The following is a 144,179-nucleotide window of genomic DNA, read 5'->3' as shown; positions in this document are numbered from 1 at the left end:
AATTTTTTCCACATGAATATACAGTTGTTCTGGCACCATTTGTTGGAAAGACGATCTTTTCTCCATTGTATTGCCTTTATTTACATGTGTCTATTTGTAGGCTTTCTATTCTGTTCCACTGATCTCTTATCTCTTCTTTCACTGATACCACACTGTCTTGATTATTTTTGACTGTTAGTAAATCTTGAAGTCTGGTAGTAACAGTCTTCCAGTTTTGTTCTTTTCATTTTTTAAAAGATTTATTTACTTATTTTAGAGAGAGAGAGAGAGAGAGCAAGCAGGGAGAGGGGCACAGGGAGAGGGAGAAAATCTCAAGCAGACTCCACACAGAGTGCAGAGCTTGACGTGGGGCTCGATCTCATGACCCATGAGATCATGACCGGAGCCAAAGCCAAGAGTCACACACTCAACTTACTGAGCCACTGAGGCACCCCCCAGTTTTTTTCTTATGTTCAATATTGTTTTGCTTATTCTGGGGTTTTTGCATCTCCATATAAACATTAAAAATCAGTTTGTCGATATCCACAAAATAACTTGCTGGGATTTTGATTGGGATTGCATTGAATCTATAGATCAAGTTGGGCAGCACTGTCTTCTTGACAATATTGAGTGTTCCCATCCATCACCATGGAATATCTATTTAGCTCTTCTTTAATTTCTTTCATCAGATTTTTGTGGTTTTTCTCATTTTGTTAGATTTATACCTAAGTACTTCACTATTTTGAGGTGCTAAGAAATGATATCGTGTTTTTTAATTTCAAATTCTGCTTGTTCATTTCTGGTATTGGGAAGTGATGGACTTTTATATATAAACCTTGCAATCTTGCTATAACTGCTTCTTAGTTCCAGGATTTTTTTGTTGGTTTTTTGACTTTTCTGCATAGATGATTATATCATCTGTGAACAAGGACAATTTTATTTTTTCCTTCCCAATTTATATACCTTTTATTTCCCTTTCTTGCTTTATTTCATTAGCTAGAACTTTCAGTACAGTGTTGAAAAGAAGTGGTGAGAGGGGACATTCTTTACCTGATCTTAGAGGGAAAGTTGCAAATTCTCACCATTAAGTATGATATTAGTTGTAGGGTGTTTGTAGATATTCTTTATCAAGTTGAGGACATTCCCCTCTTTCCTTAGTTTACCAAGTTTTTATCATGAATGGATGTTAGATTTTGTCAAATGCTTTTTCTACATCTATTGATATGATCATGTTATTTTTCTTCTTTAGCCTATTGATCTGATGGATTACATTAATTGATTTTCCTTTCTTTTTTTTTTACTTTTTCATTGTTTTTATTATGTACCACATTAATACCCTGCATAACCTTCTAGAAAGGGTAGATAAGCATAATCTAGTTATTTTTCATTAATCAGGAAAATGCTTCTCTGGTACAGCCACTCTGGAAAACAGTAGGGAGTTTCCTCAAAAAGTTGAAAATAGAGCTACCCTACAACCCAGCAATTGCACTACTGGGTATTTACCCCAAAGATACAAATGTAGTGATCTGAAGGGGCACGTGTACCCCAATGTTTATAGCAACAAGGTCCACAATAGCCAAACTATGGAAAGAGCCCAGATGTCCACTGACTGATAAATGGGTAAAGAAGATGTGGTGTGTGTGTGTATATATATATATATATACACACACACACATACATATACATACAATGGAATATTACACAGCCATCAAAAATGAAATCTTGCCATTTGCAATGATGTGGATGGAACTAGAAGGTATTATGCTAAGCAAAATAAGTCAATCAGAGAAAAATAATTATCATATGATCTCACTGATATGTGGGATTTGAAAACAAAACAGAGAATCATAGGGGAAGAGAGGAAAAAATAAAAGAAGATGAAACCAGAGAGGGAGACAAAGCATAAGAGACTCTTAATCATAGGAAACAAACTGAAGGTTGCTGGAGGGGAGGGAGGTGGAAGGATGGGGTAACTGAGTGATAGACATTGAGGAGCACATGTGCTGTAATGAGCACTGGGTGTTATATAAGACTGATGAATCCCTGACCTCTCCCTCTGAAGCCAATAATACATTATATGTTGATTAATTGAATTTAAATTAAAAAAATAAATTACAAAAAAGGAAAATTCTTCTTTAATCAGTATTTTCCAAACCCTTTGACACATAGTAATGATTAACTCCAGAGATGTGCCTATCTCTTTCCATCATACTCTACTGATAGGAATAATAGGCAACCTTTTCCTTGCCCCTGTTGTGGCTATGTCGGGGATGAACGAGCACAAGGCCATGACCCCGAGCCCAGGCAGAATCTCAAACCAAATCACACCTTGGTTGCCAAAGCTGAACCCTTCCTTCGTGGCCCCTTAAAGGAGACCCAGCCTCATTCATTGATTTTCTAATGTGAATAGCTTTGCATACCTGGGATAAATCCCACTTGTTTGTGGTATATAACCCTTTTTATGCATTGTTGGATATGATTTGCCAATTTTATCTTGAGGATTCTTGTATCTATGTTTATAAGAGATACTGATTTGCAATTTTTTAATGATGTTTTTGTCTGCTTTCAGTGTTTGGTATTTGGTTTTAGGGTATGCTGGGCTCATAGAATGAGTTAGGAAGAATTCTCTCTGCTTTTATTTTCTAAAAGAGATTCTAGAAAATTGATATGATTTAAATGTTTCATGTAGTTTACCAGTGAACCCATCTTGGTCTGGTATTTTCTCTTTTGGAAGGCTATTAATTTTAGATTCAATTTCTTTCATAGATATAGCTTTATCTCTTCTTGTGTGAGTTTTGGCAGATTGCATCTTTCAAGAAATTTATCTATTTCATCTAGGTTATCAAATGTGGGCAGAGAGTTGTTCATAGTATTCCTTTATTTTCCTTTTAACATCCATGGGATCTGTATTAATGTTCTCTCTTTCATTTCTGATATTAGTAATTTGTGCCCTCTCTTTTTTTTCTTAATTATCCTGGCTAGAGCCTTACTGATTTTATTGATTTTTTCAAAGAACCAGCTATTTGTTTCATTGATTTTCTCCATTAATTTCCTGTTTTTGATTTCATATTTTTATTATTTATTCTATTTTGTGTACTTTGGGTTTAATTTGCTCTTCTTGTTCTAATTTCCTAGGGTAGAAGCTTAGATTATTTTTAATCTTTCTTCTTTTCTAATATGTACATTCAATACTATAAATTTCCCTCTAAGCACTGCTTTCACTTTATCCCACAGATTTTAAGAACTTGGGTTTTCATTTTCATTTAAGTCAAATATTTAAAAATTTCTCTTGAGATTTCCTCTTTGACCCTTGTGTCACTTCGAAGTGTGTTGTTTAGGGATGCCTGGGTGGCTCAGTTGGTTAAGCATCTATCCGCCTTCGGCTCAGGTCATGATCCTGGGGTCCTGGGATTGAGTCCTGCATCGGGCTCCTTGCTCAGTGGGGAGCCTGCTTCTCCCTCTGCCTGCCGCTCCCCCTGCTTGTGCATTCTTGCTCTCTATCTGACAAATAAATAAATAAATAAAATCTTTTTGAAAAATGTATTGTTTAATCTCTGAGTATTTTGAGATTTTCTAGCTATCTTTCTACTATTAAATTCTAGTTTAATTCCACTGTGGGCCAAGAGAAGTCATATGATTTCTATTCTTTGAAATTTGTTAAGGTATGTTTTATGGTCTAAAATGTGGTCTATCTTGGTCAATGTCCCACAGGAACTTGAAAAGAATGTGCATTCTGTTGTTGGATGAAGTAATCTATAGATGTGCATTATATCCAGTTGATCAATGGTATTGTAGATTTTTACTATGTATTCAGTGGTTTTCTGTGAGCTGGATGTGTTCATTTCTGATACAGGTGTATTAAAGTCTCCAACTATAATAACAGATACATCTATTTCTCCTTGCAATTATGTTTTTGCCTGATGCTGTTTGATGCTCTGTTTGGTACCTACACGTTAAGGCATTTACGTCTTCTTGGGGAATTGTTCCCTTTAATACTATGTCAGGCCCCTCTTTATCCCTAAAAACTTTCCTTTTTATGAATCTTCTCTGTCTGAAATTAATATTGCTATTCCCCCTTTGTTTGGTCTAGAGTTAGCATGTTATCTCCTTCTCCATTCCTTTATTTTTAATCTATATCTGTTTTTCTATTTAAAATAAGTTTTTTTTGTAGACAACACATAGTTGCATCTTGTTTTTTTTTTTTAAGATTTTATTTATTTATTTATTTGAGAGAGAGAGCTTGAGTGGGGGAAGGAGCATAGGGAGAGAATCTCAAGCAGACTCTGTGCTGAGTGCCAAGCCTGACTCAGGGTTCAATCTCATGACCTTGAGATCATGACCTCAGCTGAAATCAAGAGTTGGACGCTTAACCAGCTGAGCCATCCAGGTGCCCCTGGGTCTTGTTTTTTGATTCACTCTGACAAGTGGCACATTTAGACCATTTATATTCAAAGTCATTACTGATATAGTTGGATTAGTATTTACCATATCTGTTGCTTTTTACATTTGTTGCCTTTGTTCTTATTTTTGTCTTCCAATCTTCTTTCTGCCTTATGTCATTTTAATTAAGCATTTTATATAATTCCATTTTCTCTCCTTTTTTAGCATATCATTTGTACTTTTTCCCCCTTTATTCATTGATTACCCTAGAGTTTGCAATATACATTTACAACTAATCCAAGCCTACTTTCGTTCTTTTTATTTTTTAAAGATTTTATTTATTTATTTGACAGAGAGAGAGCATAAGCAGTGGGAGTGCGAGAGGGAGAAACAGGGAGCCTGATGTGGGACTCAATCCCAGGACCCTGTGATCATGATCTAAGCCAAAGGCAGACACTTTACTGACTGAGCCACCAAGGTGCCCCTCAAGCCTACTCTCAAATAACACTGTGCTATTTCCCAGGTAGTGTGAACACCTCATAATAACCAAATAATGTTAATTCCTCCATTTCCTCCCTAATGTCATTGTTATCATTCATTTCATTTATACATAAGCATATATATACATTGTGGCTCTAATTATTATTTTGAACAAACTGTTATCTGTTAGATCACTTAAACATAAGAACAATAGTTTTTTATTTTACCTTCAATTATTCCTTCTCCAGTGCTCTTCCTTTCTTTTAGTAGATCTGAGTTTTTGACTTATACATTTTCCTTCTCTCTAAAAAGAGACATTTTTTGCAGGGTAGGTCTACTGGGAAAAAATTCTCTCAATTTTTGTTTGAGAAAGTCTTTAGTTCCTTTTCACTTTTGAAGGATAATGTCACATACAGAATTCTAGGTTGGTGGGTTTTTTTCTCTGAACCTTTTAAATATTTCAGATCACTCTTTTTATGCTTGCATGGTTTCTCAGAAGTCTTGTGTTTAGATGTATCTTTGTTCCTCTATAAGTAAGGTGGTTTTTGTTTTTGTTTTCCCCTCCAGCTTCCTTCAGGATTTTCTCTTTATCTCTTATTTTCTGTTTTTTTGAAAATGATGAGTCTAGGTATAGTTTTTTGGTATTTATCATGCTTGGTGTGTTCTTTGAGCTTCCTGTATGAGCAGTTTGTTGTTCAGCATTAATTTGGAGAAACTCTCAGTCCTTGTTGTTTCAGATATTTCTTCTATTCCTTTTTCTCTTTCTTCTCATTCTGTTATAATCTTCTGGTTTTTTTAATTATATTAAGTTAGCCACCATACAGTACATCATTAGTTTTTGATGTAGCGTTCAATGATTCATTAGTCGTGTATAACACCCAGTGCTCACCACAACACGTACCCTCCTTAATGCCCATCACCTGGCTACCACATCCCCCCACTCCCCTTCCCTATAATCTTCTGTTTTAAGCTGTATGTGTTATACCTTTTTAGTTGTACCACAGTTCTTGGATATTGTGTTCTGTTTTTTTCAGTTTTTTATCTGTTGGCTTTGCAGTTTTGGAGGTTTCTACTAAGATATTCTCAAGTTCAGAGATTTTTTTTCCCTCAGCTATGTCCAGTCTATTAATAAAGCCATCAAAGGCATTCTTCATTTCAGTTACAGTGTTTTTAGTCTCTAGCATTTCTTTTTTTTTTTTAATTAGAATTTCCATCTCTCTGCTTTCATTGCTTGTATGTTGTCTACTTTATCTATTAGAGCTTTTAGCATGTTAATCATAGTTGTTTTAAATTCCCAGCCTGAAAATTCCAACATCTTTGACATATTTGAGTCTGGTTCTGATGCTTGCATTACTCTTCAAACTGTGTTTTTTGCCTTTCAGTATGTCTTGTAATTTTTTTTTTTAATAACTGAGCATGATGAACTCAGTAAAAGGATCTGCTGTAAATAAGCCTTTAGTAAGATACTGCTAAGGCGTAGGCAAGGGAAAATGTTCTCTACTCCTATGATTAGGTCTCAAGTCTTTTAGTGAGCGTATGCTTTTAGACTGCATTCACATCTGATTTTCAGTCCCCACTCCCCTTAGGTGAAACAGGATGGCTAAAGTGGGGTGAAATTGGGTATTTTCCTTCTCCCACGTGTGAATCTAGAAAGGGCTTGAGTAGTTCCTTTCCCCCGCTCCCTTCCCTCTAGCCTTTTTGTGGAAGGCTAGAGTCATCTGGGGTTGGGTCTTTCCCTTTCTTGAGGTCAATTTGGATCTGATAGAAAAAAACAAAACAAAAAGCCCGGCAGGTATGGGTCTGGTTAAACAGTTTCTCCTGAAGGTAGACCTTGTTAAGAAGGACAGAATGGTCAGGCATATTCCAAAAAGGTTCTTTTTCCCCTTCTCCTACTAAGCACAAGTGGATTTTTCTCCAATACTCACTGTAAGAACCCAGTAGAAATCTAGGAGGTAAAACTCACAAGTGTGAGGACCTCCCAGTGATTTGGTTTCCCTGGAGTTTTAACTCTCAGGGTGGTCCATCCTGAACCTGCAGCAATTCATCAGTTATGTTTAGGCTTTCCTACCCCCAGCACTGGTTCCTGGGAAAGTTTCAGCTCAGTTTCTACTATGGAAAACCTATTCTCTGTATTTGCCTGTCAATTTCTCCAATTTGAGGGGCAGTGATTTGCTCTGTGTCCTCACTTCTCTTATGGATCTAAGAAGAATTGTTGATTTTTCAGTTTGTTTAGCTTTTTACTTTACTTTACTTTTTACTTTATAAGATGGAGTGGTGACTTCCAAGCTTCTTATGTACTGACCACAAACCAGAAGATTTGGGCTTATTTCTTTCTGCTCCTCAGACTGGATTTCATTTGATCTATTTTCAAGTGTGCTGATTGTTTCTTCCACCTGCTCAAATCTGTTAATTTATTTTTTCATTTCAATTATTATACTCTGTAGTTCCAGAATTTTTGTTTGGTTCCTTTTTATAATTTGTGTTTCTTTATTGATATTCCCTATTTATTGAGATATCATTCTCCCTGTTCCCTTTAGCTTTTCATCTCTGGTTTCCTTTAGCTCTTTGAGCATATTTTAAACAGTTTATTTAAAGTCTTCATCTAGTAAGTTCAATGTCTGTGCCTCCTCAGACACAGTTTTTGTTGATTTCTTCTATGAATGGGCTATACTTTTTGTTATTTTATATGCTTCCTAATTTTTGTTGAAAACTGAGCATTTTGAATATACTATGGCAACTCTGAAAATCAGATTTTCACCCATTTTAGGGCTTATTTTGTTGTTAGTTGTGGACTATGGCTGTTTAGTTTTTTAGTGGCCTTTAAAAACTATTTCTGTAAAGTCCCATATTCTTTCTCATGTGAGATTTCTGAAGCCTCTGTCCCTTTAGCTTGTGATCAGGTGGTGTTTTGACAGAAATTTCTTTGAATGTCTGGAACCAAAGGAAAAAGACAAGAAAAGAAAGAAATGGGAAAAACACTCTCCAACTGTGTTGGGGCACTCTTTCAGGGCTTTGACAGGCCATTTACAACACCAAGCCTCTACTTCTTGCTTGTGCTGAGCCTAGAGATCAGCCAGGGGTGAAAGTTTAGTGTCTTTCCAAGTCTTTTCTAAGCACACATCCTACTTTGGACATATGCATAGCTTTCTTGGCTCCTCAGTATACATAGTCACTTTGAATGCCCTAATTTGCAAAAAAAAGAAAGAAAAAAAGAAAGAAAGAAAGAAAGAAAGAAAGAAAGAAAGAAAGAAAGAAAGAAAGAAAAAGAAAAAAAGCCCTCTTCCCAGCTTTTCCTTCCAGGCTTTAGGCACATCTATTGCTTGCCTCAGCTGTACTCATTTGTCAAGGCAACGGCAGTAGCTAATTTGCCTTGCAAGGATTACAAGGAATTCCAACTGTATAACCACTTTTCTGCCCTGACGACTTCCAAGTTAGGGGAATGAAAAGCAAGCACTTTCAGATAGCCCCCACACAGGTTAGAACAGACCAACATATTTCTTTGAAAACACAGTGTACTCTTCTCTCTCTCAGACCGAGGCCCAGGGTCTCACAGTGGTAATGCAGGCTGCCAGCATCAGGACTACCCCTGAGCCAGGGATGCATGGGACCAGGGTAAGTAGAAATGCACAACTCTTTACTACCATTTTTGGTTGTCTTTTTCATAATTCAGCATTCCTTTTATTATTATCCAGAGTCCGGAAAATTTTGATTCTGACAGTTTTTACTTTGTTTTCCGAAGTTTCTGAAAGATATTTTTGCTGGGTATAGAATTCAAAGCTTACAAGTTTGTTGTTGTTGTTGTTGTTTCAGTATTTTATTTATTTTTGAGAGAGAGACAGAGAGAGAGAACACGCCCACACTCGCTCACCTGGAGGCAGGGGAGAGGGAGAGAGAAAATCTTAAGCAGGCTCCATGCCAAGCACAGAGCCTGACACTGGGCTTGATCTCAAAATTCTGAGATCATGACATAAACCAAAATCAAGAGTCCCATGCTGAACTGACTGAGCCACCCAGGTGCCCCTCTTTCAATACTTTAAAAATGTTGCTCTGGTGGCTCCCTGTTTGCATCTATTTCCAATGAGAAATCTGATAGCCTTTTCTTTGTTCCCCTGTAAAATACTGTTGATGTTTTTACTTCACTGCCTTTAATATTTTCTCTTTATTACTGATTTTCAGCCATTTGATTATGTGTTATCTTGATTTAGCTTCCTTTATGTTTTATGTGTTTGGGATTTATTAAACATTTTGGATCTCTGTTTATAAGTTTGATCAAATTTGGAAAAATTTCAGCCATGATTTCTTAAAAAAATTTTTTTTGGTCGCCTGCTCTCCTCTCCTTGTGGATGCTATTTATACATATATTAGGTTGCTTAGTGTTTTTTATAGCTCACTGGTGCTCTTTTCATGATTTTTTTTCCCTTTATGTTTCATTTAGAATGGTTTCTATTGGAATTGCTTAAAGTTCATTAATCTTTTCTTCTGCAATATTTAATCTACCATTAATCTCATCTGGTGTATTTTTCCTGTTAGACCTTGTAGTTTTTAATCCCAGAAGTATGACTTGAGTCTGTTTTATATCTTCCATGTCTCTAATTTTTTTAACAGATAAGACACAGATTTACAGGTGCCTGTAAATAATGGTTCAATAAACATAAGAGTGTATATATCTTTTCAAATTAGTGTTTTCATTGTCTTTGGGTAAATACCCAGTAGTGGAATTACTGGGTCATATGGCAGCTCTATTTTTAATTTTTTGAGACACCTCCATACTGTTTTCCACAACAAGTGTACCAGTTTGCATTCCCACTAACAGTGCATTAGGGTTTCTTTTTCTCCACATCCTCGCCAACACTTGTTATTTGGTAGAAGCATTTCTTTATTGTGTTTTTAGTAAGTGTGTCTGCCAGTGGTAGCAGTAGCAAAGGCAGGTAAATCTTGGCCACTGGCTTCCTGCTCAGATATCATGCTTCCCACAGTAGCAGCCACACAAATGCAGTCTTGACAGCGTAGCATCTGTGGGCTCTCAGCCTGGGAGCAGCAGGCACTTTGGATCCATGGTCTTCTGCAGCATCAGAAGGAATATGCATTCCTGGGTGTAAGGTAGTTTTGGCAGTTCCAAGAGCTGCCTCCTCATTACAGAAATAACTGTGGGCTCTGGATAACACTATTTCCTACTTTGATTCTTCAGCTTTAGGGCTGGGAGTGGCTTCTTGAAGTAACTAGTCTATATATAACTTTTTTTGTATAATCAATATATTGTATTAAATTTTTTTATAATCTATGATGTTTCTTCAAAACATCCACAATACTTTCTTTCTCCTAACTGAACACTAAGTGTTATAGGAAGATATAAAATAATTGGATTATACTTTATTTAAAGATTCTGTCAGCATTACTCCACTGTCTTCTAGCACTCAGCATTGTTCTGGGGAAATTTGAGGTCAGCTTGATTCCCTGCTCTGCTTTATAATTTGCTTTAATATTTTTTACTGGATACAGATGATTTTTTTTCTTCATTTTTGACATCCATTAGCTTTGTCCATTTGTCTGGATATGGATTGTTCTGTATCAGGTTTTCCCAGACATCTGTATGTCTTTTTTTTAAAGACTTGGGTCTTGTTTCTGGAAAATTTCCTTGAATCATGGAGTGCACTTATTCCCTTATTTTTCTCCAGATACACAAATGAGGTATATGATAGAACTCATCTTCCTGTCTTTAGTATCATTTTTTGATCATTCCTTCTTTTTTTCCTCAATGCTATACTCCTCTTCTTCTGAATATTTTATATGACAGGCAGAATAGCTGCCCCTGCCCCCCCAAAGATGTCCAGGTTCTAATCACTGGAACCTGTGTCTGTGTTACATTACAAGGCAAAAGGGACTTTGTGAATTCAATTAAGTTTATAGACTCACAAACAGGGATATTATCCTGGATCAGCTGGTTGGGCTCAATCTGATCACATGAGTACTTAAAAGTAGAGAATTATCTCCCTAAAAAGGGATGAATCAAAACAGGAAGTTAGAGAGATTACAAACATGAAAAGGATTCAACTTGCTATTTTTGGTTCTAAGATATCGGGACCCATATAGGGCAAGTCCTCTAGGAGCTAAGAAAGGCCCAAGTTGCACAAGCAAACAGAGACCTCAGTCCTAACCTACAAGGACCTGGATTCTCCCAGCAATCTGAATGTATTTCAAAGTGGATTCTTCCTAGAACCTCCTGATAAGACTCTAGCCAGTGAACATAGTGATTTCATCCTTGCAAGATTTGGAACAGAAAAATTAGCCAATACCACATGTATTTCTGACTTGCAGAACTGTGAGATAAATAAGTTTGTGTTGTTTTAACCCTCTCAGTTTGTGGTGATTTGCTTGGAAGCAATAGAAAATGAACTTATTATACATCATGCTTCAATACAATTTATTTAAAAATGAAGAGATCAAAGTGGTACACTAAAATAAGAAATGAATGAATTTGAAATTTTGAACTAATACCTCTGACTATAATGATCTTTTCCTTTACATTCCAGTGTTAACATATTACAAATTTTATTGTTATTGTTCAGAATTTCCACTAAAATATATGGTCACCCACATTGATTTTATGAATAAGACTTTATATTTAAGTATCTAAATATAAAAGAAATATAGAGCAAAAGTTTGTAAATATGGGAGAAACAAGTAAAAAAGTAAAAAAAAGATGCATCACTGAAGAAGTGTATAAAAAATTTCTAGACAAAGTAAGTAACATGGATAGAACTATTCAAGTAAAATAAGTTACCAAAATTACACTACAGTGTATAATTTCATCATTCTGTGCAATAGTGGTAGAAACATGAATTAATTTGGCTTATCCAATTAATCAATTAAATCTATTATATTTTGAAGTACTCACTAGGACAGGAAATAAAATTTTTAAAGTTTTTATGAATCAAGGACTTCGGTTCTAGCTATCATAGAATAACAGGGAATAGACTTATCTTCTGACAATACACAACTAATAAACTGGATCAAATATACAGAACAATAGTTTTTAGACATTGCACAAAGTCCTATTGCACAATTGCATAGGACTTTGATACATGAGAGAAAGGAAACAAGTAAATCCTATGATTACCTTGGCTTCCTACTTCAAGGGAGAACCACAACAGGAAAGAGAATCAAAAGCAGAATATGCAAGACTTGATTAGGCAATGATGACCTTGAGACAGAGATCTGAGTCCAGGGAGATAAGATGACTGGCAGAGTTGGGCAGAGTTCTGGAGAGAAAGAACCAATGCATGAAAAAGAAATATGTGCATTGATCCCTTTTATTCTTTGCCTAATACTAAGCCATGCAAGCATAGAGTGAAACTCTATAAGCAAAGAAGGCATGGGAAATTGTAAGCTGAACAATTTTCAGGGATGTACATTACTTAGGAATAAGATATATTTAGGTTCTGATAAGACAGACGGGAGAGTTTTCATTGAACACTCAGTAAAGACCCCAGAAAGATCATGCCTTAGGAGTAGTTCTAAATTATCTCTAGAGTAAAAATATTCCAGGCCAGTGATGTCCAGTATAGTTACTAGGGCTATGGAACTGAATTTTTAGTTTTACTTAATTTTAATTAATTTAAATAATTTATATTGAAACTTAAATAGTCAAATGTGTCTAGAGGCTACCATATTGGGCAGTGAAGTTCCATGGCCAACCTCATGCACCTTAATAAAGACAAGTCTTGAGGAGATGAAATTGAACTGCAAATAACTGCTTGCTATAACAAATCCCAAAACTCTTTAAGAATACAAAATCTAGATGTTCAGCTATGATTCAAAATGTCCAGAAACTAAGACAAAAATTATTAGATATGCCAAGAAGTAGAAAAAATGTGAGCCATAACTAGGACAATCAATCAATAGAAACAGACCCACAAATGACAAAGATGATGGAATAAGTAGACAAAGATGTCAAAATAGGGTAAATATACTCAAAGATTTTAAGGAACACCATTAACATACTGAAGAGAAAAATGAAAGATTTTTAAAAACTAATAGAACTCTTAGGGATGAAAAAATAAAATATCTGAAATAACAAATTCAGTTATTAAGGACAATTGTATATTACAGAAGAAAAGACTTGTAAACTTGAAGAGAGCAATAGAACCCATTTTTTTTTAAGCCAGAGAATAAGGATGGGAAAGAAAATGAACAGTGACATAAGGGATATTATCAAAAAATCTAACATACATATAATTGGAGTCCTAGAAGGAGAGCAGTGGGAAAGACAGAGAAAACCATTAAAGGAATAATTTCTTTGAAGAAAAATTTCCCAAATTGATGTAAACTACGGTTCCATGCTTACAAAATACTCAACAAACCCCAAGCAGGAAAAACATGAAGAAAATCATACCACAGCACATCATAATCCTGCGGCAAAGAAAAAAAAAAAGCGGTAAAGAGAAAATCTTAAAAGCTGCAGCAAAAAACACCACCTAACTTACAGGGAGACGAAGTTTCATTGGAAACCATGGAAAGCAGAAAATATTGGAATCTCTTTAAAGTGTTGAGGGTATAAAAGTCAACCTAGAATCTATACCCAGAAAATTTCCCTCAATAAATACATTACAAAGAAAAAAAAAAAAGGCCAACATCATAATAGCTATTATTTAGTGCCATGGCCCATGCTAGGCACTTACATATATTTACCTCAATTGATCCTCATTATTAGCATCATTTAACCAATGAGGAATCTAAAACTTACTTCCAGGGGCACCTGGGTGGCTCAGTCAGTTGAGGGTCTGACTTTGGCTCAGGTCATGATCCTGGAGTCCCAGGATCAAGCCTCACATCGGGCTCCCTGCTCAGCAGAGAGCCTGCTTCTCTGTCTGCCCCTCACCCCACTTGTGCTCTCTCTCGCTCCCTCTCGCTCCCTCTCGCTCTCAAATAAATAAATAAAATCTTTAAAAAAATAAAAAAACAAAACTTACATCCATGGGGTAGCTTGGACAAGGTTATGGAGGACAAACAATAAAACCAGGATGTATTCATTCCGTCATTCAATAAATATTCTTTGACTGTTTATTAAGTGCTAGACATGTTTTAGGGTCCAGGTTACTACAGTTAAGGGTCAGACAAGACCTCTCTTTTGTAGTTTCCTGTCTCATTAGTGAGTCAGGTAATTATCAAGTGAATGACTGACTTAATTTCGGATAGTAAGAAAATTGGAGGTCTGGAAGTTGGTGATCGAGGCTCACTGAAGGGGAGCCAATGAGTCATTAGTCTGGAGAAAATGATCTAAGGAGTAGACGTCTGAACTAGGACATATGGGAGGTAATCTAGTGATAATAAAACCTTGGTGTACCCTTGGACGGGAACAGAGGGCCAAGGAAGCGTTGTGGAGCTGGAGACAATGACCTATATTAGTTAGGGGTCTGTAAACTATAGCAGGGTTTCCTTGGTGTAGAGAAGCAGGTTTCAGTTAAGGCAAACTGAATTACTAAGTAAAGCCCGAATTCCTCCCCATTGAGCTGGTAAAGCTGGTAAAATTTGCGATCCTAGTGAGGGGCAAAACACGTGGTCTGGCCGGCTCCACTCTGGAGGAAGGCCTGAGTGTTAGTCTGTAAAGTATGTTATCACGAGGGGAAATTTGTGTTTTACATGTTAAACTGGGTCTGGATGCTAGAGAATTTGTATGTACCACATTACATTTTACTTCCCCCACTGCCTTTATTCAAAACCAGTTAGATAAGAAGTCAGGTAGAAGAGAGGGTCAAACACATACAATAGCAGCTAACGTTATTATGCCCTTCATATATGCTAGACTCGGTAAGGACTTCATATAGTTAGTGTCCTATTGAATTCTCTCAACAATCTCACAAGTTAGGTATTACTACTATTCTACAGATAGGAAAACTGACACACTTGCAACGTACTATCCACAAGATGGCAGTGGTAGAGCTAGGACTTGAATCCAGAACCATTTGACTCCAAAGCACAGACTCACAGCTACTATGATCCCTTTGTATTTTAACACAAACGTGGAAGAAGTGACTACTGTTTTCTAATTGTAGTCTAGTTTCTTAGCCTCCAGGGCACTGTCTAGAAAAAATGGGCCTGGTTGGGCCAGATTCTTCTTTACCCAGATTTCCAGAGATCCAACCTGGCCCCATGTTGAGTTATTCTATGCCATCTGCGCTGCCATGCACACTTCCTTCAGAATCTCTCATTATCAGAGTTCCTACTTTCTATTCAGGGGCTTATGCAAAGTTCAATCTATGAGGCTCAATGATTTAGCACTTCTCTTGTAGGAAAGAATTTTTTTCCTTTCAAATGCTCAAAAAAAAAAAAAAATCCACACACACACACACAAAAGAACGAAAACAAACAAAAAACAAAAAAACAACCTGCTCGCTGCCTGTGCATTAATCCAAGGAATGATCTCTTTCAAATTTCCTGTCAAGAGAAAGAACCACAATTATATTGTGCAGAAAATGTTTTACCTTGATATCTGAAATTTCATCCAGTTCTAGAACCTTGCAATTTTATTGCCCTTGGAAAAATAAGGGCCAAATTTAATATAAATCAGTAAGGACATGGACATTTTGATCCACTGCTTTGGCACCTGTCACACTGATATCTAAATTAGGACCTTAAGCTTCTTTCTTTCTTTCTTTCTTTCTCTTTCTTTCTTTCTTTCTTTCTTTCTTTCTTTCTTTCTTTCTTTCTTTCTTTCTTCTTTCTCTCTCTTTTTTCTTTCTTTTCTTTTCTTTCTTCTCCTTCCTTCCTTCCTTCCTCCTTTCCTTTCCTTTCTTTTCCTGTCCTGTCCTGTCCTTTCTTCTTTTCTTTTCTTTCTTTCTTTCTTCCTGCTTGTTTCACTTTCTAACAAAGCTTTGTCTACAACCTTTTTGGTGGACAGTTATACACTGTATCCAGATTTAAAATGTAGCTGATTGATCTAGAACTTTCATTTTCAGGAAATTAGTCTAACAAAATAAAGAGTACTAGATGTCTGTATATGGATAGCCACTGCAAAATTACTTGCAACAACAACAACAAAAAGTTAGAAAAAAATCTAGATGTGGCCAACAGGAAGTCAATTTAATTAATATACCACGGTGTATCTTTGTAATGCTGCCATTAAAAATGAAAATGTTTCTCAGTCGTGGGAAAATGTGGGCCATAATGTGAAAATCGTTTATAAAACAGTGTGAGTAGAACTCCAGTTTTTGTACACATGAAAGCAAAACGAATGACGCCTGCGTGGTGGCATTATGGATGAACTTTATTTTTTTTTCTGGCAATCTAACATAGTGGTTAAGACTATGGGTTCTGGAGGGGCGCCTGGGTAGCCCAGTTGTTGAGCATCGGACTCTTGGTTTGGTTGGGGTCATGGGACTGAGTCCTGCGTGGAGCCCTGAGCTTCTCGCTCTGCTCCTCCTGCTCATGCTCTCTCTCTAAAATAAATAAGTAAATCTTTAAAAAAAAAAAAAAAGCCTGTGGGCTCTGGAGATGGCCCAACTAGGTTGAAACCTTGGCTCTACTATTTACTAGTTGTGTGGCTCCTAGGCAAGTCACTTTTATGAAAATTAGATGAGTTAATTTATGTAAAATCTTTAGTGCAGTGAAACTATCATCATCATCCTCCATTATAAAATAGAAACAAAATTAAAAATAAAAAGTGCCTTTAATAACAAAGAGGCAGTGTGTTTAATATTGTACAAAAGGACACATGGGAACAAGAGTAAGAAAAACTGGGTTTGAGCCCAAGCTTTTACCAAGTGGTGAGTTTTTGTTTTTTTTTTTAAAGATTTTATTTATTTGACAGAGAGAGAGATAGCGAGAGCAGGAACACAAGCAGGGGGAGTGGGAGAGGGAGAAGCAGGCTTCCCGCCGAGCAGGAAGCCCGATGTGGGACTCGATCCTGGGACCCTGAGATCATGACCTGAGCCGAAGGCAGACACCTAACGACCAAGCCACCCAGGCACCCACCAAGTGGTAAGATTTTGCGCAAGTCACATCCTCTGAGTCCTGATTTCAAGGGTCAAATGGGGAGAGTAACACTCACCATTTCAGAAATGTAGTTGGGATCAAATGAAAGTTTATAAGAGGACTACATAAACCAGGATATACTCTGCAAAATATTTTATTATTATATTGAGTGTTGACTCCTTAATGTCATACGCAATTACAAATAATTGTGTCCTTGGGGCGCCTGGGTGGCTCAGTTGGTTGAGCGACTGCCTTCGGCTCAGGTCATGATCCTGGAGTCCCTGGATCGAGTCCCGCATCGGGCTCCCTGCTCGGCTGGGAGTCTGCTTCTCCCTCTGACCCTCCCCCCTCTCATGTGCTCTCTCTCTCTCTCAAATAAATAAATAAAATCTTTAAAAATAATAATAATAATAATTGTGTCCTAATTCCAAAGCAGGAGAGGTACAAACTCAAATGGTCACAGAAGAAAGGGAAGTTAAGTAGATGTAGTGGAATAAACTTGTCCACGAGATCCGTCAGCACTTGGCCACGAGGGGAGAGAGTGAAGAAAGGGTAAGAGGAGGAGAGAAAGAACTTTATATTTTCTTAGAGTGGCAGGGTTCCTGGTGTGGCATTCCATCACATCCTAACCACCTGTTCTTTGCTATTTAAGATAACAACTATATAAGCTGATCAATCTGGATCCCTTCTGGCATTGTTGAGTAAACTGCTGGGCAGCAAGGGTTTGATCTAGATTGGGGCCAATAGATTAACATTTTCAAAGATACTGGGAAGAAGCAAAATGTCACTAGTGAAAGTTCAAATTTTGGTGCTTCATTCTGCTGACTTTGCTGCGTGATTCAGAGAATAATAAAGTAACAGTACATTTCAATTCCCACAAGGGACATATGTTATAGTTCTCTTTGTAGAGTGACTCACAGCTATGTGACTCTTGATGAAACAGTTTTATGTTTTGCCATTTTTCAACTGAGGAGCTTGGCTTAATGAGGTTTGAGGCCCCTTTAAGCAATAAAGTACTTCTTTATTGATGTATAGGTCAAGATTATGCTAATAGGACATATTATTGGTAATTTGGAGTGGATTCTTTACCTATAATAATTTTAACTATTATAACCTTGATGGAGTTCAGAATTAAAATAAGAAGGATCTTCTGGAGAAGAGAGTGACCACCACAGAAATAAATATCACCTTACCTCTGTGCCACCCCACCCCCACTCCGCTGGGATTACCGAGAGTACACCTGAGTAAAAGAAGCAAAACCATGCTAAAGCATTGAGATGAGACCATCTCATTTAATTTTATGAAGCTGGCCCAATCCTGACAAAAACAGCTATACACAAAAACTAAAGATCAATGTCATCTAGTAGACAGAGGTAAAATTCCAAAAATATTATTCATCAATTTAGTAGTTTCAAAGGGAATAAAAATAAACTCAATAGACAGCCACAGCATTTGATATTGTTACATTTGATAAAAAGAAAAAAAATCTTAGTGAAAATAGAACCAGGGAGATTTTTCTTCTTAACGTGATAAAGAGTATCTCAATCAACAGCCCACATTATACTTAACAACAAACACCAAAGGTATTCCCCATGCAGTCATGAATAAAACAAACAACTTCGTATCTGTTTTTTATTTAGCATTACTTTGAAAGTTACTGCTATTAAAGCAGAAAAGTCAGAGATTTGGAAATAAGAGATTCAATACTGGAAAATAAATGAAATTATGTGTAGACAATATAATTACACAAAACACCAAAGTATCAACTGACATACAAAGTGCAATTACTAAATGTTCTAGTTAATGGCTAAATTTAAAATATAGTGAAATTAATAGCTCTCATATGTCATCATTAATAAAATGAAAATGCAGTGAAGAAATACAATGAATCATAATAAAAAGCATGAAGTGTAAAAAATGATTAAAGAGCTTTTTCTCATTTTCTAACCATAAATGAAGGGAAGGACTTTCTATCCATAAATGAAATAAACTCTTTGGTTGGAATACAAAAGAAGAAGAAGAAGAAGAAGGAGAAGGGGAGGGAGAAACAGTTTGAGAAGAGGGAGGAGGAGAAGGGGGAGGGGGAGGAAAAGAAAGTAAGAGAAAACACAGTCTATGGTATTTTGTTATAGTAGCCTGGCAGAGTAAGTAAGCAAAAAACCAGAATGTTATGAATAACTATGCTCATAAATTTGATAACTTAGATGAAATGGACAATTTCCTTGAAAGTCAAACTGCCAAAACTCAAGAAGTAGTCTGCATAATTCCATTTAAAGAACTGAGTTCAGATAAAAATCTTCCAATAAAGAGGCCCAAATGGCATTATTGGTGAATACTATCCAACATTTAGGGAAGAAATTATATGAATTCTACCTACATTCTTCCATAACTCATTTGATGAAGGCAAAATTACACTGACCGGACAATGCCATTAAAAGGAAAGGAAACTACAGATCAGTATCCCTTATGTACATTGATGCAAAAATACTCAACAAAATACTAGCAAAGGAATCTAAACAATATTCTGGAAATTCAAGGCTGGTCCTACAAAGGAAAATGAATATGATTCACACACCAACATTATGAAGAAAAAAAAGACATGATCGTTTCAATAGATGCAGAAAAAACATTGGAGGAAACCCAACATCCATTCATGATTAACAAGTCTCAGAAAATCAGGAATAAAAGGGAGTTTCTTCAGCCTAAAAAAGGCCATTTACAAAAATCCTACAATTAACCTACTTAATGGTGGAAGACTGAATGCTCGCCTCCCAGGACTGGTGACAAGGCAAGGATGTGTCTGACCTCACCACTGCTTTCACCATCACCTGAAAGGTCTAACCAGTCCAGCAGGGCAAGGAAAAGAAATAAAAGGCATTTGAAAGGAAAATTAGAAAGACTGTAAAGAAAGAAAATGTTTATTATAAATAAGCTGCAGACAACATGACTGAATAGAAAACTTCTAAAAATCTACATAAGTGGATTTGGTTAAGTTATCGGGATACAAGGTCAATATACAAAAATCAATTGTATTTCTAGATATTCACAATGAACAATTAGAAATTGAAAATTTTGTATGTATACACACAAAAAACATGAACTAAGAACAATATATGTGCAAGATCTGTATACTAAAAACTAAAAACACTGATAAAAGAAGTCCACGACCCACATAAAACAGAGCGATACGCTGCATTCATGGTTTGGAGGACAAATACTAAAATGTCCACTCTCCCTGAACTGGTCTATGCATTCAGTACAATTATTATCAAAGCCAAGAGGCTGACTCTAAAATGTATAAAGAAAAGGTAAAGGAACCCAAATTGCAAAACGTTTTTTAAAAAGAATAAAGTTGATTTACTGGCTTATGGGAAGCTATAGCAACCAAGGCAATGTAGTATGGGCGAAAGCACACGTATGAACTAATGGAACAGTTTAGAAATAGACTAATACTGTGTCAGCTGATTTTCGACAAAGGTGCAAAGAAAAACTTTGATCTGTGGTGGATATGTAATTTTTATATGTACAATATGTAAAAAGTAACTCAAATGGATTCCAGACCTAAATGTAAAAACTGAAAACTTCTGAAATCCTAAAAAAAAAAAATCTTTGTCACCTTAAGTTAGGCAGGTTTCTTAGATAGGACACCAAAAGCATAATCCATTAAAGAAAAAGTTGCTCAAGTGGACTTTATGAAAATTAAGAACTGCTGCTCTTCAAAGAGCTCTGTCAAGAGAAGAAAAGACAAGACAAGCTCAGACTGGGAGAAAATATTTACACAACATATGTCTTGTATCAAGATTATAGAAATTAGTACCTGGCTAGAAATACAAAAACACAAATTGGTTTACCACTTTTGACTTTTTCAAATTAAAGATAAAACATAGGATTTTTGTCCATTAGTGAGAATGTGACGATATGGGTAATCCCATAGAGTTGTTACGGAACTTCCAGTTTTGGAAGGAAATCTGACAAGATCTATCAAATCTTAAATATATCCATACCCTTTAATACAGAAACGATACTTCTAGAAATGTATCCTTAAAAATCTTACACTAAGGTACTTCTGTTTGCAAAAATGAAAACAAAAATCAGCCCTCACAACAGGGACTGATGAAATAAATAGCGGATCATCCAATGTGAGGCTATGCAGACAGGGAAATCTTGCTTCAAGAGTATTCTGATCTGGGAAACTGCTCAAAACAACGGTAAGTGGAGAAATAGGACATAGAACTATACAGGATTCCATTTTCGGTGAAAAAGAAAAGACAAACGTTTTCTCTGCATGATGAGATTACTGGTGGGGTACTTTTCCTTTTTGTACTTCCTGAAAAACATGTATTCAAGATACAGTAAAAGGAAATGGTGTCCCAAAGTTAACTCCACACAAAGTTCGACATAAACCAACATGTAATTCCCGGTTTCCTTGTAAAAGAAAGCGAGCGTGGCACGTAAGGATTCGGTTTTGCAAAAGGTGGGCAGACTGTATAGGCTATGATTGACAGCTCAAAACTCCTTCTAATTTCCTTTTGGTTGCTTCCCCAGGAAGATACGACCATGACAGACATCGTTGACCGACATGAGGGATCCCCCCTCGATCACTGGGCCCTCAATTGAGCACTCCTAGTATTCATGTTGAATACTGGTTTTATCTGGACACAAATACGCTTTGGACTTTCCCTTTATCTGGCTCCCAACTTAGTTTTTAATAATTAAGGTCTTACAGTTCAGGCATAGAATTCTCCTGTTGATGTATTCTTAAAAATACCTGTTCAGGGCTTAACCATTGCCCCCTAGTGGGAAAGCCCTCAAATAACTTGTTGCTGTTCACACACTAGAGTGTAACTGTAGCTAGAATATTAAAAGAAACAAGTACTGTCTTTGCCCTTTATGCCAGTTTATTTCTTTGCCAGGTTTCTCCTTTTGGAGGAATCTTGTAGTGCCTTCAGTATGATAGGTTCTGTGCTAAAGAGGAACTTTTCGTATGTATTAACTTTAATCCCATAGGGTGGGCATTTCTTTGTTTTTATGTTTATTTAAGGTGGCCATTTCTTAATGCTTACACAGAGGTAAGTCACAGCGCTAATACCATTATGCAATAAAATGTCAAGGAGACAAAAAATTTATCATTATGCTTAAAAAAGTATCTTCAGCAGTTGAGAACATCCCAAGACCTTGCAAATTCACTAATCATTTGATACTACTACTGAAGAGTTAAAAATGTTTTGGCCTCATATGCATTTTTACAAAATGAAGCAGGGTCAGGTTCTAAGGTTTTGGGGGAAGAGATGTGTAAAAAACCTTTTTAGCCATGGTTAACACGCACACAAACACACACACAAACACAGCTTACCAACCAACTGAATAAAGAAGATACCCCATATAGTAGTGCTCTCAAATACTAAATAAATTGACTTGGTTCTCGATTACCTAGCATTCACCTTTTTTCTCTTTTCTTGGCTTGGTTTTGTTCTTCCAGAAGTGTACAGTACTACCTCCACTTGAATGTATATGTGATTAAAAAAAAAAAATGCTGAAAGTGTTCCCTAAGAAGGTAATGATTTATATTCCACTAAAAATACTTCTCAGTACTGTTTAGGTTTCACATATAAATTTTCCAAGACTAAAAACCTATTACTTGAAATAAATCATGTTACACACCGGAAGAACCTGTTTTCATATTTCTCATTTTCTTTAGGAATATCTGTAACCAGAATCCTTCTCACACTGAAGGTTTAAAAAGATCCTCACTTAAAAAAAAATAAAATAAAAAAGACCCTCACAATTTGAAAGGAAAAAAACCCCTGCATGAACGTATTTATTCCGAAAGACTAAGAGCTTCACAGAAGAAAGCTTAATATCCAGTAGTTAGTTGTTATATAAACTTGTGTTTACATAGTTAGAGATTTATAAAATAACTATTGCCCAGCCACTAAATAAAGATCAAAGGAGATTAACAGTTTTTTTCCTACTGTAATTAAAGAAAAAAAAAAAAAAGGTTAAGACAGAAGGGACAGGGTATGAATGTAGGTGTCAAGAGAATAGAATACAAGCAATTTGACAAGACTAAGTTTATTCTAAGCAAAATTTTTATTAATAAAAAGATTAACCATGACCATATGAGATGAGTGGCTGGGCTTAGAATTTGCTACATCAAATAAATTAAAAATTGATACTTGAGAATATCATTACAATTTATAATAGCATTCCTTTATAGAGGCATTTTTAATTTTAGCAATGTTTCTCTTTAACATAAAAAACTAACCCTTAGTGTCATGGGTGAGAATCATTACAGCTACTGCTGAAACCAAAGAGAATTTCCAAGAGCTGTTTGGCGGTATTATCTCAAGACCTACACCCAAACTTTAGGGAAACAATCTTCCAAAAAGATCTGGAACACTGCCTGATCAGAGACGAGTATCAGTGTTTGATACTGTGGCAGGAGAATATCCCACTCCAAGTCAAGTGTGAAGAATAAATAACACAAATTAAGAATGCACCCAACACCCCCAAAATAAGTTAGTAAAAGTGCCATTACTTTAAGAATTATCAGACATATCATGTGTTTAAGTACAAATTCAAATTTGTTAAGTCCAAAAGATACAGTAATTTTATTACATAAAATTTCTGTATGCTAAAAATGTTAACTTACAAGAACATAATATTTGTATACGTGTAGAGGGAATTACGGTTCAATTGTCTAATCATTTTTCATTGATGAGAATAGAACAGTAGGTAGTGGACATAGAAGAAGCACTCAGAGTCCTCGAAACTTCAAGGTTGTCTATTACTGCTCAGCCAAAACACACTAACCATTCTCTAATAATATAAATGCCTACTCGATTTATATTTTTAAAAATAAAGTCCATTTGTTTCTCCATTAAAGCTTCTGCAAGACTGACAAAGGTACATTCTACCTATTAAAAATAGGAGTACTCTTCATCTTTGGATAGGGAAATGTAATCATATATAGATTACTAAAATTTTTCTTTGAGGCAGCTATTGGGAGTCCATGAAGCACTTTTTGAACACTGTACCTTTAAAGTTTGTCTTTAATATTAATACTTTGGAAAACCAAAAATAGAGGAAAAACATCTATGGCAAAGTACATTTCATTCAGATTTGAAAGCAGTAAAATACAAAAAAAATAGTGCAGTGTCAATTTTATCTCTGTAAATCACTTGATAGTTTTGTTTTATAATTGAATGACAAAAAAAAGTTTTAACCTGTTAAAAAAGTTTAAGTCTTTGACTTTAGTAAGGCAAAAATGAAATTAAGCACTGTAAAAAGACTTTAAAAATGAAGTTCTACAAATTTGGTTCCCATTTACAACAATTTCATTAACAGATGAGTTAAGTGTAGATACAATGTATCCAATACTCTTATAACCACAGTAAAAAAAAAAGAAAATCTCTAGCAATTTATAGATTGTGAAATCCTTAGTAATACCAGTATATATTCAAAACACGTTCATACAGAACCAAGACCTCTCCTTCTCCATGTAAAAGAACACTTGTTAAAGATAATTAACAAAAATACCAATTAAACAATGGAAACTCATTTCATTTCACTGCGCCCAAAAGTATGACACAAAATATTAGCTTGAAGAGGTAGATTAAAAAGAAAAAAGAAAACCAGATTCTCCATTCTTTGTCACTTTTATTCAGTAGTAGTATTTTTTTCCTTATTTTCGGTGCCAGACACGGCAAGGAGTGATTACAGCCAACTGTTGTTAAAACATTTGTTCGCAACATATACCCCCTTTACCACTGACCCCAAACTGACTCATTTCGTGTGCTTTCGTTCGTTCTTTTTTTTTAATATACCACCACCAAGACTGGGTGGAGGGGGCAAGGGTAAAAGAGATGAAGGGGAAGAGTCCAGGAGGCCAGAAGAGGAGGAATGCTACAAGCCACAGTAAGAATGAGCTGTATTTAATTTAAAAAAGGGGGAGGGGTGTACCCCACAAATGATACAGTAATGAGGATACACAATTAAATCCCATAAGCATGACTGAAGGCTTTCACTGTGTTTGACGTCATCACAATGGAAGGCATAAAAAGTGGAGTAAATCAATGTTGATACAGTCCAATCTAGTCCATTAGGCAAGATGGTGCAAGAAGTCATTTAAATTAAAAGTGCCCTACCCTTACCTACATGGCTAGCAGACATGGAGAACACCACAGTGATGAATCCACAGAGATTTCTCCATGTAGCTATAAAAAATGTGTTGTCGAATGGCACATTGTCAAACACTGGAAAGGGGCGCCACAATGGACCTCTCTCTTTTTTAGGTACGAATGCTAGATTCAACTATCTCAACTAAGCAGGAAGTGGGCTCTTCTGCTGGGAATGCCAACCCTAATTCACTTTGTCTTGAAATATATACAGATTGTTTGTAGTAGCTACAGCAATGATATTTTCCTTGGGGTGCCAGGCTGTATGAAGAATTTTCTTGTTGAAGTCTAGGCTGTCAACACTGATTTCATCTTTCTTTCGCTTGCCACTTGCACAGACTTTGCGTGGCTTCAGAACCGTGCGAGGTTTGTTGTTTTCCCGTGACGCTTCTAGGGTTATGTCTCGCTTTGTGTTCCTGTCAAACATTCTGAAGAAATTATTGTAAGATCCGGTCATGACAACACTGCAAAAGTAAACAGAGGACGCAGTCAAATAAGTGAGCAAAAGTTAATTTCCTGCAAAACGATTCAGTGATGAAACCTAGCCTATTACCGCACAGGAAATAGCTACTTCAAGCTGATCTGGATTTAAGGAGAGGCTTGCTGACACCAACCCAGGGACCAATTATTCAAATAAACTAGTACTAGTCTGGTACTAGTTAGTGGTAGTTAACTTGGATTTCTAGTAACTAGGAGATTTCTAGTCTCCTTTTCATGACTACCAAAGCTATCACCAAAGTTGAAAGTATTCTCAAGAATAGCTTCTTAGTAGTAGTACTAAAATAACCTCTGCTGAATATATTTTTGCAACTGCAGGCTTTGTGATTAACTAAATCTGTAGGTAGCTTCTTCAAATACCAACCAACTGTGGGATCACAGGTTCTAAAACCCTTCAAAATTCACGGTAAATAGCTGTTCATAAGAAACCAATGCTTTACTTTGTGATTTAAATTATAAACTATAGAATTTGTTCCTAGGATGTTGTCTGGTTGGGATAATGCTATCTCATGAATGCTTATAAGAAATCTCCTTCTGGGACGCCTGGGTAGCTCAGTAGGTTAAGCGCCTGCCTTCAGCTCAGGTCATGATCCCAGGCTCCTGGGATCAAGCCCCACATCGGGCTCTCTGCTCAGCGGGGAGCCTGCTTCTCCCTCTGCCTGCAGCTTCCCCTGCTTGTGTGTGCTCTCTCTCTCTCCCCCCCTCCGACAAACGAATAAAAAAAATTAAAAAAAAAATCTTCTGAGAATATTAAGAGAGTAGGATATAAATTTTTTAACAGGAAATCATTTTACCTATAACATTAAATACATTTTAAGCACTTTTTGGGGGGACAAATATTTTTAATAGTATCCATCTAAAGGGTTGCCAAATTTTAACCCTACCCAGGGTAGCTCTGTCAGTTCAACTTTCCATCCGTCACTGCTCAACATTTGCTAAGTTTTAAGTACCCAATAAGCAAAACCTCACAAGTTTGAAACTGTTAATTTAGAAAGGGTCTGGTGCTATTATTACTTACCATGTTCTTCCCACATGGTTTAAATAATTATTGTAAATAAGATTATAGAATATCAAGGAACTGTTTAAAGTAATACTTGGAAACAACTGACTATTTACAAGTATCAAAGATATAGGTCATATATGAAATACAAATGATTACCATCTATTCAGTAATGTCAATTCCTCCAAAGGACACTTGACAACATTTTAATCAAACTCAAATTGGTGCATGTGCCTGAGGGTAATAAAACTGTATTTCTTTTAAAATGATTTTATGTAGTTTGGACTGGCATCCCCGTATTATTTGAATTTGTGAGGTTTCAATAATTAGGACACCTAGGTCTATGGCTATTTGTAAGTTTTAAAAGGTTTTCATAGGTCAGCATTTCTGTGTACCTGCCCAAAATGTATAACCTGAATCAAATTATGAGGAAACATTAGATAACACTCAAATTAAGAAACCTCCTATGAAATCATTGGCCTGTTTTTCAAAATGCCAGGCGCAGAAGACAAGGAAAGCATGAACTACCGTTCCAGATTAAAGGAGAACAAGATAGGACAACTAAATGTTACATATACTTTGGGACTGGATATTCGACTGGATTTTCTTCTTTGCTAGGAAGGACATGGCTGAGAGGGCTGGTGAAATTTTAATGGGCTCCAATGGGAACTGTTCTGCTTTAGATGACTGCCCTGTCATAATATAGGAGAGACTCTTATCTTTTAAGAAATGCTCATTAAAGAGTTTAAGGGCAATGGGGCACCATGTTTGGAGTTTACTCCCAATTGGTTAACAAATAAAGTATGTGTGTCTATTTGTGTCTTTATAGAGACAGATATAAAGGAAAAGACTGGCACAGCAAACAGTAACAGGAGAACCTGAGTATGGGCTAAATAAGACTGTGTCACTCTTACAAATTTTCCCCCAGTTTGAAATTATTTCAAAACAAGTTTTCAAAAGGTAAAGGAAATCAAGAATTTCTTTTTGATAATGGAACATAACTTAAAACTGCCAACAAGGTTTCAACAACGTGAGGAAGAGCTGGTGTAGCAGTGCATCAGATCCTAGTGTATCAGTATCTTCTTTCTCTGTCTGCAAATTTCTCCTTTCTCTTCTTCCCTTTCCTTCTTCCTTCTTGATGCTTTAGTGTTAAGTAGTGGCATTCAAAAGCAAAGCTTGCTTGTTCTGAGTCTAGGCTTACTGTGACCAGCCTATTACTGGGTATCATGTTAGATTCAGATAAAAGTTAATATTAAAAATCACACCAAAGATAAATGATCCAAGTTCTAGCATCCTCTGTTTAACACAGAACACCGTGATACTTGAATGTTATTAAGCTTCACTGATTGAACTACTGTTAAATAAAAAGTACCTCTTCATGACCTTGAAGGCAAGTTTAAATAATTCCAACATTGTTTTCTTCTATTTTCTGTTCTATTGGAACACAATAAATGGTAAATAAATACTGATGAGAAAAACTGGAAGATTAAGACTTATTTGTCCTTGGAAATAATGGTACACATTTTCACCATATAGTAAAAACAAATCATACACCGTGGCAAAATTGTGGATTATAAAACCCTAATTACTCATGGTAATATGGTTAAATTACATACGGTAATTACCACTTCTATATTAATGTGATATCTGGAAAAACTGGTGTTTAACATTCCAAATGAAATATCCACTGCCTAAATATTTCTCAAAAGTTTCCTAAATGAACCACCAAACTGAAATTTCACCATTTTAATTGCTGGCATGCCAAAAATGTCATTGATCTGGTTCAAAAAAGGGAAATATTTAAAGATATTTAAATCATAATTTAAGATATCTAGATTTTTTGGTGTATTTTCATAGTTACTAGTGAAACACAATGTTTAATTTTTATCTGCTATTATTACTCCAAGATTATTGAATTTATTTCAAGTGAACGGGGGCAGAGAATGAAGTGAGGATTTGTAATTTATGTCAATCATACCAGGAGAAGTGAAATAGCACATTTCTTTCCTCTAATAAAAGGCACATTTGAATGAGAAGTTCAAATTAAAATCAATTACCTGTCAGATCCATTCCAACAACATTCAAATTTGTCAAATATGCAGTCATTTTCATACAGTGAACAAAGTTTACTTCTGAGGTATTCATGAACCTGGGTTTTAAATATAAATATATTATTACAGATATACTTATTTTCACCTGAGGATCTGCTAAGTGATATTACGAAAATATTTAAACAATTCATTTTTTTAAAAAGGAATATACAGACACAATACTCTGTAATCTTACTAAAACTCAACTCTCTGAGCAACAAACAATAAAGGCATTTTATCCTTTTCACAAACAAATGAGGTCCCTTCTATGAACACACATTTTCCTACTGTAGGACAGAGAAAATACCCTTTGGGGCATGACACATGAACTCCTTATAAGCTGGACTAAAATATTTAGACTAAAATACATTTGAAAATGGTACAGATAGAGAATAATTAAAGACTATTATAGCAGTAGTCGAATATGTTTTTTTTTTTTTTTTTTTTTTAGTAGTTGAGTATGTTAACACTTGGTTTTTTCAGTCCATTAATTGCCGATAGAAAAATACTCAATATTATGTTTTACTTCCTTTTTAAATACCATTCTCTGGGCATAAATAATGGAAGCCTACATTATCATTAAAGTGCCTATGCTATGCACAGCATGGCTGTGCCCTGATTTGGTATTATAACTGACCCTTGAGCAGCACGAGGATTAGGGGTGCTAATCCCCCTGCAGTCAAAAATGCGCATATAGGGGCCCCTGGGTGGCAGAGTCAGTTACACCATCCCACTCTTGGTTTTGGCTAAGTTTGTGATTTCAGGGTCACGAGATCGAGCCCCATGTCAAGCTCCATGCTCAGGGTGGAGTCTGCTTCAGATTCTCTCCCCCTTTCCCTCTGCCCCCCCCCCAGCTCGTGTTCTTGCCCTCTCTCAAATAAATATATCTCAAAAAAATAATCCACATATAACTTGACTCCCCAAAACTTAACTACTAATAGTCTACTGTTGTCTGGGGAAGCCTTACTGATAACATAAAGTTAACATGTATTTTGTGTATGTAATATGTATTATATACTGTAGTCTATAATAAAGTAGGCTAGAGGAAAGAAAATGTTATTCAGAAAATCACAAGGAAAATACATTTGCAGTACTCTATTCTTTTTATAGAACAAAATATCCATGTATAAAGTGGACCCACGCAGTTCAAACTATGCTCTTCAAAGATCAATTGTAAATAATCAACGTATGCATCACTGAAAAAATTGTATCACTTGATACTCCTCACAGAATATCAAAATCTAATGAAAATATACCTGTTTTTTGAAGTAGAATTCACTAGTATTTCACAAAGGGATAAGCCAAAAAATAAATAAATCTGGTATTTAAAAGGCATTCTAAGAAATAATGCATTTCAATATCAACACTGTTAAATTACAAAGCAGGAAAGGTCCAATACCAAATCAGGGGGGTTGTCTTGATCTACTATCTGTTGTTACTTAAAGAGAGCCTTAAAAAAGAATTAATGATAGAAAAGAGTAGGTACCTTCTAAATGCTTAGAATTCTCTATTCTTTATGAAACAACCTAAAGTCTTTTTAAGTGTCCATTTTAACTTTTAAGTATAACGGAATGATTCAGGCCGTATCTATGTAACATTAAGTACAAATCTGTTAACACTGAGGAACGGTAACTCAGGTAGGGTCAGGATAGGAGGCAAAAAATTATTAAGATCAAAATACCCTTTAGTCACACATAGCTCAGCAAGATGCTTATATTAAACTCAACAGCTGAATCTGTATATATTGAATATAAAATGTGACTACTCCGAATCACTAATCTAATTCAGCATAAGCAGAAAAACGGCAAGTTAAGTTAATGATAACAATTTGGCAAAGTTTTAGAATGCACATACAAGGGATTCTCACCAAACAATTTTAAGAGTATGAAGTTAAGATTCAAATCAATTATTCTCAATGGCAACCAGGAGTGGTGGTGGTGGTGAGAAACACCAGGAGACAGATCACAGTCTTGGAAGTTACACAAATGTAATTTGAAAACAAAGCAGTATGTATCTCTTTGCTTTTGTTTCAACATAGCATTTATTTTAAATTTTCAAATACCATTAAGGAAGAGTCTTAAGTAGTTTACGTTTGTCAAAGAGGATTAAAAGGTTTGAGAAACATCATTCTAATTTTATGGAAAACACACAACATAAGGAAGGTACCATTTGTAAATTCTGTATTCTTAAAAACAGTGTTTAAGTGTTTTCTACACTGTAGTCTAGGGCTTACCCCAAGTTTCTGCTTGCCCCCCACCATGTCCCCAGCTGTGCATGTCTTTATTCTCTTCTCCAGAAGAAAGGGATAGGGGATCAATGGTAGTGGCTGGCTGACAAAAAGAGAACCCAGAACTAACATCCTACAATAGACAGCCAAACACCTAAAGCCGTCCGCTGGGCTTTCAAGCCCTTCTCCTTTAGCCTAAGACAACAGTTATCAGCCAAAAGGCAAAATGCCAGTCTATGGGCACGCCAAAGTTAAGCTCTAGTTCAACTACTCCTGCGCATACTCCAACCAGGACATCTCCACTAGGACTGGCCATTCTTCCCAATCCTCTTCCCCACCTAGACCTTATTACAGTACTCTTCCCTCCTCACTTTAAATGTAGACAGTGGTGCGGAAAAAAGTTGTCAATAATGAACCAAACTGGTAGCAAAATCACACTTTAACTGAATAGACAACACAACCTATAAAAGTATATATAAAATTAACATATGGAAAAGCAACATACTCATGGATCTCTGAAGGAAAAAGCCTAAGGGGTCAACCATGCTGCATTGGGATTAACACATAGTACAAAATCCTTCTCTATAAAGACTTAGAAGTAAATAGGGTATATGCTAATTGAAAGAAAAAACTGCAAATACCTGGTATGTTTCCACAGGCCTGTTTTCCATATTTAAGTCCCAAATTTTGACTGACAAATAGTCTCTAGTCATCATATATCGACCACTATGGCTGAATTTTACATCAGAAATAGAGGAGATGATTTCAGAAAAAAAAGACCTGTTACTGGGATCTTCAGGTTCTTCAAACACTAAAAACAAGCAAAAAAAAAAAAAAAAAAAAAGGCAATTTGTGTAAAATTCTGGCTTGGACAAAGCACTTGCTGAGACAACCATTCACAAACTTCCTAAGAGTAAGCTACAGATGACAGGCTAGTGCAGAACCGAAAAAACATCTCTCTGACTATAAGAACATAACCTCCCCTAAAGTTTCTTAAGGGGAATGACTTAACATTGACATTGAAGATACAAAAGTATATACACTCCCAGGGTCCTAGAGCTGATTTAGCAGAACCAGCAACAGCCAGGACTTCGGACTTCAAAGTGCACCAGGTCTGTAGGTTCTGCAGATACGTCCATGACTTTGCCTGTACTGTCACCGCAAGGGAACACACCATCCAAATTTATACCAGATTTTATTTTTTTTTAGTGGCCAGATAAAACTGTTTTGGTAACAGGCATGTACCAATTTTCATGAGTTTTAAAAACACTCAACAACATGAAGACAATAATGCAACCCCTTAATTTTTTAACCCAGTGCTTTTAAACTTTTTTTTAAACCAAGGAAATCTCTTCTCAGAAAAGTATTCCTAGAAAGCTCAAAACAGAAAGCAACAAGAGAGAGCAGGAGGAAAGGAGAAAAGGGAGGGAAGGAGGATAGGAAAAAAAAACAACACTCTACTTGAAAAAAGAGCTGGAGAGCCCAGCCCCAAGTTCCCCCAAAATAACATTCCATTTAAAAATATATCCACTGGGACATCGACAGACATGCTCCCAAGAGAGCCTTTTATGTTCTTCCAGTAGAATAACCTACAATGCCTCATGTGGAGTCAGACAGCTTACCAAAGGGTACAGGAGGCCCTGGGCACACAGGTTTTCAGACTTGTAAACCCATGCAAACGTAGTCACCACGTCTGATGCTAGTTTTCAAAAAAACAGAAAATGTTATCATTTGAAAAAAAAGACCATACACTTACGTTTAGAATGCCTATCACAGAGGGCAGAGGCCCGCATGTCACATAACCGAATAGTTCCTTTACTGCTGCTGTATACAAACGTGTTGCAGCTGTTTGGATGGAATTCTGCTGCCGTAATCACCTCTGTTAGCTCTTCCATATTGGCAGGTTTGATATCCACAATATCTGGATAGCATTTTATTAAGGAATTTCCACTTAGAAAAAAGGGCAAATATAGTTTTATATTTCTCAAATATAGAATTCATTCATAAACTTAAGCACAAGTATTAATTCCGAATTGCATTCTACTCCTTATAGGAGTATAAATCCCAGAGGGATCAAAACTGCTAGAGATTGGGAAAAAATCTTAGAAGAAACCATGTTAGACTGTAGATGGGCCTCTTTTTCTGAGTATGATACAAATCCCAGAATATTATTAGTGTACATTCTAAACAAAACAAGGGTAAAAAACTTCAAGGGGGCAAAAAGGGGAACCTGTTTGCACCACAAAGAAGTTGATTCATTTAATATAAAAAAAGGTGCTTTAAAAACAAACAAAAAAACCAGTAAGAATATATATATATCCAATGAAAAAACTAGAAAAGAACAAAAAGAAATATAAATGGTTGGTAAATAGGACTTTTCACTAACTAGACTGGTAATGGTGGAGGGAAACAGGCTCTTTCATATGCTATGGGTAGAATATGAATTATAGTAGTGTGAATTTTTCAAATGATGTCTATTTAAAAATACATACAACATTAACACTAGCAGCAATAACTGCAAACATTTATCAAAACCTTTTAAAAAGATACTTGAAACATATAAATATATTTATAAACAATCTAGGATGTTTATATATATACATGTATGTTTTTATATATATACACACACACACATATATACTATATGTATATAGTATATTGTGTTTGTCAGGTATGTCTGTATCACACACTTGTACATGTACAGAAAAATCTCAGAAGGATAATACAGACAATGAAAGTGGCATCTGGAGAATATTTCTACTGACTTCATACCACCATGCATCATGACTTGTATGAATTTCTTTTGCCAACCTTACTAAGAATATTTTTATAATTACATTTTTAATAAATAATACTCCACAAATTTGTTTTGTAAAAAACTCAACCATTAAAAAAAATCTGTTCATAGGCACATACTGTACCTACACTCATGGTGTAGGGTGTACTTAATATACATAGTATTACAGCAAAGTATTTAGTATTAAGTACTAAACTTACTATAATAGTACTTAAAATTCCAAGAATCCTGTTTTTAAATCAATACATTATGCTCTTTATCAAAGAACTTCACCCACTGTTTAATCACTTAAACACAAAGAAAAAGTGGTATAAAGTAAGAAGCTACTTTCAAAGAGAAGAAATAAAAATACCCGAAGGAGAGATGGAAAATAAATCTAGTATGGGCACAACATGCCTTCTTTACCAAACACCAAAAAAAGAAACCAAATGGATACTAAAACTCCTGTCTGTAATCTCCAGATGCCAAAGATTAATCCGTAAATCGTCTGCAGATAAATATGTTTCATAATCACTATTAATAGAAATTGAGTTGATGTGATATGTATGAGCATTGGCAAATATTCTTCGTGGACTGGCCTCAACCATTAGGTCCATGGGCCTAAAGACTGGCACCTGTCAATAAGACACATGAAAAACGGTCATTACAAAATGCTCACTATTTACAACGGCACTTAAGGTTCAGTTCTTTATCCTAGTTTTTGAGGGAACACTATAATATTGCACAGCTTTAGCTTTATAAAGCAACTGATGTTGATCCTTAAAGTGTTGAAATGAGAAAAAAATAAATTATTTGGTTAATTTACCTTCTTTTATAGATAGCAATACTATGAGAATTTGCTTTGCTTTCTAGTTCCAATCTTTTGCTGGAGACTCGCAAAGCTCAATGTTTCTGGTTTGAACTGGCTAAGAAGGAAATCAGCCCAGAGCATCTAATTCTTGGTATTTCTTAGCTGCAACTAGGATATCTGGTCCACTTCTACCTACTTCTTTATCTCCAAAGTAAATTAATCTTGATACGTATAAGAGCTGACATTCAAACCATGAGGGCAAAAGAGAGTGCGGCATTGTATAAAACAGTGTTGCACTGGGTCCTGGGTCAGCCCCTGGCACAGAGAGACCTCTATGTGGGACACGGTTACTTAAAACGGGAGTTTCTAATGTCCTATCTGGTTATAAAATTGTTCGGGGGGGGGGCAGATTATAGTTAATGCTATTCAAGTTCTGCTCAGGGTCTAGACTATCTAATATGAATACAGAACACTATCAGAATTACGATCATTTTTTCTTAAGTACTTACTCGTAGTGTAGTGACTGTGGTAGGATCTCTGTACCTTCCATCTTCCTCTTTCAAGTTATACCCTTCTGGTCTTTTGTCCCTTTCACTGATTTTCCATAATTTTATTGTTTTATCTGGAGAGAAAAATGAAAAAAGTCCTCAAAAAAAGAATAATACTAAGAGGAGTTTAAGGCACATTCAAACAAGCTATTTCGTACTTCACCTAAAAGGGTCCCAAGAATAAACTCTCTTATGTGACTTAATAAAAAACAAATTTCCCATTACCTGGAGAATAAAAACACATATACACAGAAATCACAAATTTATACATTAATGGCACTCAAAGTACCATTTTTTAAAAAGATTTTAATTTATTTGACAGAGAGAGAGAGAGCACGCGTGTGCAAGCAGGCGGAGCGGCAGGCAGAGGGAGAGGCAGAGAAACTGACATGGGGCTTGATCCCAGGACCCTGGGCAGAAGGGTCCTGAAGGCAGATGCTTAACAGACTGAGCCACCTAGGCGCCCCTCAAAATTAAAATCACGTCACAGCCAGGTTCTTGTCCTTTAAAAATAATTAAAATAATTAAAGCTGGAGAGGGGAAAAGGTGTGTGTGTGTGTCTGTGTGTGTGTGTGTGTGTAAGCACCCACGTATGTAAACACAAACACATACATATATATACTTAATATTTTTAAAAAGAGAACAAATACAGCCTATTATTTAGAATAAAAATGATAAAGGATTATCTATCTCCCTTGGTCCCACACTTCCTAGCAGATCCTACCAAAGACTCCACAAATTCCTTCATAGACTGGATGCCTCTGTTTAAATCTATCTTTCCCTGTTGTATTAGGGATTCAAGTCAAGTTGGTCAGGGTCTGAAAAAAAAAAATGACCAATTAAAAGCTATGTCCCCAAGTTCTTTAAGACAAAATTTCTAGGTTATCAAGAATATATTAAATAGTATTTTTTAAATGTTTTTAATAGTATTTTTTAAAGAAATGCTTATTTTGGAGTAAATTTAGACTTACAGTAAAGTTACAAAGACAGTCCAAAGTGTTTCCATTATACCCTTCACCCAATTCTTCTAATGTCAACATCTTATGCAACCATGGTATATTTGTTAAAACTAAGAAATTAACATTGTACATTACTACTAACTAACTCCAGACTTTACTGAGAATCCACCAGGTTTTCTACTAACATCCCCTTCTGTTCCAGGATCCAACAACACTGTATTTAGTTGTCAAGTTTCCCTAGTCTCTCTGACTTTAACAATTTCTCAGACTTTTCTTAGTTTTCATCATCCTGACAGTTCCTGAGAAGCAGCAGTGAGGTATTGTAGAATGTCTCGACTGGGTATGTCTGTTTTCTCATGATCAGACTGGGATCACTGGGTTTTAGAAAGAATACCAGAGGTGAAGTGAAGGTATAACATGGTATCAACATGACTTTTCCACTGGTGATGAAAGCTCTGTTCACTTGGTGAAGGCGGTATCTGCCAGGTTTCTCCACTGCAGTTATTAATTTCCCCCTTGCCATACTCTAGTCTTTGGAAATGAATCTCTAAAGTCCAGTCCACACTTAAAGGAAAAATTAAGTTACAGTCCCTATAAAGGAGAAGCATCCCTCCATATATTTGAAATTCTCTAAGAAGCATCTCCACTCCCTGCTTATTTGTTTATTTAAATCATTACAGACTCATGCATGTTTATTTAATACTTATGTTATAATCTTCAAATTGCATTCATATAAAAGTATCGCATTCTTAATGGTCCTTTCATAAGCCAATGGGTACTATTTTAAAAAACAGTGCATAGAGGCACTTTCTAAAATGCTGTCACCCTTTCTAGGGACTCCTCTAGGCCTGCCAACCTCTCTCTGCCTGGTGGTGAAGGGGGTGCTAGCCAACCCTGTGGATACCCTTTGCAAGGATGAAGTGTAAGCAGAAAAAAATTGCTAACTTTACTAACTTGTAATCTATTACTTTATCTAAACCCTAGTTAATCTTGTTTAGAGTTATCTTACAGTTAAATCATATGTGTTTTCTATGTGCTATGTCTAGGTAAAGATTTATATATTTTAGGATATTCTACTTGTCCCCAAATGTAATGAGTCAAGCCTAAACTCTTAATTTTGGGAGTAATTATCATCTAAAAATAAGGATGAAGTTTCCCCTAGCCCAATCCCCATTAACTGTCTTTATGGCCTGTCCAAATTCATCATCCTTACCAAAGATCCAGATAAAGAAATCACAATGTACTTATCAAACTTTTCAAATAAGATGTAATTAGTTTATGGTTCCTAATAGTGTTTTAAGAAGAAAATTATTATTTTTTTATATCACGAAAAACTGGGTAAACAGATTTTTAAGACATATTACACTTTAAAACACATTTTCTAAGTGATAAAATTTGTCACTTAAGAGGTTAAAAAAATTTGGTTAAGCGTCTGCCTTTGGCTCAGGTCATGATCCCAGGGTCCTGGGACTGAGTCCCACATCAGGCTCCTTGCTCAGCGGGGAGCCTGCTTCTCCCTCTGCCCCTGCCCCCTGCCTGTGTGCTCTCAAATAAATAAAATCTTAAAAAAAAAAAAAAAAAAGAGGTTTAAAAAAATTTAGTAACATAAACACAGGATAGAAAAGTACTATACAATTTCTGTGCAATGCTTGGGAACAAGGCAGGTCAGAAATAAAATATTTTAATAAGTGTAACAAATTTTTAAAAAAAATCAAAATTCTTAAGCTCTGTAGTAGTGACTTTTTTAACTGTAGATTTTGGCCTACTGGAGGTATGTGACAATAACCAAACTCCATAGAACTGCATGCAAAATTATGGAAATATATGTATTTTTCTATAAGGGGATTATTAGATTCCTCAAAGAAATGTGTCATTTCTAAAAGGTTAAGAACCACTGCTCTATGGTGTCTCCCTATACTGTCAATACTAACAAGTAAAGTGCGCCTGGATGGCTCAGTCGGTTAAGGGTCCGCCTGTGAATCAGGTCATGATGCCAGGGTCCTGAGATCAGGCCCTGAGTCAGGCTCCCTGCTCAGCAGGGAGTCTGCTTCTCCCTCTCCTTCAACCCCTCTCCCCTGCTCATGCACGCTCGCTCTCACTCTCTCTCTCTCTCTCAAATAAATAAAACCTTAAAAAAAAAAAAAAGTACTAACAAGTAAAGAGGGTTCCAGAAGTCCAAAAGTCCCAGTGCTCCTTTCACTATAAAAAGAAGACTGGGACAGGGAAGACCTTGCTACCAAGTTTCCTTTGTGGGAATGCAGCTTTATTATTAAAGATTCTTATAAACAAGCTGTTAAAACACAAGGCATTTACTAGTGAACTTTGTATTACTCATCTATTCAAGACCCACAGTCAACAGGTTAGAGGTGGACATTTCTGCAATGCGGAAGAGTTGAGGAGAACTCAAAGAAAGCAAAAGGAGATGAACAAGAAAGAACAGTAACCAGAAGAAACATTAAATGAACTAAAGTTGTAAGATGAGCACTATGAAGTTATTTAAGTAAAACCAATTTGGGAAACACTGGACAGTTTATGATGACCATGGAAAGCCAATGCAAAGACAAAAGTAAGATTACTTTTGGTCAATCAAAGGTGGTATGTTTAGTCCTATTCTCCACCAATCTCCTACAGGATTTGAGTGGAAAGGCCTGTTACATGTAGGGGAGGAGGTATTATTGTGCTCAATCTCACAGAGACAACTATACCAAATAATACAAAATTATTACTTAGTTTTAAAAGATGTTGACATTCTCCCATGATTATTTTCTCTCTTTTTAAACAATAAAGCTTTCCAGATATAGCTTAAGTTTTAGCCCTTCCGTCCTTTTCCCATTCCACCACATCCAGACATAGCAGTCTGTAAAATCCCCACACGTGTTTTATCCTTCCAAAGTGGGCTCTATTTTTTAGCACAAAAAAAGTACCACAGCCCCAAATAATTGTATTTTATTTAGTATTCATTAATGGTAACAACAACAAAAGACAGAAGCCCTTTAAAATAATTTGTACTATTAATCAAGGACTTAAAATTTACATGGTAAACCTATTTGGGTGACACTGTTGTTTCCGTCTACAGAAAAATACTACATAGAGTCACATACCCGAGACCCAACCACTGGAATTCCCAGTGGTCTCTCCCTCCACTGAGCCTTTGTAGAGTTTACTGTCTAGAAAGGCTCATCTGGTTAAACACTGCCTTGCTTATTTCAAACCACAGAGAGCACATGTAAACCTGCATGGAAGACACATGTGGGTATCAATGGAGAAGTGAAAGGTAATTAAGATTTAATCCATAAATGAACTGAAATGGGATTTGTTTCCGAACAACACGGAGAAGGAGGGGAAGCGGAAGTACCTGAAAAAACAACTGGCTATGAACTGAGAACTGCTGAAGCTGGGTGATAGGTACGTAGGGCTCCCTTATCCTAGTTCTGCCTTTATTTTAAACATTTCCCTTTATAAAAAGAAAAGTAACTTATCCCATACGAAGTGAACTGCCAAAATTATTAAGAACAAATATCCCAATACATGAATTATGTATGTCCCAACACACTTACTTGGGGCATTTATTTCCAAAAGTAGAAACCATATAAATGATAGAATTATATTATGATTTGATGTGAAAGAGCAGTATGTGAAGTGCTATTTGAAATAGCTCAGTTTACCATATAAATTAAAACTGAACCAAGATTAGAACCCAACATCTGACATGAATAAACACAGTTCCTCCATCTATAATGCTCTAAGTCATAAGCTTTAAATCATTTATTTTTCTTTTAATAAGGAGAAGAGAGGTGAATGCAGTTGATGTGAAAAGAGGGGGGTAGAGGGTTTTGGTGGGCTGGCTGGGGAGAGTTCTGACAATCAGAAAAACGGGCACCTAAGAGAAGCAAACATGTATGGTGTCAGCTAGTGACACTCTTTTATGGAATGCATTTCTAAGAATTTGATAGAGTGGGTGATGAGGCCTAAATGGGATGAAAGGGGCACTTGACATTTTCCACCATGTCACCCCAGAAGTCTCCTGAGTTTACAATCAGCAAATGGTAAAGAATGGTAAGGTCTAGGTACTAAAATCTGATTTCATTAATAGTGCCTTATACCAGCCTCAAGAAAGTTCTAATTTAAATTTTTTACAGACTATGGCTAACCAGAACCTGGAAGTCCCCCTCACTCTAATGGTTCTCTTCAGACCCAAGCCCGAGGATAAACCAAGTCACAACAATCCATATGAAAAAAATTTAGAAGAACAAAAAAGAGGGTGCGTGTGTGGCTCAGGTCATGATCCCAGGGTCCTGGAACTGAGTCCTGCATCAGGCTCCCTGCTCCACAGGGAGCCTGCTTCTTCCTCTCCCTGTCTCTCATGAATAAATGAATAAAATCTTTAAAAAAAAAAAAAAAAAAGAAAGAAAAGAAATGTTCTTAAACTTGTCATAAAGCACTTTAAATTCTGGTAGTCATTACACAATTCTCTTATTTGGTAACTTCTCCTGAGCAGACAAAACAGTATAAGAAGAAATCTTCTCCCACCCATGAGGCTTGTTGGGAAGAAGGCAGAATGTCGACTCCAGTTTGTGTCTTTACTGAACAAAGGATCAAGTAGAAAGAGTGCTCCCCGAGAAAGTATCCTGGAATGGAGACCATCCTTCGATGGAGTATTTTGTATTTACAGTTTGAGATACTCTTTGGAGAGTTTAGGCACACTTTAACATTTATGAGAACTTACTACGCATACTAGAAATTATCACATTTACTACCCATAACAATATTATTACATAGATATTACCATCTCCAGTTTGCCAATGAGGAAAATTTGACTCAAGTGTTATAAACTGCTCAAGGCTACTAAGCCAAGAAGTGGGACAAGCGGTACCTGATCTAAATCCAATGGTAAGGTCCTTTTTTGGTTCACTACAGACTGTGTATGTACCAAAAGAAAACTGACACCTGAGGACCTTTTTCGTGGAATTTAAAAACTAAAAGAGAATAAAAAAGGGAACACACAAAAAAATTTACACATTCTCTATGGGAAAGACATATTTCCAAGTGTCTATTTGTAGAAATCTCTGAACACCTATTCCTCTTTGCAAAGGGGTAAGTATCCTACAGGATATATATAGATAGTGGGCATATAAAAGGAAAAAAATTTCACACTTACCATTGGTAGACAATAAAAACTGAGCAGCATTTTTCTGTGGTAACCACCTAATTTTGTTGATCTTTTCTTCTATTTCTAAACTTTTCAAGTAGTCAAACTCTGGTTCATGGCTCTGAAAGGTGCTGTAAACATTATATTCTCCTCTGCTATGAGACTGGATTTTGTTCTAAAATGGAAACAAAAATATTTGGACCATTGTTGAGAAATATTTCAAAAAACATGCGATCAATTCCAACAGACCTTGCAAAATTCTGGTTAATCACTTGCATCTTAAATACAATTATATTGTTTTTTATATTTAAGGCCTTCAAGGAATAAATAAAACAGCTCCCCCCAAAGAAGGGAAAATCTAAATAAAGCCCAATAACAATTAAGCCCAATTCAACAGGAAAAGTGACATTAAAATATGGATCAATTTGATTACTAATTTACCATTATATAATGGTAAAGGACTACTGGTAAAAAAAAAAAAAAATCCAAGCATCCTTAATGAGAGAGCTCATCTAAAAAGGCAAGATTAAATAAAATTAAAAATAAAAAGGGAAGATTAAATAAGACAAGCTTGTCAGAAGCAGCTGGCCGCGGCTCACTTTCTTTCTCTGCCCACTTTAGGGTCAATCTTCAATCAGTTATTTAATATGATGTATTGGGGCGCCTGGGTGGCTTAGTCGTTAAGCGTCTGCCTTTGGCTCAAGTCATGATCCCAGAGTTCTGGGATCGAGCCCCGCATAGGGCTCCCTGCTCAACGGGAAGCCTGCTTCTTCCTCTCCCACTCCCCCTGCCTGTGTTCCCTCTCTTGCTGTCTCTCTGTCAAATAAATAAATAAAATATTTTAAAAATAATAATATATGTATTGTCCTCCTCCTCCTTTCTCATGCCTGTCTCTAGGTCATTTCACTGCTGAAAAACTCTGATTTAAGAGCTCTCACCAACGTTATGGCATCATCTGACCACAACTTCCCACCCCAAGACCACTGTTACAGAGCTCTGTTACTCATTAAAGTCCACATTCAGCATTACCCAGCAAACATCATCCCACAAACCCATCAACAATTGCCTCCCCTCCTTAAGTTAGCCTTCTTATGAGCCTAGCACAAACTGATGATTTATTTCAGTATCAGTGTGAGTGAATATAGTTTAAACTATTGGATAGAGACTACTTGTGAACTTCTTCAGTTAACACTGATACCTTCAAAAAAGTGTGAATTACAACCATGAAAGAATTTCATCTTTTAAACCTATTATCACATAATTGAAAACCTTTCCATCAAAAACATTAAAAGTCTAGTTCAAAGAAGAACCTATGGGAAAATAGTTTATAAAGGAAAGATATTACTGATAGTCAACTATTTTATTTAATTTTTTAAATTTTTTAAATTATTGTTAGATAGTCAACTATTTTAAAGTAAAAGTGAATTTATCAAATGAAATGTTTAAGATTACCTGATTATAAGAATGGCTCATTAGTAATTGTTCTCCATATGGAAAGAAAACCTTATTGAATCATCATCTTAAAAGCATGTTTTGGGTTGTTTTTTTCCAGTAGCTTGACTATCTGGATTGTCACTCATGGTTCAGTTACATTTGAACCCTCTGACAGCAATATCAATTATTATTGAGTGAGTCTGTCAATATGAAGAATGCAGGGCATACCACAAAACATAATCCACACTGGGAATTAGTATCCTGGTCTCATTACCATACTTTCACACCAAACCAAATAACCCTATCTTTAAATATGTATATGCTAATATTGCTTTAAGAAGAAATTACATAGGGCGCCTGGGTGGCTCAGTTGGTTAAGCGACTGCCTTCGGCTCAGGTCATGATCCTGGAGTCCCTGGATCGAGTCCTGCATCGGGCTCCCTGCTCGGCAGGGAGTCTGTTTCTCCCTCTGACCCTCCCCCCTCTCATGTGCTCTCTCTCATTCTCTCTCAAATAAATAAATAAAATCTATAAAAAAAAAGAAGAAGAAGAAGAAGAAGAAATTACATAAACCTTCTATGGAAAATTACTGTTTTAAAAGGTTTGTCAGGTAGATGTTGGTGAGGATGCAGAGAAAGGGGAACCCGCCTACACTGTTGGGAATGCAAGCTGGTGCAGCCACTCTGGAAAACAGTATGAGGTTCCTTAAAAAGTTGAAAATAGAGCTACCCTACAACCCAGCAATTGCACTACTGGGTATTTACCCCAAAGATACAAATGTAGTGATCCAAAAAGGCACTTGCACCCCAATGTTTATAGCAGCAATGTCCACAAGAGCCAAACTATGGAAGATGTCCATCGACAGATGAATGGATAAAGATGTGGTGTGTGTGCGTGTGCGCGCGCGCACACGCACACACAGAATATTATGCAGCCATCAAAAATTGGAGTCTTGCCATTTGCAATGACATGGATGGAACTAGAGGGTATTCTGCTAAGCGACGTAAGTTGATCAGAGAAAGACAATTATCTTATGATCTCACTGATACGTGGAATTTGAGAAACAAGGCAGAGGATCATAGCAGAAGAGAGGAAAAAATGAAACAAGACGAAACCGGAGAGGGAGACAAACCATAAGAGACTCTTAATCATAGGTCTGAAACAAACTGAGGGTTGCTGGAGTGGTGGAGGGTGTGAGGGATGGGGTGGCTGGGTGATGGGATACTGGGGAAGGTATGTGCTGTGGTGAGCACTGTGAATTGTGTAAGACTGTTGAATCACAGACCTGTACCCCTGAAACAAATAATACATTATATGTTAATAAATACTTTCTTAACCAATCTATTTATATAATATCTATACATTTAAATATTTATATATTTAAAAATAAATAAAATAAATTTAGAAGTGCTTTATCCTCAACACATGTAATAGTGCCTGGCATATAACAGGCATTCAATAAAAATTTTCTAAATGACCAAAAAGAATAAAGGGTGGTGCTGGTATGGTAAAGGAGGTTGGAATTAACCTGGTAATTAAGAGTATGGTGCAGAAATCAGAAGAAATGGGTTAGAGGTACACATAGTAAGACAAAATGATCTTGAAAACAAACTCTTAGTTAAAAAAAGTAGGAAACAGAATGAGAGGTGAGATATAGTGTTTTTCCTGTACGCTGAAAACACAGTACACAAAACGAAATTACACATTTCAACAAACAAAATTCATAAATACATAAAAGATACTATATCATGACAAAGTAATGAAGCAAAGTAATGAAGACAGTGTGATAATGACATAGTATTGACAAATAAACCAATGGAATAGAATAAAAGGCCCAGAAATAGCCCTGAATTACAACAAAGTAGCACTGCTGAGCCAGGATGGTCTTATCATTAAATGGTTTTGGTCAATTTGCTATTGTATATAAGAAAATGAACTTTGACCCCTACTACCTCAAACCACTCATATAAATTGATTCCAGGTGAATCAGAAATATAAATGTGAATGTTCAATAATCAGGTTCTAGGACAACACTGCCCTAGACAGCTTTCTGTAATGGTGGTAATAGTCTGTATCTGTGCTGTCCAATATGATAGCCACTAACCACATGTTACTGAGCACCTGAAATGTGGCTACTGTGACTAAGGAAATGACCTTGAAATTTTATTTAATTTTAATTAATCAAAATTTAAATAGTCGCATGGAGCAAGTGACTACCAATACTGGACAAGCACACGTCTAAAAGATCTGGCACATATGTCTTCCTGGACCTTGGTGTAGAGAAGTATTTCTGATACAAGGCAGAAAAAGCAGTAAGCTCAAGGAAATCATTGATAAACTGTATTGTTATTCAATACAATACAGTTATTCTATTAATAACCTCTATTTGTCAAAATCCACCATTGAGGGAAGGGAAAAGGTAAGACAGAGTGAAAAATTCTTCCAACAAATATACCTGACATCATATTTAAAAAGTGTAAAGAAAATCACAAATCAGGAAGAAAAACAACAGACAAACCAGCAGAAAACACACGCACTTCACAAAAGATAATATCCAAATGGCCAGTAAACACGTAAAAAGATGCTAAATCTCAGTGTTAAAAAAGTACAAATTAAAATTACAATACACTCAAAACCTCCAGAATATTTGAAATTATAAAAAGACTGACAACAACAAAGCATTGGCAAAGATATGGAACAGCCAGAATTTTCATGTATTGTTCATGAGAATAAAATTGGCAGAACCACTTTTTACTCTTCTGTCTACCCCATGACATAATAATTTTATGCATGACTATGTGTACCAAAAAATACAATCAAGAATATTCACAGCTGCATTAATAGCCACAAACGGAAACAACCAAAATGTATACATCTACAACATAATGGACAAATTGCGATATAGTAATACAAAAGAACATTATATAGCAATGTATGTGAGCAAATTATTTCTATACAAATGTAATACTCAGCAAAAAGGTCAGATACAACACTTACTGTCTGATTCTATTTATAAAAAGTTCTAAAACTATAGATCAAAATAAGTGTTAGAAGACAGGCTTATCAATAGGCTTATAAGGGGAGGAAGGAGAAATCAGTGACTTGGAAATGAGAAGGGTTATGTTGGAAGGGTAGGAAGTTCTATTTCTTTTTTTTTATTTAAAGATTTATGTATTTCTTTTAGAGAGAGCATGCACGTGTGAGTGGGTGGAGGGGCAGAGGGAGAGAGAATCTCCAGCAGACTCCCCACGGAGCGCGGAGCCCCACTTGGGTCTCAATCTCATGACCCATGAGATCATGACCTAAGCCAAAATGACAAGGTGGACACTTAACTGAACCACCCAGGCAGCCCATCTATTTCTTGACCTAAATGTCTTCTGTGTGATAATCTACTAATGCTTTGTGTGCTTTTTTGAGTATATTTCAATAACGTGTAAAAAAAAAAAAAAAATATAGCACACAAAAGGTGCAGCCACTTTGAAAACAGTATGGGGGCGGTCCTTGAAATAAAACTACCCTGTGATCCAGCAATTCTACTTCTTTGAAATATATTTTCAAAGAATTGAAAACAGGATCTCAAAGAGATTATTCACAATAGCCATGTGGTGGAAGCAAACTAAATGTCCACTGACGGATAAATGAATAAAGAAAATATGACATACAAACACACATGAATATTACTCAGCCTTAAAAAGGAACTCCTATCATATGCTACAACTTGGAGGAACCATGAGGAAATAATGCTAGGTCAAACAATCTAGTCAGAAAAAGACAAATACTTCATGATTCCACTTATATGAGGTATTTAAGTAGCCAACTTCATAGAAACAGCAAATGAGAATGGTGGTTGCCAGGGCCTGGGAGGAGGAAGGGGGCAGGAAGTTGTTCAGTGGTTATAGAGTTTCAGTTATTCAGGGTTGGGGGAGGTGGTTTCTAGCGATCTGTATGGTGGCGATACTGTATCATAAACTTGGAAACTATTGAGAAGTTCCATGTTATATGTTATTTTGCTATAGTTAAATAACAATACAGCACATAAAAACAAAATACGTATTGCAAGAATACACTGAAATGATTATTCATGTAGGGAGAGGTGAACGGGAGCAGGTGATGTGCAATGTATGTGCGCCTGCATACCAGTGTGCACAGGTTCGTTTCCTTGAAGAGTGGACCTTGCTATGTTATGTCATACACTCAAGTAGGCCCCTGAGGTTTAAGCAAACCAAAACAAAATAGAAAACAATAATAAAATCCAATGGTGTTAGAACCAACTAATCATTTGACAAGAGGATTGGAACTTCACTTCTTATACAAAAGTAAATTCCAGAAGAAACAATTAAATGCTTAAAAATAAGTAAAAGCAGCAAAGTAACAGTACAATGTGAATTTCTATGTATTTTGACAGTGAAAAAGAACTTTTTAGTATAAAGAACAAGAGCAAAGAGCAGAGAAAGGCTGACATCTAAGAAGTAAAATATTTAAATATTAAAGAAAGTATACCAGTAAGAAAATTGTATCTTAAGATAGCACGTTACGGTCTTTCACATACGTCCTTAAAAATCACGGAAAATGCATCTATTTGACCTGCAGCAGTTCCTGCATGCTGCTAAGGTTTTCATTACAGATGCAAGGAAAAAAGTGTCCTTGTCCTTTCTAATTGTGGCAGCCATGACTGAACGGGGGAATACGGGGTGGGGGGGGGAATCACTAGTAAAAATATTAACACCTTTCCTTGAAATATGGCAAAGGTCAAAAGTTGGCAGTTTATATAAAAAATGGTGAGTAAATATGTATAACTGCTCATTATCATTAGTAATCAAAATCAAGGAATAACGTTTTGCCCTTAAACTGATGAGTAAAAAAAAATGTTTTAATGTTCCTCAAAATATGGACAGTCATATACTACTGGCAGAAGTATAAATGTATACAGCTTTTCTGCAGGATAATCTGTCAATACTTATTGAAAGCCTTAAAAAATATAAATACTCAACAATTCCACTTCAAAGTATAACCTAATGAAAAACAATGTATGCAAAGATGTATCAGTAACTTAACGCATAAACAACCTCAATGTCCATCAAGTGAAATATGAAATACTATAGAGCCAATTACATTCAATGGCAGATCAATGTCTCTCAACCATATTAATTTATGCAAAATGCTTCCTGCTACCCATCCTCTGCAGTTCCCACAAGCTACATGTTTATTGAACTTTTGTCACTTAAGTTAGAAAAACAGACTGGATGTGTTCTTCCAACTATACAGGCACTCCTTTCCATTTAATGGTTACAACAGTCTCATCACTTCCCTGAGAATGAGATTAACCTGAGTAGACATCAACAGATATAAAAACTCAAAGTTACAGAATGACATGTTCAACACGATTCTTTCCCATTCTGCAAAACAGTAACATAAACACCCAGAACACGCACAGACAAATTGGTCCTTACTCATGAGATGGGATGATTTGGATTTTTATCTTTTTCTTTGTGAAAATGATACAGTTTTCATATTTTCCATGATAAACATATTAAGAATAATGAAGAATTAGAAACAATCTTGGAGGGGCGCCTAGGTGGCTCAGTTGTTAAGCGTCTGCCTTCAGCTCAGGTCATGATCCCAGGGTCCTGGGATCGAGCCCTGCATCGGGCTCCCTGCTCCGCGGGAAGCCTGCTTCTCCCTCTCCCACTCCCCCTGCTTGTGTTCCCTCTCTCGCTGTGTCTCTCTCTGTCAAATAAATAAATAAAATCTTAAAAAAAAAAAAAAAATCTTGGGAAAAAAGTCACCTGCTATTCCATTAACAGCTAATTCTAAATATAAATAACTGTATTGTGCTTTTACTAGCTTCCTTCTTTTTAAATGAAACTCTGAAAATGTAGGATTTCCTTTGTTCCTCGAACAATACATAACTTTTAGAAAAAATTAAATGTATTTTCATCATCTCATATAAATGAGAATGGATATTTTTTAAGCTTCCAAACAGAACACTACTAAAACTTAGTCACTGTTTAGTAATGCTCCTTTAATCTTATATTTTTAACAGGCAATCATTTGTTTTCTATTTCAAAGTAGTTTAAAGAGTTTGAGAGTCTTGTGAAAAGGACCATTCAGGGAAAGTGAGAGAAATGGTACAAAATCAATTCATATCTGGTAACAAACCACTATCAATGTAAACAAGTGGAACTCTCTAAAATAAAGCAAAACAACACAATCAATGATGTAAAAAGAAAACAAAAAAAGAAATTTCAAACATTTTCTAAACTGATCACAATGACAGTGGTAGAATACTTCAAGATTTTGCAGGAACTTACTAAATTACATTCAATAAGTTGTGTGTGCCCCTTCATTTAGTGCCTACTGTATACTATACTAAGAAACACGCACTTTAGACAACTTATTAGACTGTTAAGGAGTTGGTTTCTCTAGGATACAAGATTTAGCAGACGGACCCCACCTGGCGTTAGATTAAAAAAAAAAAAAAAGGAAGAAAGAAAAAATTCTACTAATTTTGTCTGTTTTTACCTCACAGGTTCATGAAATGCAATAATCCTCAGACCTCGATTTCTTCATGTGTTAAATAGAATTTGAGAATCAAATGAGTGGATAATGCTGAAGTATCAGTTTTTTCTTCCATATAGGGACCAAGTCCGAGCAATCCACATTATGCCTTTTAGAGACAACATGATACAGCTAAACATACAATGGCCTGGAATTCCAGGAGCCTAAAGTCAAGTTTCTCAAACTGGGAAACCTGCAACACACTTTATTTTGACCAAGTTATTTACTCTGAAAAGAGCATAAAGAGATACATGAGAAAGAAACAACTTCAATAAATTTCAAAACCTGTCTATACAAGTTAATTACAATATGGGAAAAATGAGGGGCGCCTGGGTGGTTCAGTCAGTTAGGCGTCTGCCTTCAGCTCAGGTTATGATCCCAGGGTCCTGGGATAGAGTCCCGCATTGGGCTCCCTGCTCAGCAGAGAGCCTGCTTCTCCCTCTTCCTATGCTGCTCCCCCTGCTTGCGCTCACTCTCTTACATTCAATATAATAAATAAATAAATAAAATCTAATAAATAAAATCTAAAAAAAAAATGCTGTTTGATAAAGATGCATTTAAAACAATCATTGTGAAAAGATTTTCAGTAAGTACATTGGAATAACCTGCCTGTCAATTTGGGAGTGGGCAGGGGAAGTAGAGGAGGGGAAGATCTCTAAATCATATGAATTAGGGTAATAAACTTCAACCAGATAATGAATTGAAATGGGAACAAATGAAATATGAGTAAATGTCTAAGTAATTTAGAGGCAGGAAACCAACAACAAAAACAAACAAAAAAGTAAACAAAACTTAAAGGCAGCCAATCTACAAAACTGCAAAACACGGCCTCATGAAAAAGCTTATATTCTCCTTACAACACATGGCCTATACGAATCAGTTTAACAAATACACCATCAGAAAAACAGGGCATAGAGCAAACAATTTTAAGAATTGCAAGTATTAAGAGGTTAGGTAAAACTAAAACCCAGTAAAAAATACCTTTTTAACTACCAATTTGTTGATTTTATTTCTTATCTCTATTGAGAAATTTCTGGTTGAACTATAAATTGGTAAAATTTACTAGAAGAGATTTGGTCAATATAAGACTAAGAATGTTCATAACCTTAGCTCCAGCTACTTAACTTCTATAAGGTTCTAAAGAAGTAAAAAGTACTCCAAAGATTCCACTACAAGAATGTTTTTATAGTGTCATTTATGACAGAAAATGAACAGAAAGCAAGAACTAAACACTCTAGGTGGTATCTAACAATAGACTACATTAAATTTCAGTACATGTCTGTAATGGAGTATCATATAATCATTAAAGATGATTTAGAATCTTTGACGACGTGAAAGGTCTTTACATACATTACGTGAGGAAAAAAAAAAAACCACCCTAAATGTATTATAACCTCATTTTAGAAAGACAAAACTTTAGTAACACACCAAAAATGTTGTTTATGTTTGGTGGTTATAGGTACTTTCTTTGCCCCTTGACCATATTTCCTAAACTATCTACGATGAGTATGACGACATTTTTTTTTTTAAAGATTTTATTTATTTGAGAGCGAGCGAGCGAGCGAGAGAACAAGAGCAGTGGGAAGAGGGAGAAGCAGGCTCTCCGCTGAGCAGGGAGCCCGACTCGGGGCTTGATCCCAGAATCCCAGGATCATAACCCAAGCCAAAGGCAAACGTCCAACCGACTGAGCCACCCAGGCATCCCCACGACTTTTTAATTAGAGGGAAAAAATTACTTGTGAGAAAAATGCAATGAAGAATACGTATTGTATGAGGTTGAAGAGAAGATGGCAGAGGGAAGAAAAAGTAAATTCTAAAATTACTGGGTATTATTAGTTTCATAGATTTCGATCTGTTTTTTGTTGTTGGGATTTGGGGAGGACAATATAAGAAACATGGTTAATTCAAATTTCTGGGCAACAGGTAAAGTGAAAAAGTAATTTTACTTTAATATGTCAAAACATCCTTTCAAGATCTAATCTAGTATAGAAAAATAACACTTAAAGGAATTCTACTTTGTCTAACAGTTGTTTAGTGACATTCATATATGCTTAGCTATCAGCAAAGGTACTTTAAATGATAATCCACTTTTGAAAAATATAATATTCAAAATGAGATAGAACCTCAAGTTAGTAGGTAGTTGATAAATGTGTGACAGCTGTTTGGATAGAAATGTGGACAACAGACAGCTGAACAAGAGAGGTGGCTGGATGAATTCATGAACAAACAGAAATGAGCACTACAACTGCAGGTATTTAAACTCTCAATCCAAACTCTAATTTTTCCCTCCTTAAGCCTACCACAGAGAAGACATCATTCATTAATGGCTACTATTAAAAAGTCAAGATCCACTACTTTCCTCATTACTATAAAGTGATGAAAATGATTTTCCTGTGTGATTTATACCACTTAGGCTCATTACTTAGAGAAGTCAGATTTTCTTCATTTGTTAAAAACAATATTCGATGTTGTGGGTATTCTTCCCATTTATACAGAATTAGCTTTTACACACCTTTGCTAGATGTGTGATCTTAGAAAAGTTAATTATCTTCTCTAATCTCAATTTATAAATTGGTAATAAACTGAGCTACAGATAGGAAGTGTGCATACATCTTTACTATTTTGCTGTGAAGATTAAGTAAGATTTAGTGACCTTGGCAGAGGGCCTGGCACAAAAACTACTGTTGCTATACTCAAGTCAGAATGGGAAAAGCCATGGTCAGGGAAATAGGACATGTTGATTCTAGAATAAGGGTTCACCTTATTAACTGTATGACTTTGGATGAGTAAACCTATCGTCTGGGCCCCTAATCTCTTTATTGGTAAAAGGAGACTACATTACCAGAGACTGTTAAGTTGGGGCCCACATACTACCTATCCATGGATAGAACCCAGCAATTTTGTGAACTTAGATATGGTGGAAGTATACATATTTTTCCCACTAATGTCCAGCTGAAATTCAGCATTTCTTTCAATTATGGATATATAGGCGATAAACCACCATATTAGCAGTACCTGTGACTTTGTCACTTACAGAAATGACATGTTTTAAAATCATACCCCAGCTGCTGTCCACAAAAAAACACGTATTACTCAGTGTTTTAACTCTTAAAAACATTTTTCAATATAGTTTCCTTCTAATTCTATGTATTTTATACATTTAAAACATTCTGAGAAGTCCACAGAACTGATCAGGCTGCTGAAGAAATCCATGACACCAAAGGTTGAGAACCCTTGAAAAGCCCTATAAATTTTTGCACTTAATTTCTACGAATGCATCATAAACATATAAAGATTTCAATACAGGCAAAACAAATTCACAGTTAACTTTGGCAGAAGGTAGTAGTAGAAAGGACAGAGAAGGCTTCTAAAGTGCCTGTAATATCCCATTTCTTGATCCAAGGAAGAGTTACACAAGTGTGTTTGTTTTGTCAAAATTCACAGAACCGTACACTTGTGATTCTGTGCATTTTTCTCTATGTATCATACGATCTTGGGAAAACTGTTTAAATGTATTTTTAGATAATATAAACTTGAAGCTGTATTTTGGAGCTTTTATCATTATCCTGGTAGTGAAATGCAGACAATTTCAATTTTGCATTTTCTATCAGGTGAAGTCCCCAAAGGACTTTAAAAAAAAAAAAAAAAAAAAAAAAAAGGAAAAGTGGAATCTCAGGCCTCCAGACATTCTGATTTAGTGGTTCTGAGACACAGTCTAGGAATCTGCATTTGAATATATGTTCCCAGGTGATTCCAACATTTTGCACTCTGAAAAACACAAACTTAGAATCAAAGAGTAAATGAAAAATGAAGATAGTGAAAGCTTGGTAGCTTAGAAAAGAAATCTCATTTTATAGATACACTGATTTGGAAGTTACCACAGTGGTATTTTCTTGAACTCGTGTATTCTTTCTATAATATTCCTGACAGATGGGCATCCCCAGCTCTTATGCATTTATTTCCACATACAAAAGAAACTAATCGTTTCTTCTCACGCGAATCTCTAAATATCAAGACTCTACATCATCTCTTCTCCTGGCTATTACAGCCTCAGTCCCTTTGACCATTCCTCACTGACACTGCTAAATTTGCTGTTCTGATTGGTGCTCAGTAAATACCATGTTAAGTGAATGCTGCCACATCACCCTAGAACAGTGAGTGGGTTCTATTCCTTCACTTAAACATCAAACTAAACTCCTTTGTATAGATACTGAATTCTGTAAAACAACATCTTGTTGATTTTGAGCCCCATTCTAGTCTTTCCAAATGATTTAAAAACAAAATCCAATCATATTAAACCCATACCCATTCTTTTGTGATAAGCACGCACTTCTAAGGTTTCTTCTATATCCTGTTAAGGAGTTTTAGGAATACCACATAAGAACAAAATGAGAGAGGGGACGCCTGAGTGGCTCAGTCGTTAAGCATCTGCCTCCGGCTCAGGTCATGATCCCAGGGTCCTGGGATCGAGCCCCACATCGAGCCCCACATCGGGCTCCCTGCTCAGTGGGAAGCCTGCTTCTCCCTCTCCCACTCCCCCTGCCTGTGTTCCCTCTCTTGCTCTCTCTCTGTCAAATAAATAAATAAAATCTTTGGGGGAAAAAAAAAGAACAAAGAGAGAGAAAGAGGGGAGAAAATTACTAGCACTCCTAGAAAACAAAAAACAAAGGCTGTATCTAGGAAGAACTGAAAAAAAAAAGTATCTCCCTTTTCACCTTTCTCCTTTAACTGTCCCTTTAAAAAACCACTTAAACTTACCATGTACATCAGAAAGCCTCAGAGAAAACTGAAGGTCTGAGCAGTCCAAAGTCAATAGGAACCAAGCTATTTCAACAACTGCTAACCACCTAATTTGAGCACCCATGAAAACAAAGCTCCCCTAAAAAATACAGAACACCAACCACACCTAACAGTGGCTTGGAATCTCCCAAGAAAAACTTTATTAATATTTTCATTATCAAAAAAATATATCCCACCATCTACTTTGTTGTGAAAAGCTATTACATATAAGCTGTGACCTACTTTAGGACATGCTATAAACATGGATTGGATATCAAAACACGATAGGTGGTATGCCTCACGGAAACCATCTTACCCGAGTGCCTCAATTTTCCTACATGACCTTATTCTATCAGGAGATTCTATCAAACAAAAAACTGTAAGAGCATGTTAGTTATGTTACAGGATCACCAGGCTGAAATATATTTGAACTGAATGAAGACCCTACCCTCTAAATGAATACCCAGTTTCCTTGGGGAAAAGAGGGACAGGCAGCAAGAGGTACCCAACAGGATGACAGGCAGGGGTCCTGACACATTTGAGGTTTAACAGAAGTGAGACAGAAAGGGGAGTTAAAGGTGCCAGTTTGATTTGCCAATTAAGTGAAGTTCTCACCCAGCGACAGGTGAAAAGATAAAGCCACAATAATGCAAATGCCACTGTGTTTTGCAAACAGAGCTAGCGCATCATCAGAGACTAAGAAATGCTCCACAGGGGCACCAGTGTGCCCTGAAATGTATGAATAGCTGTGGTTGTTAGAAGCTGGACTGAAATTTAGAAATAAAGTTCGAATTCCAGAGCTCTGATATTAAACTAAGCAATCTAACCTTCTGATACAACTTTTCCTGTGATTATCTAAAAACTAGGAAAGGACCACCTTTAAGTTATCTTCCACTCTTCAAACTATAACCCTGTTTTACAGATACAATAGGTGTGAATTCATAAAAATCTAATCTAAATATATAAAGATGCCTCTAGATGTAAGCAACACATACATTATCAGTGACGTAAACTGTCCTAAAGACAGCTCTATAGTAGAAGCTCCAGTATAAGATATGGCTTAAAAATGTGGAAAATAAATTAGGTAACAGGCACCAAATTAGTATTAACAAGATCAAGTTTCAGAGGAGGAAATCAATCATTACATCATTATTTAATCTATCACTTAAAAATACTGATACACTAAGTAATTCTAAGAGGACACACTACTAATCTGAAGTTCCAGATAATGAATTGGTCTTTAACTCTTCTTTTTTATTTTTATTATGTTATGTTAATCACCATACATTACATCATTAATTTCTGATGTAGTGTTCCATGATTCATTGTTTGCGTATAACACCCAGTGCTCCATTCAATAGTGCCCTCTTTAATACCCATCACCAGGCTAACCCATCCCCCCACTCCCCTCCCGTCTAGAACCCTCAGTTTGTTTCTCAGAGTCCATAGTCTCTCATGGTTCGTCTTCCCCCTCCGATTTCTCCCCCTTCATTTGGGAAAAACGGTCTTGAATTCTCAAATGCAGTTAAGAATGATAGATACCAGTGGCCCTTCTCAAAAAGTCATTTTGCTAACTCCTCCTTGTAAGGGCATATATTTTAAATATCAGTACTTCAAAATCTTTGATAGCATTTCACAAAAGAAATATCTGCTTCAAATTTTTGGCCTTGTTTCCCAATACAAGTAAAACGTTCAAGCAGTTTCGGTAACTCTGTTAGACCTTTTATTTACATACTATTTATATACATATTTACATACTATTTATATACACCAATTTAAGGTATCACTGACAGCCTTCAACTATTACTGAGTACATTTATCGACACCCTTCTACATTTACTGAAAACTCCAAACATCTTTTTTAAAACAAAAGCAAAGTGTAGACAAGTTATTAACTTCCAGGGAAAAAAACACTCAAGGGCAGAAAATGCTTATGGGAATGCCAGCTCAAATTCTGAGTGACAAAATTAACATTCATATTTTGGTTATCTAACATGAAAGGCACTGAAGAATACTGAAAAGATGACATGTCAGAAGTTTTGGGTTCTAGTTGTTAGTTCTGCCACTAATCAAGTGATCTCTTAGTATCTTGACTTTCTCATTTGTAAAGAAAGGGAAACTATAATGATCTGTAAGGTTCCATTTCAACTCTTAAGTATTTCAAGATTCCTATGGTCAAGATTTTAGTTGCTTAAAAACAGGAACAGAACGGGGCGCCTGGGTGGCTCAGCCGTTAAGCGTCTGCCTTCGGCGCAGGTCATGATCCCGGGGTCCTGGGATCGAGCCCCGCATCAGGCTCCCTGCTCCACGGGAAGCCTGCTTCTCCCTCTCCCACTCCCCCTACTTGTGTTCCCTCTCTCGCTGTGTCTCTCTCTGTCAAATAAATAAAATCTTTAAAAAAAAAAAAAAAAAAAACAGGAACAGAAAACTGATTTTGTCCCCCACTTCCCACAAGAACCGTCTCTGACAAGAAAAGCTTGAGTCTTTCATATTGTCTTCCAACCAAAAAAAAAAAATAAAAGGAGACATATTTAGTGTTTGTGCATCTTCTAATCAGACACTATTAATCATTTTTTTTTAAAATTAAATTACCTACCTCACTGGGGTGTTGTGAGGATTAATTCATTAGTGTTTGTAAAGCACTTTGAGATCCTCAGGTCAAAGGCGCTATAGAAGTGCAAAGTAGTAGTATTATTACTAGATTCTTTGCTTATTTAAGGAACTTCACAATCCTTTAAAACCTAACTCTCTGTTATGATTTAGACATCTATTTGTAAACCCTTGCAATTTATGCACATTAACTCTTTTTGGATATATAGACAGGGACAGAATGTTTCAAAACAAATGATTTTTTAAAAAGGTTTCAACTTTGATCTACAAATGGAGGGAAAGAGCAAGGGAAAATCTAGTGTGACAAATTTTGTTTAGCATAAAATTTTAATGAGAAATCTTGTCAATTAGATTTAGAAGTGTGCCTAAGCTATACCCAAAACAAAACTCACTTTAATCTCAAGAGTCTGCAATGAGAAATTCCCTTTTTCAAAGAGAAAAGGAAACAATTGTCAAATCAACTCATTTTAAAAGGGGTACTGAGCTTGTAAATTATACTACATGGGTATACATGCAGTTGTCATTTAAAACCGTTTTATTTAAACCACAGTAACAGTATTAGTATGAACTGATGTCAAAATAAGTGAGCAGCTTTTTCTTTAAACTAGGCTCCCACCCCCAATTACACAAAGCAAACCAGGCACTGAGAAGAGAAAAGCAATTTTGCTTTATGGAGTTTTTTAAGAGAAAAAAAAAAGGGGGGGGGGGGGCAAGGCTTCAAAACCAGTTAAAATCTTGGATTAATTCCACCACTTCCCACTCCTCTCTCTAACCAAATCTTCTAACAATTAAAGCACTGTGTTTTTAAATCAAAATCACACACACACACAAAGCTAAGAGAGGCAGAGCTATCTATCCACTGGATATTCTGCTTGAATAAACAGGTACTTCTTAAAAAAAAAAAAAAAGCCAACATCCTCTGATGAAATACTTCAAGTGCAACAGAAGTTCTAGCCCCAAGAGCAACGTGAAATTTAGATATTAAACACTTACCTCCTGCTCCTGTTGAAAGATGACGACTCTACCACCTTTATCTCCTGTTGCTAGTAATTCTCCAGAATGATTAAATTCTACTGTAGAAATTATATCTGCTGTATAATTGAAACAAAAACAAAGAAAAGATGATGTCAGTTCTTCTTTCCCAACTTACTAGTTTCAGAACTTAGCATGTTTTTCCTAACACGTTGGAAGCCTACAGATCAACCTGTCATCAGAAATAAGTAAATCTAAGATTCTTTCATGAATGTTTTGGTTCTCCAAAAAAACATTCTCTGCACAATAAATCAGTATGAGACTATTTTATTTTATTTTTTTAAAGATTTTATTTATTTAATTGAGAGAGAGAGAGCACATGAGAGGGGCGAGGGTCAGAGGGAGAAGCAGACTCCCAGCCGAGCAGGGAGCCCAATGCGGGACTCGATCCAGGGACTCCAGGATCATGACCTGAGCCGAAGGCAGTCGCTCAACCAACTGAGCCACCCAGGCGCCCAGTATGAGACTATTTTAATAACAGAAGTAATAAATACTTAAATACTAGTGGTTTACTGGTATTTCACTAAAATGATGAATTTGTAATCCAACAATTTATGAAACATTTTGATAGCACCATTAAACATTAATAATTATGTTGCTAATTTTCTTTCTCATATACTTTTGATAAGCTTCTTTATGCAAATCCAAAGGCAGCCTAGAAAATTAAACCAGATATAACTGAAAAGGGGGGAAATTTTATTTATTTAATTTTTTATTGTTATGTTAATCACCATACATTACATCATTAGTTTTTGATGTAGTGTTCCATGATTCATTGTTTGTGCATAACACCCAGTGCTCCATGCAGAACATGCCCTCTTTAATACCCATCACCAGGCTAACCCATCTTCCCACCGTCCTCCCCTCTAGAACCCTCAGTTTGTTTTTCAGAGTCCATCGTCTCTCATGGTTCGTCTCCCCCTCCGATTTCCCTCCCCTTCATTCTTCTGGGGGGAAATTTTAAATGTAAAAATGATTTCAGATGGAATTTTAACAGTAAAATTATTAATTCAAATTATGGCCTCTTAAACAAATGTCTGCAAACAGAACACACACACAGCAGAAATGCTTTGTGCTATGCACCTTCCATATGCACAGCTCTTCTCATGGCTCCCAAACACCACAAAGGCTACTAGAATTGGTCATGTTACACCCAAAGTCAGTGCTAATTTCACAGTAAGATCAAGTAAGTTATAGGGGTTTTCACTTGCTTTTTGACACCAGAGCCATTTTTCTAAAGAAAAAAAATCTAAGTTACAGAATTAGGCATTAAGATAAACAACTACACTATAAAAATTACCACTGTTAACTAACAAGTTCTTCACTATAAAGTTGTATGCCAAATTAGGAAAAACTCTGTCATATGCACTTGAAATAAGTAAACTTTTCCTACAAGAGAAGGGTCATTTTCTGGTCTATATTAGCTCACTGTAAGAATTTAAGCATTTTGACTTGATATAATAAACAACACTATATACCTTAAATCTTTAAATTACTGACCAACGTATCATTTTATAGTTTTTAGTGATTTTTTTCAAGACCAGTTTGATTTTGGAAAGCTTTCTTCGCTTTTTCCATTGTCTAGGTCCAAGACACTTTACCTTTTTGGAACACTCTGAGAATCTACTCAAAGTTACACATGCTGTGCCAGAAAACTGCATATGTTTTAAGTGTGTACAAAAATTTGCATATACCTTCAGATGGTATGGACAGCACCTCACTTCCAGGTTAAAAACCCAGAAGCCCCCCATGGTCAATGGTATGAGGAGGAAAGAGTAAGTTTAGTGTTTGCATATGTAACATAAAGGTGTAAAACTGAATATATAAACGTAATATTTAAAAGCCATTCTATTTTTTATTAAGTTTTTTATTTTACTTCCAGTATAGTTAACATACAGTGTTAGTTTCAGGTGTACAATATAATGATTCAACAATTCTATATATTCAGTGCTCATCATGGTTAAGTGTACTCTTAATCCCCTTCACCTGTTTGACCCATCCCCACCAACTTCCCCTAACATGCTTTTAAAATTTTATTTTATTATGTTGTTAGTCACCATACATTACATCATTAGTTTTTGATGTAGTGTTTCATGACTCACTGTTTGCGTATAACACCCAGTGCTCCATTCAGTACGTGCCCCCCTTAATACCCATCACCGGGTTAACCCATCCCCCCACCCCCTTCCCTCTAAAACCCTGTTTGTTTCTCAGAGTCCATAGTCTCTCATGGTTCGTCTCCCCCTCCGATTCCCCGCCTTCATTTTCCCCTTCCTACTCTTTTTTTTTTTTTAACATACAATGTATTATTTGTTTCAGAGGTACAGGTCTGTGATTCAACAGTCTTACACAATTCACAGAGCTCACCATAGCACATACCCTCCCCAGTGTCCATCACCCAACCACCCCATCCCTCCCACCCCTCCCACCCCCACCACTACAGCAACCCTCAGCAGTTTGTTTCCTGAGATTAAGAATTCCTCGTATCAGTGAGATCATATGATGCTTGTCTTTCTCTGACTGACTTATTTTGCTTAGCATAATACCCTCTAGTTCCATCCACATCGTTGCAAATGGCAAGATTTGGGGGGTTTTTTTGATGGCTGCATAATATTCCATTGTGTATATATATATATATATACCCCACATCTTCTTTATCCATCCATCTATTTATGGACATCTTGGCTCTTTTCCATAGTTTGGCTATTGTGGACATTGCTGCTATAAACATTGGGATGCATGTGCCCCTTCAGATCACTACATTTGTATCTTTGGGGTAAATACCCAGTAGTGCAATTTGACATGATTTATTTTAAACAAGTACCCTCAGTAAAAATTACTTTTTCTTTTTCAACAAGAAAGTTTTTTACTTGAAGCATACTTCAGAATACATGGTTCTAAAAATATATATAAAACATTCCATCCAAGAAAAACAGAATACACATTTTCTTCAAGTACACACAGAAGAATCCCCCAATTAAATCACATAAAAAGACACCTAACAAATATTACAAATTTAAGAAGACTGAAATCATACCAAGTATAATTTCCAATCACAATGGTACAAAACTAAAGATCAACAATAAAACAATGTTGGAAAAGCTACACTGTAAATATTATTTAATATGTAAGTATTAAACAACACACTACTGCACAAGCAATGGGCCAAATAAGAAATCAAACATAAAAGCCATTCTGCTGGGTGCTCTGTACTGTACTTACTTCTGTACTGAATATGTTAAAGGGTTAAAAACATACACAGTCCCTGCACTTAAAGTACATTAGAGTACAGTTTGAGACAAAAAATAAGTAGAAACTAACAATATCAGAATATATGGACTCACTGATTTGAAGGTTAGGTTCTAAAATTGGGGAATAAGGTAAAAATCATACATAATAAAATTATCTTTAAATTCAAGCCCCTCAGACAAACATAAATTCTTTCTGCTATCAGTCCAACTCAGCCAATTTCCCCTACTGCAAGGCTAGTTTATGGTTTCTTTGGCTAATGCATCAAATGAATTACTTAATTTGAATATAAAGTCATGCTACACCAAAAATATCCATGACCTCTAGGACTCTCAACTTGGTAAAATGCTCACACCTAACAGCAGATTCATTTTTCTGTTCATCCAATGAATAATAAGCAGGGTTGGCTCAGTATTTAAATTATTTCATCTTTTTCCCAGGTACAAACTGTTGCATTCACTTAAAGAAGTCACAACTTGTTAAGTCGATAAGCTGTCATGGCTATAAGTTAGTAAGGGATAAGTCGATGATGGTGTCACTAGGACTGACTAGCTTCCCTGCTGAGGAGTGAAAAGCAGGAGGGACAGGAATACTCCAAGATGGGCTCGATTTCCAACAGGGTAGAAGTCTTGATCTTCCTTAGGTGATCTGGACAGGAAAAAAAATCTAGAGATGATTAAGTCAGAAAGGAGGTCATTATAGTAAAAGGGCTGGAGAGAGATGTGGGATGGGGATGGTGGTGATGGGGGAGTCTACATCTATATAATTCTTAGAAGACAGAACAAGGATCAAGTAATAAAGCAGCCTTTATTACACTACCCTACCCCCCCACCCCAGGTACTAAAGACAGTACTGATTGACGAAGCAATTTATAACGCAGTCACTGAACATGTGATAGGGAGGGGAAGCAAAGAGACGTGTGTGGGTCTGCGTCTGTGCGCATGTAAGAGAGAGAAGGTGAAGAGGGAAGAGGAGGGAGAGAAGAGAAAAAGACCAGTATTTTAGAACAAGCTGCAACAAGAATAATAAGACATCTGTTCTTACATATGTTAACTAACTAGAATTTAAATAAAAATTTGAAAAAGAAAAAAAAAGACATCTGTTCTCACAATGGTCACTCATCCCAGGAATGGTTATTTTACAACAACTAGAATTCCACAGTAAAGTTTATAAATGCTTAATACTGAACCATCTTTGCAGCAAGGATACAAAATTTTAACAGGTACACTGGAGATAGGCTGAGGAATCCTAGAAACAACTAAGCAACTGGCCTAAGTATCTAGAGAGGTTGAATGTTAGGGAAGGGCAAGAACCAAAGATACCATACACTAGGAAGTCAACCCACTTTAAATCCTTTTGGAAGGAAGAGAAATAATGGGCGAAAGGTATACAACTTTCTCAATTTACAGATATTAAGATACTGCTGTTTGTTATTACTCATCTTGCCAAAAGCCAACAAACAAAGAGAAAACTTTAGAAATAGCCAACAAAACCACTGCTTAGTTGAATAGCGTAAAGCAACTGTATTTGGTGGAGGGGTGGGTGGATAGAATTGTGGCCTCCTTGCTGTAATTTTTATACTTCATGTACTTAATATAGCCATATTTCAGATAAGTAAATTATTTTCCTGGTTTATATGATGAAATTTAAATAGGCACTCTGTCAATGGCGTTCCTTCGTCCCCTCCCCCAAAAAGAAAAGAGCTACCATGATTTCTGGATGCTCAACCATCTGTACAAGCGTAAGAACCATCAAAAATACACAAGCACCTATTAAATCTCCAAGTCTGTGGATGATGCTTTTTAAGTTTTTTTGACTCGTGAAATGCCAAGATCTCACAGGGTCTCACTGAGAATATGACATATGAAAGGGAGAAATAAAAGGAAGAAGAAAATCAAATGCTGCTTACAGAATCACAAAACATCCAAGAATCACTTATGAAGAACACTATGAAACTGAGCTTTGAACTGCACGTGCCACGGCATACTGGCATGCCAGGAATGGGTTGTAAGTTTGATTGGATACCGCAAAGCACCCAAATCTGTTACCCTCCCATCATGAACAACCTATTTACCTCAGTGTGCCGTACTGAACATAACTGCTTTCTAGGGGTACCATGATGTGCAAAATGCAAAAGGTGAGGAAAAAGCATGGCATGCTCCCATACCACACTATACCCCAGCAAGGTTGACCAAATACAGGTATCAGTTTTTGGAAAATTGTAATAAATCCACTTCTAGAAAAAATATATCCTCCTAATGTTCCATACCATTTTTAAAAAATAGAGGTGATGACTGTAGAAAATCCACAACAGTGCTGTTCAACAGAACTGTGTTAGAATGGAAGTGTCCTATATCTGCACTGTTTAATACAGTCATCACAAGCCACACTTGGTTCCCACACTGAACAGACTAAGTCTAAAACATTACAGGGTGGACACTGACTTCTACTGCAAAGCCAAGAATGCTGGACCGAAGATAATTTTGAACCTTTGAACAATGAGCTATGGGTAAAATAAAACAACTATCTTACAACACATGGGCTGCTGCCCCAAGGAGCAGCAGGATGAAAATATAAATGTGTTTCATGAAAATTTAGATTCCTGGATACTAGTTTTAAAACAAACTATTAATGAAAACTTGAGAACACTTTACTTCTGAGATTAAAGTAACTATAACATACTTTTAAAAAGCAAAGACATTAACCTCACTGTTATGAGTCATACTACTAAACTCAAGGGATGGTCCATCAACTGGGCCATATTCTCCCAAACCAACAGCAACAAACAACAAAAATTAAAGAACAAAAACTTCCTCTTTTAAAGAAAAAAATAAGATATTTCCTATGGCCAATAAAAAATGTTATTTCACAATGAAAAAACTGCCTGTTAATCTTATAAAAAGAACATTCTAATTTAGTTAATAAAAAGGACTCCCTGGGCACCTGGGTGGCTCAGTTGGTTAAGCGACTGCCTTAGGCTCAGGTCATGATCCTGGAGTCCCTGGATCGAGTCCCGCATCGGGCTCCCTGCTCGGCAGGGAGTCTGCTTCTCCCTCTGACCCTCCCGACCCTCCCCCCTCTCATGCTCTCTCTCTGTCTCTCTCTCTCAAATAAATAAATAAAATCTTTAAAAAAAAAAAAAGGACTCCCTTTCAACTGCCCTCCTGTGCACTAAGTCAACACACAGCAATTTTAGACAGAGACTGAATTCCAAGCAACATAAAGACAGCACTTAGAGGCACAATCAAATTTTTAGTGAGAACTTAACATGCACTACGTTTTTGACCTTTATTGTTAAATCTTATATACTGTTAATAAAAACCAAGGATTTATAATGTATTATATAAAACGAAACTCATTTCTTCCAACGTTTTCCTTTCCTTCTAAACCATCAGTAGCCGGGTTTCATTCTAAGAAGGCGAAATAACTGCTTTCTTTTGGAGGCGGAGCGTTAGTTATTTGGTGGTAACCATGACAACAGCAGTATTATTGGTCTGTTTTTATTTCACCAGACATAACATTTCCTTCTTGTTACCTATCTTCCCTATTTCTTAAGTGGTATAATAAACAGGGTACAGAAATATAAGATTCTCAGCATAAAAATCAGACAAGGGAAAATTTATGGTATATATACATAGTAGTAATGAACAATAACTGCCACATATTAGGTGAGCAAACAATTATTAGCTCTGGCATGTGGGTGAAGGTGAGGATGAGGGTTAGGATTGGTCTTTTGCTTCTGGCCATGAGGGAAAACAAGACAGTCTGGATGCATCCTCTTGCTGGGAAGGACTAGAAAACGGGAACAAAATACTTTTCAAAATACTGTTGAATCCTTTAGACAAGAAAAAGACATGGAATCGTGTATTTAACCCACTCTACTTTTGGGCAGTACAGTCAGACAGGAAGAATTCAAATACAGACCAGCACTCTCACTTAGCTGTGGAGAGAGAAACTGGGGGTTAGAGAAAGCAGAATCAGCTGGAATTTGTGGCAGAGTATCAAAAGAAAGTTGGAGGGATTTACAGAGAGGACACTTAGGATCCTTAAATGAATACCCATCTGAGCATTCCATAAGGCCTAGGAAAGAACCACCAAAAAGCTTATGAGGGCTCGGAATTGTTAAGGACCCCTACCAGCTGAGGGGCGCCTGGGTGGCTCAGTTGTTAAGCGTCTGCCTTCGGCTCAGCTCATGATCCCAGGGGTCCTGGGATGGAGCCCTACATCGGGCTCCCTGCTCTGCAGGAAGCCTGCTTCTCCTTCTCCGACTCCCTCTGCTTGTGTTCCCTCTCTCACTGTGTCTCTGTAAAATAAATAAATAAAATCTTAAAAAAAAAAAAAAAGATCCCTACCAGCTGAAACAGAGAAACCTCATAATTAATGAGGCACCAGATAAAGTCTTCAGAAGAGCATCACCTTAGTAGTGGGACTAAATCAGAACTAAAGACTGAATTTGTCCTAACAAAGCTAAAAGTAAACTTTAAAAGAATCAAATTTACTTCAAGTAACGATGTGCTAGAATAAAATCCAACACTCAACAATGTAAATTCACAATGTTTGGCAACCAATCCAAAATCACCAGAATGGAAAGAAGTAGGTTATGTGACTCATAACCAGAAGAAAAATAAACCAATGGAACCAGAAATGACAAAAATGATGGAATTAGTAAGGTCCCAGCAGACAAGAACCTTGAAACAGCTGTTGTAAATATGCCCCAGAACACAGAATTATGAACATGTTGAGAAATATAAGAGAAAAAACAAAGAAGGAACACCTAGAAATGAAAAATATACTGGATGACATTAACAGATGAGATACTGCAGTAGAAAAGATCAAGAACTTGAAGGGCTAGCAATAGGGGAGGAAATAAAAAAAAAGGGCAGGAGCAAAGCAGGAAAAAAGAACAAAGACCTGACTTGTAGGATACTAATGGGTATCTACCATATGGGTCACTGCAGTCCCAGAAAAAAAGGTGGGATATATATATATATATATATATATATTAAAAAGACCAGTATGTAAACTTTCAAGCATGATGACACTATATGTAGAATAACCACAAGAGATCAGTTATAAATGCAGACTTATACAGGTATATAATAGTGGTAACTCAAAAACCATCAATAGCCTGCACTGGTGATGTGACTTTGCAAAATCATGAAGAATCCTTTGTAAAATTCTAGTATTTCAGGGGTGCCTGGGTGGCACAGTCAGTTGAGTGTACAACTCTTGGTTTTGGCTCAGGTCATGATCTCAGGGACCTGGGATTGAGCCCTGCGTAAGGCTCTGTGCTTGGCACGGAGGCTGCTTGGGACTTTCTCTGCCCTTCCTCCCTGCTCACTCTTTCTAGAATAAATCTTTTTAAAAAATTCTAATATTTCAAAGCAGAATCTTCCCCTGATTTACACAGTAAACCTCAGTATGTACATTAAACCCATGCAAAAAAATACTTGATAAATAAAAAGAGTTATAGTTCAGGCTCTGAATAAGTAAGTTTTTTTCAGCATCATGAAGATTTGGCAGAATATTCTAAGTCATGCAGAGCAGGATGATTTTTTCTTGTTCAAGATTGTCCTGCAAACTACCAAATAGCTAACATACCTGGCCAATGCCTAGTAAATGCCAATAATGCCTCCAATCATCGGTTGAATTAAGTAAAAAAGAATTCAAAAAACAAGAGTTTATAATGTGTGTATTTGATAAAAAGTGTGGTAGAGATATTAACAGTCATGAATCTTTACACCCAGAGATTTTTACTATATATAATTCAGGGTTATTAGAAATAGAGGAATTGACAAAAATTTTAACTACAGTGTAAGACTGACATATGCTTCTCCATGCCTGACAGATTTAAAAAAGGGGACAGGGAAGAAGGGGGGGGGGGGGGAAGTATACACATTGGAAAGATACAACTGATACACACCTGCAGAGAACTTTATACCAATATAAAAAATTAGTATCTTCCAAAGAGCTATGCAATTTTTAAAAAACTCATCCATTGAGCCACAGACAGTCCCTTAAAGAATTCTAATTACAAATTTAAAGACCACATTCTCTAACCACAATAAAATTAGCTAAAGATTAAGAACCACTGGTTCTAACTAACCACTTGGTAATCTTACAATTCTAAGGCAAAAGATAAAAACCAGTACTGCAATAAAAATACTTAAAAACATTTACAGGAAACTAAGTATATAAATATTTAAGACAGAATTGTTTTTGTAAAAAAACAATACAGTGATCACTTTAACCAACTTAAAAAAAACTGAAAGAATAAGAAAACGTGAAATCCCACCACTAAGAGATAACCACAGGTGACAGCTAAACAGTCTTTTAGCAAACTTGCACAAATTATAAAATATGTATACGATGTATTTATATACACTATGATTTCTGTAAAATCTGTAATGGAATTATAATAACTTTACTCTTTGTTTTAATCTCACAAACTGCTTTGTAAAAAAAGACAATCATCACTCTTAACCCCACTTCTGAGAGAACCACTATTATTATATCAGTATATATCCCTCCAAAGTTTGTCCATGTATACCTTACATTCTCAGGGCAAAAAAATAAAATCTATTTGTATTAAGAAAGAATGTCTACATTATATCACTGAGTTTAAAAAAATTACAAAGCATATTTGATCCTACTTGTGCGGCATAAATAAAACAATCAGAGCATTATGGAATTAGTTTCCAGAGCTCAGACAGGGAGTCCAGGTTAACACATCTATAGCCATTACCGTAACAGTAACCTGAAAACTGTGACAAAGATGAATCTCTACAAGGTAAAATAAGTAATGAGATACCACTACACACCATCTGAATGACTCAAATTTAAAAGAGAAAAAAGATGACAATGCCTAGTGCTAATTATGAGCAACAGGAACTCTTACATATAGCTGATGGGAATGGCACATCCACTTTGGGGGAAAAAAGTTTTGGCAGTTTCTTATAAAGTTAAAACACCATATGACCTAAAAATCGTAATACTAGATACCCAAGTGAAACAAAAACCAATGGTCACATAAAATCTGGATGCAAATGTTTATAGCAGCTTTATTTGTAATCACCAAAAACCGGACACAACCCAAAATTGGGGAATAAACAGAATACAATATAGCCATACAATGAAATACCACTCAGCAATAAAAAGGAACTACTGATAAAAGCAGTAACATGGATTAAACTCAAAATGCATTGTGCTAAGCTAAAGAAACCAGATCAAAGGTTACATACTATATAATTCCATTTATCTGACATTCTGGAAAAGGCACGACTAGAAGGACAGAAAACAGATCAGTGTTTGCTTAGGAGTTGGGTGGAGGTTGACTTACAAAGGGACGTGAAAACTTTTTGGAATGATGGAACTGCTTTTCATCTTGGGAGTGATTAAACGTCTGTATGGTTTTGTTTTTTTTAAGATTTTCATTTATTTGAGAGAGAGAGCGCGTGCACAAGGTGGAGGGGCAGAGGGAGAGGGAGTCTTAGACTCCGCACTGAGCCTGGAGCCCGACAATGGGGCTCAATCTTACCACCCTGAGATTACGACCTGTGCTGAAACCAAGAGTCGGATTCTCAAATGACTGTGCCACCCAGGCACCCCATCTGTATGTTTTTTTAAAAATCAAACTTTGAAGAACTGTATGCTAAAAAGGGTGAATTTCACTGTTTGCAAATTGTATCATAAGAAAACAATATGAACCTTTGTCCTAAATATACCATCTTCCTTTCTAGTACCATAGCACTGGCCAAATTCTCTAGAAAGGCTGATGTTTTACATACAGCTTCCACATTTATACTTATGCCCACTCTTATGCTTCCTTCTTTAGCTTGGGTGTGTTGTCTGCCTTGCTTGAAATATCACCTTTCCTATCCCCATTCCCTTAGCCCTTCTGTATGTGGCCCACCAGGAAAAAAAAAATTTGTATTAGGTTTTGGAGGGGTAGAAATACACCAGAGGGATAACACATATAGACATAATAAAAGAAAAATGTGATTTTTACACAATAACTAAAGACAAGTGGACTAGGAAAAAATACTTGTATTTCCAAAAACAGGTAATACAATTATCCTTTCATATTTCGCTCTAATTTTTCTTGAAATCCTCCTCCCTTTCCACTCTTTTCCCTTGGCCCTTCATTAACCATTAGGCAAGAAGGCGGCAGCACCTGGAGATGTAGTCTCAGCTGTACTATTAAGATATAATTCGACCTTGAGTAAGTCAGTTATGAACTTCAAAATTTGCAAAGAAACAATGGACAGAGCATATATAACATGTATTCAGATACTTAACACATCTAGGGGAGGAAGAAAACAGAATAATGGCAGGAGAAAAATAATGTGCTTCTTTCAGGCAACTTGGAATATAGAAAATTAAAGACCTGAAAGGACAATACAGCTGCAAATGCTGCGTAACTCCACCCATGACCATGGATCTCTGTTAGTCCACTAGTCCAGACCGCACTCTGACAAAAATGGATCTCCGATTTCTTTCTTTGTAACCTGGAATTCATCAGCCAACAGTGATTTAACACATTACTTTCTGTAAGTTATATGCCAATCAATGGTGAAATCAGAACGGAACTGAGGCAATGAAGCATGATTCTGCTCTGCTCAACTCCTGCCACTGCTACAGCAGTAAACCATGGTACTAGAGATTCTACGTCACTGATCACTACTCACTCTTTTATGAGATGGGGTCTTTCTCACTTTTAAAGTCACACACATAGAAGTCACAGCCTACTTAACCACAAGTGATAATGCATGTAACACATAACAGAGAAGTTCCCCATTTTTCAAGACACCTGAGGATGATTTTTCAAACATCACTGAACAAAAGCTACACAGCACAAAAGTTAACTAAGCTGAACCTCTGTCTTCCATAAATTAATTTTAGCATAATTTTAGATTTACATAAGAGTCACAAAGACAGTCATACAGACAGTTCCCGTACACCTTCAACCCAGGTATTTCCTTATTTGTTAGCATCTTACATTTGCTATGGTTTATCTGTCACAACTGAAGAGCCAACACTGGAATATTAACTAAACTCCACACTTCATTCAGCTTTCACTCATTTTTCTCCAGTGTCCTTTATCAGTTCCAGGACCCCATCCAAGATCCCACATTACATTTAGTCCTCTTGTCTCTAGCTTCCTCTGGTCTGTGACAGTTTCTCAGACTTCTCTTGTTTTGGATGACCTTCACAGTTCTGAAGAGTACTGGCCAGGTACTTTACAGTATGTCCCTAAAGTTGAGACGGTTTTTCTCATGGCCACACTTGCTATTATGGCTTACTGGCAGGAAGATCACAGAGGTAAAATGTCATTCTTATCGTATCAGGCCAGGGTACATTTTAACAATATTACTTATTGATGACTGCCAGGTTTCTCCACTATAAAGTCATCCCCTCCCCCCATAAGGTAGGAAGTCATTAAGTCCAGCCCACATTTAAGGATTGGGGGTGTTAAGCTCCACCCCTTTGAGGAGGAGTATCTACATAAATTACTTGAAATTCTTCTGTTGGGGACATGTGTCTCCCCTCCCCCACTTATTTATTCGGTTATCTATATGAACTCATATTTATTTATTTCATACTTTGGGTTACAATCTTACTATGTCATTTATTGTGTTGTTCAAATTATTCCAGATTTGGTCACTGAGAGCCCTTTCAGGTTGGCTCCTGCATCCCTTTGTGGGATGCTCCCATCCTTCTGTTTTTTTGAGCACTTCAGGAACTTTTAACAAATGTGTAACTTTCATATATCCTTAATATTACCACAAATTAAACATGACTTCTAACTTTTTCATTCTATAGTTACATACTAACTATGCAGGAGTTCTGAAGAGAAGAATAAACCATATTGAGAACAAAAGGAGTAAATACTGTAAAGGTCAGCAACATAACTAAATTCTCATCCATGGAGTATCTGACCAGGACTAAGACTTCTGTCCTGAAATAGATTTTTCATTTGATCAGCTGAGGTTCTAAAACTTAAATTGTATGTTAACTTTCTTAGAAGTTTTAACATGCCTGCAATTTGGACTTCTGCATACTGATCTGTACTCATTGTTCTCTTTTCAGAAGCTGGGGAGGTGGGGGGTCAGAACACAGAGGGTATACTGATCACCTTTAGCTCTGCTAAAGTCAAGGGCCTGCTGTCAGAACGTTCTGATAGCACAGAAATTCATTCTCATTTTGATCTCGTTTGCTTCAACACTCAGAGCTCCCACTAAGAAGCATGCTATTTTGTTTGAACACAACCTATCTTCATGATCTTTTCCCCTTTATTAGTTCAATATACCCTAATACAGCAAACACTGAATTTAGGATTGACCCCACATAGCTAATTAGAGTATAATTAACCCAAATTTCTTCTCAAAGGTAACTAATTACTCCCCAAAGAAAATATTTTTCTGGATAATGCATCTATAAAATGCTAGTTTCTTGCTAGCTTCTTTCTTGTAGGCTAGCTTCAGGTTCAGTTATTTCCCATTATGATGCTCCTTTGTCACTGCTGACCTCTAGAGGGAGCTCAAAGTTTTTGTTACCTTTTCTCAAAGGTCAGTTCGCTCCTCCCAGAAATGTGGTATATTCAAGATTTCAGAACATTTTATTATGGCTTAAAAAGCAAGTTGAGTGTGTGCCATCCCTTTAGCAATCTCTTGCTCCTGTTAAGTAAGTAAGGTCTGGCCCACTCACCAGCTCCTGGGGGAGTGGGCTCCAACCATTTCTTTCTGTTTCCCTTCTAGACTCTCCTCTCTTTCCCACTTGGCACTGACTAGGGCATATTACTATAGCCAGAGAGGCTGATCGGAGGATGGTGGTAAGAAGTAGGGGCAAATGCTTTCTTCTTGCGGACTCTTGTTACTTTCAGTGAAGCAGGCCAGTGCGTCTCGATCTTCCTCATGTCAGGGCATACACAGAATACAGTATTTGTATGGCACACTAGTATAAAAGATTAGGCTGTTCATGTCTGTTCAGTCAGAAACTCTAGTCAGCTAAGTAACCCCCTATCCAGCCCAGCAAGTATCCCCAGGAAAAAGGGATCATTATCTTAGCACACCTGTAATACATTCTTGGGGCCACATCAGTAAAAAACTAGTAGAGGAAATGATGAGAAGTCAGACTGGACATTTTTTCACTTCACCTGCCTATATGAACCCGAGGAAGTAACTAAGGCTTTTAAAGACTCAGTTTCCTCATCTTTAAATACCTATCTCACAGATTTGCTTTGAGGGCTAACCAAGCAATAAATGTAAAGAAATGAGCACTGAATGTGGCACATAGTAGGCACATTGGTAAGGAGAAGATGTTAGCTGGGCTTTGCTGTGCAAAGAAACAAGCATTTACCTATCTGTTTCCAGGCTATTGAGACCAACCTGGCTTAGGTCAAGTTCTCCAAATGGTCCGACAAAGCTCCCTGGAGCCTGAGGCTATGAGGCTAACTCCCAAACTACTAAGTGTTAAAGCTGCCCCGCTTTGCTGCTGCTTTGCATATACAGATACTTTTGACCTAAGATGGGGTTACAGCCCAATAAACCCATCGTTAAGTTCAAATGCATTTAAATGCACCTAACCTACCAAACATCATAGCTCAGCCCCACCTACCTTAAATGTGCTGAGAACACTTACATTAGCCTATACTTGGCAAAATTATCTAATACAAAGCCTGTTTGATAATGAAGTGTTGAATAGCTCATGTAAGTTATTGAATAACTATCCTGACAGTGAAAAATAAATGGCTGTATGGGTACAGATTCATTGTTAAGTGTATTGGCTATTTACCCTGTGGTCACATGGCCAACTGGGAGTGAATATCATACCATGTATCGCTAGCCCAGGAAAAGATAAAAATTCAAAGTACAACATCTACTGAATGCATACAGCTTTCGTACCACCATAAAGTTGAAAAATCTTAAGTCAAACCATCATTAAGTCAGCAACCGTCTGTACACTCATGAAGCCTCAGGCTGAAGCAGGACTGGTCGTGGGTAAGATTCTGTACTCCTAGGTCTCTGGACCAAAATATCACTTTGATTAAACCATGATTTCCAATAATAAAGTAACTGCTAACAGCCTTTATAATAACCTTTTTCAACCTCTGACTCAGTGAACAGGAACATGTTATGTGATAGGCTCAACAAAGACCACTGGCTATTGATGCTCATACAGAACCTACATTGTAATGTTGCCATGAGAGTCAGGGTCCATAGGGTAATTTCCAGAGATGTGTTCTGGAACCAGTCTCCCTTCTTTTTAACTTGTTCCTGGATAATCTGATATCATGTTTGGATAAAATGGAATGGAACCATACCCTCCTGCAACAAAGAACAGAAAGATAAACAGTTGCTAATACATTTACTCTATAGGTGTGATCTTAACAAACAAGCCTTGGTGTATTAATGTTATATAATGCTAGAACGAAGAACTCAAAATTGACCATTCCAAACCTAAAGTAACTGGCTCATAATTCATTCCACAAAGCAAATCACCTCATTAAGTTGCCTTATCAAAATATAATGCATATAGTTTCCACGGAGATTATACAAAGTAGTACTGCACAAAGCTTATACATCTATGCATGCCTTAAGATATTTTTATAACCAGAATGGGCATCTGGTTATTAATATCTGCTTAAAATCTTTACAAACTAGGATTATTATGGCCATGCTTTACGAACCAGAAAGGCCTTCATTGTCCAACTATCCTGGCAAAGTCACACCCAACTCTATTTTGTTTTGACAGGATTCCTCCCGCTCACCTACAAACCCCAGTACAAAAGAGCAACCTATTTACAGAAAGAAGTTAAGAGTTCATTAAGATATGTTACAGAAAGTTTTACAGACTTTACCCCAACAATAAAAGGGAGCCCACTGGGAAGTTTTAAATACCCGGAAGTGTTAAATACAAGTAATCCAATTAGATGTGCCTTTAGATTACTCAGGCTGAAGTGAAGAAAACTGGGAACCGGGAGAATGGCAAAAGTAGAGATAAATCTAGAGACAAATTCTGGTAAGCAATGATAGTGATCTGAGCCAGTATCCTACAGTAACAATATTAGCATAAGTAGCAAACATTTAAAATGCACTTACGGTATGTTAGGTATTTAACCCTCACAACAAACCTATAAAATTGGTCTTATTAATATTAACTATTTTATTAACTAAACCACAGAGGCAAAAAGAGGGGACAGAAGTACAGAGATTTTAAAATACATCTATGAGGGGCGCCCGGGTGGCTCAGTCATTAAGCGTCTGCCTTCGGCTCAGGTCATGATCCCAGGGTCCTGGGATCGAGCCCCGTGTCAGGCTCCCTGCTCAGCGGGAAACCTGCTTCTCCCTCTCCCACTCCCCTTGCTTGTGTTCCTGCTCTCGCTCTCTCTGTCAAATAAATAAAATCTTTAAAAAATAAATAAAAAATAAAATAAAATACATCTATGAAGTATATAATGCAAGACTTGATCACTGATAAGGTGTGGAGAGCTAAAGATGAAAGCAAGAATAATAATGTCCAGTTTCTCATGGTGGTTGAATGTACTTAATACCATTAATACATTGATATTTGTCTTATATTAAGCATTATTTAACAAGCATCTAAATGGCAGATACAACTTTGGTTTAAAGAAAAAAGTTAACCTCCATTGGCTAAATAATATAGAAGATTATGTCATGAATGACAAGGCACCAAAAGCACCAAAATGCTCGACCAAAAGGAATACACCACATTCTATGACAAAAAAGGAAATTTAGGTCAGAAAATTCTTTTCGCCCATCTTTTCCCTTTTATCCTTTTTCTCAGCTCTGGCAGGTTAGTTTGCTCAAGGTGATACTCCTAACCTTCTTTTCAACTGTTATTTACACTGCATTTCATTGTCTCCACCATACTTTTTAAATTATTTGTAATCATGCTTATCCACTGATTTGAAATTTTCACAATACCGTGTTCAAAGATGCAATTTCTTTCATGAATCTCATTAAAAGAAAATTAAACATTAAAGGTTTTCTCCACTTACTTGAACTAAATGTTTATTCCTCTAATTCTGGAAGCTGGTATTATTCTTTAAATCTTGTGCACTTCTGTGGTTTTTGCTCATTTTTAGGAAAGTCATCCCTTCAACAATATTTTAATGAGCATCTATTACACGCTAGATACTCTGGGTCATGCTAGCATTTCTAGCTGCTAGGGATACAGGAGTTAAATAAGACAGACAAAAAACTCCCTCCCTTCAGGGAACATATATTCTAGTGTTGGGGGCATATTATAAACAAATATAAAACGTTTCAAGTAGTGTTAAGTACTATAAAAATAGGAAGACCAAAAAGAGAATGTTAAGTAATGGCGGTGGGGCATTATTTCAGGTAGAGTGGTGAGAGAAAACCTCTCTGAGGATGTGACTTAAGCAGAGACAAAAATGAACAGAGAATTAGTCATCCAAACTTGTAAAGGAAAATATTCCAAGCAGGCAGCCTAAGTAGAAATGAGTTTGCTAAATTTGATAACACTAATACAGAATAAGGTGGTAGAGGAGATGGCTCATTTAGCAGAGGCCTGACCATATACAGCTTTGTAGGCCATGGTAGAAGGACTGTGGATTTGTTTGAAGAGTGGTAAGAAGCCATTGCAGGGCTTCTACCTTGTTTTAAAGTGATTACCTGCTGGGTGAATACAGGCAAAACTGGAAATGGAAAAAAAGGAGACTAGTTCCTGAATTACTGCGTAGCAGAGGCAAAGATGATGATGGTCTGAACTCAGGGGCAGCCACAGAGAGATGGATAAATTCAGAATATGTTCTGAAGATAGCACTGCCATATTTAAGCTGGTGAACAGAGGTGTCAAAGGATATATCCAAGGTTTTAGAACCAAGCCCAATGGAGGAAAGGCAGTTTCATTTACTGAGGAAAAAGACACACCAGGAAGGAGCAGGTTTAGGGTAAGAAAGGAGCCAAGGGGCCCCTGGGTGGTGCAGTCCGCTGGGCATCTGACCCTTGGTTTCAGCTCAAGTCATCATGCTCTCAGGTTTTGAGATCAAGCCCCGTGTAAGGCTTTAGCTCAGCAAGGAGTCTGCTGGGGTTTCTCTCTCCTTCTCCCTCTGCCCCTCCCCACGCTTGCTCCTGTGCTCTCTCTCTAAATACATAAATTTTATTTAAAAAAAAAAAAAAAAGAGTAGCCAAGAATTTCATTTTCACATCTTTGGGTATTGATTTCAACCACACATGTAAGTAGAAATGTCATACAGGCAACTAGATAGATTTGACAGCAGTTTAGGGAAGAAGAGGAGATATAAATTAAGGTATCATCAGCTAACAGAAGGCATTTAACACTAAATGTGATTTCCTAGTGAGTGATTACAGAAAACAAGAGGTCTGGCCTGACGACTGAGCCTTGAGGCTCTCCCACGTTTAGCACTGAGGAGGAGGAGCCAGCTGGTAAAGGAGATTGCACAGGGAACTACTGGTAAGGTAGGAAGAGCTTTTCTGGAAGCCAGGCGAAGTGTTTCTAAAAGGAGACAGTGATGAACTGTGCCCAAAAAGTGCACAGAGATCAAACAAAGTGAGGGCTGAGAAGTAAGCTTGGATTTGGCGGCACAAAGATATTCTGTGTGATTTCAACGAAAGTGGTTTCAGTGGATTAAGTGTCCTTAAAATACAACCTGTTTTCTGTGGCTTTATTTAACAACTGTCAGAGGGAGAAGCAGCTCTGGAGTTAAGCTGTTGTAGACTGAAATCACTGCTCTGACAGCCTGAAATCTGGTTTATGAAGGATATTCTCTTTAGATTTGCCATCAGTGAAGATTTTCCCTTTTATAGATCTTAGGTTATTCTGAGAAACAGAGGGTTAAACAAACAGGACTCTGAAGCTGATTCATCATGCTTCTGAGTTGCTAGCTTCCCAGTTGCCTGGATATACTGAGTAGGGTTTTTTCAAGAAAAGTACTTGAGTGACATACTTTCAGTCATCACAAGCCTGAAAACTGCCATATTGTTATCCTGCCTATGTGAAGGCTAGTTTCACCAATTTAAGATGCTTAGGTTATAATAGCTTTTTCCTTGGGGTTTTCCAAATGCCACTCCACTATCTTTTAGCATGGTGCTATCCCAACAAAACTTTCTATTGTAATAGAAATATTCTATTCTGCACTGTCCAACATGGCAGCCACTAGCCACACATAGTTATTTATTGAGCACTTAAACTGAGGAAATGAATTTATCGTATTTTTAACTAACTTAAATTTAATAGCTACATTGTTAAATACAGTTCTAGCATACAGAAAACAAATGAAATGCCTATCTGATACACCTTCCTTTTCAGGTAACCTTTTTCTTGTCTGGGTACTTGTACTATCTATTTCTATATCCTAAAATTTTAAAATCCACTGGGCTATTCCTAGGTATGGATCTCATTTATTTTGCTTGGTATGCACTTTAGTTATCTGTAGAAGAATAACATTAACAGACCCTACCACATATGGGGGTTGTAGAGAATTTCAAATGAGTTTCAAGGTGAAAAATGCCTGGCACCTAATAAGTGTTCAATAAATGTTAGCTACATATTCTCTGAGCCCTTGTGATCTGTTCTCTCTAGGTCAAGATAATTTTTACTGTTTCTCTGACTTTATCTTTTATATGTTTGCTCTGATCTCTCACTCTGAACCTTTATTATACACTGGATCTATTCTTTGTTGTTTCTTATACTTGTGCCTATAGTTTCCATCTCAGTTTTTCCTCTGAATTATGGGACTATTTCTAAAGCTCTCTGCTACCTCTCCAAAAAGTCAACAGTTAAGAATCACAAATTTCACTTAAGAACTCCTTTCTGCTCTCTGATTCTTTTTCTTCAAATGTTCATGAGTCTCTTTGAGAACACTAATTAGTTCTTCTTTAAACCACAACACTTTCTCTCATTTCTTGCAATAAGTCTGTATCATAGGCTATCACTTGCTCATAATGGTCGTCTTCTTTTAGGCTACTGAATCTGTGTCTAGTTTTTTGTATATTCAACTTTAAAGAGAAAGACCTATGTTTATATAACATCTGGGAATTGTGTTAGGTTCAATCAGAAAACATTCAGAACGAAGTTCAAAACTTGGGGGGGGGGGTGTATGTGTTCACATTGTTATTTCCTGTCTTAGTTCTCAACTGCTGCCTAACAAATTATCCCAAATTTAGCAGCTTAAAACAATAAACACGTATTTTTCTGTTTTTGTGGATAAGGAATCTGAGTGTGGCTTAGCTGGGGGATTCTAGCTCAGGGTCTTTCACAAGGCTTCAGTCTATGTGTCAGCCAGGGTCTCTGTCAGCTCAAAACTTAATGGAGGCAGGATCTGCTTGCAGTCCAAGCTCATACTCATGACTGCTGGCAGGCATCAGGTCTTCACTGGCTGTTGGCCAGAAACACCAGGTCCTTGCCTCATGAGCTCCACAGAGCAGTTCACAAAATTGGAGATTGTTTCTCTCAGAGCAAATGAGAGAGGACAGCCCACCATGAAAGCCAAAGCCTTTTTGTAACCTAACCTGAAAAGTTTTGCCGTTAAGTTAACCCATTCACTTTTGTCATACTTGGAGAAGTCACCCGGTCCAGCCACACTCAAGGGGAGGGGAATCAGATACAAGACATGAATACCAGGAGGCAGGGATCACTGGGGGCTATCTTAGAGGCTGCCTGCCACACTTCCTTAGTCACCAGAGGGACTCAACAATATGTAGTCAAGTAGCGGCAGTGCAGACCGAAGGCAGCTTTCAGGGCAGGAACTTTCAAAATTTTGTGCTTCATGGTTAGTCTCTCTTCCTGCAACCATGGGTAGCTAGCTGCTCTTCACTGATCATATTGCCCTTGGTAATAACCATTCTGGGTCATTTCGTTTCAATCCTTGCTTCAACGTACAAAATATCATACCAACCACCTACCCCATGGACAACCCTTAAATTCTAGCTCAAAATAGGTCTTTAGCCACACCTTTGGAGGGCTTCTCAACGACCAAGTTAACCAGAGAGAACTTCCCTCACTACATTTCTCATTTGTACCTTTTCCTGCCAAAATTCTTTTTAGTTTAGTTATGGCACCCTTCCAGGGTTTCCATGGAGACCGAACTCTCCCATTATCTTGTTGGTCATTTCAGTGTATGTTTGTCTATTTGTTTTAACATATGGGCTTAGATCATCTTCCACCGGAAGTCAACACAGCGATTTGTTTAAGTAAAGCACTTTACACATTCTTTAAAACACCCTGTTTTGATAAATATGACAGGAAATGCCTGTTGGTTTTCCTACCCATGAATTCATTTCTATTGTTGGGTAAAACAAAGATGTTTTAATCTACATCATCAATCCCCAGGATACATTCTACTACAGGAATTTAAGTAACTAAATTTTGATGATTTCCAAAAAACGCAATGTTACCAAACTTAGCATAGAAACACTTTAACAATATACTTATAATCTGAAAAGGAACCAGACACACAGCTGTTCAGCAGCATGAACTAGTCACCCATGGTTGTAAAGAAGGTACCTAGCACTGTGAAAAGAAACGAACATTTAATCAAAGACAAATCTTAAGTCAGAATACCAACAGCACTGTAACTCACAAACCAAAATACCCGTTTTTGGAAAAAAAAAAAAAAACAAACCAAAAAACACAAAATATCCGTTTTTGGTTTAACAGTGAAAAAAATTTTTCCTACACTGTATTACTCCTCTACCCCACCCTCATTCCCCTTAAGATAATTTATTTGCCCTATTTTCTTAGAATACTAATAAACAGGGCAGGAGGAGAATCAACAAAAACTATATCAGATGTCAACAGATTTTCTCATGTGATGATATCTGGTACAGAGTGTATACTCTCTGGGATAAGCAGAATTCAGGTTTCTTGTCCTCCACTGATGAATATGTAGGAAACAGAATTAAGAAGGGACTTAACACAAACAACATTAAGCACAAATAACATACTGCTGCACGGGACCTATCCTACACAAGCAGCCAACCTGCGCAGACATGTAAGGCATGTCTGTGGGATAAACCCTGTATCTGAGCTCTCATCAGATTTCTAGGTGATATGTTCTTAGTCAAAGAAAAGGTATTTTCAAACATTTTAGCACTTTATTTAAGGAATAAAATTACCTGTTATCTCAATGAAGTTACAGGACACAAAATCGACACACAAAAATCAGGGGTGCTTCTAAACATTAGCAATGAACAATACCAAAACGAAATCATGTAAACAATTCATTTTACAAAAGCATCAAAAAGAATAAAATATTTAAGAATAAACTTAATCAACAAGGTGAAAGACATACACCGAAAACTACAGAACGTCGCAAAAAGAAATTTAAAAAAATAAATGGAAAGACATCCTTTGCTCATAAACTGGAAGACTTAATACTGTTAACATGTCAACACTACCCAAAGTGATCCACAGATTTAATGCAATCCCCATCAATATCCTGATATCCTGATGGCATTTTTTGCAGAAATAGAAAAATCTACCCTTTCATATGGAATCTGAAGTGACCTGAACAGCCAAAACAATTTGGGGGGCGGGACATCAAAACACAAAGTTGGACATTTCACACTTCCCTATTTCAAATACTACAAAGCTACAACCATCGAAATAGTGTGGTACTGACATACACACAGACCAGTGAAATAGCGACCAGAGAGATAAACACTACTCTATTTCACCTGTGGTCTCATGTGACCGCACATATGGTCAAATGCTTTTTGACGTCTTTTTAACACATGGTGCTAGGGAAACTGGATATCCACATGCAAAAGAATGAAGTTGCACCCTCACCTTACACTACCTACAAAACTTATAAAATGGATCAAAGACCTAAACATAAGACCTAAAACTTTTATAAGAAAACAGGGAAAAGGGCTCATGCCATTAGATTTGCCAATGATTTCTTGACTAGGATGCTAAGAAAAACAGGCCAAAGAAAAAAATAGATAAATTGAACACCATCAAAATTAAAACCTTTTTGAGCATCAAAGGACAAAACTGAAAAGGCAACTCATGGAATGAGAGAAAATACGTGCAGATCATGTATCTGATAAGGAATTATATCCAGAATATATAAAGAACTCCAACTCAACAATAAAAAAAAAAAAAAAAAAAAATTTAAAAATAGGCAAGAGACTTGAAAAAACATTTCTCTTAAGGAAGATATACAAAAAACATGTAAGAATATTTGTAACATAACCAGTCATCAAGGAAATATAAATCAAAACCACACTGAAACACCACTTCACAGCCATTAGCATGACTATTATCAAAAACAAAACGAGAAAATAGTGTTGATGAGGATGTGAAGAAATTAAAACCCATGTACACTGCTGGTGAAAGGTAAAATAAAATGGAGCAGCCACTGTGGAACAATATGGTGATTTCTCAAAAAGTTAAACATAGAATCACCTTATGATTCAGCAATTACACTTCTGGATATATACCCAAATGAATTCAAAGCAAGGACCTGAAACAGATATTGGAACACCATGTTAATAGCAGCATTATTCATGATAGTCAAAAGGTGAAAACAATCCATGGATCAACATATGAATGGATAAACAAAGTGGTATTAAATACAATGGAGGAAGGAAATGGACACATTCTGTAACATGGATAAACTCTGAGCACTGTTATGGACTGAAGGTTCTTTTTTCACCTTTCCCATTCTACATTTGTATCCTTTTTCTCTTATAGTGAGAACCTCAGTTCCCCAATCTGTAGCTAACTTTTGACAGAATATAAAGGTGCAAATAACCTGGGTCTCTGATGAAATAAGCCCCGAATTCACAGTGAAATCCTAACCCTCCCCAGTGTGATACGAGGATGTGGGGCCTCTGGGAGGCAATTAGGTCATGAGGGTAGAGCCCTCATGAATGGGTTTAGTGCCATTCTAGAAACGATCCCAAAGAGCTCGCTCACCTCTTCTGCCATGTGAGGATGCAGTGAGAAGCCAGCCCCGGTCAGATACACAATCTGCCGGCGCCTTGACTGGGGGCTTTCCACAACTGTGAGAAAAATTAATACGGCAGCCTGAACAGACTCAGACAAGGACATTATGCTATGTAAAATAAGCCAGTCTACAAGAGGACAAACACTATATAACTGCACTTTTATGAGGTACCTAAAGCAGTCAAATTCAGAGAGACAGAAACTAGACTGGGAGTTGCCTGGAGCTGGGCAAGGGGAGAATGGGAAGTTACTGTTAAGTGGGTATGAAGTTTGTTTGTAAGATATAAAGTTTGGGGGATGGATGGCAGTGGTGGTTTGCACATTGTGCACATACTTAATGCCAATAAACTGTACACTGAAAGACGGTTACAACAGTAAATCTTATGTATATTTTATCACAATAAAAAATTATTTGTTATCTCCCGTAAGAAATCCCAAGATAGGGCAATTAAATGCAGGGTTACTTAATCCACTGGCTTATTTCATCAAAGATCCAGGTTCTTTTCATCTTCATATTTGGACAAAAGATAGCTACAGATTTGGGAACTGAGGTTTTTACTCTAGGAGAAAAAAGATACAAACACAGAGTGGGGAAGGCAAAAAAGAACTCTGTGGTAGTGAATCAAAATTGGCAGATCAGTACAAACTAGTATTTTACAAATTTCATCACGAATTATTTTAATTACATATGAAAGCAGGTAGAAGAGAAAACTCACGGCCACTCTTGTTTCATCCATAAAACCATCCCATATTATTTTGTGCATATCCCAGATACCTAATTATTTCACCCATAAATTTTTCAAAGGTATCTTTAAAAGATAGTACCATTTTTAAAATAACCAAACACCATTACACCTGGGAAAACAAAACAAAGCACAGTACTTCCTTAATATCAAATATCCAATATACCGCATACATTCAAATTTCTAATTCTTACGTTAAAAAAAAAATTTTTTAGCAGTCTGAATTACAATCCAATAAGGTTTTCAAACTACAATTGACTGACATATTTTTTAAGTTTTTTTCTCATCTATAGGTTCCCCTTCTATTTTTTTCTTGCAACTTATCTTTTGAAGAAACAAAGTACTGTAGTTCATCCTGTATGAACTCATAAATTAAAAACAAAACAGCAAAATCCTTTTAATTTCATAGCTCTGTCTAGGAAAACAAAATGACATTCCAGTAGTTAGGAACACACTTTGCACATAAAATGGTTTCTAAATACCATTCCCCACTAAAAGAACCTAAGACTTCTTATGATTCCAAGTCTTGGGCAGAAAAATGACAATCTGTAACATCTCTTGTCAGAAAAATAGGGAGTGATCGAAGACTGAGACATGTAAACGGGGCAAAGGAGGAACTTGATGGGTGTCTCTCATAGATCAAATTTAGGACAATCTGAGCAACAAAAGGAACAGTGGCATTAACAGACTGGGTGACATTAATAGATTAACACACAGAATAACCTAGGAGTCCACAATGATATCATAAAGGAGAGGAAGAGTTGGAAGATTAGGAAATCACCATTCTGCATCCATCAATGGAATAACGAACTGCCTCAGGCAAGGGCCATTAATGAATGCTTATTAATTACAAAGATGAAAAAAGTTTCTTTCTTGAGAGATGTGGCACATAAGTGATCGAACTAAGACTCATCAATAATGGGACAAATTTACATGATCTGATGCATCAGGAAGTATGCATTATGTTTTGCTAAAAATGTTTAACCTGGATTTTATTATGAGGAAACAGCTGGTGAAATCCAGAAAGTATGGTATTTTAGAAAACAAACTTTGACTCTTCAAAATTAACAGAATGCTTTGACTGAATCCTGGATTGGAAAAAAAAAAAACTTTAAGGGTAGTTTCTGAGCCACTTGGGGAAGTTTAAATATGAATTGTGCAACACAGAACATTTCTGAATTAATGTTAAATTTCTTGGGTATGATAATGTTATTGTGTTTGTGTAAGAGAATACTTAAGAGATTAATGCTAAGTTATTTAGGGATAAAGCATATGCTGTTTCCAACTTATTTTCAAAAGATTTGGGAACAGAAGTGCAGGTATAAGTATAAGAGTAGAGAGAAAGCAAATGTGCCAAAATGTTTATAACTGGTGAATATAATTAAAGCACAGTTATGGGGCACCTGGGTGGCTCGGTTGGTAAGCGTCTGACTCTTAATTTTGGCTCAGGTCATGATCTCTGGGTGAGACTGGCTCAACGATCAGCAGGGAGTCTGCTTGACTTTAGACTCCTTCTCTCTCCCTTTCCCTCCCCACCCGTGCACGCTCGCTCTCTCTCTCTCTCTCTCTAAATTAAAAAAATACATCTTTATTTTTTTAACAAGATTTTTAAAATTTATTTATTTGAGAGAGAGAGTGCGATCACAACCGGGGGGGGGGGGAGGGGAGAGGGAGAAGCTGACTCCCCTCTGAGCAGGGAAGCTGATGCAGGACTCCATCCCAGGACCATGGGATCGTGACCTGAGCCAAAGGCAGATGCCCAACCTAACTGAGCCACCCAGGTGCCCCAATAAATACATCTTAAAAAAAAACACGCATTCTCGCCCCTGCGTGTCTGCAGCTCGGGCCTTGCCTAATCAGCCCGACCATGGCTTCAGCTTTGGAAGAGCTACAGAAAGATTTAGAAGAGGTGAAGGTGCTACTGGAAAAAGCCACTAGAAAAAGAGTACGTGATGCCCTTACAGCTGAAAAATCCAAGACTGAGACAGAAATCAAGAATAAGATGCAGCAGAAATCACAGAGAAAAGCAGAACTTCTTGACAGTGAAAAGCCAGCTGCTGTGGTTGCTCCCATTACAACAGGATATACAGTGAAAATCAGTAATTATGGATGGGATCAGTCAGATAAGTTTGTGAAAATCTACATTACCTTAACTGGAGTTCATCAGGTCCCCACCGAGAATGTGCAGGTGCATTTCACAGAGAGGTCATTTGATCTTTTGGTAAAGAATCTAAATGGGAAGAGTTACTCCATGATTGTGAACAATCTCTTAAAACCCATCTCTGTGGAAGGCAGTTCAAAAAAAGTCAAGACAGATACAGTTCTTATCTTATGTAGAAAAAAAACAGAAAACACACGTTGGGACTACCTGACTCAGGTTGAAAAAGAATGCAAAGAGAAAGAAAAGCCCTCCTATGACACTGAAGCAGATCCTAGTGAGGGATTGATGAATGTTCTAAAGAAAATTTATGAAGACGGAGATGATGACATGAAGCGAACCATTAATAAAGCCTGGGCGGAATCAAGAGAGAAGCAAGCCAAAGGAGACACAGAATTTTAAGACTTTAAAGTCATTTTGGGAACTGCGATGTGGAAATATTGATGTTTCCAATGAGGAAATGTTGGTGAGCTGCACAGATAAATTTGACAGATAACTGCTTGCATAGCCTTCTTCTAAGTAAAGGCCGTGAATGCTCCCATTTCCTCCTGGAGGATTTATTTAAATAAAATATGCTTATTAAACACTTCCTCCAAAGATGGTTTCCTTAGTAATCTGGGCATTTTGTTCAAAAAAGGATAATATGGTATTCTTGTGTGAAATGTAAAAAAGCAAGTCTTGCCTAATGATGATGCCACATTGTGTGTACTTTTGTTCAGCTAAGATGCAGAAAACAAAAGCTGTTTTTGCCTATAAGTTCCTGATATTTGCCTATAAGTTCCTGATACCAGCTCCCACAATTTTAAGAATAAGTAAAAATAAAACCTGAATTTTTGCATTAAAAAAAAAAGGCATTCTCTCTTCCTTGGGTTTCTTTTTAAAGCCTTGAAAAGCCTATCATGGAATCACCCCCCGGCTTCTACCCCCAGCAAAGAGCTCTTTATTATTTCATTGTATAGATCTAATATTATCTGTCTGACCTCATTTCATATTTAGCTTGGTCCTAAAACCATGAATACACCTATAATGAGAGAGGAAAAAAAAAAAATGTCAGACTGGACTTTTCCCACCTAACCAGCAGGAAAACCAAGATCTAAGCTGGCATGTTTCTCCCAAACCATCATTGAGACAGAAAATCTCCCCTACTCTAACTAGGCTATATAAGGGCACTGGTAATTGGGGAAAGATTCTTGCCTTTTAAAAAGGAGATGTAAGCCTATTCCATCCCTCATCAAACAAGACACAACCAAACCAAAGTTGAAGACTTTAACTGTTAATTATTCTGTTACTACTCTAGAACCTACCCCATTCTGGATTAACCAACATTTTATCTGACAATGAAAGTTGGAGTAATATTTTTATTTTTTAATTTCCTGAAGAAAATATCTAATGTTAGGTATAGATGAGGTAGGAAGGAAAGAGCAATGCACGAAGGATCAAAGGCCTGAGTAAAAGTTCTAAAAATTACTAGTTATAGCAGAGACTAACTGTCCCTGCAAGTGGCCATGTCTCCCTTTTCTCCTCTTAATAAAAAAAGGTACCCTGGTACCCCTTTACTCCCCAGCAAAACCAGAGTTTTAAAGGAAATTAGAGGTTACATTTCTTGGGCTCTCCTAAGGCCATGTGACCAAATTCTGAACAATGGGATAGGAGTGTAAAATTTCCATGTCACATCCTTAAAAAGAAGCTACTTGTCCTCCTTGCTTGTCTCCCTCCTGTGGGCTGAACACAGATGTTGAGTCAGATCTGATCATGCAGACAAGAGCATACTAAACACCAAGACAGAAGAAACCTGGGATGCTGGAAAATCTCTAGCAAAAGCAGTTTATCCACTCTGGACTCCTCTCTACCACTGGAGAATTACATGAGTGAGAAATTAGCTAACTCTCAGAACCACTGTGTGGGTCTTTTACAGCAGCTTGGCCCATAATAGCTTGTATGACTCTGGGTACTTCTTTGGGCCTCATTTTCCTGGTTTACCCAAAACTGGGAAGAATGATATCAGTACTATAATTTCTTCTTTAGCTTAATGTATTTTTTCTTTAAAGGATGTACATTTAGTAAAATTAAAAATTGAAGTTTCAAATATTTTAAAATGGGATGACATGTGAAAACACCTTGTACAGTTTACCTACCCTTCCAACAAATAATTACAAAATGCCCACTAAGTGCCAGATACTGTTATGTGCCTGAAACTATTCAAAATGCTAACAATAAAGTGGTAAAGCAAAAGAAATAAGAGTTCATTCCTTCATAGGTGAAACTTAAAATGTGAGAGGAAGCCTACAATAAGCAAGCAAACAATAAGTAAACAAGATTATCCCAAATAATAGCAAGGTTATTTGAAAAAGAGGGGAAAAAAGCAGATAACACTGAGTTGTGGCTGGGAGGGTCATCAGTTAGTTTACACAGGGCCACACAAAAAATCTAGGTGATATTAAGGATTAAAAAGGGCAAGTTCGAGGCCTTCAGCAAGAACAAGATGGTGTTTGCTCACGGACCACCAAGAAAGCCCCAGTGGCTTGGCGCTATTAGTGAGCAAAGGGGAGAAAGAGAAGATCGAAAGCAGGGAGAGGCAGTGTGGTATTAAGTGTACAGATGGTATATTACTAATATCAGGGGATGAGTGCTCCTCATGAAAATGCAGGGGAAAAACAATTACTCCCTTAATTCTACGTGTTGGTTTCAGGAACCCAAAAGAAAATTATGATCTTAGCTGCCCTGCAATCAATAAGTGACTCTAATCATACTTATAAATGTCTTTACTTGGGGATAAATGTTTTAATTAATTAAAAGTGATTTTAGGAGTAGAAATAAAACTTAAACTCATTTGAATCCAATAAAGCTAACACTTTCTCTGATATTTTAAATATGTAAACAAATTTCACATATGCACTCAGTCAACAGATATTTCATGAGCACCTACTAGGTATGCCAGATACGGCCGTGAGCACTTTATTAACATAAAGACCCACTCCTCGTTGAGTTTAATAAATCAGAATATATTTCAAAGTTTAAAAATGGTAGTAATAGATTTTTTAAAACCTCACTGCTTTTGGCTGATTCCTTAAAGGTGCCTAAACTTTAGGTTTTAAAAATCCAAGTTACTATCTTTTAATTTTTGTCATTATTGCTGTACTTGAGGGAAAGAATTCCACAACTTTCCAAAGCTTAGTATATTAAAAACAATAGTACACAACCTTAGAATTTAATCAAAGAAAGCAATCTTCTACTTTTATATAGAAAAATAGAAATATGAATTCTGTGAATTCTCCCGTTTTTTTGGTAGACAAAGCGATTATCAAGTGTTTTGGAACACAAAGAAAACAGTACTAGAAACATTTTATTGATACACTTGTTCAACACAGAAATCCAAAACTCAGTTCTCTCTCCCCTCTTGATCCCACTAAAATGACAATAAATGAATAAAAGCAGTTTAAGACAATAAGAACAAAGGAGCATGCAGGGAAAGAGCAGAAGGAAGACAACAACGAATGTGCTGGAAAATAGAAACCAGGTAACTTACAGAATAAAAGCATGTGGAAGGGGTTGCCAAGCAGAGGCGAGCAGACTCACCTGGCAGACCCTGTGAAAGGTCAGGAAAGAACAGTGAGGAATGGGGCTCAAAACATGGCTACTGGTTAAAACCTCTGTATAAGATGCGGGGAAACCCCACTCTCAAGGAAGAACTACTTTACTTTCTGAAGTAGCTGGACCAGAGAAAACAGAGTTTGAGCTGTGGCTGATGATGAAGTCCCAAAGTGAAAACAAGATTAAGTGGGAGGACACATACTAAACAATGAGCTGCTCAACGCTGAACGCACCACCCTGAGATCAAGACCTATTAGTTCCTCATTCTTAAATGCTATTGACAACCAAGGATCGCCAGACACTGCAGTATGCTGACACAAAAAAGAAACTCAAAAGAAATGGAATGCCAAGACCAGAAAATTTTTTTAAAAAAACTAATCTTCTCAAAAAGAAAGGTTGCTGAAAAACAAACAAAAGAGTTCTTAAAAACATAACTGGAAATGTAAAAATCGGTGAAAGAGTTGGAAACAAAACTGAAGAATTCTCCTAGAACACAGAACAAAATTGTAGAGAAGAAAAAAATTGGAGGATCTGTGCAAAAAGCCCAAATTCCATGTAATAGGAATTCTGGAAAGAACAAATAAAACAGAGAAGGAAAAAACTGAAGGAAATGAATCCACAAGTTGAAAGAGTCCAATGAGGACTAACTCAGCATCAAGGCACATCATCCAAATAGGAAAAAAGAAGAGTAAACAGAGTGGCATTATGCTTCTCAAATGCAACAATGGACACCAGCAGACAAAAGAAATGACTTCCAAATTTTGAGGAAAAATGATTTCCAATTACCAGCCAAACCCTGAAGTGGGGAAATAGAATAAAGACATCTTTTCTGGGGTACCTGGGTAGCTCAGCTGGTTAAGCATCTGCCTTTGGCCCAGGTCATGATCCCAGGGTCCTGGGATCGAGCCCCACATCGGCTCCCTGCTCAGTGGAGAGCCTGCTTCTCCTCTAATAAATAAATAAAATCTTGAAAAAAAAAAAAAAAAAAAAAAGACCTCTTTTCCAGGCAGGCAAGACCTCAAAAACTGTACCCACCCATGAAATCTTTCTCACGAAATACTGATGCTGTGCACTACTAAAATGAGGGAGCAAATCAAAAGAGGAAAAGATACAGGATCCAGGAATAAAGAGATCCAACACAGAAGTAGAAAGAATTCCCATGATGGTGAAGTAAAAATAAGAATGAAGGAAAATCCAAGGACAACAGCTATGCAATAAACTTAGAAAAAAGCCAGGCCAGATTGAAGGATAGAGCTCAAGGCAAAAGTAAAACTGATAAGAATATTTGACGTACTTCAATATACTGACAGGAGATTTAGTTACCTGTCAGAAAAATCTAAGGATGATTTAGTGACAGAGTCACAGAAAACAAAGCAAATCACTTTAGACTGAAACATGATGGAGAATTCCAGAAGGTGGGGTGTGCGTGTGCGTTATCGGATTCTTTTGACCATGTAGAAAATTATATTGAAAGGTGCACAAAGAAAACAGTGATGATAGATTAAAAGACGATAACAACTGAAAAACAAGGTAATTATTAACTCTAGAGAAAATAATGTCACAGCAGAAAGGATACAATCATAATTCAATACCTAGCAGCAGTGAACAATATGCGGACATAATAACGTCCACTTTTCTATAGTTTCCTATGGCAACTGTACCAATTACCACAAATTTGTTGGTGGCTTAACAGTATACAGATTTATTCAAAGTTCTGGCAGCCAGAAGTCCAAAATCAGTTTCACTGGACTCAAGGGATCAGCTTGGCTAACTCCTTCCAGAGGCTCCAAGAAGAATCTGGTTACTTTCTTAGCTTCAGGAGGCAACCTGCATTCCTCAGCTTATGACCTTTTCTCTGCATCACTTCAACCTCTTGCTTCTGGTATCACATCTACTACTTCCTCCTTAGATCTTACCTCCCTCTTTTCCTTGTAAGGATCCTTGTGATTACATTTAGGGCCTAGGATAATCCGGAATAATCTATGTCAAAATCCTTAATCACATCTTTGCTCCCTTTGCCATATAAAGTAAATTCACTTGTTCTGGGGATTAGGATGTGGATCTCTGAGGGCTAGTGGAGGAAATTATTCAGTCTACCACAACCCTGAATGGTTTAAACAATAATAACAGTAGAGGCATCAACCTTCAGCTCAGGTCATGATCCCAGGGTCCTAAGATGGAGACCCACTTCACGTTCTCTGTTCAGCAGGGAGCCTGCTTCTCCCCCTCCCTCTGTCTGCCACTTGTGCTCTGTCAAATAAATAAATAAAATCTTAAAAAAACCAAACAATAACAGTACAGCAATACTGAGAAAATATGAGAAGAGGAGTAGAACACAATTCAACTCTTAGCTACCATTTACATCTGAGGACATCTAAAACTGATTAACAGCTGTATGAACATACTGTTTAGAAATAGGAAAATAAATACCAGAAGAAACCAGCTGAAGTCTGGGGAAGGGGACTCAAGGGTGGTTACAGGTGAGGAAGACAGAAAACTGTCACTTTTCCTCATAAGCATTTTGAAGTAAGATTAGGTGGTTGGGGAGGGAGAGAAATCCTGATTGGAGACCGAAAAGGCACCTCCGAGGCTAACGAAGCCAACAGAAAATCACAAAAATGAAAATTAAAAAGTTAATCATTTATACTAAAAATCTGTATTAGTATTAGAGATTATAGAACAACCAATTTAGGAGTGAAGATTTTACTTCCTAAATTCATCTTTTTCACAGCACTAGGACAATCTATTTAAAGAGGCAAATTACTAGCAAAAGCAAACCTTTAAGAATACTGAGATATTGGTCTGAACTAAATTTGAAATACAAACACAAATTTAATCTAACAATTAGGGGTGGCTAACAAGTAGCACGCTATGATGCAAGCTGCTCTTTTAACAGCTAGTACAAAGCTCCCCAGGAGGTGTTTATTCATTTATTGAACAAATGTTAAATGATGTGAGAACAGCACAATGAATCTATTCAGTTTGTCAGAAATGCTGAGTAAAAGAATTAAGATACTACCCTACCTGTTTTCCCTTCCCCGAGAAAAGGCTATAAACTGCCTCTTCCCTCTAAGTGTAGACTGCAGACCAAGACAGCAGCAGTAGCAGCAACATGACCAACCCTGGAGCGAGTTAGAAAAGCAAAATCATAGGTTCCGCCCCAGATCTACAAGCAGAATCATAATCTGCATTTTAACAAGATTTCAGGGAAATCCGTAAGCATATAAAGCTTGAGAAGTATTGGTATCCAGCTAATACAATTCTTTTGACAAAATAAAACACAGCGCACTTCTGAATAAGGAATCAAAAAAGAAAAATAAGGGTGTTCAGTGGTACAATAAAATGTGCTTTCTCTTCAGACTCCTGTAAAATTTTTTATGGGCTCTACATATATTCATCAGTCTACTCAAGGTCTGGTAAAGGATTCAGATCATCATAGAACATCAAAGAAACAGAACAGTGCCACCGAGGGGAGGAAGAACAGGGCTTTTTTTAAGAACCTCTGCAGTTCAGGGTCAACACTTCTAACGGGATTTTTCTGAGATCACACTTTCAGGTGCTCCCAAACTCCACACCTACCAGCTAGGGGAAAATGAAACCAGTAGTATGAAGGATGCTTTGGCTCTAGCACACGTTGAAAGCCCCGCCACTAATGTAGAGTATCTAATCACAGGAAAGAACAAAACCATGGAGGGACTTGAGAACAGGAAAATGAAACAAAAAAAATTAAAGAACAAGCTTAAACTTTTACTATAAATTAATCAAATAATAGTCAAAGTGCCAGACCCCAGCCTAACTCAAATTCTGCTGAAACTAATCTTCCTACTTCTGTCTTTGGATTCCCCAAACTCCTAACTCAACTAAGCTAAAGCTATATTCATTAATGCAACATGTACTTATTGAAAGTGCCTATAACTTACTGCCCCAAATCTCAAAAACAACTAGTTGATCTTGATTTGTGGACTCGAAAGGCATTTACTCTGTTAATTATTAATTTGTTATTTCTATTCATCATGCATTAAATAACTAAGTAACTGCACCAACTAAATTTTCTGAGCACTAAGTATATGCCAAAACTAAGCAGTCATGTATATTTAATCCTTTAAATAACAATGCAAGTACTATTAATTATCCCCATTTGTAGATAAGAAAACTAACAAACAGTTCTCAAATGTTTTTTTCTTACCCTCTGCCTTCCACTGCCTGTCAAAAACAAAATCACTTCATTAAAAAGACTTTCCCATCTACTCTAGACCCAAATTATTTCTTTGAGCTTCCATACAACTTTCCTCAGCTATGATGATGGGAGGGGAGAGAGGTTTAGCCATTACAAATGAATAAGAAAAGCACCCACAAAGAGCAACAAAGGACATGAACAGAATCTACATACTTAAACATGCTCAAACAAGTTAAGTGCAAAAGATTTTACTGAATGGCAATATTGTGCTAGACACTGTCAACAGGTCAGGAAATAGGTACTCCTATTCATTGTTGGAGGAACTGAAAACCCACACCAAATTTCTAAGGCAATTTAGTAATACATTCTTTAAGCCATAAAAAAAGGTCACATCTTTTGACCAATAACTCCACTTCTAGAAATATATCCTAAAGTAGTAAGATTCTCACAAGGATGTTCATAATAAATTTACAATAGCAAAAGCTATAAAAACTAAAATGCCCAAATTAAGTACAAAAGCCATTTATCTTCTTAGATGTTAACTGGGGGGAAAAAAAAGCACATTAATGCTAGTTTTTAAAATATACATTCACAGCAGAAAAAGGACAGATCTAAGTCAAAATGTTAATAGATGTTATCTAAAAATGGTGAGATTATGTGTGGCTTTATTTTTGTTGTTGTTTACTTATGGTAGTTTTTTTTTTTAAAAGATTTTATTTATTTATTTGACAGAGAGAGACACAGCGAGAGAGGGAACACAAGCAGGGGGGAGAGGGAGAAGCAGGATTCCCGCTGAGCAGGGAGCCCGATGCAGGGCTCGATCCCAGGACCCTGGGATCATGACCTGAGCCGAAGGCAGACACTTAATGACTGAGCCACCCAGGTGCCCCTACTTATGGTAGTTCTAAAGTCCTAAAAACCAAGGCTCAACCTCTGGCTCCCCCACTTACCACTGTGTGACCCTGATCAGGTTACTTTAATTCTTGATTTCCTTATCTACGAAATGAAAATAATAATACCACCTATCCTCAGAGGCTGGCTGTGAAGATTAAATGATAACGCAAGCAAAACACTTAACACTGATTGGCAGTTAGCTAAGTTAATTGAGCACTTATTTTTTTTAAATGATTTTTCATTTTAGAGAGACAGAGCGTGCACATGCAAGCACAGGGGTGATGGGCAGAGGGAGAGGGAGTGAGAGTCTTAAAGCAGACTCCACCCTGAACCCAACGCAGGGCTCAATCCCACAATCCCAAAATCATGACCTGAGCCGAAACCAAGAGTCTTGGATGCTTAACCAACTGTACCACCCAGGTGCCCAGCACTTACTTTTGAAATATATGTTTACGTTTATATTGAATTATTTTTCCTTAAATAATAAAAACCCTTAATATTAACAGATTATCACATAACAAGAATTTAATGAAGCTGTACTGTCACCAACTTGACCAGTGTAAAACTGTGACATTTTGGCATTTTACACAAGGTTAACAAAAGTGCCAAGCAATCTGGTCGAGAATTAGAGATGGTGGACATATGAACAAAAGGAGCTATGTATTTACTGAGTAACAAAGACTCAAAAGGAGAGAGGAAAAAAAAAAAAGACACATTAGGTCTTTAGGATCTAGCCTACTTTATGATGTCTAGATTAGTTCTAAATAATCATCGAAAAAAAGACCTAGTCACTTCAGACATCACATCAGGAACAATTAAGATTCAAATGGAGAAAACTTAAGATCTAGTTTAATGAAGGGGTATGACAAAGACTTCAGGTATCAGTGAACCCAAATTGTTTGTTTGGTTTTTTTAAAGATTTTATTTATTTGACAGAGAGAGACACAGCGAGAGAGGGAACATAAGCAAGGGGAGTGGGAGAGGGAGAAGCAGTCTTCCCGCTGAGCAGAGAGCCCGATGTGGGGCTCGGTCCCATGACCTGAGCCGAAGGCAGATGCTTAACGACTGAGCCATCCAGGTGCCCCCCCCAAATTGTTATTTTTAAAGATTTGGGTATCTTAGACATTATTACTTTATTTTTAGACATTACTTCATAACTTTGCTTAGCTTTAGAGTCTACTAATTGCACATCTAGATGCACATCCCAAACATGTACAACCTTCTCAGCAACTCTTCAGACTGAAGCTACAGAAATCACAGGACAGTTAAAAAGAAAAAGGTAGCTACTAAGGCAATTCATCAGATCCTCTCTAAGACAAGCCTATATACCTTGCCTATAATGGATCTCTGGAATATATTTTCCTACTTTCAAATCTAAAATGATGAACACGCTCTGTTAAGTTAAAAACATGCAACTATGAAACACTTCTGAAACCCTGTGACAGTATCTCTAGGGACAGAGAACCTGGGAGAATGGGGTTAAGAGGGAGACATACTTTCATTCTATACCTCTGGCACCGTTTGGATTTACCATCTGTATGTGTAACCTAAAAAGTTTATTTACATTATTCGTCAAATTCATTGTACAATTCAGCACTCACTACTATATTCACAGAACTGTGTAACCATCACTATCTAATTCCAGAATATTTTCATCACCCCCTTAGAGAAATGCAGTACCCAATGGCAGTCACATCTTTCACTGGTCCCATCAACCACAAATCTACTTTATCTTGATAGATTTCCCTCTTCTGGGTATTTCATATAAACAGAATCATATAATATGTGGTCTTTTGTGCCCAACTTCTTCAACTTAGCGTGTTTTCCAAGTTCATCCATGTTGCAGCATGTAACATCATTTCATTCCTTTCTATGGCTGCATAATATTCCATTGTACAGATACACCACCTTTTCTTATGCATCATCAATTAACAGAGATTTGGCCTGTCTCCACTTTTTGGCTATTATAAGTAATGTTGCTATAAATATTCATGTCTGATGGACACATGTTTCAATTCTCTAAAGTATATACCTAGGAAAAGAATTGTTGGGTTGTATGGTTAAATCTATATTTAACTTTTTAAGGAACTGCCAAACTGATCAAATGAAGGCATGAAACACACAGGACAGAGGGAAGAGAGAAAAAGGCTTGTTTACACACTACCACATTTACCTGGAGAGATCTCCAGTAATATTCATTAGTATATTCAACTCACAAGCATTTAAAACCACTGAAAGACAGAGTTATGAAGTTAGAAAAACTTGAGATACATGTGATTCTTTCATTTAATTCCAAGAACAACCAAGTATTTGTACTACAGCACCATCTCAATACCAAAAAGCATGTCAACTCAGAAAAGGGAAAATAACTTATTATTCACATTCCAACATTACCTATAAATTTTTTACATAGGATTAGCCAAGGATCTCCCAGTAATGTGAACAGGTTAATACCACAAGCCAGAAAATGTTATAGAAGAGGCTTATTGTAATAAAATTGACGTTCTTAATATATCTAAACTGAAGGATATATACACCTACATCCCTCACATTCTCCACAGCACTCGGAACTCAACATATTCTTGTTGACTTGTGGATGAGTAACTGGTGCTCTACCCTTTCCCTATGAGAACCAGAGATTTAGATTTTTAATCAAATAATATTTTTAAAAACTGAACCACAGAGAAGCAATGTGGAAGCCTAAAAGGCAAACGGAATAGTTTTACTAACTCATAATCTTAGGTTAACAGTGCTCAACTTTGAGTATCAGTGTCCTTGTGTACAAAATGATAATGTCTATCTCAAAGGCTACTGCAAGAAATACAACCGTGATCATTCCTTACTTACAATTTATTACAAAGAAATATGATGCAGACAGTCTCCGCCGAGAGTCGCCGCGGGTTCCTGCTTCAACAGTGCTTGGACGGAACCCGGCGCTCGTCCCCCACCCCGGCCGGCCGTTCAGAGCCAGCCCTTCGCCATCTCCTCAAAGCGCCCTCGGACCGCTCCAAGGCCCCCGCCGCCGCTCCAGCGCCGCGCAGCCGCCGCTCGCCGCCGCCTCTTCTCAGCCGCCGCCATGACGACCGCGTCCCCCTCGCAGGTGCGCCAGAACTACCACCAGGACTCGGAGGCCGCCATCAACCGCCAGATCAACCTGGAGCTCTACGCCTCCTACGTCTACCTGTCCATGTCTTACTACTTTGACCGCGATGATTTGGCTTTGAAGAACTTTGCCAAATATTTTCTTCACCAATCTCATGAGGAGAGGGAGCATGCTGAGAAACTGATGAAGCTGCAGAACCAACGAGGTGGCCGAATCTTCCTTCAGGATATCAAGAAACCAGACCGTGATATTGGGAGAACGGGCTGAATGCAATGGAGTGTGCATTACACTTGGAGAAGAGCGTGAATCAGTCACTACTGGAACTGCACAAACTGGCCACTGATAAAAGTGACCCCCATTTGTGTGACTTCATTGAGACTCATTACCTGAATGAGCAGGTGAAATCCATCAAAGAATTGGGTGACCAGTAACCAACCTGCGCAAGATGGGGGCTCCCGAATCTGGCATGGCAGAGTATCTCTTTGACAAGCACACCTTGGGAAACAGTGATAGTGAGAGCTAAGCCTTAGGCTGTCTTCCCATAGCCACAAGGGTGACTTCCCTCGTCACCAAGGCAGTGCATGCATGTTGGGGTTACCTTGACCTTTTCTATAAGTTGTACCAAAACATCTACTTAACTTCTTTCATTTGTACCATTCTTCAAATAAAGTAATTTGGTACCCAAAAAAAAAAGAAATATGATGCAGTTGCCAAATTTTCCTAGTATGCTGAATATTTTGCTTAATTAATGAAATAACATACTGGCTGTCCTACTGTTAATATAAGGAGGTTTACGATAATGAAATGTGATTTACAAAATCCAGGGGATTTTCTGTTTTTAAACCAGAAACTGCAAAACAAATGAGCTAAAAACTCTGGTCAAAAATTTAGATTTTTGCTTAATCCTATCATGGAAGAGCTTACAAAATAAAGTAATCCAGTTCTAGTTTTCAAACTGTTAATCTGGGGTAAAAAGATTTTTCACACAGCAGTACCAATCTGTATTCTTTAATATCTTCTGTCCAGGGCTCTCTCTGTCCACCTCCAATCATTTAAAGGAAGTACTTCTGCTGTTCCTTCCCACAGAACCGCAGCTATATATAAAAAGACTAGAAGCACACACTAGCTAAAAGGTGGAAGCAACCTAAATGTCCATCAGTGTATGAACGAATAAACAAAATGTGGTATATACATACAATGGGATATCATTCAGCCTTAAAAGGGGAAGAAATCTTGTCACATGCTACAACATGGATGAACCCTGAGGACATGAAGTAAGCCAGTCACAAAAAGGCAAATACCATTATGATTCAATTTGTGGGATGTATCTAAGGTAGTCAAATTCACAGAAACAGAAAGCAAAATGGTGGATACCAGGGGCGGAGAGAAGAATGGGGAACTGCTAAACAGGTCCAGTTTCAGTTTTGCAATATGAAAAAAATCTAGAGATAAGTTTCACAACAACGTGAAGTGTACGCTTACAAATGGTTAACATGGTACACTTTGTTACATGTTTTTAATAATAAAAATGCATTAAAAGATTTTTTTTATTTTATAAGCTAAAAAATATTTTGCTTGAAGAACTAGTTCTGCTGCTAGAAAAAAATTAATTCTCCTTTTATATCAAGGGAGAAAAAAAGACTAGGAGCAATCCCTTCTCAACTACCAATTCCCATAATAACCATTTTTGCACGCTGCATCCCTGAAGAATTTGACAAGAATGATTTATTGCCTACAACAGCCTTTCTCTCTTGAAATAGAGCTTTCCCAATCTATTAGCCAGTAAGAATGTATTAAAGATTCCTCTTAGGCTATCTTAGAAACACATCTATTCCATACCCATAGGTCTCTTACCTTGTGATAAGCTGGAAAAGATAGAGACAGAGACAAAAAGGTTCTATTTCCACTTTGACACAAAGGAGACCTGACACTCTAGAATGTCAAGTTCTAAAAGTTAACATTTTTCCAGGTCTTCAGAAAACTTAAAAAATTTTCTCACCAATCCCTTTTACCTACTTTGGGTTCTCGCTTAATACAGGCTAACTGAAGAAATTTATATTCTTTCTGAATGAAATACAAAACAAGCAACTGGTTCAAAACCCAATATATTCCTCTAATATTTTTACCCATGGTTAAAGAGACAAGTTTTAATTTAAAAAAAAAAGGCAATATTTTAAAGCTGGCAAGTCACAGAGAAAATTCATCCCTCTAATATCATAGCAGAAAAAATAAGTACTAAAAGGATTCCTAAGAAAACAAATAACCCTCTTAACAGTCTAAAAGCTATTATTTCCATATAAAATATCCTCGACTCTTCCAAATTCAGTAGGCATATAACCATAGGCAAAACTTTAGGTTAAAGCAGAGGTTCTTAAGTAGGGTCATTGGTCCATGAACCCCCTTGAACTGTATAAAAGAGATCATTCAAAGAATTCAGAAGAGAAAATCTCAGTTGATACTGGAACAGTCAGAGAGGAAATCAACCAAAAGAAACTAAAAATTACAAAAGTACAACCTCTGGTAATAGTGGCTTATAGAACAGCATTCCATCATGATTTGCCAAGGATTCCACACATGACATGGCAAAGACCTGGGTGACATTTTAATCAACTACTGCTAAAATTAACTAAACATATGTTATAAAAAAGAGGTTCTTTTTTAACAAACCCAGCATTCGAACATGGATTGGGAAATTGGTGCAGCTAGTTTTAAAAGGCCTACGTACTTTGACAAACGTTTTCTAAAGGGTAGAAAAACAGCCACAAAAAAACTAAAAATACTAAGCAATGAATGGTTGATACTGCATTCTTAGAATGGGAACTTCAGCAACTGTTTTAAAATAGAATTACGCTGTACTTTAAAGTAAAATTTAGGGGTGCCTGGCTGGCTCGGTAGGAAGAGCATGCGACTCTTGATCTTAGGGTTGTGAGTTTGAGCCCCCATTGGGTGTAGAGACTACTAAAAAATAAACTTAAAAAAAAAAAAAGTAAAGCTTAAAACACTGTTCTCTCTCCCTCTCCTCCCTATGGTAATTAATAGAGTTGGGATGTAGAAAGTTACTATGTCAATTTTATGCCTTTCTTCCAAGAAAAACACACATCAAACTGCTACATGCTGGGCTCAAAGTAAAACAATGCCAAGGTCACCAACTCATTTCTAATAACCCGGCAGCAACCCACAAATGGCACCATACCAGGCTCTGAGGAAGTCAGTAATCCTACATTAAGTATTAATGTTAACTGGACCTGAGCAGATAGTGGGAAAAGCCCTAAAAAACTTTTAAAGTATTGTGGCAAATATGTACTGGTATGTAATCTTTGCAAGGGAGGTAAGTTTAAAAATAGGTATTTTAAAATCCTAAAGGTATCCTTCCTTCACCAAGATCACCAGATGAAAGAGCTTAAGGCAGATCTAATTTGGTATCTAAAGAACAGCGAGGGAGTAGGCTGAAACAATATCAAGTCACAGGAAAGCTTTTATAGGAAAGCCTTAGACACTCATGCACAAAAGCCGCATACTGCTCTGATCACTTATCTTGTGGTCTGTGAGACTCTTTTAAAGCATTAATACAGTGAAACCTATTAACAGACTAAACCAACGGCTGTCAAGTATTTCTGGGATGGCAGGATTTCTTTACACTTAAAATCAGAGGACCCCAAAGGCCTTTCAAATTTTAAAATATTTATCAATTTAAAAATATTAATGATAAAACCTACACATTAACAAAAAAAGATGAAAAATGACTATTTTCCCACAAAAAATTAGCGAAAAGAATCGCACCGTTTTACATTACTGCAAATCTCTTTAACGTGTGGCTTAATAGAAGACGCCTAGATTCTCTTGACTGCGACTGCATTCAACACACTACACTGTGTTGTGGTGGTAAGATATGCGAAGAAAACACCCTCATTCAGGTATGTGGTTGAAAAGGGAGGAGTGTTTTAGTAAGCCTTTCATGTAGTTACGGATATCCCTTTGACATTACACCAAAACTGGACAAGTGGTCGTTTCTTATCAGTCGTCTGTTACATTAAAATCCAATGCTGTACCTTGCACTTTTACTTACGCATTTTTTAACATCACAAGCATCGGACAGTTGTAAAACACTGACTCAGAGTCATCCAAAATTCAGAGCTTCCAAATGTTGACACATTTCATTACATCAAAAAATTGCAATCATTAATATTACTGGTCTCATCTGAAAAATCTTTACATATTGGGAAGTTATCCAACTCAGGATGGCATATACATGTTTTCCAAAATTCTCACTTTTGCTTGAAAGCTCAAATTTTATCATGGGCAATAAGTACTGTCCACTGAGGCAACAAATTCACTGCTAATTTGAGAAAATGTCTGCCAAATATCCAAGTCTAAATAACCATCACTTATTCGTCAGTAGTTTTTTCTAACAAAATAATGTTCCATGAAAGGAGCAGCTAACTAGATGAGCTTAAAACCCAAATAAGTGCACCAATGCTTTTCCTCCAGACAGCATGTTCTCTGGTCTGTAGCAGAAGTGCTTTGGTGTGCCTCTCATTTTGTCACTCAGAATGTTTAACAGACATGTACTCAAGATCAAGATTTAATAAAGTTAGTTTTTACTGCTTCATTGAAAACATTCCTATGTAAAATTGGCATTTCCAAACTGCTGGTACACGGTGAAGATTTCCATGACTACTGGGACCATTTGGTGCCAAGGCCTGGATTCACTCTAAGACACTAGCAGCTTTACCCATATTACTTTTGTACCATTGCTGCAAATGTCAACATTGTCAAAAAGGCAAATACATTATAATGCAAATAGTTTTGACTTCACAGACCTTTTGAAAGAGTTGAGGGGGTCACCCGACCACACTCTAAAATAGCTGTTTTTTTTTTTTTTTTTTTTAAAGATTTTATTTATTTATTTGACAGAGAGAGACATAGCGAGAGCAGGAACACAAGCAGGGGGAGTGGGAGAGGGAGAAGCAGGCTTCCCGCAGAGCAGGGAGCCCGATGCGGGGCTCGATCCCAGGACCCTGGGACCATGACCCGAGCCGAAGGCAGACGCTTAACGACTGAGCCACCCAGGCGCCCCTAAAATAGCTGTTTTGATAATGGTTATGGACCCTCTCTGACCAGAAAAATGTACATATGTACAAATATACACAATACATTTTTTTATTTTTTTTGAGAGAGCGTGCACGCACGTGCGCACACAGGGGTACGGGGAGAGGGAGGGAGAAGCAGACTCCTCACTGCGCAGGGAGCCCAATGCAGGCAGACTCTGGGATCATGACCTAAGCCACAGGCAGACGCCCAACTGACTGAGCCACCCAGGCGCCCCCAAACCATTAAATTTTGTGTGATATCCCAAAAATTGTTTTTCACAGTTTTATTTAGGGAATATTTAGACTCTACTAAATTTTTTTCCCCCAAGAACCAGTCCATAGGTCTAAATCCTACCAGAAATAAACAGAAAGCAAAGTGTTGACAGATGCCATGCATATGGATCCAAGTTTCATAAAAACAAGGCTTCATGTAATAAAATCATATCCTAAAATAATTTCCTATTAAAAAAACTAAGATTGTCAAATATGGAGAGAAGATATACTTGTATTAAAATATTATAAATCTAAAATTATTACTTAATAGTTGACAATATTAACTATTAAATAATGAAAATTTACAAAAAATAAAAACAATTAACTATCTTTTTTAACCAAAAATTACACACTTCAGATTATCCACATGTATTTGAATTTTTAATATTTAATATTTCCACAAGTAAAATTTAAGCAAATAACAGATTACCAGGTATTGCTACCACAAAAAAAAATCACTAGGAAAAATTCCTTACTGTTTCACTTTAAAATGATGACCTTGGTTTTCTAGTTTGTTAAATCCAGATTTTAAAAACAAAATCAGTAATTTTTCTACTACTATATACGAAGGACTGGGAAGGGATCAAGCGATGTATATAAATGGGTTACACTGGCCATGGGTTGATGATGTTGGGTGATGGGGGTTCAATATATATATACTATTCCATACACTTCCCGTAATGTTCAAAATCTCCCATAACAAAGTGTTTTTTAAAAAACACAAATACAAAAAATAAATAAATAAAAAAGCACAAATACAGAAAGAACCAGGCAAATTAAAAATTGGGCAATTACTAGCTTCAGGACAAGTGAAGGGATGCACAAGAAACACTGCAGTCTTGGTTCAGCAGTGAACATCTGCATGGTCATAACAATGTAAGCACTGACTTCTAATTTAACCATACCATGTGTATGGTTAAATTGGGGTATGGGGGTGATAAATTGGGGTATGGGGTGATAATATTAACAGCTTAATCTTCATCTACTAGAGAGGAAAGTCAATTGGAAATGTCCAAAATGGATGAGAAATAGAAGTTATCATTTTATTCACAAAAAATTAAGCAACAGGAAATACAGTTGGAAGAGTTCAATATAATCGCCTTTAGAAGGATTAGGGAGTGGATGAAGGTAGGGATTGCCAGTTTTCACTCTAAGCCCTTTTTAGTACAGTACTGATTTAAAAACATATAGACACAGACACACACACACTTTTTTTGGGTGAAATTTAACAAATATAGAAAATCAAAAATCAAAAAAGAAATGTCCAGGATAATCGGTTAATCACTAAAACCACCACCCAGTCAAAACACTATCTCCATGAGCCCCGCCCCCCCCCTCCTCAAGAACAACTCCCTTCCATTACTTAAAAGTAACCATCACATACTGGCTTTTATAGCAATTATTTTGTAGCTATTCTTCAGTTTTACCAGTTTAGTATGTGTCTCTAAGGCTATGTTTTAGTTTTGAATGTTTTTTAAACTTTGTATTAATGGAATCAAAAAATATGTATACAACGTACATACCATCTCTTCACTTTGGCTGAGGAGAAATTCTTAATAAATTCCCCAGTTTTCTCATCCTCCCAACTCTTCCTTACTTGCCATAAACGTTCCAACAAAAACAGCTAAACCCTTAAAACACTCTATGTGCCAGGCTTCTGTTTTATGCATATTAACTCATTTAATCACCAAAACAACAGCGTAAGGAAGATTTTATTGTGATCTTCACTTCAGAGAGGAAAACAGGCACAAAGAAGTGAATTAATTTGCCCAAGATTATCCAGCTAGCAGAGGACTGAGTAGGATTCAAACTACGTAGCCTAGCACCAGTGTCTGTGCTACCTACTATCTCCTGAGCAAGTTGTCAATAAAGGAAATTTTTCAAGTATAGAATATGATAAAATGTTATTACCATTACCATGAAGATTAAAAGGAAAACTGCAGGATATGAGACTGAGTTATAAGAGATTTTAGTACCTCATCCTTCTCCCAGACAAGTAGCTATACCAAAGGTAAACCACTTAAAAGTGCCTGAAGAGACCTGTGCATAATAGAATAAGTATCCCAGTAAGAGCCTACATCGGCCAAAGATCAATCACAGTATTTGGTCAAACATCAAAATTCTTAGTTCTGCAATGCACTTAATAACAAATTCTGAGCCTTGATTAAGTCCAATAAAGCCTTCTTTCTAAATTAAGGCCCCCAAAGAGCCCAGTATCTCACACAACTCAACTTACCAGTAGTAATAATGTTGGGCTGTTTCTTTTCTAAAACATCTTTGAGAAGTAACAAGATTAGAGTACAAGGAACAACAGAAATCATCTAATCCAGTCCTGTCATCTTAAGGCTAAGCTTACTGGAACCCAGAGAAGCACTTATTCCAAGTGACATACACTCGTTTGTCACCAGGATAAAAACCCAAGGTCTCCTACCTTCTTTCTATTACACAGCTGTAGAACATCAATCCAGTTATAAAGCCTGCCAAATAAATACATCCATGATTTCCAAAGTATATCGCAATCATCTTTTCAACAGATCTCTTTCCCCTTCAAAACCTCGTAACAGTAACATTCACATTCTTTCATTCAACAAATACTCAACACTTACTGTGTGCCAGGCATTGTTCTAAGCATAGCAGTTTGTATAAGATGTTCTGCATAGAGCACAAAGATGCATTAGTCCTGCACAGCGTTAACAGCAGAGGTTTAGGGTAAATTACAAATAAAAAGTGCTATAAAGAAAGATTTTTAAGATATTTCCAAAAAAGGAGGATAAGTAAAAGTTACAGACATGACTTGAAGAATTTTAAACTGTGGGAGGAGTGTAAGGCATTCTAAGGTGGGAACAGCAAAAAACAAAGACCCAAGAGTAAGACTGTACAAGACCTGTTTGAAGAACAGCATCCATTTAGCTGGATCATAAACCATATTAGCAGATGAACTTAGAGAATAGGGGGCATACTGGTGGAAGGTCTCACATTCTAGGCTGAAATATCTGGATGTAATTCATAATCCTAGGGAAGCAGTGACCACCGAAGATTTCTGAGGAACATAAAATCGGGACAGCACTTAAGATTAACTTAAAAGCAAAAGAGAGAAGCAGCAGCAGGGAATCGTTTAGGAAGTTACTGCAACCTGGATGAAAGATACTGAGATCCTGAACTAAGGTGAAATTGGTCATGGAAAGAAGACTAAAGCATTACAAAAGTAACAATGGTATGCCATGACAGCTAACTGCATGTAGGAGGGGAAAGAATTAATTTAGAGCTTTTGATGGGAAAGAACTTGCAATGCATCATTAACAGAAAACAGGCAAGCTAAAGATTTAGCTAGATGTAACCTGTTTAAAGAAAATGTATTAACCTTATTTGAGAAAAACAAATCTTCCCTTAGTAACATAAACATAATAGACTATGACATGCAAACTACAGTATGCAAAAACCCCCCAAATTAAAGGAGTATAATTTGAAAATTAGGTGCTTTCTATACTTACTACACTAGCATAAACATAGGTACTAGATCTAAAGTCATGTTTTTATTAAAATATACATACCAAGCCTCAGCAGGTTAAGATGCTAGGAATGCACTGTATGTTAAGGTATGATCTAACAACCTCAAAAGAAAATTATTTAATCAATCAGTAGCAAAATGTAGCTACTAAGTATTAGCAGAAGACAACTACAACTGATCCCATCATACGTATCACCAACTATCATTTGATTCAGTTAGGTAAGTCTAGAACCATCAATTTCTTCTAATTAAATAAAGCCCATGTGGTCTCTCTGCCTACTGTTTAACAAGTACACTATGAGCTCCTTCAGGGCTAGGTTTATGTTCCAGATACCTTGCAGCCCCAGTGCTCAACATTTATGAAGCCCCTCAACAGATCTTTGATATAAAAAATAAATGGAAATCAATCCAGGAATAGTTTTCAAGTATACAGCAGTCTCATCACGAATGATCCAATATTTGAGTGGCTACTATTCAACAGGTAATGGAATTACAAAATGAGTAACATATGAGTCCACCCTTGAACTTAGAGGATTTCTCTCAACAAGTCAACCACCACAAGCTTCACCAGAAAACCCTGATTTGCACTATTTGTGTGACCATCAGTGAGTCTCTTACCTAAGACTTCTGGTTTCTCATCTGAAAAACATGAGGATTCAATAGAAAAGAAATGTGATAGTGCTCTATGAAGTATCACAGGTACAATGTATGCCAGTTGGCTCCCCAAAGAACACACCAAACTGATCAGACACTTCACTAAGAATGACACTGACAAGGCAAATCCAAGCTTTTGACTGGCTCAACACAAGTCTACCATCCTACCATCACCTGAAGAAATCCTCAAAACAAACAGTACTGCAGAGAGTAGGTCAGAAATAGGATCTTAATATGAGGACAATACAATCTAGAGAAGGAGGATTTATAAACTTTAGACAATTTTTTTGAAATTAAAAGTACATTTAATTCATTTGAGTTCTGTTGGAAAATTCCTACTATAATTCAGACAATACCATTAAAATTCAAACTTTAAATAATATTTCTGAACAATGAAATGATACAACTACTTTATGGGAAATACTGCCTCCACCACCTAAGACCATCTTAAATGAGTGCAAAATTAATGTTTCAAAACTTAAAGTTTTTGAAATACATTAATAACTTTGGGAGAAGAATTAGTGCTTCAACTGATCAAACTCAGCTTCTAACTGTGCAAGAATAAGCTCCCCAGAAGCCATGCTATATATCCATAGCATTGTTGTTTTCTTATCCACCTAAATTAATCTTTGTAAAGACAATAACATCTATCATTTGAGCCAGCATTTCTTCACAGAATGTCAATCAACACCACACTCTGAGTAGGCAAGTTAAACACTAAAAATCTTACCTAAAAAATGAAAGTCATTCAAAAATGTTTCTGAGGTCAATGTTAATGCCTATTTTAACACAATTATCTAAAAATGATGAATAAACACAAAAATGCATCACCATTTATTTGTACATGAAATTTAGAGTCAGGAAACCTTTACGATATGAACCTTAGATTTTTCTTGTGACAGTTTTATATACATCATCATCTAAATGCTCCTTTCACTTAATAGATAAAAAATAATGATACAAGGTATTAATAATAAAAGACTGAAAACTATTTTCCAGAAAAGTGACTTTTAAAACTGTTCCTCCATTGTTAGACAATAAACTCAGTATGCTCTTAAACTGTAACAGACCTAGCTTGCAAGGAAATCCTTCAGTAATCAAGACTCTGAAGATTCCATATTCAAATTTTGCATTATTAAATGCTTTCTTACCTTCTGCTACATCATCATCTACTGCTCCTTTCACCTGAGAAAAACACCACTGAATATCGTTCCCTCCTCCAGCTCCTGGAAAAAGAAAACATACCAATTAAAACTGAGTTCTGTTCATGTTTACTCTCGTAAACACAGAGATGGTATCCATGGTTGGCATGATACTAATAGCCTAGTACTGCCCACACATACAACCACCAGCCCGGAGCACTAATTTGGAAGGTTAGTCTCCAATAGTTGGTACTACATTTAAAAAAAAGAGAAAGATTCCAGGTATTAAATATTTAAAGGCTATGTACTATCATTAACATTGCACATGTGTTCAAAACTTCCATTTCCCCTTCCCCTAAAATACAGTAAAAGCCTCACAGTCACGCCAAGACCTACCAGAGAAAAGTAAATACCAAAAGTTAGACAGTTTTCCTTTAAGTTTACAAAAGCCTGCAGAAGGGTTAATAAGGATAAACTACCATAAAACATGGAACGAAGAGAAAACTTCAGGAACATTACTGCCTGGGTGAGGAGTAATGATTCATATGAACCCAATCACCAAAGCGCACACACAGCAAACACAACACTCACCACCCATTTCTTTGCATTTCATTACCAACAAATCACTGGCTCCAGACAGGAAAAGAAACCGAAATAAATGCTGGTGAAGAGACTGTCAGAAGAAGCTTGTTTTGCCTCCCTTCACCTTATCCCTCAGAATCCAAAGGACCTTGGAAACAATTTCGCTAGTTTGTCATCATCTTGTACAAAACAATTTTAATTTCACCTAATTATTCAATAAGGCCAAAGAGCAACTTGTTTACAGCAAAACGTAAGTCAATCCAACACGTTAACTTTTTTAAAGGTTTAATTATTTAAAGGTTATTATCTTTTGGAAATATTGGAAAAAGCATGGAAAATTGGTTTAGTTCCTGAATGTTTCTATTTCACTTCCAAGCACTGTGGAGGAAATAAATGTCCTGTGTATCTATGGAGGAAGATACTGAATCAAGATCTAGAATTGGTTCTATTAGTAGAACGAAGACATTCAGCAACATCAAAATGTATAAAAATCATCCTCAAAGCAATTACCTTTCTCTTCCTTCACCTTCATTCTTGCTAAATATTCCAAGCTGGTTTTCTCTATGCATCCTTCGCCACCGCCCCCCCCCCCAAGCTTTCACCTAAATCTCTCTCCCTTTGGCTATTTATATCACTGAACTCCACAACTATTTTAACTAACTCCATGAAACCCTTTTGGGAAAAGGACATCTGCACAAAAACTAACATACAAAACCCAAAGTTTAAATTACATTTTCATGCAACTTGGTGTATTAAAGGCCTTGCACTCTTTGGACAGGAAGGGTAAGAAACGAAAGGGAACTAGTTCAAGACAAAAAATTCAGGGGTATGGTCTCAAAAATACACGTACCCACAGTGGGGGGAAAAATACACATAGGTCCCCATTGTATTTTAACTTGTAAAGCACTCTTCCTTCTCAGTACAAAATACATTAATATAAACACCCAAGAAAGCTTGCAGCAAGGAAAAAAATAGGAATTATATGAAGGAAAAACCCTAAAAAAAGCCCCGGGGGCGGGGGAGAAAGCGGGGGGAGCGGAGGTTACACCGGGCTCCTAAGCAGTAGGGACAAATCTGCACTCGCCCCCACCCCGCCCCACCCACGCCTTACCCCTCGGCTCGCCAGCCCATACCCCACCCCCACCCATGCCAAGGTTCCAGCCCTCATTTAAAAAGCCATTTCGGTATCACAGCGACCACTCGCCTCACCAGAACCCTCCCCACCCCCACCCCACCCCACTTGACCAATTCCCTGAAATCCAAGGGGCGCCCCGAGCTCTACGAGAGGCACAGGCAGTCGCTAGGGGGTGATGGAGGGAGAAGGAAGGAAGCGGTGCCTTGTCAGTGGACGAGGGTGATTTCTCCTTTACCTGCCATGTTGCGCTGCAAATGGTGACCCTGCTGGGTTCCTCGGGGTCTCTGCTTCCTGAACTCACCCCCCTCACCTGGGGATGGGGGGGTAGAGAGGGCGGATGGCGGCGGATGGCACCTGTGGGGGGGAGAGGGCGGGGGTCGGGGGAGAAGGAAGGAGGGGCGGGCAGATCAGCCAGCAGAATGGTGGATTTCACTCTGGGGCTTCCCCGCTCTCGCTCTTTCTCCAGCAGCGGCGGCGGCAGCTACGACAGCGACGGCGGCGGCAGCGGCAGGGGCAGGCGACTCCACTTTCAAAATGGCGCCGGCTGGCCTGGCCAGTGACGTCACCCGGAGGCGGAGCGGCCTGGCCGGGGCGGAGGGGCGGGGCGGGGCGGAGCGAGGACCGGGGCGGAGACCAGAGGGGGAGGGGCGGCGAGCGGCCAGCCCGGCTCCGGGCCCCCGCCCCTTCCTCCCCCGCCCCGCGCGCTGCGTCCCCGGCGGCCCGGCCTGCGCCGCGCCCTATGTCGCGCGCGGCTGGTCTGAGGTCTTTCAATGCTCCCTGTGCTTTCCGTCCCCGGCCCAGTCCGCGGTCCTGTGCACATCACAGTGTCCCAAGGGACGGCCCAGTCCGCGGTCCTGTGCACATCACAGTGTCCCAAACCCTCGCGCCTGTGCCTGGACTCCGGGGCGGGCTCAGCCGTGCAGTTACCGTGCTCGCTTGCGGGGATTCGTGGGATCCTGTGTCTTGGAGCATACCGTGTTTCTACTTAAAATAGTGACTCTGTGGCCAATGAAATAAAGGACGGAAGGTGCAGACTTGGCGGCTCGGCCAAGGGGAAAGTTCGCGGGCCTGAGAAGGACGCAGCTGGCCTGGTTCCATGTGGGTGAATTAAATACCTTCTCATGGGCCCCGGGAACTGAGACGAGAGTCCTTGGCGACTGAAAGCAGTTGAGGGTTTTCTGAACAGAAAACTGAGTTTGCTCGTAGCAGACATGGCCGAAAAAAGTGGCCCAGGTCGGTCCAGCTGAAAGAGTGGAAGCGGTGGTTAAGCAAAGAGCTGGGCTCTGAAGCCAGGCTGACAAATGCTGACGCCATGCATGGGATGAGGGTAACAATCCTACCTCACAGGATTGTTTCAAAGATTAAATGACTTAATTGATGTACATGATAAATGTTTGCTGCCGTTATTATTAGATTGGTGTTGAAAGCATCTTCAACAGAGTTAAGAGGTATCAGGAAAAAAGAAAACAAAACAGGAAACACCATCATCCAAGAGGGTTAGTGTATGTACTTCATTGAAAGACGCATCAATGATGCAGTCGCTATATACTGCTGGACACTTTACGTATCTCAATCCCCACAACACTCCTAGGAGACAGATATCCACATTTTGCATATGACAAATACCTGTAAAAATATCCAGAATTTGACCTTAAGGCTGAAAGGAGTGCTCAGATATTCAGAGACTAAGGGGAAGTTTACAATTATTTACATCTCCTCTCCATATCTCCACTTTCTACTTTGTTCTTGATTTCTACAACAGTTCAACTGTAAAACAAGTTTCAAAATGTCTCCACACAGAAAAACTGCACCATTGGATTATTATTCCTCCATTTCTATCTTAGTATTTCTCATTTAACCAATGAAGAAACCAAAACTAAAAATCCACCCTATATCTGTCATCTTCCAGCTACCAGTGCAAAACATTAACGCACTGTGTGCTGTATTTACTTCTATTTTGGTTGATTTCATAAATGTGTTTCTGTGCCTATGACTTTACTACTCGTTTTCCTTTTGATTTTCTGTGCCATTGTTTAATAATTCAATCCTGGACTCTCTAGTGAACCTTAATCAGTACTGAGAGACAGAATAAGCCATTAAACTAGAGGACTGGCACCCCTATACATAAGTCATTTTCCTGTTTTATGCTTCAGTTTTTGCTAGGTGTAAGATTTGTATCTTCACGCTTACTGAAAAATGATTTGATCTACATGAATGATTCGTTCTTCTTAGAAGCCAATAAAGCTTGCCTAGAAACTGGGATAATTATAACAGAAGTTCATATAGCACTCTGTGCTAGGTGCTCTTCTAAAGAACATTGTACGAACTCTCGAGGGTACTACATGCCTATGGGACAAGCTGAGATGGGTCTAATAATCAAGGATCGGTGACCCTAAGCAGTTATTTCAGCAGGCCACAAACTGCCTCCCTTTCTTCTGAATGGCCCTTAAGGAGAGAAGCCAGAATACCTAGTAGCCCAAAGACGGGGGTTACTCTTGTTGGTCTCTCCTTCCTTCTCTTTTTTTTTTTTTTCTTAAGATTTTATTTATTTGACAGAGAGAGACACAGCGAGAGAGGGAACATAAGCAGGGGGAGTGGGGGAGGGAGAAGCAGGCTTCCTGCCAAGCAGGGAGCCCGATGTGGGACTCGATCCCAGGACCCTGGGATCATGACCTGAGCCGAAGGCAGACGCTTAACGACTGAGCCACCCAGGCGCCCTCTCCTTCCTTATCTTACATTCTCTCTTCCATCTTCTGTACTAGGGCCCTGCCCCTACCATTTCATGGAAACGTCTTCTGTCAAGGTCATTAACGATCTCCATGTAACCAAATCCAATTGTCACTTCTTTGGTTTTCTTTTTCTCAACTTCCCAACAGTATTTGAAACCACTCACCACCCCATGCTTTTTGAGACCCTTTTTTGCTTGTTATATGATTGGTTTACCCCCAATCTTTCTAGACACCCCTTTTAGTTTCCTTTGCTGGATCCTCCTCCCAGACCACCCTTTAAATATTAGGGAGATATGTCTCCCTGGCCTCCACCCTGCACGTGCTTCTCTATCCCAGGCAACCTCATTTAGTATTTACAGATGTAAATACCATGTATATACAAGTCACTGCCAAATCTAGATCTCCAGCCGTCCTCACCCTGGAACTGCAGACACATACCCCTACCTGCCTGCTTGACATTTCTACAGATGTCCAGTAAGCATATCAAACAAGCACTACCAGAATATAAGTCTTGATCCCATGTCTGCTCCATACCTTGGCTGATGCTGGTTTTTCCCTGAAATGTCATCATCCCCTCAAACCACCCCTGCCTCAACAGTCCCACATGCCCATCTCTCTCTCCTTCCTCAGCTAGTAAAACTCTTCCTGGTTCTTTAAAAACCAATTTGGATGTAACTGCCTTCAGAAAACTTTCTCTGATATTTTCCCTCATTCCCTATCTCCCTTAAGCTGGGTTGGGTGCACTTCTGAAATATTCTCATAAAATCTAATGTACTTCACTCTTACTAATCATGTTAAAATTATCTAAATCTGTGTCTGTTACTAGACAGAGTTCTTTGAGGAAGGAAGTATGTCTTATTCATCTCCATATCACCAGCCACATAATTTGTTGGATTAAAGGATGAATGAATAAATCTCTCTGGCTTGGGGAGAAAACCACTGAAGTACTGTCTCCTTAGAGCTTACCCTATCATAAATGTTTTCACTTACCCTTCTTAACCCTGGGAAAAAAAGAGGCATTTTACAAATTATCTTGGTCATTCTGATCTACATCTATTAGGCATAGTTAGTTAAATATGTAAGTTGCTTAGAGATAGATTCATCCCAATTATTTCCAACTGCTCCTTTGTCTCAGAATACATATTATCCAAGAGAATCCCATAGGACATCATTCCTCATCCACATGATCCACACGCCTTCATGCAAACATTTTTGTCATTAAGCCCCTAGCCAGAACTTCAACACTTGACCATGTGTAAGATGCATAAAATAATAGTTCCCCGCAGAACTGAGTTCAGCCTAGACACACCAAGAGGAAAACTCGAGGTTTTCCTGATGAGCTCCTGGAGAATCTACAAGTCCTGGAGGTGTTTTGCTCCCAATCTAAGCTAAGAGGTACTAAGGGCACCTACAATCTCACCAGCAGAATGGAGCTAATGGGACTCAACAGTGGGGTTTTGCAAGCCTACTTTTTAAAACATTTCATATAAGGAGGGGAGAATCACTTGAAAGTTGTTTGTTTTCTTGGAGTGAAGATGAGTACAAACCTTCCTCCACACTAACTGAGAAGTGGCACTGTCTAGATGCTTCTCTCCTCTAGGCAGTTAGAATTAGGGGTATCTAAAAAAGACCATGAACTCAAGGGTAAAATGAGAGGTCCTTGATTAGAAAATGATACAATTTAAAATTCTGGCAAACTCACTACAGCCACGCTTTCTAACATGGAACAAGTTCAAGGGCTTCATAAGGAAAATTATAAGCAGATGTCAGCTTCTTACATCCTTTCTTAATATCTACAAATTTAGCCTACAAGGCAGTTTTCCAAAGCCCCTCAGAGTCTAGACTATATTGACAATTCACACCACAATGTTCAAGGTATAGAACGCACTATCAAATCACTAAAATATCCTACACTAGCAGGTGTTTAAAAAAAAACAATAGTGAATCTACCAAGAGGATTATTATGTAGTCAAATGTTTGTAAAAACAGAGGAAATTGCTTATGCTTTAGGAACAGGATACAAAACACAAATACAATATGATCATAAGTATGTACAACAAACATACACAAAATACATGGAGCTGAAAAAGACAGGAAGGAAACGTACCAAAGTGTTCACAGAAATGTCTCTAGGCAATGGCACAATGGTAATTTTTTCTTCTTTGACATTTATGTTTCTCCCAATTGTCTATAATCAATGAATATTAAGGGAAAGAATAAACTTTAGCTTGGAAGTTCTTTAAAACACCATTCTAATGCTGGTATTAGAGCCTGATGATAAAATCTATGTTATAGATATTCCATATTAAAGTAAAAGTTGTAGTCCATTATAACTGTATTCACAGATGTGATTTAATCCATGGTTTTACCATAAAACAGAGAAATATTTTCTTTTGTTCTTTTAACAGTGTGCATATTTAAAGATGAAGAAAAGATTAGTAAATTCTTGCCATTACCTTGAATTTGTAAATTGTAACCAAAAATCTTATTTTATGCCTTCATTGGAGATACAGTCTATAGATATATAAGCTGAATATCTTTTCTTTTTTTTTTTTAAAGATTTTATTTATTTGACAGAGAGACACAGCAAGAGAGGTTACACAAGCAGAGGGAGTGGGAGAGGGAGAAGCAGGCTTCCCCCTGAACAGGGAGCCCGATGCGGGGCTCGATCCCAGGACCCTGAGCCGAAGGCAGACGCTTAACAACTAAGCCACCCAGGCGCCCCTGAATATCTTTTCGATATAAAATGCAAACTTTGTGAAATTAAATGTTATCTCCGAAATTTATTTTCAGTATTGCTTTTTAAATGATTATAAATACTCTGCAATGTGGACAAACTATTGTCCAAACAGCTTATTTGTATACAAATATATACAAATGTATACAAATGTATACATGTATAAGTCTACTTCCATGCTGTAGATTTTTTAGGAGGCATTTGAGTTTAGCTATGACACTGGCATTTGTTTTAAGCCTAAGTAAGAGAAACATATAGGCTCAAGGTTGGAAGGAACTTTGGGGACTATCTAGCTCAACTCTCATGATGGATGAACTCCCCATTCAACACGCCTTCCAGTGTTCATTCAGCCTTTGCTTAAAAACTTCCAACTAATCAAGAACTAAGATCTCTTCTGATTTTAGACAGCTATAATCGCTAAATAATTCTTCCCTATATTTTATAGAAATGCACTTCATTGCAACTTCATTCTACAGATCCTGGCTCTCCCTTCTGGGACATCTTTAACATGAATATGAAGGTCATTGGAATATTAGACTATAACCACATCTCCCAAATTTTTCTCTTCTCCATAATCATCACCTCAGCTTCCTTAAAGCTTCCTTCCTTGATCCAGCTTTGATCTATGTATCAAGGCATTATCTCAGTCAATAACCTCTGCATATAGTCCAGTTTTTCCAAATGCCTCATATAATCACGCCCAGGGCCAAATACAACAATTCAGGCTCAACAATTACACATCTGTTACCTGCTCTCATCTGAAAACCATGTTTCCGTTAATGTAGTCAAGAGTCCCTTGGATTTGACAATCATGGATTGTGATCTGGACCCTTTTCCATGCTTCGCTGTCAACACACAGCTCCCTAATCTTCTTCCCTAATGGCTCATTTTTCAGATTGATACATAATCTCTGGACCATAGTAGGAACTTGATATATCTGAATAAACAAATACAAGGTCTTATTCTCTGTTATTGTTTCCTTCGTAATTGAAATTTTATTGATTATAATTTGATGAACGGTTCATAGAAATTATGAAAAATGTATAGAGAAAATCTAAAAAGCCTCTCAATTCTTTCTAGAGAATTATTCCAGTGACTTTTAGCTTAAAATTTGGTATCAAAATGTTTTTTAAAAGAGAATTGCAAATATATTAAGGCATCGATAAGTTCTTACATCTAAAGTCCCCTGAGTTCACAATTATCAGTTACACTACATGCTCAAGAATTTATACATTACACATTAGCAGATTTTTTTTTAAGATTTTATTTATTTATTTATTTGAGAGAGAGTGAGAGTGAGAGAGCACAAGCAGGGGGAGCAGCAGAGGGAGAGGGAGAAGCAGGCTCCCTGCTGAGCAGCAACCCCAATGTGGAATTCGATCACAGGACCCTAGGATCATGACCTGAGCCGAAGGCAGATGCTTAACCAACTGAGCTATCCAGGCGCCCCCACATTAGCATATTATTAAGAAAAAGTAGTCTACAACAACCAAAGACATTACAGGTAGTTCATATGTCTGACAGAAGATTTTAGGTCCCAACTCCAAAGATTCTGATTTAGTAGGTCCTTTAAGAAGCTTCCAACCATATGATCCAGCTATTCCATTTCTGGATATACATATCCAAAGGAAATGAAATTAATACCTCAAAGAGGTATCTGTGTTCCCATGTTTATTGCAGCATTATTCACAATATCCAAGATATAGAAACAACCTGAGTGTCTGTCAGTGGAAGAGTTGATAAAGAAAATGTGACAGGGCGCCTGGGTGGCTCAGATGGTTAAGCATCTGCCTTTGGCTCAGGTCATGGTCCCAGGGTCCTGGGATCGAGTCCCACATCAGGCTCCCTGCTCCTTGGGAGCCTGCTTCTCCCTCTGCCTCTTTCTCTCTCTGTCTCTCATGAATAAATAAATAAAATCTTTAAAAAAAAAAGGAAAAGAAAATGTGACATATATATATATATATATATATATATATATATGCCGGAGTATTATTTAATCTGAAAAAAGAAGGAGATCCTGCCATTTGCAGCAATACAGATGAACCTGGAGGACATGCTAAGTGAAATAAGCCTGACACAGAAAGACAATACTGCATGATTTCACTTATATATAAGGCTAAAGTCGAACTCATAGAGGCAGGGAGTAGAATGGTGGTTGCCAGGGGCAGAGGGGAGGGAGAAATGGGGAGATATTGGTCAAAGGGTACAAAGTTGCAGTTATGTAGGATGAATAAGTTCTAGAGATCTATGTACAGCATGATAACTGTGGTTAACAATAGTGTATTATATACTGGAAATTTGCTAAGACAGATTTCAGGTGCTCTCACCATGCACACAAACACACACGCACACACACAAAGCAGTCACTGTGAGGAGATGGATATGCTAATTAGCCTGATTAGTAATCATTTTATATATGTATATTAAAACATCATGTTTTAGGGACACCTGGTAGGCTCAGTCAGTAAAGCATGTGACTCTGGATCTCAGGGTCATGAGTTCAAACCCCACATTGGGCACGGAGCCTACTTGATAAAATAAAACATCATGTTTTACATTTTAAATAAATTAGCAAGCAAGCTTCTACGTGAATCTGATATACAGTCAAATTTGAGAATCACTGATTTAGCATACCCACACATTTGACTGACATGCTATAAAGTGTCTGATTGAAGTCATGAATAACAAATATTGAGGGATGGGATACTTACTGCATACCCACAGAGCAGTGTTTTTCAATCTATTGTCCACGAAATGTTAAGTACTCTGTGGAGGAAAAAAGGATTCTACAGTCAAAAAGGTTGGGGAACATTAGGTTCTTTACTGTGTAATTTTAAAAAAGATTTTATTTATTTATTTTAGAGACAGGGAGATTGCATGTATGTGGAGGGAGGGGCAGAGGGAGAGGAAGAAGCAGAGGCCCCACTGAGTGCGTAGTCTGCTGAGGGACTCCATCCCAGGACCCTGAGATCTTGACCTGACCTGAAGTCAGATGCTTAACCAACTGAGCCACCCAGGCGCTCCATTACTATGTAATTTTTAAGTGTACATCATGAATATGCTGCAAATGAGATCTAACATGACGCATTCCCCCAAACTTATGGGACAGAAAACATTGAGCCATAAGCCAGCATTATTTGAGCATAATCACTCTCTAGTTAAGTATTAACTTGAATGGAGAATAAACCCACATTTCTCTGTATTTTCTTCATAAATAAAAAAAAAAAATTCCCTGCTATTCCTTTCTCTTTTTACCTTTCCCTAAAGATGCTCTGATGTTCTTTCACTCACAGGCAACGGTGTGCTGAAGCCACCTCATATTGTCTCTCAAGAGCTGGCTGTTAAATTTTTAAGCATTTTGCAAGCTGGTTGTTAAAAAAACAGACATTATTAAAAATTATATACTAACAATCATATTATTTATATTATAAACAAAGATAATACACACTCAGATCTCATTACTTCCTAATTATTTTACCATTTTACTATTTTCTATGCTTTTGGAGTTATTTACATCTATTGCATCTGTATGGTAGAAGTTGGTCATGATGGGAATATTTATACCTCAGAAAACAGCAAATGCTAGAAATTAGCCCACCCCCTGACACCCCTTAAAACAATTCCTGCCCCCACCAGAAAGCTGGTGGTTCAACATTTATTAGCACATCACCACCCATAGGTTCAGTGCTTCCACATAAGTCACAAGTAAATCTTTTTTTTAATTGAGATGGCGAAACAGTGATGTTAGAATATGTGTAGTCATAAAAAAAACAAAAAAGAATATGTGTAGTCATGACTGATAACCAGCCAACCAACATCAAAAGAAATCTCTACTTACAAATAAAGGCTGTTTTTGAGCTGCAATAAAGATCAATTTGGACATGCTAGAAGCTGTTCTTCATTCGTTTCTAACTATACTGTCAGTTAGTATCACTCCTGTATTCCTTCCCAGAAGTTGGTGCACAACTTTGCCCCAATGCGTGATAATGCACTTTTGGGCTTAAGTTGTTGTTTCTGTGCTTTAACCTCATTTTGGACATCCATTATATTAGGTTTATTGTATCCTGCCATTGCCCACTCCCTACTCATTTCTAGCTCAGGGCATCCTGTAGCAGGTCATGAGAAGCCCTTCAGTGCTAATAGTTCTTCCAAGCCTCCTGGCTGGACATCCTGCACCATCCTTCATTATTTCTCTGGACTCATTGACAACAGTGATGAAACAGTACTTCCATGAGTCCTCATTACACACATTTTCTTCCTTACATACATTCTTAGCCATGGAACATTCAACCCAAAATACCAAATCCTTTGACGTGTTTCCACCAGACCTTCTATTCATCAGTTTTGCACTAACTATTCAGATAAGCTTTTGGGTCTGAATACATTCAAGAACCTAGGGGGCCTCTAATATTGATTACAGGATCTTGTTCTACCATATCCAAGGCCAGTCCACGTTGCTTCTAGGCCCCTCAGAGCAACAAAGAATACAATTGCCACTTAACCATTACTCAAAAAATAGCCTTTGATATTGACACACGCTTCACAATGTCTTACCTCCACAATAGCACTTCTGAATTCGAAGCCTGGCCCAACGGTGAGTCTGCCTGGAATCCTGGAAAGTCTGCCCAGAACATGGGAGAAAGTGTATGCAGGTCTTCCTGGGTTCACCTTCCAAATTTTTGAGTGAGCCACAGGTCTGCTCATTTCAGTTTTTACCATAATTCAGGTTTCACTTCTCATGTTATTATGCATGACAAGATCAGGATAGTTTTCTGCATTGGGACAATACATTAGCTTTATTTGCCATGCCTGTTATCTCACAGAGACCTTTATTGAGAGAAATGAGAATGCTGGGGTTCCAAGATATTAAGGCATTCGTTATTAAATGCTGGTAGCTTGCTTGAGGTCACCCAGCTAGTTTGTGGAGAATCTGGGAGCTAGGAGCCAGTTTTTGGCTCTCAAATCATTTGATCTAATGCTCTTTCCATTATCCCACCAAACTACTGTTTATCTCAGTCATGTCCCTTGGCCCAGAGCACTTACAGAAGATAGGTTCTCAAACACATTTTGAAAACAATCAAACCATAACTGGCTGAGTAAAAATTCCCTTGGGGGTAAAACACATAAACCAGTCTCTGAAGCCCCCAAATGTGGCCTGGTATGACTGTACCCCTCATCCTTGGACAGACTCCTACCCCCCCAAGAAAGCTTATGTATGCTTCCACAAACACTTGAAGACGGCTTTGGAGAAAATTGAAAGCTTAATGAATCAAATCCGGCTTATACTTAATAGACCTGCAAAAACCTCTCTGACATGGTATGTTGGTAGCTTTGCAATAAAAATTTAAATTTAATAACTTCTTAATTTGGAAGGCAATAAAGCTACAACAGAAGTTAAACTTCAAAATTGCTTTCAGCGAGGGAAATTAGATAAGACACCACTCTGCAAATGCTATTTGAAGCACCCACCTCCACGATTTAACCTCCTCCACCACAGTGAAGTTCGCCATCCCCACCAAGTTGCAGAAGGAAAAGGTGTGATTCTTTGGAAGGTCACATGAGAATGCTACTAAGTGTCCCACCTATGTTCCCTGTCAGAGTCGTTTCCAACCTAAGAAGACTTCCCTCCAGCACAGGTACCCACCTCCATAATTGAGCCTCTCTTAACCACTGTAGGCTTCATAGCTCCAAGTAAATCATCCAAGGGAAAGTACAGCTGTGTCTGAAAGAGGTTAATAAAAATCAAGACAACATGATCAGATAGTGACAGTTCCATTGAAGTTGGAAGATAGTTCCTCAGCTAAAATCCTGACCTATCCAGGAATAAATGGGCTTAAGCTACTTCCGTATACCAAAAGTCTACATAACAGCAAACTGAGGGGTGCCAGTGGTTGGTAAGCCACTAAGAATTAAGACAATTGAATTAACCAGCTGCTATGTTAAGAAATCTGAAGATGAGACCACAATAGCTGGATGGACATTGGCGTATTGATGATTGACATCTATGTATTTAATAAGGATTATATAAACATGACTGAGTCCTACTCCTGCTTGGTCCCAAGGTTGATCAGAAATGGAGTCCCAAAAAGCTATGTTAGGTTTTATAACAGGAATTCACTCTATATCAGTACAGAATGATTACAAAGGGGTTTACCAAGTATCTCAGAGTCTGGTAACTACCTTGGACCTTTTTAGAAAAAAAAGACAGATGGTGCAGCAGACATATATAATTAGCCATTTGGAAACAGCATTACTCTCACATAAGGAAATGCACTCTGTTCTTGGAAGGTCCCCAAAGAGTAAATTTTTAACAGGCTAACATAAGAGCAACACCTACAGAAAACTGACTAGAGGCGCCATTGCCATCACTGACCCATACATCATGGCAGATATTTAAACCCAGCCCTAGGGGCACCTGGGTGGCGCAGCTGGTTAAGCGTCTGACTCTTGGTTTCTGCTCAGGTCATGATCTCATGGGTCATGATCTCAGAGTTGTGAGATCGAGCCCCATGTGGGGCTATGCTGGGCATGGAGCCTGCCTAAGATTCTCTCTCTCTCCTTCTGCCCCTCTCCTGCTCACATGTGCACACACCCTCTCTCAAAACAAAAACAAACAAACAAACAAAAACCCAGCAAACTTTTCTTTTGATTGACAGCTCAGTGTTCTCAACTGGAAGAGCTGGGAGATGAGTTGGAGGTCATTGAAAAGCTGATAAAACCACTTTCTTTTTTTTTTTTAAAGACTTTTTTTTTTTTAAGATTTTATTTATTTATTTGACAGAGAGAGAGACAGCGAGAGAGGGAACACAAGGAAGGGGAGTGTGAGAGGGAGAAGCAGGCTTCCCGCGGAACAGGTAGCCCGATACGGGGCTTGATCCCAGGACCCTGGGATCATGACCTGAGCTGAAGGCAGACGCTTAACGACTGAGCCACCCAGGCGCCCCATAAAACCACTTTCCAATAGGATTACTGATGGCACAATTATCAATAAGATGACAGATACTGCAAAATAAGATAGATGACAAATGAGTTTTAGAAAGAAAAGAAACCTAGGTTTGCCTGTTGTCCCCTTTTACTCTCAAAAGTGTCTAGGTTTAGGGGCACACGGGTGGTTCAGTCGGTTAGGTATCCAACTCTTGATTTTGGCTCAAGTCATGATCTCAGGGTGGTGCGACTGAGCCCCAAGTTGGGCTCTGCGCTCAGTGGGGAATCTGCTTGAGATTCTCTCTCTCCCTCTTCATCTGCCCCTCCCTCTCTGCTTGCGTGCACGCTCTCTCTCTTTCTCTAAAATAAATAAATAAAATCTTTTTTAAAAAAAAGTCTAGGTGTGATCACCTTCCCAGCCATGGAAGATGAGAGAACTCTTTGTATTCAGGAGGCCTGAGCCCATGCCTGACCCACCCACTACCAGCTGAGACTACAGGCAGGGACATCACCAACCTCGGTTGCTTTCTCATCCATAAAATGAAAGAAATAGCACTCGAGTATCTTAGTGGACCCTTCTAGCTCTAAAATTATGACTTTGTAGGAACTTTTTTTTTCTGCCTACTTAATCCCACCTACTCAGTCTTCACCTTACTCTTCACCTCTTCTGATGAAAGGAGGATCACTTCTTAGATGTTTCTGCCTTATCTCTGGACTTCTTCACTCATGCAGATTTAACTGAGTCATCTACCTCTTCAAAATCAGCTTCAAGAATTTTTTTTTTGGCCACCACCTCCTCTTTGTCTTCTGTTCTTTCAGTAAAGCATATCCATGAGATTGGATGGAGTTTAATAATCCAGGGTGTCTTTTGTTTTCTTCTGCTTCTTGTTTTCCCCATCATAACCTCTGAGTCAAATGAAATCTTTCTTAAGTGATAGCTGAACAATACATTCTCAGTGACATCCTAAATAATGAGGTGAAAGACAATTATTAGCTTAGAGAGGAAATTGTTATACCCCACACAGAAAAGACACTGAAAGTGTCACAGAAAGACATAGACGACAGAGGAGTTTGCAGGGGCTGGAATGCCCATACTAACAGAATTAAACTCTTAAATATGGAGAGGCAGAAAAACAGGGTTTCTCAACCTCGGTTTAACATCCGAATTATCTGGGAGCTTGAAATACTATTGATCCCTTGCTCCTACCCTCCAGAAATTCAGATTTCATTGATCTGGGGTATGGCTTTGGGCACACATTAGGATTTTTAAATACTCTACATATGATTCTAACATACGGCCAAGGCAGAGAACCATTGCAAGAAGAGAGGTTAAAAATAAAGGCAAAAATAACTGGATCTCAAGTTTCACCTTATGAAGGTATGGCCCTAGAACTTGGAATATTAAACAGTCACCATGGAGATGGGCCTCAGAGAATTTTGGAAAGAAGATCCATTCCAGAACTTTCTTTTTCTATTTCTCCTATGTCTATAGCAGGGGAATTCCAACTTGGGGTGAATGAATCCCATGATATAGCATGAAAAATATTCCATGCATATATGCATGTGCTCTGTTCTAAGCAGAGGGTCCACAATTTTTGTCAGATTTTTAAAGAGGCCCATGGCCCAAAATATTAAGAACCACTGATTTGTTGGTGGGGGAAAGGTCATATGGAATGATTCATACTAAATAGTAAAAGTCCTTATGTTGATGGAATACAGGTCCTTTACGGTTATTCCCTGTGCTCTTGGTTAAACAAGTATCACTCACAATCAAGTGTTGTCTTTTTATGAGATCTTACAGCCGGATGAAATGGGGTGAATACCACCTGTTCTGTCCAACAACTAGCAGCAAATGCTTTGGAAAAATGTCACTGGTGCAAAGCAAGTGTGGCTTTTCATCCTCCTTCCCATTATTACTGAGCTAGAAATGCAAGGTCGCAATAATACAATGGGATGTATGAGGATGATGATACTATAGTTGAGGGAACTGGAGTATGATGCAATAAAATGTGATCTCTTTCCATTTATTTACAAAGAGTTTCCACTCAAAAGTTGCTGCTGAGAATGTGACATTTCTCCCAACTGCTCACCGGAGACATGTTTTTGAAGAAAACAGAAGGGTGACTCCAAACCTTGCAGATGACATGCAGGCTACTTTGGTTTTACATGGAAGAGTCATCCCCAGTCTTCTTCATCCCTCTGCAGAAAGTCTGAGAGTACAGTCATGAAATACATGCCATCATATACCACCCCCATCAGCTGACACTCATTAAATGATTCCATGCTCAATACAAGTCCTACTGGTTACCAGAGGAGCTACTTCCTCCAGGTCACGCTTGGAGATGTGCTTTACAGCTTTGGATCTCAAAGGAAGAAGAATTTGCATGCCCTTCAATGTGAGCTTCTGGTCCTTCCAGAGAAATCAACTCTGAGACCAAATCCAAGATGTTGATGACCTCCATTTTGTCACTCCAGCTCCTAAAAATTAATGGAAAGTGCTATGGTATTTGTGCATGTTTCTTTCATGTTTTTTTTTTTTAGTCAGCCAAAACTTTGCAGTTTGGAATTTCCCTGTTAAATCCTGAACTTTCTTGTGCAACTCAATGGCATGCACTTGCTGGGCCAGTGACTCACCAATTCTGACCAAGCAGACCTCTCCCCAGTACCTCTGTGGACAGCAGTGTTGCGGGATATGTTATCCCCTGTCACCACACAGAATATCCTGGGGGACTGTGAAACCATATTACTGACCTTGTTTGCCTGTGTGACCAGAAGTCACATAGTGACAGAAACAAAGTACAGGGGATCAGGAAGGCAGACATGTGACACCCTTACCATCCTGGAAGTGCTGAACATGTTTCTGTGTCAGAAACATGATAGAACTGTCAAAAGTTGACTGAACGGCCTATATGTTGTGAAATGTCACAGGGTTTTTTTTGTTTTTGTTTTTCAGTGATAATGTCATCGCAAAATTTTTCATCAAAATAGAAAAAGGAAACAAAGAATACCTATAAACACACTGGTGTAATTCAACAGATGACCACAGCACCTTCACTGTCCCATCCTCACTTGGCTGTTAAGAGATGCTGAATCTCTAGAAGTTTCCCTTGGACTCTTCTCCCAGTTACTTGGCTTCTTAGCAAATGCCGGGCTACTGAATGGGAGGGAACTTGATGCAGTTAAAATAGACCTGCTTCCCTCCTCCATCCCAGGCTCCTCATCCCCCACCTGTACCCTTATATAACCGTTGAAGACCAAATCTTTGACTTGGGAGATAGAGAAAAAATATTTATGGGGGCGTAGAAGTGACCTTTTGTCATTTGATTAGCAAGCTTCAAAGTGAAGAGGACTGAGGGGCCAGCTGTCAGCATCAATCTAAAAGGTGCATTCAACCATCACAGAAGCAAAGTTGAACAATCCCAGCCAAGAGAGAATACCTAATCGGTGAAATGTAGATTGGGCCTGCCATTACCAAAGTAGAGAGTGTCCTTGAAGAAATACAAACCCCTGGGCTGCCTGGGTGGCTCAATTGGTTGAGCATCTGACTCTTGATTTCGGCTCAGGTAATGATCTCAAGACTGTGGGATCGAGCCCCATGTCAGGCTCCGTGCTCAGCGCTATGTCTGCTTGTCCCTCTCCCTTCCCCCGGCCCTTCCCCCTGCTTGTGTGTGCAGGCAAGCGCCTGCTCTCTCTCTCTCTCTCTTCTCAATAAATAAATAAATAAATAAATAAATAAATAAATAAAATCTTATTTAAAAAAATACAAAACCCTTCTTGTTTTTGTACCCCTAGTAACTTTAGCATTTTATGACATACGCACTTAAGGCTCAGGTTAAATAAAATCGTACTTTATTCAGAGCCTGCCCCAATCCAGAAAGCAACCAGCTGGTGGTTGCCTGAGTAATGGATGACATTGTGTTGTTTACCTGAAACAACTTATTTTAAGTTTGAAACTGTGCTATCTGCCTCTTAAGAAGTTGGTCCGTTCAGAAAAAAAAAAATACACGTCAAAAATCTCTTATTTTGAACAGAAAGAGGTATGCAATACATATTTATTTCTTTAAAAAAATGTGTTCCTCTCTAACTTCTCTAAACACATGATAAAAAAAATCTCAGTTTAAAGGGTGCATGATTACTACTCGCCTGAGGCACACTTTGTTTAAATCAAGCTCTATATATTCACCTTATATCAGCCCTGTAAACTCCTCTGATGATCTGCAGGCTTTTGAAACAGTCGAAGTGATATACCAAATCATACTACGTGAGAATTGTTAGAAATATCTAATGGTGAGGCCTATGTTTTGTCCTGCACCAGAATCATCTGGAAAAATTTCCTCTTTTTTTTTTTTTTAAGCTACAAAGCTAGCTCAGAACTTTTGAATCATTCAGGAGTGGAGTCCAGGAAGGGAATCTGTATCTTTTAAAATCCCAGTGCAATTCTGCTGTGGGCCATTGGAGAACCAGGATTTGAGAACGGCTAATTTAGTCCACTGACCCCAGTGAACCAACCTCATACCGATGAAGAATGTGCAGCCCAGGAAGGTCCCAGGGCAATCACTCAACACATGTGTATGGAGGGCCTGCAATGTGCCAGACACTATTCCAGCTGCAGAGGTTATATTAGCAAATAGAATAGGCAAAAATCCACTAGTTCAAGGGCTAGTTCAAAGCAACTGATGAAACAGTTATTATGTACCTATGATGTACTTTGTTAAGCTAAGTTCTGGAAATACAAAGATAAAAGCAGCATTGTCCCTGCCTTCAAGGAGCTTATAGACTAGTGAGAGATGAGTATGGAACCAGGTAATTACAACATAGTAAGAAAAATCCTCGGTAGTAAAGATACACACCAGGCAAGACAAAAACAGTAGTGGGAACAGGGAGGTCTAGAGGCCATTTCTTTTGCCTGCGCTGCTTTTAACTTCACTGTCTATTTTTATGTAGTTTTATTATTCTGTTAGTACAGTATTTAGTCATTTGGGAGCTGCTAATAAGATGTTCGCCTGGAATGCTGATTTATGTTTTTGGCGTGACTGAGGGAATGAGGCCTATATGATTAAACTACAATATAATTGCATAAAATTAAATGCTAAGCTGGTAAGGTACTGATAAAAAGTGCCATTAAGGGGTAGGCAAATAGTAGCGTGGGTTGGACTGGTGGGGGTGTGGGTGGGTGTCTAAGATGGGCGGGGTAGGGAAATGAGCTTTTTTACATATTTACAACTCTCTAAGCACTTCACACCTGCTACTTTGTTAAATCCTCATTGGAGCCTTCAAGGCAGTTATTATTACCAACCCACCCCCCTCCTGTTATAGAGGAAGATAGGGAAGTTCAGAGAGGCTGTGTAACTTGCCAAGGTCACACAGCGCAAATTCAGTCCTCAAGGACTACCTACCTACCTTAGGATTTTCCTACTTCACCCCCAGGGGCCCTGCACTGCATTCACGAGGTGCAGGGGCAGGACTGAGACCCCTTTTCTGGTGGAACAAAACTGTAAGTGCTACCCTGGGCGCTTGATTATTCACTGGATGGTGCACTAGAAAGGAACGTGAAACACGCAGGGTTACCCTGAACCTCTAAGCGCGGAACCCGCCTGGGCGTTCTAGTCCTCACCCGGGGTTCCTTGGGCCAGAGGAAAGCATTGTTTGAGGAACCAGGCGCCCGCGATGGATGGCCGGGGTGAGATAAGATTGCTGACGACTGCTGAGAAGCTGCTGCAGGGGCCTGCTCCATTCAAGCAGGAAAATGTGTCACTTCCTCTAGGCTCCTAGATCATTTCTCCGCGGGGGAGGCGGGGGAGGGACCCGCGCCTCGAAAGAATTTAGAATGGGTCCGGGCGGGGTGAGCGGAAGGCCAGTCCGAGTGGAAGGGTAGGCTTTAACCGGCTCTGGCTACACCCTTTTTAAAAGCCCCAGCATATTTTTACTTCTTGGCTCATTCTCAGCCTACCCTCCTGTGTCCTCATTCTTTTTTTAATTCAGTGCTGGAATCTCAGCACATTTACTCCTCCCCCACCTCCTTCTCCTGTGCAAAATCTCGCTCCTCAATCTTTGCTGCATCTATTTTTCTGCAAAGCTGAAGCATTCAGAGCGGGCTGAATGCTTTTTCCCCTCGACACAGCCCCACCCAATAGAAATGTACACACACACACACGCACACACGCACACACACGCACACACGGCACCGAGTGCCTGCTTCCCACAGAATAGTTATTTGAAAGAGTCCTGGCTTCGCTCTCGGCCGCACTCAGTTATTTCTCTCTTACTGTCTGATTGGAAAAGTCATGGAAGGAAAGGGAAAAGTGGGGTTAATGCTAAACCAGTTTGAGTTTGTAATGGAGCGACAGTACAGACGGTCCCCGGCTTACAGTGGTTCGACTTAACATTTTTCCGCCGTATGATGCTGCGAAAGCAACGCGTATTCAGTAGAAACCATACTTAGAGTTTCGAATTTGGATCTTTTCCCGGGCTAGCAACGTGCCCCACGATCGTGTCTTGCGATGCGGCGCGGTGGCCGCGGACTGGTAGCTCCCAGTCCGCCACGCCATCGAGAGGGTGAACGACTGACAGACTTCCAACCGCTCTGTACCCAGAGAGCCGCTCAGTTTTTCATTTTCAGTACAGTGTTCAATGACATGAGCTCATCAACACTCTGTTATCAAACAGGCTTTGCCTGAGATGATTTTGCCCAACTCTAGGCTAATGTCAGTCAGCGTTCTGAGCACGTTTAAGGTCAACTAGGCTGAACCCTGATGGTCAGTCCGTTAGGAGCATCAAAGGCATTTCGACTTCAGGGTATTTTCAGTGTATGATGGGTTTACCCAGACATAACTCCATCGTCAGTGGAGGAAGATCTGCATTTTAGAAATGGAAGAGCTTATTGTGTTTTTCTTTCTGCAGATGAGAAAACTGGGCCTCACAGAAATGGGATGACTTACTCCAAGCCTCACAGCTGGTCAGGAGCAGAACCCAGCCTCGGCTTGAGTGCCCTCTGCGGTTTTGGCACTGTTGCTACCGAATGGGCCAGAGGTGGCTTCCTCCTGAGCTGTTCCCAGCGGCCACAGCTCTTCTTCGTTCTGTAATTCACTATGGGTGCATAATTGCACCACTAGGGCTTGTGTGGGCATTTAAGGATCTTCTTTAACCGCACCTTCAATCACTTCTCTCCTCAAACATCCCTGAAAGCCGGGCTTGCTGGCTCCGATGCATGGTGAGTTTCACGAGCAGTGACTCCACTAACCTCTCCCGCTCTGAAGCCACCTAGATTTTGGCAACCACCAGTTTCCCTATTTGCCTTGTTCCTTATTTGGAAGCAGCTGAGCTTTCCCCATAACACGTTGGGACAGTTCTAATTGGCAAGGTGTGTGTCAACACTTCCAAACTCACCAGCCAGCTTACATTGTTCACCTCTCAGAGTGGTTCCAGGGGAGAAGCCGGTTCCTTTCCCAGCTCTTGCTCGATGCCACACACACCCAACCCACAGGATCAGAAGGGCTTGTGCAGGGAGAATTTCCTGTTCTGCTGACTCATCTCCTGCAATGAGATGGAAGGCAAGCTTATATTTTCTTTTCCAGCTTTTAAAGGCAAATGGGAGTCTTCTGAGTTCAGACCTCTTTGAGATGAGATCAAGTACAGGCAACGCCTGGCCCATAACACTAAATAAATGAGAATCGAGTGCATCTATGATGGCCCAAATGGCCGACTCAGAGTGGTGGGCACTGTGGTGGGATAGGGCACAAGGCCGGCCCTGTCTGGGTGCAACACAGCTAGGGGGTTGTGAGCTTTCAGTTTGGAGGGAGTCTGTTGGCCAGGAGGATGGTTTGAAGGGGGCATGCCCGGATTTCACTTGCCACGGGGTAACAATGCAGCAATCAGACTTAATATCCCATATGCTTTCTGACGGAGAACAAAGGCATTCCACTTCTGGCCAAACCTAAATCGAGGGAAGGATGATTCAACTCAGTGTAGGGAACAGCAGGAAATCCGTCAATAGCATTTACATTTGGGAGGCAATCAAGCCAGATTTTTGCCAAGATTGGAATTAAGGGAAAAAAGGGATTTGGATAAGATTTGTTCATTTCAATGTATGTACATTTTACCTTAAAACATATATAGAGATATAGATATATAAAATAATGGAGTAGGAGGTGGGAGTGATAGTACATGGGAGTCCATTATAATATTCTATTTATTTTATAAATGCTTGAATTTTTCATAATAAAAACATTTTAAACACTTGGATCCTATTTTTGGCTCTAATTTACAATGTTTCCTTTATGATCTTTATTTCTATACTTCAAAATCTTCATCTGTAGTATAGGGATACCTGAATGTATCACTTCTTGGTTCACGGATGTTTGGAGTATTTGTGAAATCATGTTTTGGGAAATACTTTGTAAATTATAATGTTCTATTGAAATGTGGTGATTACTTTATCATAATAAAGATAATATATACACATAATAAAAAAAATTCAAGCCATACAAAAGGTATGACACGAGAGTTTCCCTCTCCCAGCACTCTCCTCCAGAAGCAATTACTCTTACAGAAATTCTATAGGTATGAAATTTCATATGTTCATGTAAGTAACTTGAAACTTCTAGGCCAAGAGGTCTCAGACTTTAGGAAAGATTGGCTAAGGTGCAGCTCAGAACTCCACCTTTCCAACCAGCCATTTAAGGACATAGGAATCCCCTGAAGATCTTGTTGAAATGCAGATTCTAGTCAGTATGTCAGGGGTGGGACCTGAGACTCTACATTCTGACCCACGTCCAGGACCACACTTGGACTATCAAGGCTCTGTAAATTTCTACTCTGCCTGGAAAACTCCTTAGGTTTATTTCAAACACTTGCAGTGAAGGTGAAACACTTAGAATTTAAGAAGCAATATTGAGAAATGCCCTGAAATAGACAAACGTCCCTTCTAAAACCAATCAGAGCTGCATCGCTCTGGTCCTGAGTACCAGTGAACAGCCCCTTGAGGAGGGCATGTTCTTATAGGATCATTTCTTCTCGGCTCTAGAATCTAGAGCAAAAATAAAATCCTCTGTGCCACCCACAGCTGGTGCCTCCCAGGTGTCAAATCACATTTTTGTATTGACGTATACCCCCCCAATTTTATCACTTCACTGCCTTTTGTCGATGACAACTGATCTCAAAAGATCTTTTGAGCTTTTAGTCTCAGCTTTTTGTGGACTAAAGTTGAACTAACAGGTAAGGTTTTTACAAATTTGTATTGGGCCCTTTGCAAGGAGGGAAGAGGGTCATTTGGCATACATATTAACTAAAGTTTTGGGAAATATTATAAACAGCGCCTTTTTTTAATATTTGGAAGAACACTTATGAAGTAGTCCAAATTACATCACAGTGGCATAAAAATTTTTTTGAGCTGAAGACATTTGAGAATCAACATATGCAGAAAGAAGCTTTGTCTGACTGCTCCCCCCCCTCCCCACCCCCCAGACACACACTTATCTGACTAAAAGCAGAAACTCCTCGGAATGAGACTGTCATAATTCCCCTCTTCTGGGCAGTTTCACTCCCATGAAAGATACCTAGGATGAAATGATCATAAATCCCCTCTCCAGGGAAGTTTCTTGCCCCAAAGAAGATAAAGAAGACCACTCACACTTGCATAAACAAACATTATCACAAACTATCTTATCTCCCTTTTTTTTTCTGCTAAAAGCCCATTTGTTTTTCCCAAAGAAACCATTTGTTCTTCCCATAGGAGCTTTTTCCTACCCCTTCCTTTTCCCCTGTTAAGTTAGGTGTGTAAATCCTTAGTTTTAGTTGTTGAGCTGAATCGCTTTCTTTGTGAGCTCCCAAATACCTATGTAAATAAACAATATCTTTTCTCTCTTGCCCATCTGGCTTTTGGCAATTTGATTCACAGGCCCCAAGTACCAAACCCAAGAGGGTAGAGGAAAGGTTTTTCCTCTGCGACCCCTATATGATTCATATATGATGGAAAACTCTTGATGGAGAACATGTATCACTTCATTTCTATTTAAAATTTTTTCTTTTTTTTAAAGATTTTATTTATTTATTTGAGAGAGAGAGACTGAGAGACAGAGAGCATGAGAGGGAGGAGGGTCAGAGGGAGAAGCAGACTCCCTGCAGAGCAGGGAGCCCGACGCGGGACTTGATCCCGGGACTCCAGGATCATGACCTGAGCCGAAGGCAGTCGCTTAACCAACTGAGCCACCCAGGCACCCTATTTAAAATTTTTTCTTAAATTATGATGAAATGCGTATAACATAAAATGTACCATCATAATCAATTTTACGAGCATAATTCTGTATTCTTAAGTGTATTCACATCATGGTGCAACCAATCTCCAGAACATTTTCATCTTGCAAAACGGAAACTCTGTATCCATTAAGCAACCACTTCCCATTCTCCCCTCCCCCCAGCCTCTGGCTACCACCATTCTACCTTCTATGTCTGTTGACTACTCTAGATACCTCGTATGAGTGGAATCATACAGTATTTGCCTTTTTGTGACTGGCTTATTTCACTTAGCATCATGTTCTCAAGGTTTATCCATCTATATGAATTTTTTAAACAAAATGAATATTCATTCATAGAGTTATTCCAGAGTCACTGTTCCATGAAGCTTCTTATTGTCAGATTTTATTTTCGTGGGGATAAGTCTGAGCTTCTGTGTGTGTGTGTGCGCACGCGCGTGGTCTGTGCCTGTGTGCATTTGCACATGTGCACACTTTGTGCCTGTCTGTCTGGCTTGTTCTATTTTTCTAGTCAAGGCTGGTGCCTCACCATCTGAAAGGCTTTAAGTGATTCGTGTCATTTTACCTCACACTATTCCTGTTAAGTCATGAAGCCAAAATAAATAGACATTTCAGGAACAGTAAGTCGTTGGTCGAAAGTCAGATTCCAGGGCTGTTTTGTTTATGGTTCAGTTGGCTCTAGCACTGTTCTAGGGGAGATAAGTCTGGGTTGTAAGCCCTGACTGGGTCAGCTTTCTGGTGGTGTGTGTCCTAGGGTGACAGCACCCATCTAGTGCCCACCACCCTCTTGATTCATAAAGGGGGTGCATAATCACAGGAGGGCTATCTATAAAATTAGTCAAGGCTGTGTCCTGTGGGCTTTGGGACAGTGGCATCATCTCTACAATTAAGGACACATTCATGTCCCTGGCTTCCTCCCAAATATCCTTCAATTCCTGCCAGAAGGGGCTGAGAAAAATGAGGCTCCATCTTCCTGGAAATGGTTTTTATTTTTATCACTCTGAATGCTAATCCTCTGAGGCGGCAAGGCCAGAGGTCCCCCAGAGGGGACTGTAGTGGAGGGTGGTGAGAGAGGAGGGAACCTGAATCCCAGCCCTGGCACTGCCACTCATGTCCCCGATAGAAACCCACGGGGACATGTTGGACACATGGTAGACGCTCAACAATGACCTACTATGAGTGAATTTTCCCATGTGACCTTGGACAAACCAGTTAACCTCCCCAGTCTTCCATTTTCTTTCTGTCAGACCAGATGAAATAACGGGGTGGAATGAGCTGTTTTTCCTCTCAGCTTGAGTATTCTTTGATTTGAGAAAGAACTTTCTAAATTTAACTGTTATCACTTCTATGTCAGCATGTTCAGGGTAGGGATAAATTCCAAGAGAACAGTTTTAAGAATTTATCTTCCCCGAGAAATAAAATTGTTTTTCTCCTTAAGGTAACACTTTGGTGTTGAGGGTTGGGTGGGGAAGAGGAGCAGAATTTTGGAGATTAATTATCAGCCTAGCGTAAGCGTCTAGAGATGATTGCTTGTCACTGCCTCAGGTCATCATTTGGGATATCAGGAATATCTTGTTAAGAAAGACAGATAGACGTTCTATTTTTTTTTTTTTTAAAGATGTTTTATTTTGGGATGCCTGGGTGGCTCAGTCGGTTGGGCATCTGCGTTCAGCTCGGGTTGTGATCCCAGAGTCCTGGGATCGAGTCCCGCGTCATGCTCCTTGCTCAGAGAGGAGCCTGCTTCTCCCTCTGCTTGCCGCTCCCCCAGTTTGTGCTCTCTCTCTCCCTCCTCCCCAACAAATAAATAAATAAAATCTTTAAAAAAAAATTTGTTTTAAAAGAAAGATGTTCTACTCTAAAACTCTCCAAAAGAGAGGAATCAATAATCAAACTATCCAAATTACCCAACGAAGATAATATATGATTACATGCATCTGGAAAGACCACCATGACTTTTACAGCTTATTATTTTTTTTAAGATTTTATTTATTTATTTGACAGAGAGACATAGAGATAGCACAAGTAGGCAGAGCGGCAGGCAGAGGGAGAGGGAGAAGCAGGCTCTCCGCTGAGCAGGGAGCCCAACGTGGGGCTCGATCCCAGGACCCTGAGATCATGACCTGAGCCGAAGGCAGACGCTTAACGACTGAGCCACCCAGGCACCCACTTTTACAGCTTATTAAATAAATAAGTTATGCAGGATTTTGATCAATTTGTGCTTAAAGCAATTTGCTTTTGAAGCAAAAAAAAAAAAAAAAAAGCAGAGCAAAGCAAAAATGAGGAAATCTGTGATAGGCAAAGTTTTCTAGCTCTTTCTGTGAAGTGCTGGGTAATTTCCCACTCCTGCTGACATCTAACAGGACAATGAGACAGCCTGCTATGGTCGTATTTTACAGGACTATTTTCAATATAGGCAGGTTCGGTATAAAATGAAAGTATAGTAGTAGTGTTGCTCAAAGTAATGTTATTTCACCCCTGGAAAAGAGTGTGTACTTGTTACCAAACCCTAAGGAAGATACAATGAAGCTGGGAGTAAAGCCACTTGGGAGCCCTGATTTGAGCACTATCGTTTTCTGCTTAATTATCAAGTGATTTCATTATTTAAAAGCTACCGAAGGAGGCACAGAATCTTGTTGGACAGCCACTTGGCACAGAGCACACATCTGGGGGAGGGAGTCTGACTGACGGTGACTGGGAGACTGGAGTTGGGGTTGAGAAATAGAATATACTTTTTATACTTGAATTTTCAAACCCGTGTGCATATAGCACATTTTCCATTTTCACAAGTACATCATTACTCAAGCTGTCAGGATAAACTTTGGCCTAAACACATGGACCAAACTGTCAACAGGCTAACATGTTATAAAGCATAATAAAGTTGTATAGAATAAAAGTTGAAAAAGGCATCATGGCATGGTGAAAACAATATTAGAATAGCAGTCAAGAGGGACGCTACTCCTGTCTAGTTTGCTCATCTCGACAGGTGATTTCTCTTTTTTGGTTCCCAAATGCCCCATGGGATAAGAGGGGGTTCATCATCTAGGTCAGTGGTGCTCAATCCTGGCTCTAGTAGAAAAATAGCTTTAAAAAATGGTGTTGTTTGGATCCCACTCCTTCCTCATAGATTCTGACTTAATTGATCTGAAGACGTTGGCCTATCAGTGATTCTCAACTTTTTGTTTTCATTATTTCTCTCCTAAGATCCTTTTTTTTTTTAAAGATTTTATTTATTTATTTATTTGAGAGAGAGAGAGAGAGAGAGAAACAGCATGAGAGGGGATAGGGTCAGAGGGAGAAGCAGGCTCCCCGCCGAGCCGGGAGCCCGATGTGGGACTCGATCCCAGGACTCCGGGATCATGACCTGAGCTGAAGGCAGTCGCTTAACCAACTGAGCCACCCAGGCGCCCCCCTAAGATCCTTTTTAAAGATATATTTTCCTAATTGCCCTCTCCCATAAAAATTGACCACCACCAGATATACCATAGATCTGTTCCATGTGCCGTATGTATGTCTGTATTTTATGCATAAAAAGAGTCAGGTGCTTTTTTGCTTCTGTTGCAAATTCATGATCTAGATGAACTTTGAGGTCCTTTACAAGTTTAAGAATTATATAACTTTCTAAATTTAACTTATCTGAAATGATGGAAGCAAGAAATGAGAGAGAGGATATGCCACCCTGCATATTCCAACATCATCTCTGACATCCAGCACCTCACACCAAGCCTGACAGCTGAATGCTGTCCATGCCCTGTTGGGTTAGACCAGCCTTGGTCATTCCAGACATTACACTCAGTGAAGGGAGCAGACAGAGGGGCAATTTCAAACAAATATCGAGAAGGTCCATCCCCGCTTGTGGGAAGGTTCCTGATTACTAGAGCTGGGTGTGGTGGGTGGGACTGCCACACAGGAGTGATCTGCCACCTCGGGGAGTGGTCGAACACAAGCCAGATGCGAAAACAAATCTCAGAAGTTGCTGGGAATTTGAACTAAATTACCTCGAAGAGCCCTTTTAAACACAATTCTATGCCGACGCAAGCGCGAGTCATTGGAATGAATGATAAAGCAATCTCCCCGCCCCTGGACTTCCATGGCAGGTGGATGTGTGTGAGGTGGTACTAGCCGCCTCCCCTTGTACTTAGTGTCATTTATAAACATGTGTATGGTCCCCTCACTAATAAAAGGGGCTTAAGAAATGTGCCGCGGATGCCCATTTAAGAAGCAAGACAAAAACCAGCAATAGTACTCAAAGAATCTGGAATGACTTCCAGTAAAATGTTTTAAATTAAGTCCTTTCATTCTGAGAGAACCTATGACATGCAGGCTGGACCCTCCCCCCTCCCCCCAAGAGCGTTTGTTTGCTTTCACAACAACACAAGACTCAGAAAAACCTAAAAGTTCTAGACATGGCTTTGTAGAATAGAGAGTCCTAATTTGAAAAATCAGGCTTGGTGTGAGGTGCTTACAATGCCATCATTTGTGGACATTGATCCTGAATGCTGGGGTTTCCTTCCCCTCTGGCTAGAGAGTAGCTCTACGTTCCTTACCTCACTTTCATGTGAATGTACCGGTGAACACATTTTTGCTCTAAAGTTGAAGATTCAGGGTCAAAGGAGACAGTGAGAAGTAGAAGGGAGATGTCAACCTAAAAAATAAAAAGTAGCAAGCAAACAACGATAATAATACATTTGGAAACCCAGGGTGGCTTGTGTGCCCTCAAGGGTCTTACAATACAGTTGGTAAATCAGATCATTTTTATGAAAAGCTAAGTGGTAATATAAGGTATTATTAAATAGGAAGTACAGATAATGAGGAATTTAGAGGTGGGAGTGTTCCCTGAGATCTGGTGTCAGAGACATTGAGGAATGATGGGGGTGGAAATATCTGCATATATATAAGGCAGGAATAAAAGCTAGCTGGAGATTGAAAAGGAACGAAGTAAATTAATTGGGTTGAACTATTCAAGAGAAGTTTAGAAGTTTCTTCTCTTAAGTCTGGTCCTTCAAGCTCCTGCTTCTGGAGCTGTTCCTCTGCCTAATAGTACAAGTCCACAAGAAGATGATGTGGTGTCTGCACAAAGGTACCTGGGCACCTTTGATGGCCTCCAGATGCAGATGGAAAGAACTCCAATGCTCAAAATGAGAGTCATTAGCAACTTGGTGGTGGGCAAAATCCAGGACATGTAGCCGGTCTTGGGGCTAAATGTGAGTGGGCAATTGGATGCATTTCTTCTAACACTGATGTATGCACTTCACTGTGAAGGGTCCATTGTTCACTTGGCCAGCACAATGATGGGGAAGCCAGTAGGGACAAAACATCATGTGTCACCTATGGAATCAAGAATTGATTGACATGGTGTGGAAGGATACTGACTATGCCATCCAGAATGCGTTCAAGTATGGAGTGATGTGACCCCCTGAAATTCAGACAGATGAGATGGGGTGAGGCTGACATTATGATATATTTCACACAATGAGTTCATAGGGACTCCAATCCTTTGGATGGCATCACCCATGCTTCTGGACCCTGAGCTGGTATTGGAGGAGACTTGCATTTTGATGAGGCTGAAATCTAGATTAAATACACCAAAGGCATAAACTTGTTTCTTTTTTTTTTTTTTAAGATTTTATTTTTTTTTTTGGGGGGGGGGGAGAAACAGCATGAGAGGGGATAGGGTCAGAGGGAGAAGCAGGCTCCCCGCTGAGCCGGGAGCCCGACGTGGGACTCGATCCCAGGACTCCGGGATCATGACCTGAGCCGAAGGCAGTCGCTTAACCAACTGAGCCACCCAGGCGCCCCCATAAACTTGTTTCTCCTTGTTGTTCATGAGCCTAGCCATTCCAAAGATCCAAAGGCTATCACATTCTCCCTCTAAACTTATGTTGACTTCAACAGATTTTTGCCTCTCTAACGATGACATCTGTGACGTTCAGTCTTTCTGAGGAGAGTCGTAAAAGCACCAATCTATGTCACATCCTTACACTATGGAACCAGCCACCTGTGGCCCCAGTTTGAATGTTGATACTATCACCACAATTGGAGGAAAAATCTCTTTCTTTAAAGGTGGTGTTTTTGGTGGAAGCTTCCCAAGCTATCAAGCCCCTTATGAAACTGGAGCCAGGAGTCAAGTTTTTCTTTATAAAGATGACAAGTACTGGTTAATCAGTGATTTCAGACCACAGCCAAACTATCCCAAGAGCACACATTGTCTGGGCTTCCCTGACTCTGGAAAAGATTGCTGCTGCTGTTTTTAATCCATTAATCTACAAGCCCTTTCTCTTTGTGCATAAAAAATATGGGAGGTGAGGTGAGAGGAGACCATCTGTGGACCTTGGTTATTCCACCTTGATTACTGAGAGATTTCCAGGAATTGGACCTACTCCAAAGGATACAACTGTTTCTTCCAAGGATGTAATCAACTTGAATCTGACAAGCCATCCAACCACATCACCAAAGGCTGGGAAGCAATAGTGGGTCTGGTTGTTGGGAATGGTGTAACTAATGCTGTGCATCAATTTACTTCATCTTATTACATTTTTACTGCATGTGGGCCTTGTGCCTAATGTGCCTTTATGTAGTGGTATCTTCAAATAATAAGGTAATATCTATATAGAGACCATAGATTAATAATTATGAAAAATATGAAATTTTCATAACATTTTTCAATTTTGAAAACCCCTCCAGGATATAGTCTCTTCATTTGCAATTTTTCCTGTTAAGTTTGAAAATAGAGATCATCAAAGGCCAAGAGGATACCTTTTGGAGAATACTAAGTAAGTTAGTTCTTAAGAGCTTTTGGACAGAGAAATTATAATTATCCCTCTCTGACTTGTCAAAAATTAAGGAGTGATGTTTCAATGACCATTACATTTTTCAACAAGGGCATCATTTTAATTAAGATTAATTACAGAGAGGCGACCGGCTGGCTCAGTCAGAAGAGCATGTGACTCTTCATCTCAGGGTTGTGAGTTTGGGCCCCACGTTGGGTGTAGAGATTAGTTAAATAATAATAATAATAATAATAATAATAATAGTAAATACAGAACACATCTTGGAACTGAAGAAAAGTGGCAATTGTGTAAACTAATCTAATTTTATTATTTTTCAGGACTGACTCTCTTAATGTTACATATAAAGTATACATAAATTAAAACTTTGAAAGAAAAAACACCCCACTGGATCAGTGTTCTGTTTGGATCCCCTAATCTTGTCAACATCCCCCCGGCTTTGACCTCTTTGGATTCCCAGTTCGCCTCTTGTAGCCTCAGCCCCGCAATGGCCAGCTTTGGCCTTTTCTGGCAGACAGCTCCCAGTGAGGTTCTCCCAGGACACACCTCCACGACCATCTGCCCTGTGAGGCAGTGGCAGGAAGCCACTGGATTTTGGCCTTGTGGGTAGGTTAAGACTTAAGCAGTTGTGGTGATCACAGTAGAGCATTTCATGCAGGGGCCATGATCTAAAGAAGAGGCAGAATGGAAAATGCGAAAGGCGTTTGGGGGGCTCTCTGTTGGTCAGCTAACCTGGAACAGATGGTTTGCAGCAGGGAACACTGAAGTAAGACTGGAGCTCAGAGTTCTACCAATGGAAACTTCTAGATGCCAAGCTGAGGACTGAACTCAAGGCCCTTAAGACCCAAAGGTACAACAGAATTGATTCTCAACCTCTAGGTACTGTAAAGAAATAAAACTCTGGGGGAGGGAAAGGAGGGTGAACTGTTGACATCCAGGTCCCCTTCCTACTTGCTGAATCTTTTTGCCCAGTTTTGTAGTCAGACCCTTTGGGAAGGAAAGGAGCATAAATCTGGTATGTTTAATCAGCTCTCCTAATGTGGGTGGCAAACCCACATGTCGCCAAGTTTATATAATCATAGACAGAGAGAGAAAGGGCCTGAAAGTCCTTATATACCACACCTCATCCATTGTTTAAAATCCTGCAACATCAACAGCAGGGCATGGGGCCTAGACTTGAACCAGTGCTGGCTAGCTCCTGACTTCTCAGAGCAAACTTTACCTTCATCCATCTCGGCTAGTTCAGCCTCCCCTGGGTCACACAGAGTACTGCTGATCCCTTTCCCACACAGGTCCCGCCCATGGTTCTCTTCCCTTCCCCCTTGCCTTCCTAATTTGAGCATCCCCAGGTGTCCTTGCAATTTCTTTCTTTATAAAGAATAATGTTTTATGGGTAAAGACTAAAGAAAACATTTATGTAGTTGTTTTTGTTTTTTTTCTTAAGTTTTGTGAGCTGTAATATACATACCTTAAAATCCACCCCTGGTCATTTCAAATATTCCCTTGCGCCAATTGCACAATTTGCACGATTAATCCCCATTCCCACCCCAGCTCTAGGCAACCTCTGATCTGCTTTCCAGCTCTGTAATTCGGGGGTTTTTTAAGAGTTGCTTTTTATATAAAATTTTTTTTTCTATCAGCCATCTGAGAGCCCATGAAACAGTTATGTATTATAGAGCATTCCTTTAAGATAGCCTTAAAAAATTTTTTTTTGCCTATAGATGCAGATAGAGTTAATAACAATTCGTGAATGACTGTCCCAGGGTGGGTTATTATACAATTTATCTTCCTAATCATTAAAGAGGCACCAAATAGCACAGCCAGAGGCTCTCCCAAAACTTCCCCTGGAGCTGTGGTCCAAACAGAGTACTGAACAGGCTATTGATCCACCTACATGGCACTTCCTAAGGTTTTGATGCCTCGCCTGGGGTCATGGGATGAGGCGGCGATGGAGTGCCATGAGCCCTGGCTCTGCTCTCCATGTTCATCCCGCAGACCCTCCAAGCTCCAGCCTGCCATTGTTTGCACCCTCCAGCCTGCAAGGAACACCTTGCCTCCTCTCCCGCGACCCGAATCCAACCCACTCTTTGAGATCCAGCCCAGGTCTCTGATGTCTTCACTGGCCACACACTCCAAGACCTTGCTGTGCTCCAATACCACATATTTCAGCTGCTCATGACATCGTCGATAACCATAAACGGCTTGGGAGTCTGACCTCGTCATTAAACCTCCCTCACAGTTCCCACAGTGTTAGACAAATGTCTAACTTGGCCCCTGTCCTGACACTTGGCCCCTGCCCCCCGGCCCCTGATTTCTCTCCCTCCTTTGAGCCCCTCTAGGTCTTTGAACTTCTGCCTTATTTCATCGCCTTTTGAGTGCTTCATTATATTGCCAGTGTCCTGTGGGCAGTCGCTCACTCATCTTCAAGTTCTCCTTTGGGGCCTGACGGAGTGCCTTGTACATAATAATAACAGTAAAATACCAACCACCCACATTTGCATATTGCTTTGCAGTTTGGGAAGTGCTTTTATATCTCTCTGCGATTTGACCCCATGCAATCCCGTGATCAAGCTGGATTATTATACTCCTTTTACAGACAAGAAGTCTGTGCCCAGGGTCCTGGCTTCTAAGATATTCTGATGCAAAGTGCCAGCACTCTGCTACCCCACCCTACAGCTCAATAAATCTCTGTTGAATTGATTTAATGCTACTTGGTTGGCTGCGTGGATATGGATGAGAGTACAAGAAGTAAGGAGCAGGGTTGGGTTGTTCTTTGTTGTAGCTTTTGTTGCTGTTCAGGTATTCATTATATATTAATCCATTTATTCATTCAACAGACAAGTCTATGGGGCCAACTACGGTCCAGTGCAGGCACTGGTTAAGCATTGGGGATGCACATGAACTTGCCCTCAGGTTGCTCGCTGTGTTAGGAGGGAGACACACAAGTAAACCCCAAATGGAAATATAAAAATACATCGTGTTAGGACTGTGGGAACCTAGATGGGGCCCTGAAGTCAGCTTGGGGTTGTCAGTGAGGGTTTCTCAGCAAAGTTGTCTCCTGAACTGAGTCTTGAAAGGCAGGCAGGAGTTAGCCAGCGTTTTGAGGGAGAGCAAAGAACGTCCCAGCTCGATGAACGAAGAAGGCGGGGTGGGCGGTGGGGGTCTGATTTGCTCCAGGTCAAATACAAGTTTTAGCAGAGTAGGAAGTAGTGTAGTCCAGTGGCTAAAAGCTTCCATGTCGGATGCACCTCAATTTTATTTATTTTTATTTTACTTAAAAAAACTTTTACTATTTTTTTAAGATTGTATTTTTAAGTAATCTCTACACCCAGCATGGCTCAAACTCACAGACTTGAGATCAAGAGTTGCATGCTCTTCTGACTGAGTCAGCCAGGTGCCCCAGCTGCACCTCAATTTTAATCCCACCTCGGTCATTGATTAGCCGGGTGACTATGAACAAGCCACCTAAGTTCTTTCTTAGAATCTTAGTCTCCTTATCTATGACATAGATAAAAGTCCTCTCTCGCAGACTGTTGTGAGGAATGTGAGCGAGACCAAAGTTGAGGCACTTAGCCCAGTGACTGGCACACTGGGAGCCCCCCAAAAAAGAAAGAAGACAAGCTTCCTCAGGGGATCGGCATCGTCCTTTTGTGGCATAACTAAGAGATGGAATCAGCAGGACAGGCTGGGCGTGCCGACCACGACCTTCCCTCGTGCTTCCTCGGAGAAATATTGCTCCCCCACCTCACAGGGCAGAAGCACCGTGCCCACCTCTGCCTGGAAGAGCCCACGGTAGCAGAGAGAGAGGGAGGGGAGGGGAGAGAGAGAACCAAAGCTCAAGACGCACAGGCCGACGCACCGAACTGAGATCCAAAGCGTAACACTGAGAGTAAGGACACAAGAAGTGGGCGATTTTAGGGGGAGAAAAGACATCTATAAAATTCAAAAGCAAAATGTTCCTCTTCCACTGAGTTTTGGGGAAGTTTTCATTAAGGCTTTCCTTCGACAAGAACATTGGCGCCACAGTTGCAGAGTTTGGGACCTCCGCTCCGCTCGTGTTTTTTCTCCCGGATGGTTTATTATTCCTAGTTTGCAAAACACTGTCACATATAGTGCCTCATTTAAATCTCACAACAAGCCATGGCGTTAGGCTGTCATGACAACAAGGCCGCTTCATTTCACAGGTGAAGAAACAGAAAGCCAACTGCTCTGAGCTGAAGTGGACAGAGAGCATCCCCATGTAGAGCTTCCTATAAAAAATATCCCCCAGCTACGTACACCAAACAGAGCACATAGGCCAGGTTCCTACACAGAGAAAACTCTTTGAATCAGAACAAGGAAGGCCAGAAGCAAGCAAGCATGTTCCTAGCTATCACTGCTGAGTTTATGGCTCTTTTTTTTTTTTTTTTTTTTGCTTCCTTGAGTTTATGGCTCTTGAAACACATCTGCTACCAAAGGCTGAAGGAGGGTAAACACATTATGTGCAGGAAGTACCGGGAGATCACCGAGGCCAGCACTCGACCACAAGTATGTGAGCTTGAAAAGCCTGTCTCGGTCAGAAAGACTGAAAGGTAGATCCACTTGGGCTGGTCTTCAATGTGCTTTCTTGGCTTTAGTTTATATCTGTTAAAATGTCTTTTTTTCCAGATTTAGGGAGATGCAGTCGACATGTAACATTGTGTAAGTTTAAGGTGGAGGGTGGGATGGCTTGATACACATACACACTGCAAAATGTTTACCTCAGTAAGGTTAGTACCTGACATAATTACCATTTTGTTGTTACGGTAGGAACAGCAAAGATCTACACTTAACAGCAAATTTCAAATATACAATACAAAATATCTTTAAAAGGATAATTTATGGCTTAAGCAGTTTAGGAGATGCCCTGTGATATGGTCCTAGAGACATGCTATAGAACAATCTGCCACCCGCAGGTAAAATGGGAGCTTCGTAGATATCCACAGTGTTTCTATGTCTGTGGCCCTCAGTCGGTGTGATATTCAGTGCCTTCTAAAGCACCTGACATGTTTGTCTCATATAATCCTCACCCTAAATTTAGGAGGTGAGAATTTTTATCTCCATTTCCAGATAAGGAAACTGAGGCCCAGAGAGGCTGTGACTTCTCCCATGTCACAGAATGGATGTGTGGCAGCGACAGGATTCAACACCAGGTCCGTTTTTCAAAGCTAGGACCCGTGTACTTTCTCCTCCATTCATTCTCTCTCTCAAGGAATTTAGCTCTTGATTAGAAACTCTGTGTTACTCTTTTATTGTTCTTTGGTTTTCCTGCCTTGCATTCCACCTGTGCTGCCCCACGGAGCATCATGATTAATTTTCAAAAATAGGACCAACTTTTATTGAGGCCGCAGTACTTGGCAACCACTGTGCTAGGTACATTTTATGTGGTAATTTAGGAGATGGCTATTGTTTGTATCCTTTATCTGTTTGCCTCGGTCATTGTAAGCAATCCCGAATGAAACAGAAGTACATTAAGAACAAGTAGAAGCCAATCATTTCCACTTTCTTCCCCCAAAGTAACCATTTTTAATAGATTTGTGGGTATTCTCTCAGATGCGTTCCTTAGCACTTAAAAATATGTGTTGAGGACAGGGACAAATGTACCAGGGTATTCCCATTTACAGATGAGGACAGAGGTTCAAAGAGGTTGAGCAACTGCCCAAGATGGAACTGTAGGCAAGTGACAGAGCCGGGATCACAAGCCAGGTCTTCAAATGCCTGGCCCACGGCTCAACGCATCACCTCTCCCACCAACCTGAGGTCTCAGCCCAAGAGCCACGTGGAACGTCACTCCGGGACCAATAGCTGGCTTAACTCGAGCACACAGTACATGCTATCAGATCAACTGCTTAGGATTCCTTGTGGACTTTGGTTTGTCTATTTGAGAAAAGAAGGTAAACATGCCTTCACCCTACTTCAACCGCAGGGGTGCTGAGAGAATGGAGTAAATAATGTCTGCAGCACACGCCCGGGCTCCTAGGAAGGAGGCTCTACTTGGAGGCAGAGGGGATGGGGTGGG

The 144,179-nt window shown here is 38.3% G+C and overlaps 2 protein-coding genes and 2 pseudogenes across 5 annotated transcripts; 2 read left to right on the top strand and 2 right to left on the bottom strand.

Annotated features, from left to right (window-relative positions):
• Nucleotides 1-2,114: 2,114 nt before the first annotated feature.
• On the bottom strand, nucleotides 2,115-2,743 carry LOC110588436 (annotated as a pseudogene).
• A 21,705-nt stretch (nucleotides 2,744-24,448) lies between these two features.
• PPP2R2A (protein phosphatase 2 regulatory subunit Balpha) lies at nucleotides 24,449-109,254 on the bottom strand. 3 transcript variants are annotated; one of them, XM_021698888.1, is made up of 10 exons: nucleotides 108,953-109,254; nucleotides 107,010-107,084; nucleotides 57,419-57,516; nucleotides 41,054-41,219; nucleotides 34,898-35,010; nucleotides 34,035-34,212; nucleotides 32,558-32,722; nucleotides 31,443-31,612; nucleotides 28,542-28,633; nucleotides 24,449-25,450 (listed from the first exon to the last, which is right to left on the bottom strand). In XM_021698888.1, exons 1-10 carry the CDS (start codon nucleotides 108,957-108,959, stop codon nucleotides 25,171-25,173), a joined length of 1,344 nt encoding a protein of 447 aa, XP_021554563.1. In that variant the 5' UTR covers nucleotides 108,960-109,254; the 3' UTR covers nucleotides 24,449-25,170. The 3 variants fall into 3 exon arrangements, with proteins under 3 accessions (XP_021554563.1, XP_021554564.1, XP_044768780.1); XM_021698889.1 differs by having other exon boundaries at nucleotides 57,419-57,513; XM_044912845.1 differs by lacking the exon at nucleotides 108,953-109,254 and adding an exon at nucleotides 107,480-107,516.
• Nucleotides 84,234-85,382, top strand: LOC110588531 (calcyclin-binding protein-like). The gene has a single exon (XM_044912846.1). The coding sequence runs from the start codon at nucleotides 84,278-84,280 to the stop codon at nucleotides 84,968-84,970; it is 693 nt and encodes a 230-aa protein (XP_044768781.1). The 5' UTR covers nucleotides 84,234-84,277; the 3' UTR covers nucleotides 84,971-85,382.
• On the top strand, nucleotides 96,118-97,020 carry LOC110588533 (annotated as a pseudogene). The gene has a single exon (XR_002480813.2). The product of XR_002480813.2 is annotated as a ferritin heavy chain-like (transcript).
• Nucleotides 109,255-144,179: the final 34,925 nt, after the last annotated feature.

This window comes from Neomonachus schauinslandi, chromosome 2 (assembly GCF_002201575.2).
Source record: "Neomonachus schauinslandi chromosome 2, ASM220157v2, whole genome shotgun sequence".
NCBI classification, from domain to species: domain Eukaryota; kingdom Metazoa; phylum Chordata; class Mammalia; order Carnivora; family Phocidae; genus Neomonachus; species Neomonachus schauinslandi.
The sequence above is the reverse complement of the archived record's forward strand: the minus strand, read 5'-3'. Positions and strand labels throughout refer to the sequence as shown.

Excerpts from the sequence above, each read along its gene's own strand:
- LOC110588531 (XM_044912846.1), top strand. The coding sequence starts at position 84,278 with ATGGCTTCAGCTTTGGAAGAGCTACAGAAAGATTTAGAAGAGGTGAAG.
- PPP2R2A (XM_044912845.1), bottom strand. The coding sequence starts at position 107,516 with ATGTTCCTGAAGTTTTCTCTTCGTTCCATGTTTTATG. Across the intron at positions 107,085-107,479 it reads TCTTCGTTCCATGTTTTATG|GAGCTGGAGGAGGGAACGAT; the intron begins GTAGTTTATCCT and ends TTCTTTTTCCAG. Across the intron at positions 57,517-107,009 it reads AGATGATGATGTAGCAGAAG|CAGATATAATTTCTACAGTA; the intron begins GTAAGAAAGCAT and ends TCAATTATACAG.